We start from the raw sequence: 144,179 nt of genomic DNA, 5'->3' as shown, positions 1-144,179 counted from the left end.
CCCATTTAGTAATTCTTAGTGACTGAGCCCATTGGTGTTCTGTCCAGGAAGTTGTTTCCTGTACTGACAAGTTCAATACTCTTTCCTACTTTCTGTTCTATTAGATTTTGTGTATTTGGTTTTATGCCTAGGTCTTTGATCCATGTGGTCATGAGTTTTATGCAGGGAGATATCTATATGCATTTTCTTATATGCTGATATCCAGTTAGACACTGGTTTTTTTTGAAGAGGCTCTCCCTTGTCCATTGTATGTTTTTGACTTCTTGTTCAAAATTAAGTGTGCATGCATGTGCAGGTTTATTTCTGGGTTTTAAGTTCGATTCCATTAATTCTCCTGTTTGTTTCTATACCAATACCATGCAAGACTTTTAAAATTGCTGTTGCTCTGTAGCACAGCGTGATGCCAGGGATAATGATACCTCCAGAAGCTTTCTTATTATTCAGGATTCTTTAAGCTATCCTGAGATTTTTTTCTTTTGGTTTTTCCACATGAAGGTGAGAATTGTTCTTTCAAGATTTTTAAAGAATTGTGTTGGAATTTTGATGGGAGTTGCATTGATTCTGGAGATTGATTTTTGTAAGACTGCAGTTAATTCTACTGAACCATGACCTTGGAAGAACTTTCCATCTTCTGATATCTTTCTCAGTTTCTTTCTTAGTGGACTCAAAGTTCTTGCCATACAGGTCTTTTATTTGCTTGGTTAGAGTTGCATCAGGATATTTAATATTATTTGTGGCTATGGTGAAAGGTATTATCTCCATAACTTCTTTCTAAGCCCACTTATCACTTGAATAAAGGAGTTCTCTGTTTGAATTTTTGGGGCCATTCATGCATACCACTGTATCATGTGTAAAAAGCAATGCAGAGTTGACCTGCCCTATAGACAAATTATGACAGACTGATACACATCTTATAAAACAACAAAACAACAAATGGTTTCAAAGGAGCAGGAAACTTTCTATCAATAGACTGCTGAGTGGAGTCCCAAGTGGAGGATCAGCATTACTAAACCACAGTCAAAATTTATGGCCCAGAATTGTTCCTGTCTAAAAGAACTACAGAAAAAATATGGAGAAGAGACTGAAGGAAAGGCTGTCCAATGACCAGTACAACTTGGAATCTATATCATGGAAGGCTACAAAGACCTCACACTATTACTGATTCTATGGTGTGCTTAAAGAGAGGAGCCTATCACGAATGTCCTCTGAGAGACCCTACGAGCTACTGACTGATACAGATGCAGAAATTTACACCCAACCATTGGACTGAAGTTGGGTACCCCTATGAAGGAAATAGGGGAAATTTTCCCTATGAAGGAAATAGGGGAAAATTTGAAGGAGCAGGTAACTCTATAGGAAGACCAGGAGTATCAATTAACCTGGAACCCTGGGAGCTCCCAGAGACTAAGCCACCACCAAGGCAGCATGCTCAGGCTGGTCCCTGGCACAGCATAGGATTTCCTAGTCTGGTCCCAGTGGGAGAAAGAAGATGCACCTAATCTTGCAAAGACTTGAGGATGTCTAGGTGGGACAAGCAACTTCTTAGAGGCGAGAGGGAGTAGGAATCAAATGGGGAACTGTAGGAGGGAGTCATGGAACTGGACAATGCCTGGATTGTAAATAAATAAGATAATTTTTAAAAAAGAAGAGGGAGAGAGAGAGAGAGAGAGAGAGAGAGAGAGAGAGAGAGAGAGAGAGAGCGCCTGGTATACACCATTATAGGCCCTGTGCAGTCTCTGTGAGCTCTTATGTCCCTTAATTAGTTTATTTAGAGGGACTTGTTCTCCTGGGGTTATCCATCTCCCCCTGACTCTTAATATTAAAGAGTCAACAAGTCAGTTAAATGAGTTCAAGAATGTAAGTTATATGAAACAACTAACGTGGTCAAGTTAGTGGAAAAACAAATGAAAAATTCAGAAAGCTTCAAAGACACTTTAAACAGTTAGACATTGAGTTTTGAGTTGTTTTAGGAAGAATAACCCCTATACCACCCTCCTCCCTACCCGCACACCCACACACACAGAAAAGCTTTTGAAGAAAGTAAGTGGAAAATATATTTTTATTTTTGGAAAGTTTGGGACATCCAGGTCCAAGAACATCATAGTATTGCTTATTAATTTGGCCCAAACGACACTATCTGATGAATATTTTCATCAACTTGTCAAAGCCCTGTACAAAAAAAAGTAAAAAGCCAACAAGAAAACATTTGCAAACCTTATGAAATTGTTATTCTACAAATAACCTGCTTCTTAGTAGATAACGTATGAATAAGAAGACAATGAGATAATACATTCTGAGTCAACAGTGAAGAAGCAAGACAATATGTGCAAGAAAACCACTTCTCAGAAATTAAGGGAATGTGAAATCTGTGAAAACAAGAAAACTGTTGGAATTACTCATAGGACAACTATATAAGACATGTCCAAAAGAGTCCTATAATAGAAGCAAACGAATACAACACTAAAAGTAGTAATAGAGATGATATAGAAAACAGTAAAATATAATCATAAATATGTTATATATTGAGATCACTAAAACAAGTGGTTAATACTACCAGGAAGGGTTCCTTCCACTGGGGTTCCAACAACTGTGACTGATGTCTCTGGATGTAGACCCATACACCAGTCTAGAAATGATGAGGGGTCTCTGGCATTCCTGGAGCATATAAGGCAGATAAATTGGACCAAATCTCATGTTGTATTGACTGAAAGGCTTGGAGCCTCAAGAAGAGGATCCTAACAGTGAGTAGGGATACTTCTAGGGAGGGTTCAGTGGGCACCAAGGGAGTTGGGGTACCAAACAGGATCTCAAAAGGGGTCAGGTTTAACTGCTAAGGGGTGTCCTGGGATTGGAACAGGGCCAGGAGAAGGAGCATAATCCAGTCAGCACCATACTCCAAGGTCAATTTAATTAAGGTCTATTTTAGGTTTCTGTTCATTCTCTCTACCTGTCCTGAGCTCTGGAGACAGTACACACAATGGAGCTTCCAATTAGTCCCCAATATCTTTGCCAGTCCCTGATTTACCTCAGAAGCAAAAGCAGGACCATTGTCTGATCCAATTACCTTGGGAACCCCAAACCTTGGGAAGATTTCTTCTAATACCTTTTTGTCTACCACGTTAGCTGTTTCCTGCTTGGTGGGGAAAGCCTTAACTGACCTAGAGGAAGAGAGGAAATATCTACAAACACCAGAAGGTATTTGTAACCATATTTTCCTGGCTTAACTTCTGTTAACTTCTCAACACACTCCCTAGGTCTCTTGCCCTGTTTGCTCCTGGCTACAGAAGCATTTACTTGCTGACGTAACTTACACTGTTCTACGGTCTCTCTAGCTAAAACTCTAAGGACTATTATACTTTAACTGCTTGGATAAGCTTCTTACCCTCTAAATGAGTCCATTTGTCCATTTGGCAAAGTGACTCTTGGTTGTTCTCTGTGGAGTATAGCTTTCCCTTCGAGTGTATCCTTCTTCTAAGCAATTTTGGCCTTTTCTTCTGCTGTACATTCTAAGTGAGGCCATCCCATAGTCTAATCCAATTCCCAGCAGCTGTCTCTTGCAGGCCCATAACCAGAATAGGCTCCTGCATAGTCACTTCTTTTGCCACCTGATCTACCTGGTTATTGCCCTGTGTCACTGAGTTTTTTCCTTTCTGATGTCCTGGGCAATAAATAATACTCACAGTTTCAGCCTTCATCATGGCATCCAAGAGATTCAAGATTTTCTGTGGTTTTCTTCATGGTATATATCTCCATGGATGTGAGCTCTGGGCAAGGCATCTGTACTGATGTGCTGGGGTCGGGTGGGAGTAGAGATTCAGCCATACCAGATGGCATTTGTGTTGTTCACCACAGTAGCACCCACTCATCTCTGACCTTCATGAAGAAAACTGCTCCTGTCTATAGACAAGGTAGCCTCAGATTCCAGCAGGGGTTGATTGGTCAGCTGGAGAGGTCTTCCCTCCACCCATGGGCTTCTGCCCTTATTTGACACTCTGATGTGGTGGCTATAGGTCTGGATCAGGCAGCAAGGTGGCCAGATTGAGCCAACAAGTGGAGAATCTAGTCCATGTCAGTTGACCAGTGGTCCCATCCTCTGGGTCTTTCCATTCAAAGTCGAAATATTTTTTACTTTGGGATGTCAAACTAAGGCAGAAGAAAGCACTTTTCAAGTCTAAAATTGTGTACCAAATTCTGGAAGGTGGCTAAGAACTCAGAGTATAGGGGTTAGGCACAGTAGGGTGGAAGTCAGCCACTCAATCATGACCATGAAAGAGTGGGATACCCAGTCCTCGCTCAGGTCTACAATTCTTCAGGTAGTCCACAAATATTGTTTAGTCTTAGTGGCCTCTTGAACCCACAGGTTTTTTTCCTGGAGACTGGACTGTTATCTTGGAGGACTGAGTGTTGGGCCCCAGTATTCACCAATGATTTGGCGGGTTTCCCTTCCACTTTAAAGGTTATCCTGGACTCAGGGAGGGGTCTGAGTCCTGTCCTCCTCGTCACTGTTTTCCCCCAGGACTAACACCTTTGCCATTGGGAGCACTTTTCCCAAGACCTGGTATTTCCTGCCCCTGGATTCTGTTTGTTAGGTCCTTTCTTAATGGGTTCAGTCCCTCTTCTCTGCTTTCCCTAACTATTAACTAATGTAGCCAAGATTTTATAGTAAATTAGTTTCCTGTCACCTTTCTTTTTGTATCTCCCTCTCATCTTCTTCTCTTTGTATCTTCCTTTATCTTTGTGTGCTCTTTCTCCTCCTTTGTCTTCCTGTTATGGTAGACTTTTTAAGCAACCTGCACTAAATCCCTCAATGACTTATCCTGTAGTCCCTGTATTCCCTCTAGCCTCTGAAGCTTTTTTCTGATATCTCTACTAGTCTGGTCTATAAAAGCCAAAGTCACAGTAGATTTGTGACCCTTGCTGCTGGGGTCATAGTGTGAATATTGGCAGAATGTCTCCATGAGCCACTCTAGAAAGGTTGATGGTGACTTTTCTGGTCCCTGCTTAACCTCACATACCTTGGTCAAATTGGTGGGTCATCCTGCAACCCCTTTGAGACCTGCCAACAGAGTCTTGGGGTAGACCTTAAGGTGACCCTTACCTCCTGCTGTATTAGTAGTTCCAGTCAGGTCTAGTCAGGGAAAATCTGTCAATGACAGCCTGGTTAATCCACGGTGCTCCCATGTCTGAGGGTACATTCTTTCTGGCTTCCTGCATTATCCTCTCTCACTCTCTGATCATGAAAAGCATGCTCATGAGTTGTTGGATATCATCCTAGGTGGGCTGATGAGTAAATAAAATAGTCTTAAATTAATCAGCCCGTCGGAGTTATCTTCCCATTATATAAGTCAGCTGAAGGAAAGGGCCAATATTGCATGGCCTGATTGCCATCCTCATCTATGGGCTCATAGACTTGGAGGGGCAGGACCACTGCTGTATCAAGTGAAGTAGCCCTTTTGCTCCAGGTCCCCATGGCTGGTCCTGGTTCTGAGGATCCCTCCCCATTACCCATCTTGCTGGGGCCTAAGAAAGTTTAGGGTAAAGAGACGTTGGATGAGAACTCAAAGGAGATCTCTGAGGAGGGGCCATGGTAACTGAGACCAAGGTAGGGAGTAAGGGGGTGGAAGATCCAACAGCAGCAGATCTGCTGAGGAAGGGTCCTAGTTCTTTACAGACACATTGGTCTCTACAGGGTTCTTCTCCTTCATGGCCAGGACCTGTGAAGAGTTTGGGGACAAAGCTCTTATCCAAGAGTGGGAGTTCTCCACTAGATCCTTCTAGGTAATTATATAGGGCACTTGGTTTGAGTACTTGAGGGATCCTGGCCTAAAGACTCTTTCCTCTACCTATTTGATCACCTGCAAGTTGAAGATCCCTATGGGTGGCCACTCTACTCTGAGGGTGGGCCATTTGGAGGAGCAGAGAGTAACTAACCTGGACTTGTTTACTACTACTGATAAGTTTTCTCCTCTTTTCCTAACTTAACTCCCGTGGTTAACTAGGATGTTTAACAGGGTAGATTCAGTATGTTCCATGTCCAAAAATAGCGTTAGTCACAGTCCAAGTTCAAGAACAAAGAGAAAGACAATCCATCTTCTGAGGTCTTCTTCAATTTCTTTCTTCAAAGACTTGAAGTTCTTATCATACAGATCTTTCACTAGCTAGCTAAAGTCACTCCGAGGTATTTTATATTATTTGGGACTATAATGAAGGGTGTCATTTCCTAATTTCTTTCTCGGCTTGTTTTTCTTTTGTGTAGAGGAAGGCTACTGATTTTATTTGAGTTAATTTTGTACTCAGCCACTTTGCTGAAGGTGTTTATCAGGTTTAGTAGTTCTCTGGTGGAACTTTTGGGATCACTTAAATATACTATCATATAATCTGCAAATAGTGATATTTTGAATTCTTCTTTTCCAATCTGTATCCCCTTGATCTCCTTTTGTTGTCTGATTGCTCTGGCTAGAACTTCAAGAACTACATTAAATAAGTAGGGAGAGAGTGGGCAGCCTTGTCTAGTCCCTGATTTTAGTGGGATTGTTTCAAATTTCTCTCCATTTAGTTTAATATTGGCTACTGGTTTGCTGCATATGGCTTTTACTAAGTTTAAGTATGGGCCTTGAACTCCTCTTCTTTCCAGGACTTTTATCATGAAGGAGTGTTGAATTTTGTCAAATGCATTCTCAGCATCTAATTAAATGATCATGTGGTTTTGTTCTTTCAGTTTGCTTATATAAAGGAATATGTTGATGGTTTTCCATATATAAAGCCATCCCTGAATGCCTGGGATGAAGTCTACTTGATCATGGTGGATGATTATTTTGATGTGCTCTTGGATTTGGTTTGCCAGAATTTTATTGAGTACTTTTGCGTCAATATTCATAAGGGCAATTGGTCTGAAGTTTTCTATATTTTTTTTTTTGTGTGTGTGTGTGTGGTTTAGGTATAAGAATAATTGTGGCTTTATAAAAGGAATTCGGCAGCACTATCTGCTTCAATTTTGTGGAATAATTTGGATAGTATTGGTATGAGATCTTCTATGAAGGTCTGATAGAATTCTGCACTGAACCCATCTGGACCTGGGCTTTTGTGGTTGGGAGACCTTTAACGACTGCTTCTATTTCATTAGAAGTTATGGGGTTGTTTAAATGGTTTATCTGTTCCTGATTTAACTTTGGTACCTGGTATCTGTCTAGGAAATTGTCCATTTCCAGCAGATTTTCAAGTTTTGTTGAATATAGGCTTTTGTAGTAGGATCTGATGATGTTTTGAATTTCCTCTGATTCTGTAGTTATGTCTCCCTTTTCATTTCTGATTTTGTTAATTTGGACACACTCTCTGTGTCCTCTCATTAGTCTGGCTAAGGATTTATCTATCTTGTTGATTATCTCAAAGAAAAAACTTTTGGTTCTGTTCATACTTTGTTTGGTCCTTTTGGTTTCTACTTGGTTGACTTCAGCTCTGAGTTTGATTATTTCCTGCCTTCTACTCCTCCTGGGTGTATTTGCTTCTTCTTATTCTACAGCTTTTATGTGTGCTGTCAAGCTGCTGATATCTGCTCTCTCCTGTTTCTTTCTGCATGCACTCAGAGCTATGAATTTTCCTCTTAGCACAACTTTCATTGTGTCCCATAAGTTTGGGTATGTTGTAACTTCATTTTCATTAAATTCTAAGAAGTCTTTTATTTCTTTCTTTATTTCTTCCTTGACCAGGTTATCAGTGAGTAGAGCATTGTTAATCCTCCATGTATATGTGCGCATTCTTCGCTTATTGTTATTGAAGACCAGCTTTAGCTCATGGTGGTCTGATAGGACACATGGGATTATTTCTATCTTTCTGTATCTGTTGAGGACTGTTTTATGACCAATTATATGGTCAATTTTGGAGAAAGAACCATGAGGTGGTGAGAAGAAGGTATATCCTTTTTTTTTTAGGATAGAATGTCTATAAATATCTGTTAAGTCCATTTGGTTCATGACTTCTCTTAGTCTGTTTATGTTTCCGTTTAATATCTGTTTCCATGACCTGTCCATTGATGAGAGTGGAGTGTTGAAATCTCCTACTATTATTGTGTGAGGTGCAATGTGTGCTTTGAACTTTAGTAAGGTTTCTTTTATGCATGTAGGTGCCCTTTTATTTGGAGCATAGATATTTAGGATTGACAGTACATCTTGGTGGATTTTTCCTTCGATGAATATGAAGTGCTCTTCCTTATCTTTTTTAATGACTTTTTTGAAAATCTATTTTATTCGATATTAGAATTGCTACTCCAGCTTGCTTCTTCTGACCATTTGCTTGGAAAGTTGTTTTCCAGCCTTTCATTCTGAAGTAGTGTCTGTCTTTGACTCTGAGGTGTGTTTCCTGTAGGCAGTCGAATGCTGGGTCCTCATTGCATATCCAGTTTGTTAATCTATGTCTTTTTCTTGGGGATTTGAGTCCATTGATGTTGAGAGATATTAAGGAATAGTGATTGTTGCTTCCTGTTATATTTGTATTTGGATGTGAGATTATGTTTTTGTGCTTCTCTTCTCTTTGTTTTGTTGCCAAGACGATTAGTTTCTTGCTTTTTCTAGGGTGTAGCTTGCCTCCTTATGTTGGGCTTTACCATCTATTATCCTTTGTAGGGCTGGATTTTTATAAAGATATTGTGTAAATTTGGTTTTGTCATGAAGTATCTTGGTTTCTCCGTCTATGTTAATTGAGAGTTTTGCTGGATACAGTAACCTGGGCTAGCATTTGTGTTCTCTTAGGGTCTGTATGACATCTGTCTAGGATCTTCTGGCTTTCATAGTCTCTGGTGAGAAGTCTGGTGTAATTCTTTATATCTTACTTGACCTTCTTCCCTTACTGCCTTTAATATTCTTTCTTTGTTTTGTTCGTTTGTTCATTTGTTCATTTGGTGTTTTGACTATTATGTGACAGGAGGAGTTTCTTTTCCCAATCTATTTCGAGTTGTGTAGGCTTTTTATATGTTTATGGGTATCTCTTTATTTAGGTTAGGGAAGTTTTCTTCCATGATTTTGTTGAAGATAGTGGTCCTTTGAGCTGGGAGTCTTCACTCCCTTCTATACCTATAATCCTTAACTTTGATCTTCTCATTGTGTCCTGGATTTTCTGTATGTTTGGGACCAGTAGCTTTTTCATTTTTACATTATCTTTGACAGTTGTGTCGATGATTTCTATGGAATCTTCTGCTGCTGAGATTCTCTCTTCTATCTCTTGTATTCTGTTGGTGATGCTTGTATCTATGGCCCCTTGTCTCTTCCTTTGGTTTTCTATATCCAGGGTTGTCTCCCTTTGTGTTTTTTTTATTGCTTCTATTTCCATTTTTAATTCCTTCACCTGTTTGATTGTGTTTTCCTGGAATTCTTTCAGGCATTTTTGTGTTTCCTCTCTGTAGGCTTCTCCTTTTTTATTTGTGTTTTCCTGCATTTCTGTAAGGGAGTTCTTTATGTCTTTCTTGAAGTCCTCCATCATCATGATCAAAACTTATTTTAAATCTAGATCTTGGTTTTCTGGTGTGTTTGGATATTCAGTGTTTGTTTTGTTGGGAGTATTGGGCTCTGATGATGCCATGTATTCTTGATTTCTGTAACTTGGTTCCCTGTGCTTGCCTTTCTCCATCAGGTTGTCTCTGGTGATACCTTGTTCCTCTATTTCTTACAGTGGGTAGACCGTCCTATATGCCTGTGTGTCAGGAGTGCTGTAGACCTGTTTTCCTGTTTTCTTTCAGCCAGTTATGGGGATAGAGTATTCTGCTTTCAGGCAGGTAGTCTTTCCTGTCTACTGGTCTTCAGCTCTTCCTGTGGGCATGTGTCCTGAGTCCATCAGGCAGGTCGCTTGGAGCAGAAAATTTGGTCTTACCTCTGGTCTCGGGCATGAATTTGCTCCTTGTGGCTGGGTTTCAGCTTTCTGTGTGGGCGGCAACCAGAAGTGCCTGCCCCACTTCTCTTGGGTCCCTGTTCACAGGGGGCCCACATGGCACTAGGCATTTTCCTCTAAAGTCAGAAATGTGTGCAGAGAGTAGTCTCCTCTGGCTCCCCAGGCTTGTCTGCCCCTCTGAAGTTCTTTCTCTTCCTCCCACAGGATTTGGGTGCAGGGAGCTGTTCTACTGGGTCCCTTCAGATCGGGCACAGTCTGGACCATAGCTTGAGTGCCCCTATCTATCTTCCTGTTCCCAGAGGCCCTATACAGTTTCCTCTTGAGCCAAGGATGTGGGCAGTACTGGTGGTCTCTTCTGCCCTGCAGTCTCAGGAGTACCCTCTTTTCTGGGCGATGAGCTCTCTCTCCCATGGGGTTTGGGAGTAGGAAGCTGTGGGCTGGGATTAGTGAGGTTGGGCTCTAGCTAGCCTGTTAATTGACTGTTAACTCTTTGTTCTCATGGGCCAGTTCCAAGGGCCCAAGAGAGAGGGGGGACTAAATGGGCCTGCATGTGCCCTTAAATTTTTTCCTTACCATTTCCATTATTCTTTTCTTCATTTTTCTGCTTAGTGCTTTAAATTTAATGTGCTATTGGATATTGTTATTGAATTGTGTGATCCTTTCTAGTCATTCATCTCAAGACCTCTACCTAGACAAGATTTTCTTCCTCTATAATATCAAGTTTTTTATATGAGTTGATGGTCAATATTTTGGTGCCACTGGTATTCAACTCATTTCATTTTTCTGTTTCAATATTCATGTATTTTTAAAATATATTTTCATCTTTCACTGAAGAGTCTAGTTGTTTTTACTCTTTCTTGAGTTCTTCACGTTCTTTCCACCACTTTATCTAGTCTTTTGTAGAGGCTTTCTATTACATTTTAAATTTACTAATTGAGGTTTATATTACCAATTAATTTCAGTTTGGGTTTTCCTCAGTATTTGTACCTTTTGATTGAATGCCATATATTTTCCTTTTTCTTTTCTTTTCTTTCTTTCTTTCTTTCTTTTTTTTTTTTTTTTTTTTTTTGGAGCTGGGGACCGAACCCAGGGTCTTGTACTTGCTAGGCAAGCGCTCTACCACTGAGCTAAATCCTCAACCCCTTGAATACTGTTTTATGTCCCCAGTTTCCTTATTTTTTCACTTATTAGTTAGTGTTTTCTTGAACTTCAATCAGTTTATTTCTGTATTGTTCTAGTCGAAGTGTTGAATTTGTTTTAAATTCAGTGTGCACTTTGATTATTTTTATGACTCTCCTTTTGAATTTTATGTGTGGAAGATGATCTAGGTTTTTCTACCTTTAATCCATTTCTGCAAGATTAATAATTTTCTGTAAGTTCTAAGAAGTTATGATAACCCATGGAAGATATCAGAATGTTAGGTTGCTTTCTGTTGCAGTTGTGTTGTGGGTAGCATCTCTGTGTCTTGGGTCCTGCTAGTTATATGGAGAACAGGAAGGAAATTTCTAAGGCACTGATTTGTGTTTAGAGGATATGACTGCAGTGTTTCATGTGTCTTTCCATGTAGTACCCTGGATTGGGGCAGTGGATAAGATTCAAAAGACTTCTAGGGAGCCAGTAGGTGGTCAAAACATTTTTCCTTTCATGTCCTTTTGTATAGGTGGTCATCAGAGAGTGTAGTCCAGATTTACGGTGAATCTTCTCATGCCAAATGATTCAATCAAGAAAAATGTTCATCACATGTATCATCAGTTGCTTTGGTTTTAGCTAATTCCAGATATCTACTTGACAACTGAGAGCAAACCTCACACAGACCTAAACTTGTTAATTATTATTAAAATTGGTTATCAACATAATTATCTCACACTGATTGATCTCATTGGTTGATCTCAGATTCTATTATCCCAAAAATTGATTCTGGGTTCATTTTTTAAGAAATAGAAAAGTTATCCTTTCTTAAACCAATACAAACACAAAGCCAACAGGAAACATTTAAAAGAGGAGAGAAATAATGTATACAGAAAAATAACCCAATAGACTCTATCATAAAGATGAGCACTGAGATTAGTAATTAGAGACTTGTTCCATCAATTCATGACATTTTTATAAAAACTCAATCGAAGTAAGTAAGTGTCAGCCAAGATAGATACACTATTTTTTATTTCTTATTTTGGATTTCCATATATAGAGAGTCATGATGTTTGATGGAACCCATAGGCATAAAATTATTGAATCTTGTGTCAAATACTGAAGTAACTATCAACAAAACATTACATAATAGAGGATGGAAAGATTTTAAGAGCCAGAAGGTCAAGTTGTCTGCTGTAAAGTTGCATCTATTACAAACATTATGAAAGTTATACTCCTGAAGTCTCATAATGGGTTCCTAAACAAGATCTCAATAAAGATGATACCAATATTCATGCTAATATGGAAAGGGGTCAATTTTACCCTTTCCCCAACTCAACATAAAACTGTAATAAGCACCTAAGTAATGTTAAGAGTGGGAAAGAGATAGTCTTTTGCAGGGAAGAACCTCCAAATTGCATTTTTTAAATCAAAGAATAATGATGTTGGATATATTTACTGTTCCTGTCTAGTATGTTTCCACTAATTAAATTTATTCTAAAATATTAGGTTACACATTTAAGCATCATATTATACACTTACTTTTATATTAATATCTATGTATTTCAATGCTAAAAGCTACAACTGTCATAATAGTTACATAGCTCTTTTATAACATTCCTCACAGCATATGGCAGCATTAGTGGAATTACAACCAGAGTTGTAATAGCCAATCTCAAAGCTAAGTTTACTTTAGTTAGGACTTTTATTTGTTTCCTGTTCATATGCTTCATTTCCAATGAACATTATGCCTCATGATCATAGTTAAATTACATTGAAGAGGTACAAGTGCTGTGTTAGAACTTGGAGTATTAGAATGGTATGCTAAAAAATAAGAATTAAGAAACAGGTTTAGTTCCTGTTATGGATTCAATGTAAAATGTTTCAGATAGGCTGATGAATTTTAGCACATTTTCCAAAATTTGTAGTGCTGTTTGAGGTTATGGAATCTTTCTTTTTTTTTCCCCCGGAGCTGAGGACTGAACACAGAGCCTTGTGTTTGGTAGGCAAATGCTCTACCACTGAGCTAAACTCCCAACTCCAGGGGTACAGGAATATTATTTAAAGGGGTTAAATCTTTTTGGAGGAAATATATCACTGGAGCAAGCTTTGAAAGTTCACACCATAGTCACACTTTTTGCTCACTCTTTGTGCTTTCTATGTGTGGTTAAGATGTAATGAGAGAGTTTTGTCATCTGGCTGACTGCTGCCCTGCCTTCCTATCTATCCTGCGTTCTCAGGATCTGTAAGCACAACTCAAAATAAACTGCTCTGCTTTTCCCTGGAGATGCTTTTTTTTTTTTTTTTTTTTTTTTTTTTTTTGGAGCTGGGGACCGAACCCAGGGCCTTGCGCTTCCTAGGCAAGTGCTCCACCACTGAGCTAAATCCCCAACCCCCTGGAGATGCTTTTGGTCAGCACATTTTGTTACAGGAACAAAATAGCCAACAGATTCCTACCCTTTGAAATGAATATCCAAACCAAACCACACTTTATCCCCGACTACAAATAATTAAGACTATTACAGAAAAAACTATTTATATGTCCATATTTATAGTATACAAGTTAGCTACTTTTTTTGTATGAAAGCTACAGATTCAGTCTCAGAGAAAGAGGTCAATGGACAATATTCAAATATTGTAAGGTTAATACTGTGATTTTTAAGACTATCAAGTAAACTTTATTTTCCTCAATTTTTCTACAATGCAACTTTTTTACATTAAGTGATTTTAAAATTTAAAAATGATGCAATTTTTGATAACATATCAGTATTCACAGAGCTATATGTCTTCTTACAATGATGATCTGCCTCCACAAAAAAAATCAGGAAGTGTTAAGAAAGTGATTCATAAATTAGAATGAGGCTTAAATTTCATTCCTGTAGTGCATTGTCAACGAGCTCTACTCATTCTTCATTTTCTTTTGCTTCTTTGCAAAGAATCGGTAAATGAACAAGAAGCATTTTACAGCAAGGGCTGCAATGACTGCCAAACAGGCTAGCAGGAATCCAATCACATCCAGAGAGTGGTACTGGTACCAGGGAAGGTTATGTCCAAGTGGTCTCAGGTGCTTGGCTCTTTTGTGGCGCATGACATACTCAATCCAGAAGATAGCCTTGTCCAGGGGTTTCATAGGTTGGTCATGGTGAATGGTTGACAGCCACATAGCATTTTTTTTATAGCTATAAGAGAGAAAATGTTCCCCGTTGAAGGAATCAGAGAAAGAACTGGAAGAGCTTGAAGGGGCTCGAGACCCCAAAAGTACAACAATGTCAAGCAACCAGAGCTTCCAGGGACTAAGCCACTACCTAAACACTATACATGGACTGACCCTGGACTCTGACCCCATAGGTAGCAATGAATATCCTAGTAAGAGCACCAGTGGAAGGGGAAGCCCTGGGTCCTGCTAAGTCTGAACCCCCAGTGAACTAGACTATGGGGGGAGGGCGGCAATGGGGGGAGGGTTGGGAGGGGAACACCCATAAGGAAGGGGAGGGGGAGGGGGATGTTTGCCCGGAAACCGGGAAAGGGAATAACACTTGAAATGTATATAAGAAATACTCAAGTTAATAAAAAAAAAAGCAAAAAAAAAAAAAGAGAGAGAGAAAATGTTCATCAGTTAATGGAATGAATACTACCAATAATCTTGCTCTTACCCATTTAGCCTAATTTTTGATATTATCGCTGATTTTCATTTTTTTGTTAACATTCTGATATTAGAAAAGTCCAAATTTCACAGAAAAGCATGATGCAAAGTGCATTTGACTTTATTGTTGAAAAGATGACTGATGGTTACATTAAGTAGAAGGGTGACATAGAGGCTTGAGTTACCACTCCTAAATATAAGTTTGATTTAGCACAACAGGTAGGAATTACAATGGTTGTAATTTCAAAGCACAAGAGCAAAATTGTGTCTTTCTTCTTATAAAAACATATTCATTCATTAGTATTCACAGTATAGTTATTTACTATTTAGGACTCAACTTATCTGATAGAAGAATAAGAAGAGTAGAAGCTCCTCAGAGATAGGTAGGGTGTTTAAATAGAGAAGAAGGTGTGAATACAGTGAAGGGAGAGATCAGAATTCAAGGAATCAAACTAGGGAAATGGGAAGAGGAAGAGGGAGATGGAAACAATAACAACTAGAATGTATGAAAAAATTATACTATTAGCTATTTATGCCTTACATTCTATTCCAGGCCTATATACATATGTAGTCTTTATGAACTTTTCTTATCTGACTTGATGGTTCTCCTTCAAATACCCAACAAATTTCTACTAAAATCCCCACACAAGACAAGAAAGCCTTCTTTTGGGGTATTGGCCAGGGGTGTCAAAAGTGCTTCTTTGCCAAGCAGTATGGAGGGTAAAGCAGAAGGGTTGCACACGTAGGATTACCCTGATTTACATAGCAAAGAAACAAAGAATAACAAGGAATTTAAAAACAATGAGTAAAGGAGAGAATAATGTATGTACTGAATTAAGCACTTATTTCTGTCTGTTCCTATCATTATCATTACCTTCAGTATAATTCTCATTTGTTTGGCTTCGGTGAGAAGTCAGTGAATGTATGTATGAATAACCAAACTTTCAAATTAATGAATAGATAATAAATAAATAAATAAATATATGTATATAAATAAATAAAACATTATAAAAGTTTATACTCACAAAGGATTGTTTATTACTTCCTTAAGTGCATTGAACAAATCTGACTTTGACATTGTCCTGATATTCAGTGTAACAGCTGCTCCTTTGGCCACCATGTGGGCAATGTTATCATGTTGTTCTCCAAACATAGGAATGCCAATCATAGGGATTCCATGATAGATGGCCTCATAGACACCATTGGCTCCACCATGAGTTACAAAGGCTTTGGTTTTTGGATGACCTAGAAGAAGATGAATTCACATTAACATTAATTAGCAGTTTTACTCATGAAAAGAGATATGTATAGTAAGAGGAAATGAAAGGAGATGCTTTTACATAAAGATTCTTAAAATCATAAGCTCTCTAGAATATTTTTCTGTCTCAGAGCAAGAAAATATTCTGAAGAACTATTTTTGCCAATTTGCATGTGACTTGAGGCTTGAAGTATGAAAAACCCTCTTTAAGTTGAACATATGAAGTCCATAGTAGAATAAAAAAAAGTGAGTGAGAAAATGGAATCCCACAGATTGCTAAAAGATCTTTACCAAACCTACATCCAGTAGAGGGCTAACATGCAAAATATACAAAGAACTAAAAAAGTTAGACTCCAGAGAACCAAATAACTCTACTTAAAAGTGGGGTACAGAGCTAGGCAGAATTATTAACTGAGGAATCATGAATGGGTGAGTAGCACTTAAAGAAATGTTTAACATCTTTAGTCTTCAGGAAAATGCAAATCAAAATGACCCTAAGATTTCACCTCACACAAGTAAGAATGACTAAGATCAAATACTCAGGTGGCAGCAGATGATGGTGAGGATGTGGAAAATGAGGAACACTCCTCCATTGCTGGTGGTATTGCAAAGTGGTACAACCACTCTAGAAGACAGACTGTTGGTTCCTCAGAAAATATGACATAGTGCTACCTGAGGATCCAACTATGCCACTCCTAGGAATATACCCAAAAGATGCCCAACATATAACAAGAAAACATTCTGTACTATGTTCGTAGCAGCTCTATTTAAAAGAGCCAGAAGCTGGAAATGACCCAGATGCCCTTCAACAGAGGAATGGATATAGAAAATGTGGCACATTTGCACAATGGAATACTACTCAGCTATAAAAAACAATGACCTCATGAAATTCAAAGGAAAGTGGATGGAACTAGAAAATCTCATCCTGAGTCAGGTAACCCAGTCACAAAAGAACACACATGGTATATACTCATTGATTGGTGGTTATTAGACATAGAAAGCTCTGAATAACCATGATATATCTCAAAGACCATATGAAGCTCAAGAAGGAAGAAGACCAGAGTGTGAAAGCTTCAGTCATACTCAAATGGGGGAAGAAAATTATCACAAGAAGTAGAGGGTGCGAGGTGTCTGGGAAAGAGAGAGGAGAGGAAGGGAAAGGGTTGAGGGCATTACAAATATGGGGGGATATGGGGGAGAAGTACAGAGGGTCAGGAATTTGAAAGGAGTTGTGTAACAGTAGTGGCAGTTCAACTAGGAGTAGACACTAGAAATCCCCAGGTTCCAGGGTCTCAAGAAGTTTCTAGGACCCAACTGGGAGGACATTAGCTAAAATAACCAACAGAAGGGAGAGAGACTCTGTAGAGACCATATCTAGTGTATAATCATGGGCCATGTTTGAGGGATGGGGCTGACCACCCACCTCAAAAAATATTAATCTAGAATTCCTCCTGTCAAAAGGAAAAGAAGGGACAAAAGTTGAGCAGAAACTAAAGGAAAGGCCATCCAGTGACTGTTCCACCAAGGGATCCATTCTGTCAGCAGATACCACACCCAGACACTATTGCTGATGCCAAGAAGCATTTGCTGACAAGAACCTGATATAGCTGTACCCTGAAAGTCTTTGCCAGAGCCTGACCAATACAGGTATGCATACTTGCAGTCAACTATCAGACTGAGCATGGCGATCGCTATGGAGAATTTGGGGCAAAGAGTGAAGGAGCTGAAGGGGTTTGCATCCAGAGAGTAAGGACAGCAATATCACCCAACCAGACCCCCTAGATCTCCCAGGAAGAAAACCATCAACCAAAGAATGTACACGGGGGGATGCATGCCTCAGCTGAATATGTAGCAGAGGAGGGATTTATGAGGCAACAATTCGAGGGGAGCCCCTTGGTTCTATGGAGGCTTGATGACTCAGGATGGGGGAAAACTAGGCCGCTTAGCCAGGAGTGGGTATGGGAGCACCCACATAGAGGCATGAAAGGAAGGAGGGAGTAGAGGCTTTGTGGAAGGGAAACTGGGATAAGGAAAATACTTTGAAATGTAAATAAATAAAATAACCAAATAAAAATATTTTAAAGGTGACCTTTCTTACTCTTAGGGAACTTGGATAAAGGACCATTCTGTTGTATAATTGAGCTAGTTATTTAGCTTTAACCATCAGTCTGTTGAGAGTTAGACACTGGTAGACACAGTTTTATGCAAATGGTTAAAATGTAAAGTGAGAAGAAGAAATAGAAAGACATGGATGGAGTCATGAGTGAGTCATTTAACAAAGTAAGGTATGGGGTTATAACCACTTAGAAAGTTCTGTGCATGCATACATGTTTCATTTTAAATTTGTTGTACAGAATTCACAGCTGTGACATTTGTTTCAAGTTAACAAAAATGAATTAGAATAAAATCCCCCTGACTTAAAGAAAGAGAAAGATAGAAAGAAGGAAAGAAAGAAATATATGTGTGGTAAAAAGATCGAATTAATGTTAGAACTTTTTATCTTAAATAAATAATTCCTGAAGCAAGTGCAATATAAAGAGTTTGAAAAGCTATAGGTACAAAAATCCTGGACTCAGTCATGATGTTGCATTTTTTTCCAGAGTCTTACCAAGGAGGTCATTCTGGGGAAGCCACTTGTAGACTCTGGTATTGGGTCCTAAAGTTGCTGGGATTTTGCCATCAAATTTCCAAAGAACCTGTTAAGAGTTAGACAATTTCATTGGTTTTGCCAAATTTAACATTACAAAGACTGAGCTGGATATATTTAGAAGTAGAAATGTGGAGACACACATATATATATGTAACAATTAATGGAAAAAAGAAGTTGTGAGTTTGAAAATGACCAAGGGGGCATGTTTATAGGAGTGTTTGAAGGGAGTAATAGAAAGGCAGAAATGATGTAATTATAATTTCTAAAAGAGAAGTAATTTTAAAATGTAGGTTTTTTTTTAAGTAAAGGGAAAACAGCTCTGAACACCTCTGACTGGAGAGATGAGAAAGTCCCAAGCAGTGAGTACTGAGAACTCAGAAGACTCACACAAGAGTGCCAATACTTTTTGTGTTACACTCACACAGGTAACCATAATCACCACTTTTGAGGAAGAAATATTTAGACAAATGAGACAGTTAATGATTCAGGAAAATATTAATCTATTGCCACGGTGACATAATTCAACTCCAAAGAATATTGGCAAATTACTAATAATTTATTTGATCTAAATGAATTTGAGAAGTCTAATATTGTAGTCTTAACATTGTAATAAAATGCATTTTAATTACTTTAGAGTTTATGTTTGTTCACTTGTTCTATGCTATTTTAGTTCATTTTAATTTTTTTGTCATTGATTGTGTATTCTTAATTGTTTCCCATTCAGAATTCTCTTTGCCCACAAGTATTTGGAAATAATGGTCAACGTGTTGGCTCATGGGATGTGGAATCATCTGACTCATCTGAAAGAACCCTTTCGTATTGTAGTGTTGGAATTGTCCAGGAATGGAGTTGCATGAGTAGAATTCTTAGTGCATTGAGAATACTCCAAGAAAACAGGAAAAGAATCTTGTTTCCACATTTCTTCAAAACACAAGATTTCTCTTGTTATGTGTCTGTGCCATCTTCCTATGTGTACCAGATAGGAGTTGGGTCTGTATATTAGTAACCTGACTGGTCCTTCTGATTGTACACATCTTGAAGTCCTGTGATCTTTACCCATATGACATTTCTTAAGCCTCAGAGTATGTATTGTTTGATGCTGTTGATAATGTTGGCTATTTCATGAGAAGTTACTCTGCCTCACATATCAGTTCCCTTCTACCATGTCTCATTGTCTCTGGGCTGTGACAAGTGGTACTGAATGGGGACCTAATGTTGGCTTCATAGCAGGGGATTGGGCACACTCACATTAACAGGTGAATGAGATTAACAGGGCAGAATACAGAGAAACCTAGTTTGATTTTGGTCATATGGGCATTTATTTAGACTGTTATCAAAATACTTTACAAAGATAAGATTAATAACCCTCAGGAAGTGACATTCAAATTCTTGCATGAATATAAATAGGATGATTAAAATTGATTTTTCAAAAAAAGCTAATGTAGCAGAGGATGGCCATGTTGGGGACCAATGGGAGGAGAAGACGTTCGTCCTGCCATGGCTGGACCCCCCAGTATAGGGAATGTCAGGGTGGGGAGGCAGGAAGGGGTGGGGTTGGGTTGGGAAACAACCTCATAGAAGAAGGTGAAGGGAGGATGTAGTAGGGGGTTTATGGCCTGGAAACTAGGAAAGAGGATAACATTTGAAATTTAAATAAAAAATATCCAAAAATAAAAGGTCATTAGACAATTTCCCAGTCAAGGCAAAATGCAAAGGAAAAGTAGCACCACTGGCAACTATGCAGGTGATTCTAATCTTTAAATCTTTCCCTATTGGATGAAGATTTAGGAAAGCCTATGGAAAAAGCTAATACTACATCCTAGGCAAATAGGGCAATTCAAGGGAAAGAAATTCATCCATCTATTCCTCCCTGGCCTGATTAGTTGTTCCCAGTGTTTTCTGTAAAGTTTAATAATATCAAAATATTTTATCAGGAATTACACATGGATATTGTGAAGGAATTTAAGAAAGCCTGTGTTTCCTATGGATCTATTGCTCCATATCACTATGCCTATTTTTGGTTGGAGTAATAAGGCACAATGTCTGCTCTATGGTTTTCATGTAATTGCTAAAATGGTTCTTAGGCCTTTTCAATTTCCTCAGCAGCAGATGTGGCTTAAAAATAAAGCCCATTAAAATGTTCAGCAGCTAGAACTGAGGGATAACCCTAGAAATATCAAAAAGAAAGGCTGATAAGTATTTGTTTCAACATATTACCAGTTGCATGATATACCTCCATTAGTCCCCTTACATTAGCTATGCTGCTAAGGCTACCTGCACAAAAACTGATATGGAATCAGACTTAGTGTGTTATAATGTAGAAAAATGCAAAATATCTCTGCACATTTTGCCAATTTCAGAGGGAGACTCAGAGATGCTATTGAAAAACAAGTAAAGGGAGACCAAATTCAAGACTGCAAAGCTTCTGTAAGGCAAAGGACACTGTGGTTAGGACAAAACTGCAACCAACAGATTGGGAAAAGATCTTTACCAATCCTACAACAGATAGAGGCCTTATATCCAAAATATACAAAGAACTCAAGAAGTTAGACCGCAGGGAGACAAATAACCCTATTAAAAAATGGGGTTCAGAGCTAAACAAAGAATTTACAGCTGAGGAATGCTGAATGGCTGAGAAACACCTAAAGAAATGTTCAATATCTTTAGTCATAAGGGAAATGCTAATCAAAAAACCCTGATATTTCATCTCACACCAGTGAGAATGGCTAAGATCAAAAACTCAGGTGACAGCAGATGCTGGCGAGGATGTGGAGAAAGAGGAACACTCCTCTATTGTTGGTGGGATTGCAGACTGGTACAACCACCCAGGAAATCAGTCTGGAGGTTCCTCAGAAAATTGGACATTAGCAACCTGAGGACACAGCTATACCTCTCTTGGGCATATACCCAAACAGTGCTTCAACATATAACAAAAAGTGCTCCACTATGTTCATAGCAGCCTTATTTATAATAGTCAGAAGCTGGAAAGAGTCCAGATGCCCTTCATAGAGGAATGGATACAGAAAATGTGGTACATCTACACAATGGAATATTACTCAGCTACCAAAAACAATGACTTTATGAAATTCATAGGCAAATGGATGGAACTGGAAAATATCATCCTGAGTGAGGTAACCCAATCACAGAAAAGCACACGTGGTATGAACTCATTGATAAGTGCTTATTAGCCCAAATGCTCGAACTAACCTATATGTACAGAACAGGTGAAACTCAAGAAAGATGACCAAAATGTGAATGCTTCACTCCTTCTTTAAAAGGAGAACAAGAATTCCCTTGGGAGGTAATATGGAGGCAAAGTTTAGAACAGAGTTAGAAGGAACACCCATTCAGAGTCTGCCCCACAGGTGACCCATACATACACAGCCACCAAACTAGATAAGATGGATGAAGCAAAGAAGTGCCGGCCGACAGGAACTGGATGTAGATCTCTCCTGAGAGACACAGCCAGAATATGGCAAATGCATAGGCGAATGCCAGCAGCAAACTGCTGAACTGAGAAGGGACCCCCATTGAAGTAATCAGAGAAAGGACTGAAGGGGCTTGAAGGGGCTCGAGACCCCATATGAACAACAATGCCAACCAACCAGAGGTTCCAGGGACTAAGCCACTACCCAAAGATTATACATGGACTGACCCTGGGCTCCAACTGCATAGTTAGCAATGAATAGCCTAGTAAGGGCACTAGTAGAAGGGGAAGCCTTTGGTCCTGCCAAGACGGAACCCCCAGAGAATGTGATTGTTGGGGGAGGGTGGTAATGGGAGGAGGATGGGGAAGGGAACACCCATATAGAAAGGGAATGTGAGGGGTTAGGCGGATGTTTGCCTGGAAACCTGGAAAGGTAATAACAATTGCAATATAAATAAGAAATACCCAATTTAATAAAGATGGAGAAAAAATAAAAATAAAAGGAACTTTTACAGCATTCATTGAGTCTGGAACTGATGTTTCTTTTATGAGCATTGAAGCGTCACCCTAATGGCATATTGTAGAAACAAACTCAAACTTGATAGAGTTGTGAACTATGAACTCAATTAAGATTAGAAAAAATTACAATGTATAAATCCAGAAGGCAGAATGGAAGTCCTTTAGTCTTTTGTTACATGTAATATTATTAATCTTTTTGAAGACACTTTCTATAATAATCCAATGCAGAGACCTACATGCTAATGCTACCTACTGTTCACAATCTCAATTGCTAAGGTAAAAGTGGGGATATCAAAAGAGTTAAGGGTGAAAAAGTTTATGGAACCTCTATTGGCACATTAACAACATCATAAGCATGAATTGGGTTTTGTGTAATGGCTAAACACTACATAAAATTTAGTTACTAAGTCTGAACATCTCAAAGGCCAATTTCTAAGTGTAAAGTTATACGCTCCTCACTAGTAGTCAGACAACAGTTGGAGAATGGCAACAGAGATCTGTCATTTTCTCACTGGAATTTTCATGTTTTTGTAATTGAAAAATATGGTAAATGTAATGCTTAGTTGACTTGCAAAATCTTAATGCCACCATTTGGTCAATTTGAGCTTGACAGCCATTACCTACACTGACACCTATTAGTAAAGATTGGTCTTCTATTGATATGAATTTGAAAAACTGCTTTTACACCATAACTATTCATCTTAATAATAAGGTCTACTTAGCCTTTTCTGTTTCTTCACTTAACCCTAAAGAACCCCAGCTTTAATATCAATGTGCTGCATTACCTCAACACATGGCTAAATCTACTATGATGCCCCAATTCCATGTTGTAATGGTTTTAGAGCCCGTGATGCAGGCCTTTCCTTAGGGTTATAGTATTCATTATATGGATGATATTCTGATAGTCCCTTCCAAACCAAAAGAGCTACAATGTGTATATGGCATGATTCAGGATGTGTTAAATAAATACAGACTGACTATTACACCTGGAAATGTAAAATTACAAAGGTAAGACACTGTAATATCTGGGGCAACTAGTAACTATTTAATAGCCTGGAAAGGATAATTTTAAAAACAGCCAACAACTTTCAAAATTATTAGGGAATATTGATCACTTACATATTATTTTTGAGAATAACCAATTTTGGAGTAATTGATCTATTTAAACTCTGAGAGATGGCATTTGATTTTCTGTGATTTCATCTTGAGAGTCAGAAGTATTACAACTATTTGAATCTAAATTAAGAAAAAAGGCATTTATTTTTGATCCTCCGCTGCCTTTACACTTATTTTTTCCACTAAATTTTCTCCTATACATATTAAACAACAGAAGAATACGCCTTAGGAATGGATCCATTTACACTATAAAGGCTATAAAATATTACTTGCCTTTCTCTTCTTGCTCAATTAGTATATCAGTGTAGGATCTAATGTCAACAATTGTATGGATATATTACTTGCTCTATTTATCCTACATCTGGCTAAAAATTAGTTTTAAAGTGAGTTACAGAACTCTATGTAGTTTTCAAACACAGATTGTTACAGTAGGATTGAAAAGTTTTTATTTCATTTTCACATCCTACCATGCTCCCATTACTACAGGATCTAAAACAACTGGTTCTAACCTGCAATCATGCTTCGTTTATTACTCATACTTGTACACTCTCTATTACAGAATGAAATAAGCAAGTTAATGCATTAAGCAACCCTATTTCTATTTTCATACAACATGAACATCTACCACTACACATTAACGATATTGAGAATTCATGTCCAATACTATATCCCACTTAGACAAGTTAGACAAATTGTACAAGAATACCCTATTTGTTATCCCTTAGAATGTCATATTTATTCTTAAAGCTATAGTTAACATAAGAGGTAAATAAATAAATAAAATATTTGTGAATTGGAGAAAATAGATGCAATTCACTAAAATCTTCTTTCTTGGGTGCTGTACCTCCATATGTGCATTGGTATACATTCTAAATTTCTTTTGGTTCTAGATCTATACTCAGAGAATGCATTTGTAATATTTTTTTCTTAACCAAACTTTCGAAGATAAGTGAGTGACTGTTTTAATAAAAACTGATAGTGGGCTAGGCTGTAGTAGAAAAAAATTAAAAGTTCTGTAAATGATGGAATATTAATCATATTGTAAGACTTCTTTATATTCATCATAGACAGGGCATAATTAAAATAATGCATAGAATGTTAAAATATCAATTATTAAAAAAATCATGGAAGAAGCTAATGGATATCCTTGCACTTTTCTTATATACCTTATTTTTCAATGTACCTGATGGTAATGTATGTTCAGGTACTCAATACTATTTCTCTACAGAACATTCTGAACTGCCTTTAGACAGGCCTATGTGATTTCAACAATTTAATCCTTGGAAGTATGGTTTTCTCAAAAAATTTGACAAAGTATATGCATCTGGCATTGCAGATGTTTCCACTGAAATGTTTTGGATTCCTCTCAGTCTCCTCTAGCCCTGAGTTATGAAGGACAAAGGTAGCAAGTGAGAAGATTGTGGCAGTCATGATGAAGATAGAAATCCTCCAGCTAAAAGGTAAAACGATTCATTGACTCTACCACCAGAAGTGAATGCTGTCTACTTTGGGCCAATTAAAGGCCCTATGCTCCAAGGAAGAAATTAAATGACGCCATTTTTTGTCACCTGAAAATCTCTGGTGATTCTGACCGTTTATTCCCGTAAATCTGTGGATATTCACACACCCAAAGATAATGAAATTTGGGTGCATATTAAACAAAATCACACTGGATATTCTGGGCTTAGAAAGTTAAAAAGGAAGAGATGAGAGAAATGAGTCTGAGCATAGAGGCAATTTTTGAGTGCTTGTGAAAACACTCCAAGAAAATGGGACAAGAGTCTTTGACCACAGTTTTTTTCAACCCAGAAGTCACTCTTGGATTGTGATTTGCCTCCACTTCTTAGCTCTAGCAGATAGGAGAGGGTCTGCTTCAGGTTAACCACTTTGACTTCCTACTGTCCACTAGGCAATGTTTAAGCTGTCCTTCATGTTCCTTTTGACAAAACCATGGTTTTGTCTTACACAGCTCATTTTATGATTGATCGTAGCTGGAACTCATGTGCTATGGATTCATATTACCTTTTGTAACCCTCAGAGTGTTGTTCTATGAATAAAGTTGGCTACTGCCTATGACGTCCACCTTCCTCTGGAGTGGTAACAGGGTAGGATTCAAACACAGGTTTTAAACCTGCTATACCAATTTCATCCAAGTAGACATACAACCCTTTGAAGAGCAGTTGCTGTGGACCAATAACTCATAACATGTTGGCATCATTTGCACACTGGACATACACCTGATCTCGAAATAATGACTAGGACGACAAACTTAGATTGGTATCTCTTTTTTCATTTCTCTAAGAGTTTCATATAATGTTCTTTTTCATATTCATCCCCCTTACCCCAATCTTCCCTAAATCACCCCCTTCCATACACACCCTACTACTTAGGTCCTTAAAAATAATCTATTTTCCTACCTCAGGAGACTGTGTAATGGAGATTTCTGGCTGTTGAAGCCACTAACCTGAGCTGCAGTGTGAAATTGTGTCAAATCACAGTCTCTGGGAAGCAGCTCCATAAGTGTTTGCATTAAATACAAAAATTAAATTATATTATTAAATTAATTAAATTAAATACATAAATTGCCATGGTGTTTTGAAAGTCCAATCTCTTACTTTGACCTGTCCAGTATTAACTGTGTGTGCTTTAATCATCAAAATCAAAATTAAAAACAAGCAACAAAATGTAAGGATCCATTTGTCTTCTCCAAATATTCTCATATGTGTGGTCTTCCACTAGAAAATGGTTGACTTAAATTTGGTCTCTTTTTTTTTTTGTAGATGTTGGTTTTGATTCACATGCACATGAATTAAAAATCGATGCAACTATATTCATTTCATGAGAAATAAAGAAGAATTTTCTATGTCTACATACACCTTTGACAAGTATGACCCTTGTCATCCTAATGCCAGCATTTCAAAATGTGCCCACAAAAATCACAACATTGATATTCAAGGCACTCATAGTCAAAAATACCTTTTGTACTGTAACATCTCTTGTATGTAACATCAATTCTGTTTGTAATTTGTCTAGGTAAATTAGAGCATACCTAAACCTTTAGGTTTCACACAATCACTGCTACAATCAGACTTGCTGAGGACTTTCACACTCTCAGTTTACAGTTGCCTCCCATGGGCACTTTACCTCACCTTTTGTGGAATCTGGGCAAGGGCCCATGCAACTGCGTTGGCCTTTTCTTCTGTCATGCTGCTGACCATTGACCCCAGAGAAAACACCACCACACCATGCTCTCCAGAGCTCTGGACAAAGTCTTCTATATCCTGTGAATAAAGCACTTGTTCTATCACACAATAGTGATTGTAGAACAATCACTTATGGAAACTTTACAAAAAACATCTAGGAAAATAAAAATGGAAGTGTTCTTAGGAATTTATAGAATCATGGTGTTAAAACATACAAAAGACAGAAGTGGCATGGTAAAACACAGGCAGCGGTATAAAGTGTACTCATGCATGTCCAACAAATGTTCTCAATACTTTTCTCTGGTGAATTGAAAGCTAAGGAATGCAAATACAGTTTGTGAAGTATTGGTAAATATGTAACTGCATTACATTTTTCATCCAACAGAATTTACAAATTTCACATTGTTGTTGAATTTTCTCCTATGATGGTTGATTTAATATTATTAGTGAGAGTTTAATTAAATGATAACTATGTTGTGATACGTACATATGTGACAGTTAATGCATACTTTCTCCTATGATAAATAAAATGTTTTGGCTCTCTATAAAATAATCATAACTGTCTGGTAATCATATATATGTGAAAAATTTTGATTTTTTGTTAATGAGAATATTTTCTTAATTTCTCCAAATTCCCTGCCTTTGTTTTAGCTAATGAAGACCATGATAAAATCAGATGTTCTACTCTATTAACTTTGACATATTATTTAACAGGTTAGTATCCTTAGTTTTAACCTGATTCTGCAACTCGGTACTAAAGTTGTACATGCTGTGCCAGAATTCTCAACTGGGCACTGGGATCCAAACTCATGTTCTTATGGTTTCTTGGTAAAGAATTTACCCAATGGCTAAGCACTCTAATATCCTACATGCCTTAACTCACTGATACAATTTTTTCATGTCTGTCATGCTCTTTCCTGGGTTTATTGAGCTCTTATTTAGTAGAACTTTTAATTCCACTTCCCTCATATCTCTTTTATGGGGAGGAAAAAAATGTAATGAAAGATGTAGAACATTTCATCAGAAAGGATATTAAATGGAAAAGAAAAATGTATTTACCTTGGGCAAGGGTTTAGCAGGTTTGCATTGGAGTCCTCCAATGTAGTCAACATTTGGTAATGTTGGGTGGGGAAACTCCAAATCCCAGTAGGATCTAATGAGCCACATTTCTGCTTTGCCCATTGTCTCAGCTAAGGTGGTGGGCCTTCCTAGGTAGAGAAAATGAGCAAATGAGACAGAGAAAATATGACAGGACTGTCTGCTGAGTATAAAATATACTTCCTTAAAATGTTGGAAGAGTTCATGTTTCATGTAGAACATGTGCATGTAAAATGTAATATTTTAATATATAATATGACTTACATCAATAATTGTTTTGTCGTTCATATAAATACATGTTAATTTGTGTTTGTTCTTAAAGCAATCTGTAAGACTTATTTCATGTTTCCTCAATAATTTGAAACCATAAATATTTACAGAAATAACCTCTAGGATATTATATGAGCAAGCACATATTTTTTCTCTCAAATTTTCAAAAAACCTATGTAAATATCAGCACATAGTCCATGTCCAAAACCCTCATTATGCTGTGTAACCTAGCTGGAGTTTTTAGTATCCTAATAGTTTGTAGCTAGTCTTTATTTCTTACAGGGAACTGTAAAGTTTATAAATGGCTAAATTTTTGGCTACTACTTCTAGTCTTGTTTCATATTAATAAATTTAATAGTATTTATACTATAAGACAACCACAATATATTAAGAATTACAAGAATAGGAATTTTAGGCTAGTTAGGTGTGCTATATTTTTAAGACAAAAAAGGACCTGACATTAAAAAAATCCAGCACATGTTTTCAGGCTTCCGGTGAATTTAGACATTTACAATTGAATTTAGGTAAGAGCCCAATAAACACATGTGGAGCTGGTAGAAATATCAGTTCCACTTCTAAGCTTGGGAAATATCATAATGGCTACCAAAATTAGGGAGATTTTAAAAAGTGAACTCAGAAGAAAATATTTTATGAATTATCTTTTCAATTATTTGTATGCGTTATCTGCATAAGCATAACTTATTTTATGCCTGTGCCTGTGGATACCATGAAAGGGCAGTGCTTCTCTTGAAGCTGAAGTTACTGGCACTTTTGCCACTGGACATGAGTGATACCATGAAGAGAACTCCAGTAATAAACTGTACATAAACAATCTCAGCACTTTGGCCATGTTTTCAGACCCTACATTTTCATTTTAAATAAAGACACTGGCCTAGGCAAGAGAAAATAATTTCACACACACACACACACACACACACACACACACACATGCACACACACATATTGATACTATGAAATATGTCATTCTTGAATCTTCATGAATCAAGATTTGTTAACTGCTTAGAAACTTATTAAAATACAGGAAAAAATTCAGTAGAGGAGTAAAGAATCAAGTAGAGACCATTTAGTTTCATCTCTATGCAACGGTATAGCTAACCAAACTGTCTTGTGTCAGGACTGCTACTTTCTTCTATTAGGTCAATTATATGAGATTTTACAAGAGTTTGTGAATTTGATAGCTAATATCATTATATATTTGATCACCTATAAAAGACTATTTCACTTTGTATTTCATAGACATAAGTCTTTACACACATGAGAAACATAAATTTTCAAGTTACTGAGAAGAAATGTAACTTACCCAAAATCTCAGTATAAAATGGATCCCAATTCTTGGCATTAAACATATGGAACCAAAAGTCAAAATAAAGCATACATATCATATTTTTAACCCTGTCTATGAATGTCATTTGGCCACCCAATCCTGACAAAATTACAGGCACATAAGAGGGAGGTAGTATAAATCTTCCACTGGACTTTTCAATTTTATGGCCTGGAGAGGCACGAAGACTGTACAGAAAAGGAATGTGGAGCACTTCGGCTATCAGCTCCCCACAGGCAGCCACAGGATCTGATAAAAGAACATCAAACTTGGATTCCTGTAGTTTTGCCATGAGCTGCTTGTTTGAAACGGCGTCTTTACAAACACTTAGATAATAATCAGAAAATTCATCCATCATATTTTGTAGTAAAGGAGAAAAAGACAAACATGTATCTCTTTGCAACTCATAAGTCCACGCATCCACAAGTTTTATGAAATATTTTTCCAGTTCATCTTTACTGACAGATGTAGGAAAAGTTTCAAACTTAAGGTCTGGCGATTTTTTTGGATCAAGAACATAGTAAGCTGAAGGTTTCAGAACAGTGACTTCATGGCCCCTCTGTACAAGTTCATCCAGTATTGTTTTTATATTCATCCAGTGACTGAATTCCATCGGCCACACCAACACCTTCCCACATTTCGCAGATCTGAGGCAGAAACTTATCTGCAGCAAGAGAAGAGCAAAAATCCATTTTCCTGGCATTTTGAAAATCAAAATCCTTCTGTTCACACTGTGTTCCTTTCTGTCACTGCTTGACCTTTTTTCCAATAAGCTTTACACCAGAGGTTAAAATATAACTTGCATTGCTCAAAGCTGATAAGTGACAGTTACCATGGTGATAGGAAAACAGTGAATGACGATTTTAATTATTCTGTTTACATGAGAGTGTTTAATGTCTCTTTTATGATGGAGTGATTTTAATAGGCCAAGAGGTAATTACTTCATGTTCAATTATTAGTGCCACATAGATATTAGAATATCTCACAAAACTAGTGAGATCATAATGTGACTCATATCTAAATTCTCCTCTATACAGAATTGAAAGCATATTAATTTACATAGTTGATCATTATTTCTTCCATTTAATGAATGAAACAATTTTGTATCTGTGTTGATCAATATAGTTATGTAATCCAATTCAACAATATAAGTGTATGACCAATGTTTTGTGGCATCCTTCAGTCAATCATAAAAAGTCTGATGATAAATTTGCAAGAATTTCATGAGACATAGTTACCTCACTTAGTCCTCACTTCAGCAAAATTAGAAAACCTGGAAAAGTAAAATGGATATTCCACCGGCCTCTTCCATAAAGGGAGAAAGTATAAAGGGACGTGTTGAGATTCCACAACATCAATGTGATGGCTAGAATTTTCTGAACACTGAAAACTGTTGACATACAAACCCCATTAGCATGCCCAAAACCTGCCCAAGATTACAGTCTGTAATTCCAAAATGGATAAAGGACACATGAATTCCCATCCCTACCTGAGGAGTTAGTAGAAGGTGAGGACAGCTATGGATGAAGTCAGGAGCTTCAGAATGAGAAGGCTAGCCATGCTTCAGACATGGCTTTATCCTGTTGTGGTAAATAATTATTGGGGAATGTCTCCTTATCCTTGACAATTCAGTTCCCAAATAAAAGATACAAAATATTTATAATTAAAGTTAACCTTAACAGATATCAATGTTCTATGCTGTTTTATCTACATCTCTGTCAGTAACCCTGAGTTATAACTTGGCAATTTCCATTTTGGCTGCTTTTATTTCAACTAGGCAGCATTTATGCTCATGTACTTATGGATCACTACCCCTATGCATCCTTTCCTCTTCTCCTCCTCCTCATGGTTTCTGCTTCTGACATAAGTCTGTGAGCCAAACCTATGCCTACCCCTCTTTTGCCCAACTGTATGCATTTTATTGATGAATTGGTGATAACATGGGGGCAAAGATATATAGCATCACATGGTGTATGTAAGGAACTCCTTGTACCCGAGGGCAACCAGATGTTGACGTGTAATATTTAGCATTGTAAACAAAGCAACATACTAAAACTTAACATTATAACTAGACACATGCTGGCAAGACAAATTGGACTCAATTTGTTTAAAAATACATATCAAATTGGGACTGAAAAGTGGTGGGGTATAGTGGAAAAAATGGAGGGTAAGACAGAGCTAGTGATTCGATCAAAATATGTCATATGCATATCTGTAATTCTCAACCTAAAATAATTGTCTTTTAAAAGGAAACAGATCACAAGACAGCTACTGTCATGCCTCTGCTGACAGATAAGAATAAAACAAATCTTAACCTGGCATGTCAGAGTATGCAGGGAGTTCAAGCAGCTTTTTGTCATATCCTTGATGGGAGAAAATGTTGTCTTTCAGAGTCTGTGAGGTTGGTTTAGTGAGATTCACAGCTAGCACACTACTGCATTTGAACATGATTTAAATACCCAATACATATATTTTTCCTCTATCACCTTATCTTCCTGCATAGATCAGGATATACCTTATAAATTGATTGATAAACTTGTTAATAGCTCCTGTATCTTAGATCACTCTACCCTAAAATCCATTTACCTAACCATATGTACATTCAAAATATTAAGCAGCTCATAGGAAACTATTCTATGTGTCTCACTCAATAGAATCCCTTGTAAGGTAACTTAATGAATATACCCTCTCCTGCTACCATTATATCATCCATTGGATACTTTTTAAAAGTTCATAATGTTAAGAGTCTTACCTGTTATTTCTCATCTTCTGGCAAAATGACAAATTATCTTTGGAAATTCCTGCATAGACAGAGCCTAATATTTTCTCTATATTTCTCTAGGTATTCCTTAATCAATTAAAGTGAATAATTAAAATTATTACTCTTTTACATATAAAACCAATACAGTTGACATGTCCTATGGACAAATCATGACAAAGTGATGCAAAGTTTATGAAACAACAAAACAGCATTTCTAGCTAAAGAAACTGTCTGCCAACAAACTGCTAAAATTAAAATTGATGTATTTCCTTGAAAGATTTCAAAATTGGGAAATGTTAGGCAATTTTGTTTTACTAGAAAATACTGTTAAGCAATTTGACAAAATTAGAAATGAGGTACACAAAAGGAATAGCATATCTCCAGATATGGATCTTAGTGTAAAGAGTCAAATATACACATGGTAATAATTACTCAGTCAACAATATGAATTTTGAGTAGCAGGTGTTCTGGAGATGTTCATTTGTGAAATTAAAAATAGATTATTTTCATAAAATGTATCCTAATAATAGTTTCCTCTCCATTTACTCTTCCCGTTTTCTCTCCTTCTCTCCCCTCTTCATCTGCTCCCTCACCTTTTCTCATTAGGAAAACAGCAAGGTTTAAGAGATAACAACTAAACATGACAAAGGAAAGTGTAAGTAAATTATCAAATTGACTTGGACACAGCAACCCCACAAGAGGAAAAGCATCCCAAGAGCTGGCACAGGAGATATAGACCAACTTGTTCTCCCAGTCAGGACTTCCACAAAACTAAGTTAATATCTATGCTATATATGGAAGAGGACCTGTTGTGGATCTATACAGTACCTGTGGTTGCTTCTTCAGTCTCTGTGAGCTCCTATTCCTCTTGCTAATTGATTCAGTGGGTCTTATTTTTCTGGTATCATCCAACCACTCTGACTCTTCCTACTAGGAGCAAGTCAGTTAGAAGAGTATCTGACCTTGAATATAAGTTCTATGAAACCACTAAGGCAGTCATGCCAACAGAAAAACCAAGGCCAGTGACTTCAAAAAGCTTGAAAGGCACTTTAAATAATTAGACATTGAGTTTTGAGGTGTTTTAAGAAGATAAAAGATCCCCTCCCCCCCCCTCTCTCTCTCACACACACACACACACACACACACTCACACAGAGCCACAAATTTTTTTTAAGAAAATCATTAGAAAATCTATTTCTATTTGAGGGGAGTTTGGGACATCCAATACCAAGATGATCAAGGAATTCCTAATGAATTTGCCCAAATGGCACTATATGGTGAATATTTTCATCAACTTGTCAAAGTCCTGTACAAGGAAAAAAGTAAAATATCAGCAGGAAAGTAACATTTGCAATCATTACATAATTACTATTAGAGAAGCATCCAACTTCACAATTGATGCCCTATGGGTCAGAAGACAATGACATAGTAAATTCTGAAGCAAAAGAAAAGAGGCTGAGACAATATGTGCAAAAAATTATCTCTCAGAAGTTAAGGAAATGGCAAGTCTGTGAGAAAGAAAAAAACACATGAATTTATTACTATTAGGCCAATTGTCTAAGACATGGCCAAGAGAGTCTTGTATTGGTAGGAAAAAATCATGATATCATAATCATATAAATATTAGAAAGAAAAAAGCCAGGTGGAGCTGATACAGAAAGGAGAGTTGAAAACAATTTTAACTTACATTTTATATGCTGAAATTACTAAAATGAATGATAACTATGAGAAACATAAATTAGCATTTACAGACAATAAAGATGATATGCATGCATGCTTAGTCATTATGCAACACCTGCCTTTGGATGGCTTTTCTCTAATATGGCTTCCTTGTCTAGCCTCAATAGGAAAGATGTGACTAGTCCTACTTCAGGTCAAAGTAGGTCAAAGGGGCTTGTATCAAAGGGAGACCTCCCCTTCCTGAGGTGAAACAGACAGAGGATGGAGGAAAGGTATAGTGAGAGGAAGGGACTGAGAGCAGAGGAGCAAGTGGAAGCTGTTCTCAGGATGTAAAAAAATTAGCTAATTAATTAATAAAAAAGAAATTCACTTCAAGAGTAAAACATATGACCTGGAAACAAAATTTAAACAGTAAATATTTTGCAAATGGAAGCAAAATGAATTCTGCAGTCACATCAAATTAGAATTCAGTAGAAAATATTTCAAAAGTGATTTATAGTAATATATTTTTAATAAAATTTTTATGTATTCATTTTATATCCCTTTGCTGCCTACATCTGATCCAAACATTTTCAAATACTTTTTTAATCTTTATTAACATATTAACATTGGTATTTCTTTTTTTTTCTTTTTTTCATCTTTATTCACTTGAGTATTTCTTATTTACATTTCGATTGTCATTCCCTTTCCGGGTTTCCAGGCCAACATCCCCCTAACCCCTCCCCTTCCACTTCTCTATGGGTGTTCCTCCCATCCTTCCCCCATTACTGCCCTCCTCCAAGCAATCACCTTTGCTGGGGGTTCAGTCTTGGCAGGACCAAGGTCCTCTCCTTCCACCGGTGCTCTTACTAGGCTATTCATTGCTACCTATGAAGTTGGAGCACAGGGTCAGTCCATGTATAGTCTTTGGGTAGTGGCTTAGTCCCTGGCAGCTCTGGTTGGTTGGCATTGTTGTTCATATGGGATCTTAGGCCCCTTCAAGCTCTTTCAGTCCTTTCTAAGATTCCTTCAACGGGAATCCCGTTCTCAGCTCAGTGGTTTAATGATGGCATTCACCTATGTATTTGCTATATTCTGGCTGTGTCTCTCAGGAGAGATCTACATCCGGTTCCTGTCGGCTTGCACTTCTTTTGCTTCATCCATCTTATCTAGTCTGCTGGCTGTATATGTATGGGCTACATGTGGGGCAAGCTCTGAATGGGTGTTGCTTCAGTCTCTGGTCTAAACTTTGCTTCCCTTTTCCCTCCCAAGGGTATTCTTGTTCCCCTTTAAAGAAGGAGTGAAGCATTTGCATTTTGGTCATCTTTCTTGAGTTTCATGTGTTCTGCGCATCTAGGGTAATTCGAGCATTTGGGCTAATATCCAATTATCAATGTGTGCATACCATGTGTGTTTTTCTGTGATTGGGTTACCTCATTCAGGATGATATTTTCCAGTTCCATCCATTTGCCTATGAATTTCATAGTCATTGTTTTTGATAGCTGAGTAAAATTCCATTGTGTAGATGTATCACATTTTCTGTATCCATTCCTCTGTTGAAGGGAATCTGGGTTCTTTTCAGCTTCTGGCTATTATAAATTCGGCTGCTGTGAACACAGTGGAGCATGTGTCTTTGTAATATGTTGTGGCATCTTTTGGGTATATGCCCAAGAGTAGTATAGCTGGATCCTCAGGCAGTTCAATGTCCAATTTTCTGAGGAACCTCCAGACTGATTTCCAGAATGTTTGTACCAGTCTGCAATCCCACAAACAATGGAGGAGTGTTCCTCTTTCTCTACATCCTCCCTAGCATTTGCTGTCACCTGAGGTTTTGATCTTCGGCATTCTCACTGGTGTGAGGTGGAATCTCAGTGTTGTTTTGATTTGCATTTCCCTCATGACTAAAGATGTTGAACATTTCTTTAGGTGTTTCCCAGACATTCGGCATTCCTCGTTTGTGAATTCATTGTTAAGCTCTGAACTCCATTTTTTAATAGTGCTATTTGTCTCCCTGCAGTCTTAGTACATGAGTTCTTTGTATATTTTAGATATAAGCCCCCTAACTGTTGTAGGATTGGTAAAGATTTTTTCCCAATCTGTTGGTTGCCATTTTGTCCTATCCTCAGTGTCCTTTGCCTTACAGAAGCTTTGTAGTTTTATGAGATCCCATTTGTCGATTCTTGATCTTAGAGCCTAAGCCAATTGTGTTTTGTTCAGGAAATTTTCTCCAGTGAACATGCGTTCATGATGCTTCCCCACATTTTCTTCTATTAGTTTGAGTGTATCTGCTTTGATGTGGAGGTCCTTGATCCATATGGACATAAGCTTTGTACAGAGTGATAAGCATGGATCGATCTGCATTCTTCTACATGGTGACCTCCAGTTAAACCAGCACCATTTGCTGAAAATGCTATCTTTTTTCCATTGGATGATTTTGACTCCTTTGTCTAAAATCAAGTGACCATAGGTGTGTGAGTTCATTTCTGGGTCTTCAATTCTGTTCCATTGGTCTATTTGTCTGTCTCTGTACCAATACCATGCAGTTTTTATCCCTATTGTTCTGTAATACTGTTTGAGTTCAGGGATAGTGATTCCCCGGAAGTTCTTTTATTGTTCAGGATCGTGTTACTCATCCTGGGTTTTTTGTTATTCCAGAAAATTTACAAATTGTACTGTCTAACTCTTTGAAGAATTGGATTGTTATTTTGTTGGGGATTGCATTGAATCTGTAGATAGCTTGGTAAAATGGCCATTTTTACTATATTAATCTGTTAATCCATGAGCATGGGAGATCTTTCCATCTTCTGAGGTCTTCTTCAATTTCTTTCTTCAGTGTCTTGAAGTTCTTATTGTACAGATCTTTTACTTGCTTGGTTAAAGTCACACTGAGGTACTTTATATTATTTGGGTCTATTATGAAGGGTGTCGTTTCCCTAATTTCTTTCTCGGCTTGTTTCTCTTTTGTGTAGAGCAAGGCTACTGGTTTATTTGAGTTAATTTTATACCCAGCCACTTTGCTGAAGTTGTTTATCAGCTTTAGTAGTTCTCTGGTGGAACTTTTGGGATCACTTAAATTTACTATCATATCATCTGCAAATAGTGATATTTTGACTTCTTCTTTTCCAATCTGTATCCTCTTGATCTCCTTTTGTTTTCTGATTGCTCTGGCTAGAACTTCAAGAACTATATTGAATAAGTAGGGAGAGAGTGGGCAGCCTTCTCTAGTCCCTGATTTTAGTGGGATTGCTTCAAGTTTCTCTCCATTTAGTTTAATGTTAGCAACTGGTTTGCTGTATATGGCTTTTACTATGTTTAGGTATGGGCCTTGAATTCCTATTCTTTCCAGGACTTTTATCATGAAGGGGTGTTGAATTTTGTCAAATGCTTTCTCAGCATCTAATGAAATGATCATGTGGTTTTGTTCTTTCAGTTTGTTTATATAATGGATCACATTGAGGGTTTTCCGTATATTAAACCATCCCTGCATGCTTGGGATGAAGCCTACTTGAGCATGGTGTATGATTATTTTGATGTGATCTTAGATTCGATTTGCCAGAATTTTATTGAGTATTTTGTGTCGATATTCATAAGGGAAATTAGTCTGAAGTTCTCTTTCTTTGTTGTGTCTTTGTGTGGTTTAGGTATAAGAGTAATTGTGGCTTCGTAGAAGGAATTCGGTAGGGCTCCATCTGTTTCAATTTTGTGGAATAGTTTGGATAATATTGGTATGAGGCCTTCTATGAAAGTTTGATACAATTCTGTACTAAACCCATCTGAACCTGGGCTCTTTTTGGTTGGGAGACCTTTAATGACTGCTTCTATTTCCTTCGGAGTTATGGGGTTGTTTAACTGGTTTATCTGTTCCTGATTTAACTTTGGTACCTGGTATCAGTCTAGGAAATTGTCCATTTCCTGCAGATTTTCAAGTTTTGTTGAATATAGGCTTTTATAGTAAGATATGATAATTTTCTGAATTTCCTCTGATTCCATAGTTATGGCTCCCTTTTCATTTCTGATTTTGTTAATTTGTACACACACTCTGTGTCCTCTCTTTAGTCTGGCTAAGGGTTTATTTATCTTGTCAATTTTCTCAAAGAACCAACTTTTGGTTCTGTTGATTCTTTCTATGGTCCTCTTTGTTTCTACTTGGTTGATTTCGGCTCTGAGTTTGATTATTTCCTGCCTTCTCCTCCTCGAGGGTGTATTTGCTTCTTTTTGTTCTAGAGCTTTTAGGTGTGCTGTCAAGCTGGTGACATATGCTCTTTCCTGTTTCTCTTTGCAGGCACTCAGAGCTATGAGTTTTCCTCTTAGCACAGCTTTCATTGTGTCCCATAATTTTGGGTATGTTGTACCTTCATTTTCATTAAATTCTAAGAAGTCTTTAATTTCATTCTTTATTTCTTCCTTGACCAGGTTATCGTTGAGTAGAGCATTGTTCAACTTCCACATATATGTGGGCATTCTTCCCTTATTGTTATTGAAGACCAGCTTTAGGCTGTGGTGGTCTGATAGCACACATGGGATTATTTCTATCTTTCTGTACCTGTTGAGGCCCGTTTTATTGACCAATTATATGGTCAATTTTGGAGAAAGTACCATGAGGAGCTGAAAAGAATTTATACCCTTTTGTTTTAGGATAGAATATTCTATAAATATCTGTTAAGTACATTTGGTTCATGACTTCTCTTAGTCTGTCTACGTCTCTGTTTAATTTCTGTTTCCATGATCTGTCCATTGATGAGAGTGGGGTGTTGAAATCTCCCACTATTATTGTGTGAGGTGCAATGTGTGTTTTGAGCTTTAGTAAGGTTTCTTTTATGTATGTAGGTGCCCTTGTATTTGGGGCATAGATATTTTGGATTGAGAGTTCGTCTTGGTGGATTTTTTCTTTGACGAATATGAAGTGTCCTTCCTTATCTTTTTTTGATGACTTTTAGTTGAAAATCGATTTTATTTGATATTAGAATTGCTACTCCAGCTTGCTTCTTCAGACAATTTGCTTGGAAAGTTGTTTTCTAGCCTTTCACTCTGAGGTAGTGTCTGTCTTTGTCTCTGAGGTGTGTTTCCTATAGGCAGCAGAATGCAGGATCCTCATTGCGTATCCAGTTTGTTAACCTCTGTCTTTTTATTGGGGAGTTGAGGCCATTGATGTTGAGAGGTATTAAGGAATAGTGATTATTGCTTCCTGTTATATTCATATTTGGATATGATGTTATGTTTGTGTGCTTTTCTTCTCTTTGTTTTGTAGCCAAGACGATTAGTTTCCTGCTTCTTCTAGGGAGTAGCTTGCCTCCTTATGTTGGGTTTTACCATTTATTACCCTTTGTAGTGCTGGATTTGTATAAAGATATTGTGTAAATTTGATTTTGTCATGGAATATCTTGGTTCCTCCATCTATGTTAATTGAGAGTTTTGCAGGATACAGTAACCTGGGCTGGCATTTGTGTTCTCTTAGGTTCTGTATGACATCTGTCCAGGATCTTCTGGCTTTCATAGCCTCTGGCTAAAAGTCTGGTGTGATTCTGATAGGTCTGCCTTTATATGTTACTTGACCTTTTTCCTTTGAAAGTAGATCTTGCTTTTCTGGTGTGTTTGGATATTCCATATCCTGTGAGCGATCACATTGGCCATTATATCCAAGTACTCGTGGGCAAAGAGAATTCTGCATGAAAAACAAGAATCCATAATCAAAGACAAAAATTGAAATTCACTTAAGTAGCATAGAACAAGTGAACAACCATAAACTCTAAAGTAATTAAAATGTATTTTATTACACTGTTAAGACTACAATATTAGAATTGTCAAAATAATTTAGATCAAATAAATTATTAGTAATTTGCCAATATTATTTGTAGTTGAATTATTTCACCATGGCAATGTACTAATATATTCCTGCATCATTAACTGTCTCATTTGTCTATATAACTCTTCCTGGGAAGTGGTGATTATAGTTACCTGTCTGAGTATAACACAAAAATTGCTGGCACTCTTGTGTGAGTCTTCTGAGTTCTCAGTACTCACTGCTTGGGACTTTCTCATCTATCCAGTCAGAGGTGTTCAGAGCTGTTTTCCCTTTACTTCAAAAAAACCTACATTTTAAAATTACTTCTCTTTTAGAAATTAAAATTACACCATTTTTGCCTTTCCATTACTCCCTTCAAACACTCCCATAAACATGCCCCCTTGGTCATTTTCAAACTCACAACTTCTTTTTTCCATTAATTGTTACATACATATATGTGTGTCTCCACATTTCTATTTCTAAATATATACAGCTCAGTCTTTGTAATGTCAAATTTGGCAACACCAATGAAATTGTCTAACTTTTAACAGGTTCTTTGGAAATTTGATGGCAAAACCCCAGCAACCTTAGGACCCAATACCAGAGTCTACAAGTGGCTTCCCCAGAATGACCTCCTTGGTAAGACTCTAGAAAAAAATGCAACATCATGACTGAGTCCTGGATTTTTGTACCTATCACTTTTCAAACTCTTTATATTAAACTTACTTCAGGAATTATTTATTTAAGATAAAAAGTTCTAACATTAATTCGATCTTTTTACCACACATATATTTCTTTCTCTCCTTCTTTCTATCTTTCTCTTTCTTTAAGTCAGGGGGATTTTATTCTAATTCATTTTTGTTAACTAGAAACAAATGTCACAGCTGTGAATTCTGTACAACAAATTTAAAATGAAACATGTATGCATGCACAGAACTTTCTAAGTGGTTATAACCCCATACCTTACTTTGTTAAATGACTCACTCATGACCCAATCCATGTCTCTCTATTTCTTCTTCTCACTTTACATTTTGACCATTTGCATAAAACTGTGTCTACCAGTGTCTAACTCTCAACAGACTGATGGTTAAAGCTAAATAACTAGCTCAATTATACAACAGAATGGTCCTTTATCCAAGTTCCCTAAGAGTAAGAAAGGTCACCTTTAAAATATTTTTATTTGGTTATTTTATTTATTTACATTTCAAAGTATTTTCCTTATCCCAGTTTCCCTTCCACAAAGCCTCTACTCCCTCCTTCCTTTCATGCCTCTATGTGGGTGCTCCCATACCCACTCCTGGCTAAGCGGCCTAGTTTTCCCTCATCCTGAGTCATCAAGCCTCCACAGAACCAAGGGGCTCCCCTCGAATTGTTGCCTCATAAGTCTCTCCTCTGCTACATATTCAGCTGAGGCATGCATCCCTCCGTGTATATTCTTTGTTGATGGTTTTCTTCCTGGGAGATCTAGGGGGTCTAGTTGGGTGATATTGCTGTCCTTACTCTCTGGATGCAAACCCCTTCAGCTCCTTCACTCTTTGCCCCAACTTCTCCATAGCGATCGCCATGCTCAGTCTGATAGTTGACTGCAAGTATCCATATCTGTATTGGTAAGGCTCTGGCAAAGACTTTCAGGATACAGCTATATCAGGTTCTTGTCAGCAAATGCTTCTTGGCATCAGCAATAGTATCTGGGTGTGGTAATTACTGACAGAATGGATCCCTTGGTGGAGCAGTCACTGGATGGCCTTTCCTTTAGTTTCTGCTCAACTTTTGTCCCTTCTTTTCCTTTTGACAGGAAGAATTCTAGATTAATATTTTTTGAGGTGAGTGGTCAGCCCCATCCCTCAAACATGGCCCACGATTATACACTAGATATGGTCTCTACAGAGTCTCTCTCCCTTCTGTTGGTTATTTCACTCGCACCCTCTACTTCTTGTGATTATTTTCTTCCCCCATTTGAGTATGACTGAAGCTTCCACACTCTGGTCTTCTTCCTTCTTGAGCTTCATATGGTCTGTGAGATGTATCATGGGTATTCAGAGCTTTCTATGTCTAATAACAACTAATCACTGAGTACATACCATGTGCATTATTTTGTGACTTGGTTACCTCACTCAGGATGAGATTTTCTACTTCTACTCACTTTCCTTCAAATTTCAAGCAGTCATTGTTTTTAATAGCTGAGTAGTATTCCACTGTGCAAATGTGCAACTTTTTCTGTATCCATTCCCCTGTTGAGGCACATATGAGTCATTTCCAGCTTCTGGCTATCTTAAATAAAGCTGCTACAAACACAGTACAGCATGTTTTCTTGTTATAGGTTGGGGCATCTTTTGGGTATATGCCCAGGAGTGGTATAACTGGATCCTCGGGTAGCACAATGTCATATCTTCTGAGGAACCAACAGACTGACTTCTAGAGTGGTTGTACCAGTATGCAATCCCAGCACCAATGGAGGAATGCTCCTCATTCTCCACATCCTCACCTGTATTTGATCTTAGTCATTCTGACTGGTGTGAGGTGAAATCTCAGGGTCATTTTGATTTGCATTTTCCTTGATGACTGAGTATGTTGAACTTTACTTTAGGTGCTTGTTATCCATTCAAGATTTCTCAGTTAATAATTATGCTTAGCTCTGTACCACACTTTCAAGTAGGGTTATTTGGTTCTCTAGAGTCCAACTTTTTAGTTCTTTGTATATTTTATGTGTTAGCCCTCTATTGGATGCAGGTTGGTAAAGTTCGTTTGCCAATCTGTGGGATTCCATTTTCTCACTCATTTTTTTTTACCTGCTATGTACTTCATATGTTCAACTTAAAGAGGGTTTTTAATACTTAAAGTCTCAAGTCACATGTAAATTGGCAAAAATAGTTCTCCAGAATTTTTTCTTGCCCTGAGACAGAAAAATATTTTAGAGAGCTTATGATTTTAAGAATCTTGATATAGAAACTTCTCCATTCAGTTCCTTTTAGTATACATATCTCTTTTCACGACTAAAACTGCTAATTAATGTTAATCTGAATTCATCTTCTTCTAGGTCATCCAAAAACCAAAGCCTTTGTAACTCATGGTGGAGCCAATGGTGTCTATGAGGCCATCTATCATGGAATCCCTATGGTTGGCATTCCTATGTTTGGAGAACAACATGATAACATTGCCCACATGGTGGCCAAAGGAGCAGCTGTTACACTGAATATCAGGACAATGTCAAAGTCAAATTTGTTCAATGCACTAAAGGAAATAATAAACAATCCATTGTGAGTAAAACCTTTAATAATGTTTCATTTATTCATGTATTTATTTAGTATTTATTCATTCCTTCATTTGGTCACTTGGTTATTTAGACATACATTCATTGTCTTCTTACCAAAAGCCAAACAAATGAGAATTATACTGAAGGTAATGATAATGATAGGAACAGAAAAAATAAGGGCTTACCCAATTAGACAAGATGGATGAAGCAAAGAAGTGTAGACCGACAGGAGCCGGATGTAGATCGCTCCTGAGAGACACAGCCAGAATACAGCAAATACAGAGGCGAATGCCAGCAGCAAACCACTGAACTGAGAATAGGTCCCCCGTTGAAGGAATCAGAGAAAGAACTGGAAGAGCTTGAAGGTGCTCGAGACCCCAAAAGTACAACAATGTCAAGCAACCAGAGCTTCCAGGGACTAAGCCACTACCTAAAGACTATACATGGACTGACCCTGGACTCTGTCCCCATAGGTAGCAATGAATATCCTAGTACGAGCACCAGTGGAAGGGGAAGCCCTGGGTCCTGCTAAGACTGAACCCCCAGTGAACTAGACTATGCGGGGAGGGTGGCAATGGGGGGAGGTTTGGGAGGGGAACACCCACAAGGAAGGGGAGGGGGGAGGGTGATGTCTGTCCGGAAACCGGGAAAGGGACTAACACTTGAAATGTATATAAGAAATACTCAAGAAAATTAAAAAAAAAATAAGGGCTTGATTCAGTACCCACATTATTCTCTCCTTTACTCATGGTTTTTAAATTCCTTGTTTTATTTTATGTTTCATTGCTATGTAAATCAGGGTAATCCTAAGTGTGCAACCCTTCTGATTTACCCTCCACACTGCTTGGGCAAGAAGTATTTTTGACACCCCTGTATAATACCTCAAAAGAATGCTTTCTTGTCTTGTGTAGGGTATTTTAGTAGGCATTTGTTGGGTATTTGAAGGAGAACCATGAAGTCAGATGAGAAAAGTTCATTAGACTATATATGTATATGGGCCTGGAATAGAATGTAAGGCATAAATAGCTATTAGTATAATTTTTTCATACATTCTAGTTGTTATTGTTTCCATCTCCCTCCTCCTCTTCCCATTTCCCTAGTTTGATTCCTTGAATTCTGATCTCTCCCTTCACTGTATTCACATCTTCTTCTCTATTTAAACACCCTACCCATCTCTGAGGAGCTTCTACTCTTCTTATTCTTCTACCAGAAAAGCTGAGTCCTAAACAGTAAATAACTATACTGTGAATACTAATGAATGAATATGTTTTTATGAGAAGAAAGAAACAATTTTGTTCTTGTGCTTTGAAATTACAACCGTTGTAATTCCTACCTGTTGTGCTAAATCAAACTGATATTTAGGAGTGGTAACTCAGGCCTCTAAGTCACCCTTCTACGTAATGTAGCCATCAGTCATCTTTTCAACAGTAGAGTCAAATGCACTTGCATAATGCTTTTCTGTGAAATTTGGACTTTTCTAAAATCAGAATGTTAACCAAAAAAATGAAGATCAGCAATGATATCAAAATTATTCTAAATGGGTAAGAGCAGGATTTCATTCCATTAACTGATGACCATTTTCTCTCTTATAGCTATAAAAAAAATGCTGTGTGGTTGTCAACCATTCACCATGACCAACCTATGAAGCCCCTGGACAAGGCTGTCTTCTGGATTGAGTTTGTCATGCGCCACAAAGGGGCCAAGCACCTGAGACCACTTGGACATAACCTTCCCTGGTACCAGTACCACTCTCTGGATGTGATTGGATTCCTGCTCACCTGTTCGGCAGTCATTGCAGTCCTTACTGTAAAATCCTTCTTGTTTATTTACCGACTCTTTGTGAAGAAGGAAAAGAAAATGAAGAATGAGTAGAGCTCATTGACAATGCACTACAGGAATGAAATTTCAGCCTCATTCTAATTTATGAATCACCTTCTTAACACTTCCTGATTATTTTTTTGTCAAGGCAGATCATCTTTGTAAGAAAACATATAACTCCATAAATACTGATATGTTATCAAAAATTCCATCATTCATAAATTTTAATAGCACTTAATATAAAAATATAAAAAAAACTGTACTTGATAGAGTCATTTTTTTCATCTTTATTAACTTGGGTATTTCTTATTTACATTTCGATTGTTATTCCCTTTCCCGGTTTCCTGGTCTACATCCCCCTAATCACTCCTACTCTCCTCCTCTATTGGTGTTCCCCTCCCCTTCTTTCCCCCGTTACCACCCTCCCCGCAACTATCTTGTTCACTGGCAGTTCAGTCTTGGCAGGACCAAGGGCTTTCCCTTCCACTGGTGCTCTTACTAGGCTATTCATTGCTACCAATGAGGTTCGAGCACAGGGTCAGTCCATATATAGCCTTTGGGTCGTGGCTTAGTCCCAGGAAGCTCTGCTTGTTGACATTGTTCTTCATATGGGGTCTCAAGCCCCTTCAAGTTCTTTCTGTCCTTTCTAACATTCCTTCAACGGGGGTCCAGTTCTCAGTTCAGTGGTTTCCTGCCTGCATTCGCCTATGTATTTGCTGTATTCTGGCTGTGTCTCTCAGGAGAAATCTACATCCGGTTCCTGTTGGCCTGCATTTCTTTGCTTCATCCATCTTATCTAGTTTGCTGGCTGTATATGTATGGGCCACATGTGGGACAGGCTCTGAATGGGTGTTCCTTCTGACTCTGTTCTAAACTTTGCCTCCCTATCACCTCCCAAGCGTATTCTTTTTCCCCTTTTAAGGAAGGAGTGAAGCATTCGCATTTTGGTAATCCTACTTGATTTTCATGTGTTCTGTGCATGAAGGGTCATTGGAGCATTTGGGCTAATGTCCACTTATCAGTGAGTGCATACCATGTGTATTTTTCTGAGATTGGGCTACTTCATTCAGGATGATATTTTCCAGTTCCATTCATTTGCCTATGAATTTCATAAAGTCATTGTTTTTGATAGCTGAGTAATATTCCGTTGTGTAGATGTACCACATTTTCTGTATCCATTCCTCTGTTGAAGGGCATCTGGGTTCTTTCCAGCTTCTGGCTATTATAAATTAGGCTGCTATGAACATAGTGGAGCACGTGTCTCTGTTGTATTTTGGGGCATCTTTTGAGTATATGCCCAAGTAGGTATAGCTGGGTCCTCACGTAGTTCAATGTCCAAATTTCTAAGGACTTTCCAGACTGATTTCCAGAATGGTTGTACGAGTCTGAAATCCCACCAACAATGGAGGAGTGTTGCCAGCATTTACTGTCACCTGAGTTTTTGATCTTAGCCATTCTCACTGATGTGAGGTGAAATCTCAGGGTTGTTTTGATTTGTATTTCCCTGATTACTAAAGATGTTGAACATTTCTTTAGGTGTTTCTCAGCCATTTGGTATTCCTCAGCGATTAATTCTTTGTTTAGCTCTGAAACCCATTTTTAATAGGGTTATTTGTCTCTTTGCAGTCTCACTTCTTGAGTTCTTTGTATATTTTGGATATAGGCCCTCTGTCAGCTGAAGGATAGGTAAAGATCTTTTTCCCAATCTGTTAGTTGCCATTTTGTCCTAACAACAGTGTCCTCTGCCTTACAGAAGCTTTGCTGTTTTATGAGATCTCATTTGTCAATTCCTGATCTTAGAGTATAAGCCATTGGTGTTTTGTTCAGGAAATTTTCTCCAGTGTCCATGTGTTCGAGATGGCTTCCCCACTTTTTCTTCTCTTAGTTTGAGTGTATATGATTTGATGTAGAGGTCATTGATCCATTTTGACTTAAGCTTTGTAAGGGTGATAAGAATTGATTGATCTGCATTCTTCTACATGCTGACCTCCAGTTGAAACAGCACTATTTGCTGAAAATGCTACCTTTTTTCCACTGGATTGCTTTGGCTCCTTTTTCAAAAATCAAGTGACCATAGGTGTTTGGGTTCATTTCTGGGTCTTCAATTCTATTCCACTTGTCTATCTGTCTGTCTCTGTACCAATACCACGCAGTCTTTATCACTATTGCTCTGTAATTCTGAAGTCCTTTTATTGTTGAGGATAGTTTTAGCTATCCTGGGTTTTTTGTTATTCCAGATGAATTTGCAAATTGTTCTGTCTAACTCTTTGAAGAATTGGATTGTTATTTTGATGGGGATTGCATTGAATCTGTAGATTGCTTTTGGAAAAAGGGCCATTTTTACTATATTGATCTTGCCAATCCATGAGCATGGGAGATCTTTCCATATTCTGAAAACTTCTTCAATTTCTTTCTTTGGAGTCTTGAAGTTCTTAACATACAGATCTTTCATTTGCTTGGTTAAAGTCACACCGAGGTATTTTATATTATTTGGGACTATTATGAAGGTTGTCTTTTCCCTAATTCCTTTCTCAGCTTGTTTCTCTTTTGTGTAGAGGAAGGCTACTGATTTATTTGACTTAATTTTATACCCAGCCACTTTGCTGAAGGTGTTTATCAGGTTTAGTAGTTCTCTGGTGGAACTTTTGGGATCACTTAAATATATTATCATATCATCTTCAAATAGTGATATTTTGACTTCTTCTTTTCTGAACTCTATCCCTTTGATCTCCTTTTGATGTCTGATTGCTTTGTCTAGAACTTCAAGAACTATATTGAATAAGTAGGGAGAGAGTGGGCAACATTGTCTAGTCTCTAATTTTAGTGGGATTGCTTCAAGGATCTCTACATTTAGTTTAATGTTAGCTACTGGTTTGTTGTATATGGCTTTTACTATGTGTAGGTATGGGCCTTGAATTCCTATTCTTTCCAGGACTTTTATCATGAAGGGGTGTTAAATTTTGTTAAATGCTTTTCAGCATCTAATGAAATGATGAGGTGGTTTTTATCTTCCAGTTTTTTTTATATACTGGATTACGTTGGTAGTTTTCCTTATATTAAACCATCCCTACATGCCTGGGATGAAGCCTACTTGATCACAGTGGATGATTGTTTTGATGTGCTCTTGGATTCGGTGTGCCAGAATTTTATTGAATATTTTTGCGTCGATTTTCATACGGGAAATTGGTCCGAAGTTCTCTTTCTTTGTTGGGTCTTTGTGTGGTTTGGGTATAAGAGAAATTGTGGCTTCATAGAAGGTATTCGATAGCACTCAATCTGTTTCAATTTTGTGGAATAGTTTGGATAGTATTGGTATGAGGTCTTCTATGAAGGTCTGATTGAATTCTGCATTGAACCCATCTGGACGTGGGCTCTTTTTCGTTGGGAGACCTTTAATGACTGCTTCTATTTCTTTAGGAGTTATGGGGTTGTTTAACTGATTTATCTGTTCCTGATTTAACTTCGGTACCTGGTATCTGTCTACGATATTGTCCATTTCCTGCAGACTTTCAAGTTTTGTTGAATATAGGCTTTTGTACTAAATCTGATGATTTTTTTTTTAATTTCCCCTGATTCTGTAGTTATGTCTCCCATTTCTTTTCTGATTTTGCTAATTTGGACACACTCTCTGTGTCCTCTGCTTAGTCTGGCTAAGGGTCTATCTATCTTGTTGATTTTCTCAAAGAACCAACTTTTGGTTCTTGTTGTTTCTTTGTATAGTCCTTTTTGTTTCTACGTGGTTGATTTCAGCTCTGAGTTTGATTATTCCCTACCTTCTACTCCTCCTGGGTGTATTTGCTCCTTTTTATTCTAGAGCTTTTAGGTATGCTGTCAAGTTGCTGATACATGTCTCTCCTGTTTCTTTCTGCAGGCACTCAGAGCTATGAGTTTTCCTCTTAGCACAGCTTTCATTATGTCCCACAATTTTGGGTATGTTATATCTTAATTTCATTAAATTCTAAGAAATCTTTAATTTCTTTCTTTATTTCTTCCTTGACCAGGTTATCATTGAGTAGAGCATTGTTCAACTTCCATGTATATGTGGGCATTCTTCCCTTATTGTTCTTAAAGACCAGCTGTAGACCGTGGTGGTTTTATAGGACGCATGGGATTATTTCTATCATTCTGTATGTATTGAGACCTGTTTTATGGCCAATTACATGGTCAATTTTGGAGAAAGTACCATGAGGTGGTGAGAAGAAGGTATATCATTTTGTTTTAGGATGGAATACTCTATAAATATCAGTTAAGTCCACTGGGTTCATGACTTCTCTTAGTCTACCTATGTCGGTCTTTAATTTTTGTTTCCATGATCTGTCCATTGATGAGAGTGGAGTGTTGAAATCTCCTACTATTATTGTGTTAGGTGCAATGTGTGCTTTGAGCATTGGTAAGTTTTCATTTATGTATGTAGGTGCACTTTTACTTGGAGCACAGATATTTAGGTTTGAGGGTTCATCTTGGTGGATTTTCCCTTTGATGAATATGAAGTATCCTTCCTTATCTTTTTTGATGACTTTTAGTTGAAAATCGATTTTATTCGATATTGGAATGACTACTCTAGATTGCTTCTCAGAACATTTTCTTAGAAAGTTGTTTTCCAACCATTTACTCTGAGGTAGTGTCTGTCTTTGTCTCTGAGGTGTGTTTCCTATAGGCAGCAGAATGCAGGGTCCTCATTGTGTATCCAGTTTGTTAATCTATGTCTTTTTATTGGGGAGCTGAGACCATTGATGTTGAGAGATATTAAGGAATAGTGATTATTGCTTCCTGTTATATTCATATTTGGATGTGAGGTTATGTTTGTGTGCTTTTCTTCTCTTTGTTTTGTTGCCATCGTGATAAGTTTATAGCTTTTTCTAGGGTATAGCTCGCCTCCTTATGTTGGGCTTTACCATTTAATATCCTTTGTAGGGCTGGATTTGTATAAAGATATTGTGTAAATTTGGTTTTGTTATGGAATATCTTGGTTTCTCCATCTATGTTAATTGAGAGTTTTGCTGGATACAGTAACCTGGGCTGGCATCTGTGTTCTCTTAGGGTCTGTATGACATCTGTCCAGGATCTTCTGGCTTTCACAGTCTCTGGTAAAAAGTCTGGTGTGATTTTCATAGGTCTGCCTTTATATGTTACTTGACCTTTTCCCCTTACTGCTTTTAATATTCTTTCTTTGTTTTGTGCATTTGGTGTTTTGACTATTATGTGACAGGAGGAGTTTCTTTTCTGGTCCAATCTATTTGGAGTTCTGTAGGCTTCTTGTATGTTTATGGGCATCTCTTTCTTTAGGTTAGGGAAGTTTTCTTCTATGATTTTGTTGAAGATATTTACTGGTCCTTTGAGCTGGGAGTCTTCACTCTCTTCTATACCTATTATCCTTAGGTTTGATCTTCTCATTGAGTCCTGGATTTCCTGTATGTTTTGGATCAGTAGCTTTTTCTGCTTTACATTATCTTTGACAGTTGAGTCGATGATTTCTATGGCATCTTCTGCCCCCGAGATTCTCTTTCTATCTCTGTATTCTGTTGGTGAAGCTTGTATCTACGGCTCTTTTTCTCTTCTTTCGGTTTTCTATATCCAGGGTTGTTTCCATGTGTTCTTTCTTGATTGCTTCTCTTTCCATTTTTAATTCCTTCAACTGTTTGATTGTGTTTTCCTGGAATTCTTCCAGGGATTTTTGTGATTCCTCTCTGTAGGCTTCTTCTTGTTCATTTATGGTTTCCTGTGTTTCTCTAAGGGAGTTCTTCACGTCTTTCTTGAAGTCCTCCAGCATCATGATCAAAAATGATTTTGAAACTAGATCTTGCTTTTCTGGTGTGTTTGGATATTCCGTGTTTGCTTTGGTGAGAGAATTGGGCTCTGATGATGCCATGTAGTCTTGGTTTCTGTTGCTTGGATTCCTGCGTTTGCCTCTCCCCATCAGATTATCTCTAGGGTTACTTTGTTCTGCTATTTCTGACAGTGGCTAGACTGTCCTATAAGCCTGTGTGTCAGGAGTGCTGTAGACCTGTTTTCCTGTTTTCTTTCAGCCAGTTATGGGAACAGAGAGTTCTGCTTTCGGGCGTGTAGTTTTTCCCTTCTACAGGTCTTCAGCTGTTCCTGTGGGCCTGTGTCTTGAGTTCACCAGGCAGGTCACTTGGAGCAGGAAGCTTTGTCTTGCCTGTGGTCCCGAGGCTCAAGTTTGATCATGGGGTGTTGCTTATGAGCTCTCCACAGGGGCAGCAACCAGGAAGATCTGCGCCACCCTTTCCGGGAGCTTCCGTGCACCAGGGTTCCAGATGGTGTTTGGTGTTTTCCTCTGGAATCAGTAATGTGGGCAGAGTGCAGTCTCTTCTGGTCCCCAGGCGTGTCTGCCTCTCGGAAGGTTTAGCTCTCCCTCCCACGGGATTTGGTTGCAGAGTACTGTTTATCTGGTCGGTCCCTTCAGTTTCCGGCGGTGTCTCAGTCTCAGGGGACCTGCTGCTGCTGTGCCCTTATCCAAGGGAACCCAGAGGCCGTATATAGTTTCCTCTTGGGCCAGGGATGTGGGCAGGGGTGGGCAGTGTTGGTGGTCTCTTCTGCTCTGCAGTCTCAGGAGTGCCCACATGTCAGGGTGGTGATGTCTCTCTCCCACGGGTTTTGGGAGCAGTGAACTGCTGCGGGCAGGGACCCACGGACAGCATTATTCTTTTTGATCAGGATTATATTGACTATTTGGAATCTTTTGTTCTTCCATTTGAATTTTATGAAATTTTCTATTCTGGGAAAGGTATCATTTTCATGTTGATGAGAATTGCCCTGAATCTGTAGGGTAGTTTTGTTAGCAGAATGATCTTTACAATATTAACTGTCATGAATATGGAGGACCTTTCCATTTTATACTGACCCCTGTCCCGCGCTTCGTCTCGCCAGCAGGAACGACGCGGCACACACAGGATCCTACTACAGAAAAGCTTTAATGCGTCTTGAGAGGGAGAGCATAAGCTTACAATGCGGAGACGGAGAGTGAGGAATAACCGTCCCTTATATAGGAAACTATCCTCGCCTAGGACGTGTCACTCTCTGACTGGTCGCTGCCAATTATGCCAGATGACGTACCAAAACGTACGTGTCCCTTTGAGTAGGGAAGTTACCAGGTGCCTGCGTATTGCCCTTTTTACTAGGTGCGTTCTGCCGGATGCCGGTGCCATCTTGTAATGGAGTTTGTGAGGACAGCTCCTCGGACAGCTCCTCACATCTGTGAGGACAGCTCCTCGGACAGCTCCTCACAGACCCCTTCATTTTTTCCACTTCAGTGCTTGAAAATTGCCACTGTAGACACCTTTCCCCTTATCCTTTTGCTGTAAACATATAAATATTCCTAAGTTATACTTTGCTGATGGTGATAGTGTTTTGTTTTAAAGCTGTCTTGAAAAGAATTTTTCCTAATTTCTCAGAATATCCATTATTAACATAAAGAACCCACCTGATTTTGGCATTTTGTGTGTGGTAGGCATAGGTCTAGTCATATGTGTCTAGTTCATTATGTGTGTCCAGTGCACGTGTGTGTGGTTGTGTGGAGGTCTGAGGTTGGTCATGGGAGTCTTCTTCAATCACTTTTCATGTCTTTTCCTAAGGTAGAATCTCTCATTTGATCCCAGAACTCAACAACAAGGACTAGTCTACCTAGCTGATTTGTAGTGTGTTCCCTGTCTCCACTTCTGAGCAATGAAACAAACCAGGACTACCACATATGCCTGAGTTAACTCTGGTTCTCAAGCTTGAGTCAAGGTTCCAGAGAGAGAGAGAGAGAGAGAGAGAGAGAGAGAGACAGACAGACAGACAGACAGACAGACAGACAGACAGACTCTGGGTTCGTCTCAAACATTTGAAATCCCAAAACCAAACCCCCAGTGACAAGCTTTCTCCAACAAGACCACAGCTACCTAATAGTGCCATTCCTTGGTGATGAAGCATTCAAATGAATGAGCCTATGGGGTCCTTTACTATTGTAATCACCAGACTATGTCTACCATATGTCATCAGCATCTTCACAACACATACCAATCACAGAAATGCACAACCTAGCACAATGCATATATCAAAAAGTCCAAAAGTTCTGCCCCAGTAGATACATCTACATAAGTTCCTATACCTACAATTCATAGAATATGATGAGCTGGATCAACAGGTTTGTGAGAGTCAGAATAAGAGGAAGCAGACTCCTCATATCACTGGCATATCTAATCCAGAAACAAAGTAATAGCCATAAACATATTAATGTAGTCAAAGGGAGGAAACTTTGGTTGTACCCAAGCAGTTCTATGAAAGAAGAAACATATCTACTTTGTCTACCCTATTTTTCCCTACTTTCCCTCTAATTAGAGACTAATGAGGAAAAGAGAATTACATGTTGTATGTCTCTTTGTGTGTGTGTGTGTGTGTGTGTGTGTGTGTGTGTCTTTCAACACCATACTTATAAAAGGAAGTTCTTTACAAATCAGGACCTGAGCATCTGTTTCACTTACATCCACCACAACAGTCACACAAACTGCTCATCCTAGAATAACCTTTGATTTTATCTGTATTTTTCACACTTTGAAATACAATTACATAAGATGATTCTTTTATGGATTCATGAGAACTAATGTCTAATATTTACTACAATCATAAAAGGCATTTTCAAAAACCAATGACAATAACAACAACAACAAAAACCAACAAAATCAACAAAAAAACTAAAATTCAAAACTGGTGACTCCAATCAGGTGTGATATGCTGAGTCAAGGAATTTATTGGGTTTTTTACGAAAGCATGGGGGAAGAGTTATTTTCAAAAGCACTGAAGACTCCAGCAACTACATCTCTAGATGTCCAATGCCATCATGGAGAAATCCAAGCAAAGGTAAATCACTGGAGTCTCCTGGGTTACTGCATGTTGTGAATTTTATACTTAAATCAACACAAGTTAATGTCATCTGAAAGGATGGAACATTAGCACATAAAACAGATTATGGATCATTTTCTTGTTTGACAAATGATGTGGAAAGGTCCATCTCACTGTGGAGCATCCCTAGGAAAGTGATCCTGGGTGAAAGAAAGAGAACTGAGAGAACCATCAGCATAACCCAGTATTGTTCCTCCAGGGCCTCTACTTCAGGTCCTACCTTGAGGTTCCTGCTTTGAATTCCTGCCTTAACTTTCCTTCGTTATGGACTATAACTTTGACCTGAAAGAACCCCCATGCTCCCCAAGTTCCTTCTAATGATGATATATCTCATGATAAAAGAAACCTAAAAATGACATACTTGAAGTCATGTCCACCAAAGAATATCCAGGATGCACATAATCATGTGTTCTGTAGTAGAAGAGAAGTATTGTAAGATGTCTTTTTTTCTGGAACATTTTAAGATCACCTCCTTTTTCCAATAGGAAATGTGGCAACTTGATGGGCCTAGCAACGTAACAATGAACTATGCATATCAAAATTTTTAAAACACACCAAAGTTTAAAAGAGTTGATTCACACATATGCTTGTTTGATCTTTACTGTTGTGTAAGAACATTTAAGAAATAAGAGCTTTTTTATCTGTGATTTTTACATGGCTCTAACACATTATAATCAACAGATGATGTTTGCACATGAGAAGTGATTCAATTTTGGCTGAATAGAATCAGGGACAAAAAAGACAAATAAACTCTGTTAACCTTGAGCTCATGTTCCATGCTTGTATTTACACATGGCGTAACATCATTGCACTCATCTAATTGGTGATGGTTTAAAAGTTATATATTAATTTCTTGGCTGACTGAACTTTCATAAAAACATGAATATCCACAAAGAATGACAGATATCAAAAGCATTCCATTTCTGCAAGATGTCTATGAAACAGACTTCAGTGTTTCTGCTGATACAGCTCATATGCTACTTTAGACCTGGAGCCTGTAGAAAAGTGCTAGTGTGGCCCACAGAATACAGCCACTGGATTAATATAAAGATAATTCTGAATGAACTTGCCCAGAGAGGTCATGAAGTCACGGTTCTTGTATCTTCAGCTTCCATTCTCATTGAGCCTACCAAGGAATCTTCTATTATTTTTGAGATTTACTCTGTACCTTTGAGTAAAAGTGATCTTGAATATAGTTTTGCAAAATGGATAGATGAATGGACATGTGATTTTGAAACACTCTTGGTTTGGACATATTATTCAAAAATGCAAAAAGTCTTCAATGAATATTCTGATGTCGTTGAAAATTTATGCAAAGCACTCATTTGGAACAAGAGTCTTATGAAAAAACTCCAAGGAATATCTTGGTTTCTCCATCTAAGTTAATTGAGAGTTTTGCAGGATACAAAGTAACCTGGGCTGGCATTTTTGTTCTCTTAGGGTCTGTATGACATCTGTCCAGGATCTTCTGGCTTTCATAGTCTCTGGCGAAAAGTCTGGTGTGATTTTCATAGGTCTGCCTTTATATGTTACTTGACCTTTTTCCCTTACTGCTTTTAATATTCTTTCTTTATTTTGTGCATTTGGTGTTTGACTATTATGTGACAGGAGGAGTTTCTTTTCTGGTCCAATCTATTTGGAGTTCTGTAGGCTTCTTGTATGCTTATGGGTATCTCTTTCTTTAGGTTAGGGAGTTATCTTCTATGATTTTGTTGAAGATATTTACTGGTCCTTTGAGCTGGGAGTCTACACTCTCTTCTATACTTATTATCCTTAGGCTTGTACCTCTCATTGATTCCTGGATTTCCTGTATGTTTCAGGCCAGTATCTTTTTTCGTTTTACATTATCTTTGACAGTGTGTCGATGATTTCTTTGTAACCTTCTGCTCCTGAGATTCTCTCTTCTATATCTTGTATTCTGTTGGTGATGCTTGTATCTACAGCTCCTTGTCTCTTCCTTTGGTTTTATATATCCAGGGTTGTCTCCCTTTGTGCTTTCTGTATTCCTTCTATTTCTATTTTTAATTCCTTCACCTGTTTGATTGTGTTTTCCTGGAAATCTTTCAGGGATTTTTGTGATTCCTCTCTATAGGCTTCTTCTTGTTCATATATATTTTCTTTATGTTTTTCTTGAAGTCCTCCCTCATCATGAGGGAGGATGTGATTTTAAATATAGATCTTGCTTTTCTGGTGTGTTTGGATATTCAGTGTTTGCTATGAAGAACTGGGCTCCGATGATGCCATGTAGTCTTGATTTCTGTTGCTTGGGTTCCTGCACTTGCCTCTTACCATCAGGTTGTCTCAGGTATTACCTTGTTCTGCTATTTCTCAGAGTGGCTAGACTGTCCTATAGGCCTGTGTGTCAGGAATGCTGTAGACCTGTTTTCCTGTTTTCTTTCAGCCAGTTATGGGAACAGAGTGTTGTTTTTTCAGGCGTGTACCCTTTCCTGTCTAGTTGTCTTCAGCTGTTCCTTTGGGCATGTGTCCTGAATCTACCAGGCAGGTCACTTGGAGCAGAAAATTTGGTCTTACCTGTGGTCCCATGACTGAAGTTGATCCTGGGGGGCTGCTTTTGAGCTCTCCATGAGGACGGCAACCAGGAGAGCCTGTGCTGCCTTTGTTTGGGGATCACATGCACCAGGGTCCTCGATGGCGTTCCGTGTTTTCCTCTGGAGTCAGAAATGCGTGCAGAGTGTAGTCTCTTCTGGCTTCCCAGGCATGTCTGCCCCTCTGAAGGTTTAGCTCTTCCTCCCACAGTATTTGGGTGCAGGGAGCTTTTGACCGGGTCCCTTCAGGTCTGGGCAGTGTCTGGACTGCAGGGGACCTGCCACTTGAGTGCCCCTCTATTTCAGTTCCCAGAGGCCCTATACAGTTTCCTCTTGGGCCAGGGAAGTGGGTGGGATGGGCAGTATTGTTGGTCTTTCCCACTCTGCAGTCTCAGGAGTGCATGCCTGTCCAGGAGGTGAGCTCTCTCTCCCACAGGGTTTGGGAGCCAGGAGCTGTGGACCGGGATCAGTGACGTTGGGGCTCCAGCTAAAATTGGGAAGTGTCCAGTCCAAGAGGAATTTTCCTCTCTGTGTCCTGAGTCCACCAGGCAGGTCGCTTGGAACAGAAAAGTTGGTCTTACCTGTGGTCCCACGGCTGCAGTTACTCCTGGGGGGTGATTATGAGCTCTCCATGAGGGCGGCAACCAGGAGGACCTGCACCTCCTGTTCCTGTGACCCCCATGCACCGGAGTCCCAGAGGGAGTTAAGTGTTTTCCTCTGGAGTCAGAAATGTGGGCACTGTGTAGTCTCTTCTGGCTTCGCAGGCGTGTGTGCCCCTCTGAAGGTTTAGCTCTCCCTCCCACAGGATATTGGTGCAGGGAGCTTTTGACTGGGTCCCTTCAGGTCTGGGCGTTGTCTGGACCACTTGATAGAGTATTAATAATCAAAGTATTAACCTAACAATGTTTGAAAAGTGTCCATTTGCCTATCTCTCTCTCTGAGACTGAATCTGTACATTTCATACAATAAAATGTAGCTAATTTGTACATTATAAATGCTGACATACAAATATGTTTTTTCTGTAATAGTCTTAATTATTTGTTTTCTGGTATAAAATGTGGTTTGTTTTGGATAACAGTTTTAAAGGAATCTTTGGGCTACTTTGTTCTTATAATAAAATGTGCTAACCAAAAGCAGAACAGGATATTTGGAGTTGTGGCTACAGTTCCTTATGATGCAGAGTAGCTTGGAACACAGTGCAGCAGTCAGCCAGAGGAGGAAGTTCACTCATCACATCTAAACCAAATATAGAAAACAGAGGGTGAGCAAAAAGTGGGGCTAAGATATGAACATTCAAAACTTACTCCACCCGCGGATCCCTGCCCGCAGCAGTTCACTGCTCCCAAAACCCGTGGGAGAGAGACATCACCACCCTGACATGTGGGCACTCCTGAGACTGCAGAGCAGAAGAGACCACCAACACTGCCCACCCCTGCCCACATCCCTGGCCCAAGAGGAAACTATATACGGCCTCTGGGTTCCCTTGGATAAGGGCACAGCAGCAGCAGGTCCCCTGAGACTGAGACACCGCCGGAAACTGAAGGGACCGACCAGATAAACAGTACTCTGCAACCAAATCCCGTGGGAGGGAGAGCTAAACCTTCCGAGAGGCAGACACGCCTGGGGACCAGAAGAGACTGCACTCTGCCCACATTACTGATTCCAGAGGAAAACACCAAACACCATCTGGAACCCTGGTGCACGGAAGCTCCCGGAAAGGGTGGCGCAGATCTTCCTGGTTGCTGCCCCTGTGGAGAGCTCATAAGCAACACCCCATGATCAAACTTGAGCCTCGGGACCACAGGCAAGACAAAGCTTCCTGCTCCAAGTGACCTGCCTGGTGAACTCAAGACACAGGCCCACAGGAACAGCTGAAGACCTGTAGAAGGGAAAAACTACACGCCCGAAAGCAGAACTCTCTGTTCCCATAACTGGCTGAAAGAAAACAGGAAAACAGGTCTACAGCACTCCTGACACACAGGCTTATAGGACAGTCTAGCCACTGTCAGAAATAGCAGAACAAAGTAACCCTAGAGATAATCTGATGGGGAGAGGCAAACGCAGGAATCCAAGCAACAGAAACCAAGACTACATGGCATCATCAGAGCCCAATTCTCTCACCAAAGCAAACACGGAATATCCAAACACACCAGAAAAGCAAGATCTAGTTTCAAAATCATTTTTGATCATGATGCTGGAGGACTTCAAGAAAGACGTGAAGAACTCCCTTAGAGAAACACAGGAAACCATAAATGAACAAGAAGAAGCCTACAGAGAGGAATCACAAAAATCCCTGGAAGAATTCCAGGAAAACACAATCAAACAGTTGAAGGAATTAAAAATGGAAAGAGAAGCAATCAAGAAAGAACACATGGAAACAACCCTGGATATAGAAAACCGAAAGAAGAGAAAAAGAGCCGTAGATACAAGCTTCACCAACAGAATACAGAGATAGAAAGAGAATCTCGGGGGCAGAAGATGCCATAGAAATCATCGACTCAACTGTCAAAGATAATGTAAAGCAGAAAAAGCTACTGATCCAAAACATACAGGAAATCCAGGACTCAATGAGAAGATCAAACCTAAGGATAATAGGTATAGAAGAGAGTGAAGACTCCCAGCTCAAAGGACCAGTAAATATCTTCAACAAAATCATAGAAGAAAACTTCCCTAACCTAAAGAAAGAGATGCCCATAAACATACAAGAAGCCTACAGAACTCCAAATAGATTGGACCAGAAAAGAAACTCCTCCTGTCACATAATAGTCAAAACACCAAATGCACAAAACAAAGAAAGAATATTAAAAGCAGTAAGGGGAAAAGGTCAAGTAACATATAAAGGCAGACCTATGAAAATCACACCAGACTTTTCACCAGAGACTGTGAAAGCCAGAAGATCCTGGACAGATGTCATACAGACCCTAAGAGAACACAGATGCCAGCCCAGGTTACTGTATCCAGCAAAACTCTCAATTAACATAGATGGAGAAACCAAGATATTCCATAACAAAACCAAATTTACACAATATCTTTATACAAATCCAGCCCTACAAAGGATATTAAATGGTAAAGCCCAACATAAGGAGGCGAGCTATACCCTAGAAAAAGCTATAAACTTATCACGATGGCAACAAAACAAAGAGAAGAAAAGCACACAAACATAACCTCACATCCAAATATGAATATAACAGGAAGCAATAATCACTATTCCTTAATATCTCTCAACATCAATGGTCTCAGCTCCCCAATAAAAAGACATAGATTAACAAACTGGATACACAATGAGGACCCTGCATTCTGCTGCCTATAGGAAACACACCTCAGAGACAAAGACAGACACTACCTCAGAGTAAATGGTTGGAAAACAACTTTCTAAGAAAATGTTCTGAGAAGCAATCTAAAGTAGTCATTCCAATATCGAATAAAATCGATTTTCAACTAAAAGTCATCAAAAAAGATAAGGAAGGATACTTCATATTCATCAAAGGGAAAATCCACCAAGATGAACCCTCAAACCTAAATATCTGTGCTCCAAGTAAAAGTGCACCTACATACATAAATGAAAACTTACCAATGCTCAAAGCACACATTGCACCTAACACAATAATAGTAGGAGATTTCAACACTCCACTCTCATCAATGGACAGATCATGGAAACAAAAATTAAAGACCGACATAGGTAGACTAAGAGAAGTCATGAACCCAGTGGACTTAACTGATATTTATAGAGTATTCCATCCTAAAACAAAATGATATACCTTCTTCTCACCACCTCATGGTACTTTCTCCAAAATTGACCATGTAATTGGCCATAAAACAGGTCTCAATACATACAGAATGATAGAAATAATCCCATGCGTCCTATAAAACCACCACGGTCTACAGCTGGTCTTTAAGAACAATAAGGGAAGAATGCCCACATATACATGGAAGTTGAACAATGCTCTACTCAATGATAACCTAGTCAAGGAAGAAATAAAGAAAGAAATTAAAGATTTCTTAGAATTTAATGAAATTAAGATATAACATACCCAAAATTGTGGGACATAAAGAAAGCTGTGCTAAGAGGAAAACTCATAGCTCTGAGTGCCTGCAGAAAGAAACAGGAGAGAGCATGTATCAGCAGCTTGACAGCATACCTAAAAGCTCTAGAACAAAAAGGAGCAAATACACCCAGGAGGAGTAGAAGGTAGGGAATAATCAAACTCAGAGCTGAAATCAACCACGTAGAAACAAAAAGGACTATACAAAGAAACAACAAGAACCAAAAGTTGGTTCTTTGAGAAAATCAACAAGATAGATAGACCCTTAGCCAGACTAAGCAGAGGACACAGAGAGTGTGTCCAAATTAGCAAAATCAGAAAAGAAATGGGAGACATAACTACAGAATCAGGGGAAATTAAAAAAAATCATCAGATTTAGTACAAAAGCCTATATTCAACAAAACTTGAAAGTCTGCAGGAAATGGACAATATCGTAGACAGATACCAGGTACCGAAGTTAAATCAGGAACAGATAAACCAGTTAAACAACCCCATAACTCCTAAAGAAATAGAAGCAGTCATTAAAGGTCTCCCAACGAAAAAGAGCCCACGTCCAGATGGGTTCAATACAGAATTCAATCAGACCTTCATAGAAGACCTCATACCAATACTATCCAAACTATTCCACAAAATTGAAACAGATTGAGTGCTATCGAATACCTTCTATGAAGCCACAATTTCTCTTATACCCAAACCACACAAAGACCCAACAAAGAAAGAGAACTTCGGACCAATTTCCCGTATGAAAATCGACGCAAAAATATTCAATAAAATTCTGGCACACCGAATCCAAGAGCACATCAAAACAATCATCCACTGTGATCAAGTAGGCTTCATCCCAGGCATGTAGGGATGGTTTAATATAAGGAAAACTACCAACGTAATCCAGTATATAAAAAAAACTGGAAGATAAAAACCACCTCATCATTTCATTAGATGCTGAAAAGCATTTAACAAAATTTAACACCCCTTCATGATTAAAGTCCTGGAAAGAATAGGAATTCAAGGCCCATACCTACACATAGTAAAAGCCATATACAACAAACCAGTAGCTAACATTAAACTAAATGTAGAGATCCTTGAAGCAATCCCACTAAAATTAGAGACTAGACAATGTTGCCCACTCTCTCCCTACTTATTCAATATAGTTCTTGAAGTTCTAGACAAAGCAATCAGACATCAAAAGGAGATCAAAGGGATAGAGTTCAGAAAAGAAGAAGTCAAAATATCACTATTTGAAGATGATATGATAATATATTTAAGTGATCCCAAAAGTTCCACCAGAGAACTACTAAACCTGATAAACACCTTCAGCAAAGTGGCTGGGTATAAAATTAAGTCAAATAAATCAGTAGCCTTCCTCTACACAAAAGAGAAACAAGCTGAGAAAGGAATTAGGGAAAAGACAACCTTCATAATAGTCCCAAATAATATAAAATACCTCGGTGTGACTTTAACCAAGCAAATGAAAGATCTGTATGTTAAGAACTTCAAGACTCCAAAGAAAGAAATTGAAGAAGTTTTCAGAATATGGAAAGATCTCCCATGCTCATGGATTGGCAAGATCAATATAGTAAAAATGGCCCTTTTTCCAAAAGCAATCTACAGATTCAATGCAATCCCCATCAAAATAACAATCCAATTCTTCAAAGAGTTAGACAGAACAATTTGCAAATTCATCTGGAATAACAAAAAACCCAGGATAGCTAAAACTATCCTCAACAATAAAAGGACTTCAGAATTACAGAGCAATAGTGATAAAGACTGCGTGGTATTGGTACAGAGACAGACAGATAGACAAGTGGAATAGAATTGAAGACCCAGAAATGAACCCAAACACCTATGGTCACTTGATTTTTGAAAAAGGAGCCAAAGCAATCCAGTGGAAAAAAGGTAGCATTTTCAGCAAATAGTGCTGTTTCAACTGGAGGTCAGCATGTAGAAGAATGCAGATCAATCAATTCTTATCACCCTTACAAAGCTTAAGTCAAAATGGATCAATGACCTCTACATCAAATCATATACACTCAAACTAAGAGAAGAAAAAGTGGGGAAGCCATCTCGAACACATGGACACTGGAGAAAATTTCCTGAACAAAACACCAATGGCTTATACTCTAAGATCAGGAATTGACAAATGAGATCTCATAAAACAGCAAAGCTTCTGTAAGGCAGAGGACACTGTTGTTAGGACAAAATGGCAACTAACAGATTGGGAAAAAGATCTTTACCTATCCTTCAGCTGACAGAGGGCCTATATCCAAAATATACAAAGAACTCAAGAAGTGAGACTGCAAAGAGACAAATAACCCTATTAAAAATGGGTTTCAGAGCTAAACAAAGAATTAATCGCTGAGGAATACCAAATGGCTGAGAAACACCTAAAGAAATGTTCAACATCTTTAGTAATCAGGGAAATACAAATCAAAACAACCCTGAGATTTCACCTCACATCAGTGAGAATGGCTAAGATCAAAAACTCAGGTGACAGTAAATGCTGGCAACACTCCTCCATTGTTGGTGGGATTTCAGACTCGTACAACCATTCTGGAAATCAGTCTGGAAAGTCCTTAGAAATTTGGACATTGAACTACGTGAGGACCCAGCTATACCTACTTGGGCATATACTCAAAAGATGCCCCAAAATACAACAGAGACACGTGCTCCACTATGTTCATAGCAGCCTAATTTATAATAGCCAGAAGCTGGAAAGAACCCAGATGCCCTTCAACAGAGGAATGGATACAGAAAATGTGGTACATCTACACAACGGAATATTACTCAGCTATCAAAAACAATGACTTTATGAAATTCATAGGCAAATGAATGGAACTGGAAAATATCATCCTGAATGAAGTAGCCCAATCTCAGAAAAATACACATGGTATGCACTCACTGATAAGTGGACATTAGCCCAAATGCTCCAATGACCCTTCATGCACAGAACACATGAAAATCAAGTAGGATTACCAAAATGCGAATGCTTCACTCCTTCCTTAAAAGGGGAAAAAGAATACGCTTGGGAGGTGATAGGGAGGCAAAGTTTAGAACAGAGTCAGAAGGAACACCCATTCAGAGCCTGTCCCACATGTGGCCCATACATATACAGCCAGCAAACTAGATAAGATGGATGAAGCAAAGAAATGCAGGCCAACAGGAACCGGATGTAGATTTCTCCTGAGAGACACAGCCAGAATACAGCAAATACATAGGCGAATGCAGGCAGGAAACCACTGAACTGAGAACTGGACCCCCGTTGAAGGAATGTTAGAAAGGACAGAAAGAACTTGAAGGGGCTTGAGACCCCATATGAAGAACAATGTCAACAAGCAGAGCTTCCTGGGACTAAGCCACGACCCAAAGGCTATATATGGACTGACCCTGTGCTCGAACCTCATTGGTAGCAATGAATAGCCTAGTAAGAGCACCAGTGGAAGGGAAAGCCCTTGGTCCTGCCAAGACTGAACTGCCAGTGAACAAGATAGTTGCGGGGAGGGTGGTAACGGGGGAAAGAAGGGGAGGGGAACACCAATAGAGGAGGAGAGTAGGAGTGATTAGGGGGATGTAGACCAGGAAACCGGGAAAGGGAATAACAATCGAAATGTAAATAAGAAATACCCAAGTTAATAAAGATGAAAAAAATGACTCTATCAAGTACAGTTTTTTTTATATTTTTATATTAAGTGCTATTAAAATTTATGAATGATGGAATTTTTGATAACATATCAGTATTTATGGAGTTATATGTCTTCTTACAAAGATGATCTGCCTTGACAAAAAAATAATCAGGAAGTGTTAAGAAGGTGATTCATAAATTAGAATGAGGCTGAAATTTCATTCCTGTAGTGCATTGTCAATGAGCTCTACTCATTCTTCATTTTCTTTTCCTTCTTCACAAAGAGTCGGTAAATAAACAAGAAGGATTTTACAGTAAGGACTGCAATGACTGCCGAACAGGTGAGCAGGAATCCAATCACATCCAGAGAGTGGTACTGGTACCAGGGAAGGTTATGTCCAAGTGGTCTCAGGTGCTTGGCCCCTTTGTGGCGCATGACAAACTCAATCCAGAAGACAGCCTTGTCCAGGGGCTTCATAGGTTGGTCATGGTGAATGGTTGACAACCACACAGCATTTTTTTTATAGCTATAAGAGAGAAAATGGTCATCAGTTAATGGAATGAAATCCTGCTCTTACCCATTTAGAATAATTTTGATATCATTGCTGATCTTCATTTTTTTGGTTAACATTCTGATTTTAGAAAAGTCCAAATTTCACAGAAAAGCATTATGCAAGTGCATTTGACTCTACTGTTGAAAAGACGACTGATGGCTACATTACGTAGAAGGGTGACTTAGAGGCCTGAGTTACCACTCCTAAATATCAGTTTGATTTAGCACAACAGGTAGGAATTACAACGGTTGTAATTTCAAAGCACAAGAACAAAATTGTTTCTTTCTTCTCATAAAAATATATTCATTCATTAGTATTCACAGTATAGTTTTTACTATTTAGGACTCAGCTTTTCTGGTAGAAGAATAAGAAGAGTAGAAGCTCCTCAGAGATGGGTAGGGTGTTTAAATAGAGAAGAAGATGTGAATACAGTGAAGGGAGAGATCATAATTCAAGGAATCAAACTAGGGAAATGGGAAAAGGAAGAGGCAAATGGAGACAATAACAACTAGAATGTATGAAAAATTATACTAATAGCTATTTATGCCTTACATTCTATTCCAGGCCTATATACATATATAGTCTTAATGAACTTTTCTCATCTGACTTGATGGTTCTCCTTCAAATACCCAACAAATGCCTACTAAAATACCCCACACAAGACAAGAAAGCATTCTTTTGAGGTATTATACAGGGGTGTCAAAAATACTTCTTGCCCAAGCAGTGTGGAGGGTAAAGCAGAAGGTTTGCACACTTAGGATTACCCTGATTTACATAGCAATGAAACATAAAGTAAAACAAGGAATTTAAAAACCATGAGTAAAGGAGAGAATAATGTGGGTACTGAATCAAGCCCTTATTTTTTCTGTTCCTATCATTATCATTACCTTCAGTATAATTCTCATTTGTTTGGCTTTTGGTAAGAAGACAATGAATGTATGTCTAAATAACCATGTGACCAAATGAATGGATGAATAAATAATAAATAAATACATGAATAAATGGAACATTATTAAAGATTTTACTCACAATGGATTGTTTATTATTTCCTTTAGTGCATTGAACAAATCTGACTTTGACATTGTCCTGATATTCAGTGTAACAGCTGCTCCTTTGGCCACCATGTGGGCAATGTTATCATGTTGTTCTCCAAACATAGGAATGCCAACCATAGGGATTCCATGATAGATGGCCTCATAGACACCATTGGCTCCACCATGAGTTACAAAGGCTTTGGTTTTTGGATGACCTAGAAGAAGATGAATTCAGATTAACATTAATTAGCAGTTTTAGTCGTGAAAAGAGATATGTATACTAAGAGGAACTGAATGGAGAAGTTTCTATATCAAGATTCTTAAAATCATAAGCTCTCTAAAATATTTTTCTGTCTCAGGGCAAGAAAAAATTCTGGAGAACTATTTTTGCCAATTTACATGTGACTTGAGACTTTAAGTATTAAAAACCCTCTTTAAGTTGAACATATGAAGTACATAGCAGGTAAAAAAAAATGAGTGAGAAAATGGAATCCCACAGATTGGCAAACGAACTTTACCAACCTGCATCCAATAGAGAGCTAACACGCAAAATATACAAAGAACTAAAAAGTTGGACTCTAGAGAACCAAATAACCCTACTTGAAAGTGTGGTACAGAGCTAAGCATAATTATTAACTGAGAAATCTTGAATGGATAACAAGCACCTAAAGTAAAGTTCAACATACTCAGTCATCAAGGAAAATGCAAATCAAAATGACCCTGAGATTTCACCTCACACCAGTCAGAATGACTAAGATCAAATACAGGTGAGGATGTGGAGAATGAGGAGCATTCCTCCATTGGTGCTGGGATTGCATACTGGTACAACCACTCTAGAAGTCAGTCTGTTGGTTCCTCAGAAGATATGACATTGTGCTACCCGAGGATCCAGTTATACCACTCCTGGGCATATACCCAAAAGATGCCCCAACCTATAACAAGAAAACATGCTGTACTGTGTTTGTAGCAGCTTTATTTAAGATAGCCAGAAGCTGGAAATGACTCATATGTGCCTCAACAGGGGAATGGATACAGAAAAAGTTGCACATTTGCACAGTGGAATACTACTCAGCTATTAAAAACAATGACTGCTTGAAATTTGAAGGAAAGTGAGTAGAAGTAGAAAATCTCATCCTGAGTGAGGTAACCAAGTCACAAAATAATGCACATGGTATGTACTCAGTGATTAGTTGTTATTAGACATAGAAAGCTCTGAATACCCATGATACATCTCACAGACCATATGAAGCTCAAGAAGGAAGAAGACCAGAGTGTGGAAGCTTCAGTCATACTCAAATGGGGGAAGAAAATAATCACAAGAAGTAGAGGGTGCGAGTGAAATAACCAACAGAAGGGAGAGAGACTCTGTAGAGACCATATCTAGTGTATAATCGTGGGCCATGTTTGAGGGATGGGGCTGACCACTCACCTCAAAAAATATTAATCTAGAATTCTTCCTGTCAAAAGGAAAAGAAGGGACAAAAGTTGAGCAGAAACTAAAGGAAAGGCCATCCAGTGACTGCTCCACCAAGGGATCCATTCTGTCAGTAATTACCACACCCAGATACTATTGCTGATGCCAAGAAGCATTTGCTGACAAGAACCTGATATAGCTGTATCCTGAAAGTCTTTGCCAGAGCCTTACCAATACAGATATGGATACTTGCAGTCAACTATCAGACTGAGCATGGCGATCGCTATGGAGAAGTTGGGGCAAAGAGTGAAGGAGCTGAAGGGGTTTGCATCCAGAGAGTAAGGACAGCAATATCACCCAACTAGACCCCCTAGATCTCCCAGGAAGAAAACCATCAACAAAGAATATACACGGAGGGATGCATGCCTCAGCTGAATATGTAGCAGAGGAGAGACTTATGAGGCAACAATTCGAGGGGAGCCCCTTGGTTCTGTGGAGGCTTGATGACTCAGGATGAGGGAAAACTAGGCCGCTTAGCCAGGAGTGGGTATGGGAGCACCCACATAGAGGCATGAAAGGAAGGAGGGAGTAGAGGCTTTGTGGAAGGGAAACTGGGATAAGGAAAATACTTTGAAATGTAAATAAATAAAATAACCAAATAAAAATATTTTAAAGGTGACCTTTCTTACTCTTAGGGAACTTGGATAAAGGACCATTCTGTTGTATAATTGAGCTAGTTATTTAGCTTTAACCATCAGTCTGTTGAGAGTTAGACACTGGTAGACACAGTTTTATGCAAATGGTCAAAATGTAAAGTGAGAAGAAGAAATAGAGAGACATGGATTGGGTCATGAGTGAGTCATTTAACAAAGTAAGGTATGGGGTTATAACCACTTAGAAAGTTCTGTGCATGCATACATGTTTCATTTTAAATTTGTTGTACAGAATTCACAGCTGTGACATTTGTTTCTAGTTAACAAAAATGAATTAGAATAAAATCCCCCTGACTTAAAGAAAGAGAAAGATAGAAAGAAGGAGAGAAAGAAATATATGTGTGGTAAAAAGATCGAATTAATGTTAGAACTTTTTATCTTAAATAAATAATTCCTGAAGTAAGTTTAATATAAAGAGTTTGAAAAGTGATAGGTACAAAAATCCAGGACTCAGTCATGATGTTGCATTTTTTTCTAGAGTCTTACCAAGGAGGTCATTCTGGGGAAGCCACTTGTAGACTCTGGTATTGGGTCCTAAGGTTGCTGGGGTTTTGCCATCAAATTTCCAAAGAACCTGTTAAAAGTTAGACAATTTCATTGGTGTTGCCAAATTTGACATTACAAAGACTGAGCTGTATATATTTAGAAATAGAAATGTGGAGACACACGTATATGTATGTAACAATTAATGGAAAAAAGGAGTTGTGAGTTTGAAAATGACAAGGGGCATGTTTATGGGAGTGTTTGAAGGGAGTAATGGAAAGGCAGAAATGGTGTAATTTTAATTTCTAAAAGAGAAGTAATTTTAAATGTAGGTTTTTTTGAAGTAAAGGGAAAACAGCTCTGAACACCTCTGACTGGATAGATGAGAAAGTCCCAAGCAGTGAGTACTGAGAACTCAGAAGACTCACACAAGAGTGCCAGCAATTTTTGTGTTACACTCACACAGGTAACTATAATCACCACTTCCCAGGAAGAGATGTGTAGACAAATGAGACAGTTAATGATGCAGGAAAATATTAGTACATTGCCATATTGAAATAATTCAACTACAAATAATATTGGCAAATTACTAATAATTTATTTGATCTAAATTATTTTGACAATTCTAATATTGTAGTCTTAACAGTGTAATAAAATACATTTTAATTACTTTAGAATTTATGGTTGTTCACTTGTTCTATGCTACTTAAGTGAATTTCAATTTTTTGTCTTTGATTATGGATTCTTGTTTTTCATGCAGAATTCTCTTTGCCCACGAGTACTTGGATATAATGGCCAACGTGGTCGCTCACAGGATATGGAATCATCTGACTCATCTGGAAGAACCCTTGCATATTGTAGTGTTGGAATTGTTCAGGAATGGAGTTGTGTATGTAGAATTCTTACTGCATTGAGAACACTCCAAGAAAACAGGACAAGGGTCTTGCTACCATGTTTCTTCGAAACACAAGGTTTCTCTTGTTATGTGTCTGTGCTATCTTCCTATATGTACCAGATAGGAGTTGAGTCTATATATTAGTACCCTGACTGTCCTTGTGATTTTATACAGCTTGAAATCCTGTGATCTTTACTCATGTGACATTTCTTAAGCCTTGGAGTATGCATTGTTTGAAGCTATTAATAACGTTGGCTATTTCATGAGAAGTTACTCTGCCTCATATATCAGCTCCATTCTACCATGTCTTACTCTCTCTGGGCTGTGACAAGTGGTACTGAATGGGGACCTAAAGTTGGCTTCATAACAGGAGATTGGGCACACTCACAGTAAGAGGTGAATGAGAATAACAGGGCAGAAGACAGACAAACCTATGTTTGATTTTGGTCATAGGGGCATTGATTTAGACTGTTATCAAAATACTTTACAATGATAAGATTAATAATCAACAGGAAGTGACATCCAGTTTCTTGCATGAATATAAACAGGATGACGATGTTTTAAAATTGGTTTTTCAAAAAAAGATAATGTAGCAGAGGATGGCCTTGTTGGGGACCAATGGAAGGGGAAGCCCTTGGTCCTGCCGAGGCTGGACCCAGCAGTATAGGGATATCAGGGTGGGGAGGCAGGAAGGGGTGGGGTTGGGTTGGGGAAAACCCTCATAGAAGAAGGGGGAGGGAGGATGTAGTAGGGGGTTTATGGCCTGGAAACTAGGAAAGGGAATAACATTTGAAATTTAAATAAAAATATCCAAAGAAAAGGTCAATAGACAATTTCCCAGTGAAGGCAAAATGCCAGGGAAAAGTAGCACCACTGGCAACTATGCAGGTGATCTAATCTTTAAATCTTTCCCTGTTTGTTGAGGATTTAGGAAAGTCTATGGGAAAAGCTAATAAATACATCCTAGGCAATTAGGGCAATTCAAAGGAAAGAAATTCGTCTATCTATTTCTCCCTGGCCTGATTATTTGTTCCCAGTGTTTCCTGTAAAGTTTCAATAATATCAAAATATTTTTCAGGAACTAGATATGGATATTGTGAAGGATTTTTAAGAAAGCCTGTGCTTCTTATGGACCTATTGCTCCATATCACTATGCCTATTTTTTGTTGGAATAGTAAGGCATAATGTCTGCTCTATGGTTTTTATGTAATTGCTACAATGGTTGTTAGTCCTTTTCAATTTCCTCAGTGGCAGATGTGGCTTAAAAATAAAGCCCATCAAAACATTCATCAGCTAGGACTGAGGGATAATCCTAGAAATATCAAAAAGAAAGTCTGATAAGGATTTGTATCAACATTTTACCAGTTGCATGATGTCCCTCCATCAGTCCCCTCACATTAGCTATGCTGCTGTGGCTACCTGCATAAAAACTGACATGGAATCAGACTTAGTGCCTTTTAATATAGAAATATGCAAAATACCTCTGCACCTTATGTCAATTTTAGAGGGAGACTCAGAGATGCTATTGAAAAACAAGTATAGTGGAAACAAATTCAAGGGTTCTTATAAAACAGTTACTTTAGATAACTGTAATGAAGATTGAGAAAGATTAATCAAGCCTCAAAGAGAGATAAAAAATGTTATGGACTTTCTGATGTTATGTAGCAATGTAGCAACCTACAACCTAGAGGGAAATTACCTGTTTTAGGAACAGTTGTTCTACAATAAATGATGTTTGTAAAGTTACCACTTAAACAATCAAAGTAAGTTGCCCTTATAACAGTTCGGTGCTCAGAATCAAGAAGAGCCTGGTTTATGATCTGTATGCAAAAAGGACAAACATTTGGATAAGGAACGATGAAATAAATATGATGAGTATGGCAATATATTGCATGCCAACAAAAAGAATGCCAGCCAACAATCGAGAAACCTTATGAGGGAACCCTAAAGACTCCACAATACAAGGATTTAAATCTAAAAGACAGGATTTCTGCCACCTTCAGAGTAAAGCCAATCTATTATTTAATACAAGCTACTACTCAAACAAGTGTTGCACTGGATAGTCCTTGTATTGCCATTTCCCCTCTTCAATGTCCTATTAAGTGACACACAGGGTATTGGGGAAATAATCTGCCTGAAATAGTTGTATTACTGTTTGTGTCACAGTAGTTTATCAATTAATGGAACCATGATTCTTACAGTAGTGACTGATGCAAGTTATATGAAAGATATGATGCTCCTGATCACTGAACATACTGATTGGCATTTTAAAGCCAGAAGTAAATTTACACGGTTATTATGATTGCAGATATAGTCACTTCATGAAGAAAATGGGATTAATGTGGGAGGATTCAGCAGGATAAATAAGACTGTAGCTTTAAGCACACAAATAAAGGTAAATGATAATTAGTGCATTTACAAATAAAAGGAACTTTTCTAGCATTGTTTGAGTCTGGAACTAATGTTTCTTTTATAAGCATTGAAGAGTCACCCTAATGGCATATTGTAGAAACAAACTCAGACTTGATAGAGTTGTGAACTATGAGCTCAATTAAGATTAGAGAAAATTACAATGTATAAATCCAGAAGGCAGAATGGAAGTCCTTAAGTCTTTTGTTACACATAATATTATTAATCTTTTGTGAAGACACTTTCGATAACAATCCAATGCAGAGACCCATATTTTTACTGCTAATGCTACCTACTGTTCACAATCTCAAATGCTAAGGTAAAAGTTGGGATATCAAAATGGTTAAGAGTGAAAAAGTTTATGGAACCTCTATTGGCACGTTAACAATATCAAAAGCATGAATTGGGTTTTGCATAATGGATAAACACTATATAAAATTTAGTTAATAAGTCTGAACATCTCAATGGCCAATTTCTAAGTGAAAAGTTATAGGCTCCTCACCAGTAGTCAGACAACAGTTGGAGAATGGCAACAGAGATCTGTAATTTTCTCCCTGCAATTTTCATGTTTTTGTAATTGAAAAATATGGTAAATGTAATGCTTAGTTGACTTGTGAAACCTTAATGCCACCATTTGGTCAATTTGAGCTTGACAGCCATTACCTGCACTGACACCTATTAGTAAAGATTTGTCTTAAACTATTATGAATTTGAAAAACTGCTTTTACACTATACCTATTCATCTTAATAATAAGGTATATTTAGCCTTTTCTGTTTCTTCACGCAACCCTAAAGAACCGCAGCTTTTATATCAATGTGCTGTATTACCTCAATGCATGGCTAAATCCACTATGATGCCCCAATTCCATGTTGTAATGGTTTTAGAGCCCGTGATGCAGGCCTTTCCTTAGGGTTATAGTATTCATTATATGGATGATGTTCTGATAGTCCCTTCCAAACCAAAAGAGATACAATGTGTATATGGCATGATTCAGGATGTGCTAAATAAATACAGACTGATTATTATACCTGAAAATGTACAAAGGTCAGACATTATAATATCTGGGGAAACTAGAAACTAGCTTGTTATTAACCATGGCAAGGATAATTTAAAACCAGCGAACAACTTTCAAAATTATTAGGGAATATTAATTGCCTACATACTATTTTTGAGAATAACTAATTTTGGAGTAATTGATCTATTTAAAACTCTGAGAGATGGCATTTGATTTTCTGTGTTTTCATCTTGATAGTCAAAAGTACTACAACTATTTGAATCCAAGTTTTAAAAAAGGCATTTTTTATATTGTGCCTTTAAAGTTATTTTCCCCTAAATTGTCTCCTATATGCATTAAACAACAAGAGAATATGCCTTGGAATGGATCCATTTACATTCTAAGGGCCATAAAATATTACTTGCTTTCTCTTCTGGCTCAATTAGTATATCAGGGTAGGATCTAATGTCTACAATTGTATGGATATATTACTTGCTCTATTTACCTTGCACCTAACTAAAAATAAGTTTTAAAGTGAGTTACAGAACTCTATGTAGTTTTCAAACACGGATTGTTATAGTAGTATTAGAAACTTCTTATTTCATTTTCACATCCTACCTTGCTCCCATTGCTACAGGATCTAAAACAAATGGTTCTAACCTGCACTCATGCTTCGTTTATTACTCATACTTGTACACTCTCTAACCTTTCTGGTACTATTACAGAATGAAATAAACAAGCTGATGCATTAAACAGCCCTATTTCTTCTTTCATACTATATGAACATACACCACTGCACATTAATGCTGTTGGGAATTCTTGTACAATACCATATCCCACTTAGACAAGTTAGACAAATTGTACAAGAATATGCTACTTTTTAGCCCTTATAATATCATATTCTGAAAGCTAGAATTGATGTAAGAGATAAAAAATATTAGTGATTTAAGGAAAGTATATTCGATTCACTATGCTCTTCTGTCTTTGATACTGTACGTGCATGTATGCATTGATATATATTCTAAATTTCTTTTGGTTCTACTTTTATACTCAAAGAATGCTTTTGCAATGTACTTTTTCTTATCCAAACTTTCCAAGATAAGGGAGTCCCTGCTTTTAATAAAAACTGACGGTGGATTAGGCATAGTAGAAAAAATTAAAACTACTGTAAATGATGGATTATTAATCGTATTGTAAGAATTCTTTACAATCATTATGCTCAGGGCATAATTAAAAGAACACATAGAATGTAAAAATAAAAATTATTAAAAAAATCATGGGAGATGCTTAGGGATATCATTGCATTTTCCTTATGTTCTTTATTTTTCAATTTACCTGAAGGTGATGCATGTTCAGGTACTCAATACTATTTCTCTACAGAACATGCTGAACTGCCTTTAGACAGGCTTATGTGATTTCAACAATTTAATCCTTGGAAGTAGAGTTGTCTCAAGAACTTTAACAAAGTATGTGCATCTGGCACTGCAGATACTTCCAATGAAGCATTTTGGACTCCTCTCGACTCCTCTAGCCTTGATTCATGCAGGACTAAGGTAGCAGGTGAGAATATTGTGACAATCAATATGAATATAGAAATCCTCCAGCTAAAAGGTAAAAAGATTCATTGACTCTATCACCAGAAGTGAAGTTTGTCTACTTTGGTAGACCCTATGCACCAAGGAAGAAGTTAACTGACAGCATTTGTCATCACCTAAAAATCTCTGGTGATTCTGTCTATTCCCATAAATCTGTGGATATTCACACATGCAAAGATAATGAAATTTCAATGCATATTAAACAAAATCACACTGATTATTCTGTGCTTAAAAAGTTAAAAAGGAAGAGATGTGAGAAATGAGTCTGAGCATAGAGGCAATTTTTGAGTTGTTGTCAAAACACTCCAAGAAAAATAGAAAGGACCTTTGACCACAGTTCCTTCAAAGCCAGAAATTACTTTTGGAATTTGATTTGCCCCCCTTCTCAGTTCTAGCAGATAGGAGTGGGTCTGCTTTGGGTTAACCACTTCGACTTCTTACTGTCCGCCAGGTAATGTTTAAGCTGTCCTTCATGTTCCTTTTGACAAAACAATGGTTTTGTCACACATAGCTCATTTTATGTTTGAAAGCAGCTGGAACTCATGCACTATGGACTCATGACCTTTCGTGACCCTCAGAGTGTTGTTCTCTGAATAAAGTTGGCTAATGCCTCTGACTTCCACCTTCCTCTGGAGTAGTGACAAGGTAGGATTCAAAAATAGGTATTAAACCTGCTGTACCAACTTCATCCAAGTAGACATACAATCCTTTGTAGAGCAGCTGCTGCGGACAAATAGTTCAGAACATGTTGGCCTCATGAGCACACTGGACTTACACCTGATCTCCAAATAATGACTAGGACCACAACAGTTAGATTGATATCTCTTTTTTCATTTCCGTAAGAGTTTCATTGAATAATCTTTTTTCTTATTCATCCCTCCTTACCACAATCTTCACTAAAGCACTCCTTTCCATACCCCCCTACTTCAGTCCTTAAAAATAATCTATCTTCCTACCTCAGGAGTCTGAGGAATGGGGATTTCCTGCTGTTGAAGCCACTAATCTGAGTGGCAGTGTGAAATTGTGTCAAGTCACAGGCTCTGGGAAGCAGCTCCACAAGAGTTTGTGCTAAATTGTCATGGCACTGGGAAAGCCCAGTGTATTAATTTGATCTGTGCGGTATTAACTGTGTGTACTTTTATTGCCAAAATCAAAATTAAAAGCAAACAATAAAATGTAAGGAGCCATTTGTCCTCTCCAAATATTCTCCCATGTGTGGTTTTCCACTAGGGAAGGGTTGACTTAGATTTCGTCTGTGTTTTTGGTTGCACAGGTTTTATACATGTTGGTCTTGATTCACATGAACTAAAAATGAATGCAACTATTATCATTTCATGAGAAAGCAAGAAGAATTTTCTATGTCTACCAACAGCCATCACAGGCATGACCCTTGTCATCATAATGCCAGTATTTCAGAATGTACCCACAGAAATCAGAACATTGATATTCAGTGCACTTGTCAAAAATATCTTCTGAATTGTACCATCTCTTGTGTATTTCTGCTTTTAATTTATCTAGGTAAATTAAAGCTTACCTAAACCTTTAGGTTTCACACAATCTCTGTTAGAATCAGACCTTCTGAGGACTTTCACAGTCTCAGTTTACAGTCGCCTCTCATGGGCAATTTACCTCACCTTTTGTGGAATCTGGGCAAGGGCCCATGCAATTGCATTGGCCTTTTCTTCTGTCATGCTGCTGACCATTGACCCCAGAGAAAACACCACCACGCCATGCTCTCCAGAGCTCTGGACAAAATCTTCCATATCCTGTGAATAAAGCACTTGTTCTATCACACAATAGCGATTATAGAACAATCACGTACGAAAGCTTAAAAAAAAACCTAGGAGAATAAAAATTGAAATGTTTTTTGGAATTTATAAAATCATGGTGTTAAAACATACAGAAGACAGAACTGGCATGGTCAAACACAGGCAATGGTATGATGTGTACTCATATGTGTTCAATAAAGGTTCTCTATGTTTTACTCTGGTGAATTGAAAGCTAAGGAATGCAAATATAGTATGTGAAACGTTGAAGGAATCAGAGAAAGGACTGAAAGAACTTGAAGGGGCTTGAGACCCCATATGAACAACAATGCTAACCAACCAGAGCTTTCAGGGACTAAGCCACTACCCGAAGACTATACATGGATTTACCCTGGGTTCCAACTGCATAGGTAGCAATGAATAGCCTAGTAAGGGCACCAGTGGAAGGGGAAGCCCTTGGTCCTGCCAAGACTGAACCCCCAGTGAATGGGATTGTTGGAGGGAGGATGGGGATGGGAACACCCATGTAGAATGGGAGGTAGAGGGGTTAGGGGGATGTTGGCCTGGAAACCGGGAAAGTTAATAACATTGGAATGTAAATAAGAAATACCCAATTTAATCCAGATGGAGAAAAAAAGAAATATTGGTAAATTTGAAGCTGCATTACATTTTTCATCTGAAAGAATTTGCAAATTTTGCATTGCTGTTCAATTTTCTCTTATGATGACTGATTTAATTCTAGTAGCTAGTGTGTAATGCAACAGTATCTATGCTGTGTTATGTACGTATGTGACAGTTAATGCATACTTCCTCCTACGATAAATAAAGTGTTTTGACTCTCTATAAAATAATCACAACTGTGGGGTAATCATATAGTATGCAATAATTTCTTGATATTGTGTATTAATGAGTATTTTCTTCATTTCTCCAAATTCCCCACCTTTTATCTAATGAAGGCCACGATAAAATCAGATGTTCTACTCTATTAACTTTAACATATTATTTTGAGACTGTCTCATATTGAACATGAGTCTCAGTATTTTAACAGGTTAGTATCCTCAGTTTTAACCTGCTTCTGCAACTCAGTCCTAAAGTCATACATGCTGTGCCAGAATACTCAATTCTGTATGTGGGCACTGGGATTCAAACTCATGTTCTTATGGTTGCTTTGTAAGAACTTTACTTAATGGCCAATCACTCCAATACCCTACATGCCTTCACTCACTGATATATTTTTTTCATGTGTGTCATGCTATTTCCTGGGCTTATCGAGCTCTAACTTAGCAGGACTTTTAATTCCACTTCCCACATATCTCTATTATTGGTAGAAAAATGTAATGAAAGATGTAAAACATTTCATGAGAAATGATATGAAATGAAAAAAACAGAAAGAATGTATTTACCTTGGGCAAGGGTTTAGGAGGTCTGCATTGGAGTCCTCCAATATAGTCAACATTTGGTAATGTTGGGTGGGGAAATTCCAAATCCCAGTAGGATCTAATGAGCCACATTTCTGCTTTGCCCATTGTCTCAGCTAAGGTGGTGGGCCTTCCTAGAAAGGGAAAATGAGCAAGTGAGACAGAGTAAACTTGAGAGGACTGTCTGCTGAGTATAAAATCTATTTCCTTAAAATGTTGGAAGAATTCATGTGTTATGTAGCACATGTGCATGTAAAATGTAATACTTTAATACATACTATAACTTATATCAATACTTGTTTTCTCGTTCATATAAATCCATGTTAATTTGTGTTTGTTTTTAAAGCAAACTGTAAGAATTATTTCATGTTTCCTCATTAATTTAAAACCATAATTATTTACAGAAATAACCTCTAGGCCATTATATGAGCAAGCACATATTTTTCTCTCCAAATAAAAAAAAAACTATGGTAAATATCAACACATATTTCATGCCCAAATCTCTCATTATGCTGTGCAGCCAGAGTTTTCAGTATGATAGTTTGTAGCTAGTCTTTATTCCTTACAGGAAATTGTAAAGTTTATAAATGGCTAAATATTTGGCTAATGCTTCTAGTCTTGTTTCATATTAATATATTTAATAGTATTTATACTATAAACTATCACAATATGTTCAGAATTATGAGAATAGGAATTTTGGGCTAGACTTAGCTGTGGTACATTTTTAAGAGAAAGAAAGGAAATGATTTTATAAAATCCAGCACATGTGTTCATGTTTCTGTTGAATTTTGCCATTTACAACAGAATTTAGGTAAGGGTCCAATAAAAAAATGTGGAGCTGGTAGAAATATCAGTTCTATTTCTAAACTTGGGAAATATCATAACAGCTTTCAAGATTAGGGAGATTTTTAAAAAATGAAATCAATAGAAAATATTTTATGATCTATCTTTTCATTAATTTATACACATATCTGCATGAGCATATGTTATTTTATACCAGTGCCTGTGGATACCATGAAAGGGTAGCGCTTCTCTTGTAGCTGAAGTTACTGGCAGTTTTGAGCCACTTGACATGACTGATAGTGTGAAGAGAACTCCGGTAATAAACCATACATAAACAATTTCAGCCCTTTGGCCATGTTTTCACACCCTACATTTTCATTTTAAATAAAGACACTGGCCTAGACAAGAGAAAATAATTTCTTCAATGATATCTATCTATCTATATCTATATCTATATCTATACATATTGAAACTACAAAATATGACATTCTTGAATCTTCATGAACCCAGATTCGCTAACTGCTTAGAAACTTATTAAAATACAGGAAAAAATTCAGTAGAGGAATAAAGAATCACCCAGACACCATTTAATTTCATCTCTATACAATTGTATAGCTAACCAAAGTATCTTGTGTCAGGACTGCTACCTTCTTCTATTTGGTCAATTAAATGAGCTTTTACAAGATTTTGTGAATTTGATAGCTAATATCATTATACATTTGATCACCTATAAAAAACTACTTCACTTTGTATTCCATGGTCATAAGGCTTTACACACCTGGGAAACTTAGGTTTTCAAGCTACTGAGATGAAATGTAACTTACCCAAAATCTCACTGTAAAATGGATCCCATTTCTTGGCATTAAACATATGGAACCAAAAGTCAAAATAAAGCGTACATATCATATTTTTTACCCTGTCTATGAATGTCATTGGGCCACCCATTCCTGACAAAATTACTGGTACATAAGATGGAGGTAATATAAATCTTCCACTGGACTTTTCAATTTTGTAGCCTGGAGAGAAGCGAAGACTGTACAGAAAAGGAATGTGGAGCACTTCGGCTATCAGCTCCCCACAGGCAGCCACAGGATCTGACAAAAGAACATCAAACTTGGATTCCTGTAGTTTTGCCATGAGCTGCTTGTTTGAAACGGTGTCTTTACAAAGACTTAGATAGTAATCAGAAAATCCATCTATCATATTTTGTAGTAAAGGAGAATAAGACAAACATGTATCTCTTTGCAACTCATAAGTCCACACATCCACAAGCTTTATGAAATAATTTTCCAGTTCATCTTTACTGACAGATGTAGGGAAAGTTTCAAACTTAAGATCTGGCGATTTTTTCGGATCAAGAACATAGTAAGCCGAAGGTTTCAGAACAGTGACTTCATGGCCCCTCTGTACAAGTTCATCCAGTATTGTTTTTATATTCATCCAGTGGCTGAATTCCATCGGCCACACCAACACCTTCCCACAGTTCCCAGATTGGAAACAGCAACTTATCTGTAGCAGGAGAAGAGCAGAAATCCACTTCCCAGGCATCTTAAAAATCAAAATCCTTCTGTTCACAGTGTTTTCCTTTCTGTCACTGCTTGACCTTTTATCTAGTAAGCTTTACACCAGAGGTTAAAATATAACTTGCATTGCTCAAAGCTGATAAATGATAGTTACCATGGTGATAGGAGAAAAAGTGAATAACGATTTTAATTATTCTGTTTACATGAGAGCATTTAATGTCTCTTTTATGATGGAGTGTTTTTAATAAGACAAGTGGTAATTACTTCATGTTCAATTATTAGTGGTACATAGATATTAGAATATCTCACAAAACTAGTGACATGATAATGTGACTGGACTCTGAATTCTCCTCTGTATAGAATTGAAAGCACATTAATATACATAGTTGATCATTATTCATCATTATTCCTTCCACAAAATGAATGAAGAAATTTTGTATCTATGTTGATCACTATATTCATGTAATCCAATTCAACAATATAAGTGTATGACCAACGTTTTATGGCATAATCGCAGTTAATTATGAACAGTTCAATGATAAATTTGCAAGAATTTCATGCAACATACTTACTCGCTTAGTCCTCACTTCAGCAAAATCAAAAACCTGGAAAAATAAAACGGATATTCCACTGGCCTCTTCCATAAAGGGAGAAAGTATAAAGAGATGTGTTGAGATTCCACAACATCAATGTGATAACTAGAATTTTCTGAACACTGAAAAACTGTTGCACATACAAACCCCATTAGTATACACAAAACCTGCCTGGGATTACAGATCATAATCCTAGAATGGATAAGGGACACATGAATTCCCATCCCTACCTGAGGATTTACTGGCAGAAGAGGGAAGCTGTGGATGAACTCAGGAGCTTCAGAATAAGGCTAGCCATACTTCAGGAGATGGCTTTATCCTGTTGTGGTAAATAATTTATGGGGAATTTCTCCTTATCCTTGACCATTCAGTTTCCAAATAAAAGATACAAAACCTTTATAATTAAGTTAATCTTAACAGTACTGGAAGTGGGCTGATAGCAATGTTCTATGCTATTTTATCTACAGCTCTGTCAATAACACATCAGTTATAACTTGGCAATTTCAATTTGGGTAGCTTTAATTTCAAGTGGTCAGCATTCATGCTCATGTCTTTATGGTTCAACAACCCCATAACATTCTATCCTCTCCTCCTCCTCCTCCTCCTCCTCCTCCTCCTCCTCCTCCTCCTCCTCCTCCTCCTCCTTCTCATGTTCTCTGCTTCAGACCTAAGCCTATGAGATAAACCTATGCCTACCTCTCTTCTGCCCAGCTGTAGGCATATCTGAACCTGATATGTCAGAGTATGCAGTGACACCAAGAAGCTTTTGTCATGCCCTGGATTGAAGATGATGTCGTCTTTCATATTCTGTGTGGTTGGTGTGGTGAGATTCGCAGCTAGCACACTATAGAAATTTGAACAGAGTAAAAATACCCAATACATATTTTTTTCCTCTATCACCTGATCTTCCTGCATAGATCAGTATATGCCTTATAAATTGGTTGACCAACTTGCCCATGGTTCCTGAATCTTAGATCACTCTATGCTAAAATCCAGTTATCTAACCATATGTACATTCACAACAGGGAGCAGCACATGGGAAACTATGTGTTTCATTCTGTAGAATCACTTTTAAGATAATTTAATGAATATGACCTCCCCTGCCACCGTTACATCATCCATTGACTACTTTTTAAAATTTATTCATGTTAAGAGACTTACCTGTTATTTCTCATCTTCTGGCAAAATGACAAATTATATTTAGATATTCCAGCATAGAGAGAGCCCAAACATTATCTCTATAATTCCATAGGTATTTCTTAATCAATTAGAGTGAATAATAAAAATTAATACCCTTTTACATGTAAAATCAATACAGTTTACCTGTCCTATGAACAAATCATGACACAGTAATGGAAAATTTATGAAATAACAAGACAGCATTTGTTTCTAAAGGACAAGAAACTGTCTGCCAACAAACTGCTAAGAGTAAAATTGATGTATTTCCTTGTAAAGATTTCAAAATTAGGAAATGTTAGGCAATTTTACTTTACTAGAATATACTGTTGAACAATTCGATAAAATTAGAAATTAAGTACACGTAATGAATGGCATATCTCCAGAGATGTTCTTAGTATAAAGAATTAAATGTAATATAATAAAATAATTATTCAGTCAAAAATATGAACTTTGAGTAGCAAGTCTTTTGGAGGTTTTCATTTGTTAAATTAAAAATAGTTTATTTTCATTTAATGTAACCTAGTAGTAGTTTCCCCTCCCTTTACTTCTCCCTTTTTTTCTCCTTCTCTCCCCTCTTGATCTGCCCCCTCTCTGTCATTAGAAAAACAGCAAGCTTCTAAGAGATAACAACCAAATATGACAAAAGTAAGTATAAGTTGAAGCAAAAATAGCAGAGGACACAGCAACCCCACAAGAGGAATAACATCTGAGGAGCTGACACAGTAGATATAGACTAACTTGTTCTCCCAGTCAGGACTCCCACAAAACTAAGTGAGTAATCTATGCTATATATGGAAGAGGACCTGTTGTGGATCTATCTAGTACCTGTGGTTGCTTCTTCAGTCTCTGTGAGCTCCTATTCCCCTTGCTTGTTTATTCAGTGGGACTTATTTTTCTGGTATCATCCAAATACTCTTACTCTTCCTACTAAGAGCAAATCAGTTAGAAGAGTATCTGACCTTGAATGTAAGTTCTATGAAACAACTAAGGCAGTAATGCCAATAGAAAAACCAAGGCAAATGACTTCAAATAGCCTCAAAGACACTTTAAACAATTAGACATTGAGTTCTGAAGTATTTTAAGGAGATAAGAGATCCCCTCCTGACACACACACACACACACACACACACACACACACACACACATACACACACAGAGAGAGAGAGAGAGAGAGAGAGAGAGAGAGAGAGAGAGAGAGAGAGCCACAAAAATTTTGAGAAAATCATTGGAAAATGTATTTCTATTTTAGGAAAGTTTGGGACATCCAATTCCAAGATCATCAAGGAATTCCTAATGAATTTGCCCAAATGACATTATCTGGTGAATATTTTCATCAACTTGTCAAAGTCCTGTTGAAAGAAAAACATAAAATAGCAGCAGGAAAATAACATTTGCAATCATTACATAATTACTATTAGAGTAACATCCAGCTTCGCAGTAGATGCCCTATGGGCCAGAAGACAAGGTAGTACATTCAGAAGCAATAGAGAAGAGGCTGAAACAATATATGCCACAAAATTACCTCTCAGATGTTAAGGAAAGAGCTAGTCTTTGAGAAAGTAGAAAACATATGAATTTAATCCTATTAGGCAACTTTATAAGACATGGCCAAGACGGTCCTATGTTAGACAGAAAACAAAAACATGACATCATAATCATATAAATATGTGAAAGACAAAAAGCCAGAGCACAGCTAATACAGAAAGGAGAGTAGAAAACAATCATAACATATTTTATGCTAATATTACTAAAATATATATAAGAGAAAAATAAACTAGCATTTACAGACAATAAAGATGATATGTATGTATGCTTAGTTATGCAAAACCTGCTTTTGGATGGCTTTTCCCTAATAGGGCTGCTTTGTCTAGTCTCAATAGGAGAAGGTGTGACTAGTCCTACTTCAATTTAACATGCCAAAGGGGCTTGTATCCAAGGGAGACCTCCCCTTCCTTAGGAAAAATAGAGAGAGTATGGAGGGAGGTATGGTGAGAGGAAGGGAGTGAGAGCAGAGGAGGGAGTGAGTGGAAGCTGTGTTCAGAATGTAAAGGAAATTAACTAATTAATTAATAATAAAAAGAAATTCACTTTAAGAATAACAATATATTTCCTGGAAACAAAATTTAAACAATAAATATTTTCCAAATGGAAGCAAAATGAGTTCTGCAGTTACATCAGATTAGAATTCAGTAGGAAACATTTCAAAAGGTTTTAAAAGTTTTGTAAATTTTAAAATTAATTAATTAATTATTTATTTATTTATTTTACTTCCCATTTACTGTCTACCTCTGGTCCAAGCCTCTTCACAATCCTTCTCTCCTTCCCCCTTTCTCTTCTTAGCAGTCAGGAATCCCATTGGGTATTCTGTCTACCCTGGTCCATCAAGTCTCTGTGGATGTGCATTCTCACCCACTGGGGCCAGACCTTTCAGACAACTAGAACATATCCAATGGACAGGTAACATCTTTTAGGACAACCCTAGCTCCAATTGTTAGGGACCCACATGAAGAGCAAGCATCAGATCTACTACAAATGTGCAGGGAGTCCTAAAATCCAGTCTCTGTATGCTCTTTGGTTTGCGGCTCAGTCTCTGAAGGCCCCCAATGTTTCAGGTGATTTGACTCTATTAGTCTTCTGTGGAGATCATATGCCTTTCCAGTTTGCAATCCTTCTCCCTATTCTTCCATAACATTCCCCATGCTCCATCTAGTGTTTGACTGTTGGTATCTAGATCTGTCTGAGTCAGATGCTGGGTAGTCTCTCAGAGAACAACCATGCTAGTAGAGAGAGTTTGGGTAGTCTTGTCTTGTCCTGAATTTAGTGTAATTTAAGTTTTTCTTCATTTAGTTTGATGTTGGCTATTGTCTTGCTGTGTGTTAGGTTATGTAATGTGATTTGTATCCCTGATGTCTCTGATACTTTTAACATGAAGCGGGTATTGGATTTTGTTAAAAGCATTTTCAGCATCTATTGAGATAATCGTGAAATTTTTTTCTTTGAGTTTGTTTTGCAGAGTTTAGTCTTTTGAATTAAGAGCTAATGATTCTCTGAATGTCTTCATTGTCTGTTGTTGGGTGTCTCTGTTAGTTCGGTTAAGGATTTATCTATTTTCTTAAATCCTAAAGAACCAATTCGATTTTGCCAATTCTTTTTTTGGTTGTTTGTTTTCTTTGTTTCTAACTGATTGATTTCAGCCCTGAATTCCCTGAATTTCATTATTTCCTGCATCTACTCCTCATTGATGTGGTTTCTTCTTCTTCTCCTTCTCCTTCTCCTTGTTCTCAGTCTCCTTCTTCTTCTCCTCCCTCCCCCCCTCTCTCCCTCTTTTCCTTCTTCCCTCCCCCTCCTTCTTCTTCTTTTATCTTCTTCTTCTTTAGAGATTTCTGGTATACTTTGAAATTGTTGGTATGAGAAGTTTCAAATTTCTTTATGGTGGCAATTAATATTATAAACTTTCCTCCTAGCACTGCTTTCATTATATCCTATGAATTTATGTTTGTTGTGCCTTCAATTTCATAGAATTCTAGAAAATCCTTGATTTCTTTATTTCTTCTTGACCCTAAGACCACTGAGAAGAGAGTTGTTCAATTTCCAAAAGCAGGTAGGCTTTTGTTGCTTTTGCTGATTTTGAAGCCCAGCTTTATTCTATGGTGGCCTGATAAGAATCAAGATGTTTCAAATTTCATGTATCTGTTGAGGCTTGCTTTGTGACTGACTAGATGTAAAATTTTGGAGCATGATCGATAAGGTGCTGAGATGAAAATATATTCTTCTGTGTTTGGGTGAAATATTCTATAAATGTCTGTTAGGTCCATTTCCTTCATAATGCCTGCTAGGGTTTTTTCTCTATTTCGTTTTTATCAGGATGTCCTGTTAATTAATGAGAGAGGGCTATTAAAATCCCCACTATTAATGTGTGTGGCTCAATGTGCAATTTAAACTTCAGCAACATATATCTTACATATGTGAGTATTCTTCTGTTTGAGATGTAGATATTCAAAATTGAAATATCATCTTGGCAGATTTTTTGCTTTGATGAATATGAACTGTCCTTCTCTGTCTTTTTGGATTAATTTTGGTTATAAGTCCATTTTATTCGATATTAGAATGTCTATTACAGCTTGCTTCTTTGGGATTTTTGTTTTTAAAACTATTCTTCTGAGCCCATTACTCTGATGATATGTCTGTGTTTATTGTTGAAGTGTTTTTCTTTAATGCAACATCCATTCTGCTAGGTTGTGTCTTTTTATTGGGGAACTGTGCTCATTCATGTTACAAGCCCCTTCAGCTGTTTCAATTCTTTCTCTAATTCCTCCAACGAGAATCCTTTCACAGGTCATTGGTTTGCTGCTAACTTTCAAATCTGTATTTAACATTTTCTGGCTATGACTCTCAGGACACAGCTATATCTGGCTCCTGTCAGTGTGTACTTCTTAGCTTCATCAATCTTATCTAGTTTTGGTGGCTATATATATATGGGCCACATGTAACTCAGGCTCTGTATGACCATTCCTTCATCTCTGCTCTAAACTTTGCCTCCATATTCCCTCGTATGGATATTTTTGTTCCCCCTTTTAAGAAGGAGTGAGGCATCACATTTTGGTCATCACTCTGCCTAAACTTCAGGTAGTCTGTAGATTGTATGTTGGGTTATTCGAGCTTTTGGGCTAATAGCCATTTATCAGTGACTGTATACTATGTGTTTTTTTGTGATTGGGTTACCTCTCTCAGGATGATATTTTCTAGTTCAATCAATTTGCCTATGAATTTCATGGAGTCATTCTTTTTAATAGCCGAGTAGTACTCCATTGTGTAGATGGACCACATTTTCTCTATCCATTCCTCTCTTGAAGGGCATCTGAATTCTTTTCAGCTTCAGGCTATTATAAATAATGGGACTATCAACATAGTGGAGCTTCTGGTCTGGTTATATATTGGGGCACCATTGGGTTTATGCCCAGAAGTGGGATAACCTATTCTTCAGGTACTTAACCATTAAGCCTAATTTTTGATATTATTACTAATCTTCATTTTTGTTAACATTCCGATTTTAGAAAAGTTCCCCAAATTTCACAAAGAAGCATGTTGCAAGTGCATTTGATTCTACTGTTGAAAGATTATTGATGGGTATGTAAGTAGAAGGGTGACATAGAGGCCTGAGTTATCACTCCTAAATATCAGTTTGATTTAGCACAACATGTAGGAATTACAATGGTTGTAATTTCAAAGCACAAGAGCAAAATTGTGTCTTTCTTCTCATTGAAACATCCTGATTCATTGATACTTATATTACGTTCATTTACAATTTAGGATTCAACTTCATTCCTTAGAAGAATAAGAAGAGTAGAAGCTCCTCAGAGACTGGGAGGGGGTGTAAATAGAGAAGAAGGTGTGAATAGGGTAAAAGGAGGTAGCAGAATTCAAGGGATCTAATTAGGGAAATGGGAAGAGTAGAAGAGGTGGAAAATGGAGGAAATAACAACAAGAATGTATGACAAAAACAAAAAGAATGAAACTATTAATTACTTATTCCTTACATCCTATTCAAGTTCTATATACATATATAGTTTTAATGAACTTTTCTCATCTAACCTAATGTTTTCCTTCCAATACCCAAAGAATTCCTACTAAAAAACCCACACAGGACATGAAAGACTTCTTTCAGGGTATTGTCCAGGGGTGTCAAAAATACTTCTTGGCCAAGTAGTGTGGAAGGTAAAGCAGAAGGGGTGCACACTTAAGGCTACCCTGATTTATATAGCAAAGGACCATAAAGTCTACCTAGCAATTTAAAAACAAAAAGTAAAGGAGAGTATAATGTTTGTACTCAACCATGCCTAATATATGTTGGTTCATATGAGTATAATTCACATTTCTTTGACTTCCAGTAAGAAAACAATGAGCGCATATATGAATAAGCAAGTTATTGAATGAATGAATGAATGAATAAAACATATTTTAGAAAGTTATATTCACAAAGGATTGTCTATGACTTCCTCCAGTGCACTGAGAAAATCTGACTTTGACATTGCCCTGATATTCAATGATACAGCTGCTCCTTTGGCCACCATGTAGGCAATGTTATCATGTTGTTCTTCAAACATAGGAATGCCAATCATAGGGATTTCATGATAGATTGCCTCACAGAGGCCATTGGCTCCACTGTGAGTTACAAAGGCTTTGATTTTTGGATGACCTAGAAGAAGATGAATTCAGATTAACATTAATTAGCAGTTTTGGATATGAAAAGAGATATGTATACTAAGAGGAACTGAAAGGAGATGTTTCTACATAAAGATTCTTAAAATCATAAGCTCTCTAAAATATTTTTCTGACTCAGAGCAAGAAGTAACTAAATTTCTCGAGAAGTATTTTTGCAAATTTGCATGTGACTTGAGATTTGAGGTAAGAAAAACCCTTTTTCAGTTGAACATATGAAGTCCCTAGTAGATAAAAATAATGGGTGAAAAAATGGTATCCCACAGATTGGCAAAAGATTTTACCAAACCTATCTAAGAGAGAGCTAACGTGCAAAATATACGAGGAACTAAAAAGCTTGGCTCCACAGAACAAAATAACCCTATTTAAAAGTATAGTACAGAGCTAAGGAGAATTATTAACTGAGAAAGCTTGAATGGGTGAGAAGCACTTAAATAAATGTTCAAAATCCTCAGTCGTCAGGAAAATGCAAATCAAAATAACCCTGAGATTCCACCTCACACAGGTCAGAATGACTAAGATCAAAAACTCAGGTGACAGTAGTTGCTGGTGCGGACATGGAGAATGAAGGATACTCCTCCAATGCTGGTGGAACTGCCAACTGGAACAGCCACTCTGGAAGACAGTTTGGTGGTTCCTCAGAAAATATGACATAGTGCTACCTGAGGATCCAGCTGTAACACTCCTGAGCATATGCGCAAAAGATGTCTGAACATGTAAAAAGAAAACATGTTCCACTCTGTTCATAGCAGTCTTATTTAAAATAGGCAGAAGCTGAAAACAACCCAGATGTCCCTGAACAGATGAGTGCATACAGAAAATGTGGCACATTTACACAATGGCATACTACTCAGCTATTAAAAACAACGACTTCCTGAAATTTGAAGTAAAGTGGATGGAACTAGAAAATCTCATCCTGAGTGAGGTAACCCAATCACAAAGGAACACACATTGTATGTACTCACTGATTAGTGACTAGAGATAGAAAGCTCAGAAGACCCATGATACATCTCATAGATCATATGAAGTTCAAGAAGCAAAAAGACCAGGGAGTGTGGATGCTTCAGTCATATTCAAATCAGGGAAGAAAATAATCGCAGAGTGTAGAGAGTGAGAGGTATCTGGGAGAGAGAGAGGAGAGGAAGGGAAAGGTTGGATGGCATTTCAGATATGGGAGGATATGGGGGATAAGTACCAAGGGTCAGGAATTTGAAAGGGGGTGTGTAACAGTGTTGTAGGTGTAACTAGGGAAAGACACTAGAAAACCCCATGTTCCAGAGACTCGAGGTTTCTAGGACCCAAGAGGCAGTAGTTAGCTGAAGTAACCAACAAAGGGGAGAGAAAGTCTGTAGAGACCATATCCTGTAGATAATCATGGATCACATTTGAGGGATGGGGGCGACCACCCACCTCAAAAATATTAATACAGAATTCCTCCTGTGAGATAGAAAGACAGGGACAAAGAGTGGAGCAGAAACTGAGGAAAGGCCATCCAGAGACTGCTCCACCATGGGGTCCATCCCGTAAGAAGACACCAAACTCAGATACTATTGATATGCCAAGAAGCATTTGCTGACTAGAACGTGATATAGCTGTCCCCTGAAAGGCTTTTCCAGAGCCTGACCAACACAGATATGAATACTTGCAGTCAATTATCAGAGTGAGCATGTGAGCCCTATGGAGTAGTTAGGGCAATGAGTGAAGGAGCTGACGTGGTTTATATTCCCATAAGAAGAACAACAATATCAACCATCCAGACCCGCTAAAGCTCCCAGGGAATAAACCACCAACCAAAGAATACAAATGGAGAGATCCATGGCTCCAGCTGAATTTGTAGCAGAGGGAAGCATTGTGTGGCATCAATTGGAAGGAAGCCTCTTGGTTCTGTGTAGGCTTGATGACTCAGGATAGGGGAAAACTAGGCCGCTGAGTCAGGAGTGAGTGTGCAGGTGTGGGAAGCACCCACATAGAGGCATGAAAAAATGGAGGGAATAGAGGTTTTGTGGAAGGGAATCTGGGAAGGCAAATAACATTTGAAATGTAAATAAATAAAATAATCAATTTAAAAATGTGTTAAGGTTAACCTTGGTTGCTCTGAGTGAATAAAGAACCATTCTGTTGTGTAACTGAGCAAGTTATTTAACCTTAACAATCCGCATGTTGAAAGTTAGGCACTGGTAAGTTCAGTTTTATGCAAAATGATTAAAATGTAAAGTAAGAAGGAGAAACAGAAAGGAAGTGGAGTTATGATTGAATTATTTAACAAAAAATAAGGTCTGGGGCTATAACCACTTAGAAAGTTATGTGTATTCATACATATTTTATTTTAAATTTGTTGTGCAGAATTCAGAGTTGTGATATTTGTTTCCTGTTAACAAAAATGAATTAGTAAAATCCCCCTCACTTAAAAAATGAGAAAGATAGGAAGAAGAAAAGGAAGAAAGAAGTGAGTGATAAAAAGTCAAAATTCGTGTCAGACCTTGTTATCTTAAATAAATAATCCATAGAGCACATGTGATATAAAGAGTTTGAAGTCAAAAGAAATATGTACAGAAATCAGGGACCCTGTCATGATGTCACATTTGTTTTCCAGAATATTACCAAGGAGGTCATTCTGGGGGAGCCACTTGTTGATTCTGGTATTGTATCCTAATGTTGCTGGGGTTTTGCCATCAAATTTCCAAAGAACCTGTTAAATGTTAGAGAATTTTTTTGGTGCTGTCAAATTTAACATTGCAAAGACAGAGCAGGATATATTTAGGAATATAAGTGTAAAGACATAAATATGTGTATGTAACAAGTAATGGAAAACAAAGCTCCATGTGTTTGAAAAGACCAAGGGGCCATGTTTATGGGAGTGTTTGAAGGGAGGAATGGAAAGAGGAAAATGATGTAATTATAATTTCTAAAAGAGAAATAATTTTTAAATGTAGCATTTTTTTAAGTAAAGAGCAAACAGGTCTGAATACCTCCCATATGATAGATGAGAAAGTCAGAAGTAGTGAATAATGAGAATTCAGAAGACTCACACAAGAGTGTGTCAGCATATCTGTGTTACATTCATACAGGTATCCATAATCACTACTTTCCAGGAAGAGATATGTAGACAAATGAGATAGTTAATGATACAGGAAAATATTAGTACATTTCCATGGTGATATAATTCAACTGCAAAAAAATATTGGCAAATTACTAATAATTTATTTGATCTAAATGATTTGACAACTCTAATATTCCAGTCTTAATATTGTAATGAAAACACATTTTAAATACTTTAGACTTTATATTTGTTCACTTATTCTGTGTTATCTTATTGAATTTCAATTTTTTTCATTGACTGTGTATTTTTTGTTTCCCATTCAGAAATCTCTTTGCCCACAAGTACTTGGAAATAATAGCCAACATATTGGCTCATGGGAATATGGAATCATCTGACTCATCTGGAAGAACCCTTGCATATTGTATTATTGGAATGGTCCAGGAATGGAGTTGTGTGAGTAGAATTCTTATTGCTTTGAGAATACTCTGAGAAAACAGGACAAGAGTCTTGTTACCATGTTTCTTTGAAACACAAGATTTCTCTTGCTATGTGTCTGTGTCATCTTCCTATGTGTACCAGATAAGAGTTGAGTCTACATATTAGTACCCTGACTGGTCCTTGTGATTGTATACAGCTTGAAGTTCTGTGATCTTTACTCATATGACATTTCTTAAGCCTCAGAGTATGCATTGTTTGAGCTGTGAATAAAGTTGGCTATTTCATGAGATGTTACTCTGCCTCAAATGTCAGTTTTATTCTACCAAGTCTCACTGTTTCTGGAGCTGTAACAAGTGGTACTGGATGAGGACCTAAAGTTGGCTTCATAACAGGAGATTGGGCACACTCAGAGTAAGAGGTGAATTAGAATATTAGGGCAGAATACTGACAAACCTATGCTTGAAGTTGGTCATAGGGGCATTGATTCAGACTATTATCCAAATACTTTCTTTACAAAGATAAGGTTAATAATCACCAGGAAGTGATGCCCAAGTTCTTGCATGAATATAAACATGACAATGTCTTAAAATTGTTTTTTTTTTCAAAGTTCATGGCCTTGTTGGGCACCAATGGGAAAAGATACCATTGTTCCTGCCATGGCTGGTTGCACAAGTATAGTGGAATGTCAGGATGGGGAGGCAGGAAGGCGTGGGGTTGGGTTGTGGAACACTCTCATAGAAGAAGGGGGGACGATGTTATAGGGTTTTATGGACTGGAAACTGGAAAGGGGATAACATTTTAAATTTAAATAAAAAATATCCCAAACAAAGGTCAGTAGAAGATTTCCCAGTGCAGACAAAATGCAAAGGAAAAATCGCAACACTGGCAACTATGCAGGTGATCTAATCTTGAAATCTTTCCATGCTTAATGAAGATTTAGTAAAATGTATGGAAAAAATACTACATCTTAGGAAAACTAGGGCAGTTCAAGGGAAAGAAATTCATCCATCCATTCCTCTCTGACCTGATTAGCTGTCCCCAGTATTGCTTGTAAAGTTTCAATAATGTCAAAATATTTATCAGGAATTAGATACGGATAGTGTGAAAGATTTTAAAAAGGCCTGTTCTTCCTATGGTCTTATTGCTCCATATAACTATGATTATCTTTGCTTGGAGCAATGAGCCAAAATGTCTGCCCTATGCTTTTCCTGTAATTGCTAAAATGCTTCTTAGCACTTTTCAATTTCCTCACTGGTAGGTATGGCTTGAAGGCAAAACCCATTAAAACGTTCAGCACTTAGGACTGCAGGATAATCCTAGAAATATCCCAAAGAAAGTCTGACAAGGATTTGTATAAACATGTTACCAGTTGCATGATATACCTCCATCAGTGCCCTCACATTAGATATGCTGCTATGGCTACCAGCGTGAAAACTGATATGGAATCAGACTTAGTGTCTTGTAATATAGAAACATGTAAGATACCTCTACACCTTATGCCAATTTCAGAGGGAGAATCAGAGATGCTATTGAAAAATAAGTAAAGGGGGAACAAATTTAAGAGTTCTTAAAACAGTTAGTTTAGATAATTACAATAAAGATTTACAAGGATTAAGTCAACCTTCAAAGAGAGATAAAAATATTCTGGACTTTCTGAAGTTGTGTAGCAATGTAGGGACTTACAAACCTAGAGGGAATTTACCTGTTTAAGGAACGTTTATTTAACAAAAAAATGATGCTGGTAAAGTGACCACTTTAAGAATCAAAATAAGTTGCCATTATAAGAGTTCAGTGCTCAGAATCAAAGAGACCTGGCTTATGCTCTGTATGCAAAAAGGGCAAACTTTGGGATAAGGAATGGTGAAATAAATATGGGGAGTATGGCAATATATTGCTTGGCAACAAAAAAATAACACTGGCCAAGAATCAAGAAACCTTATGAGGGAACCCTAAACTATACAACATAAGGATTTAAATCTAAAGGACATAGGATTTCTGCCAGCTTCAGAGTATAGCCAATCTATTATTTTATTACAAACTACTTCTCAAACAAGTGCTACTCTTAATAATCTTTTGTTACACGGGGTATTATTAATCTTTTGTGAAGACACTTTCTATACCAATCTAATGCAGAGTCCTGTATTTTTACTGCTAATGCTACCTACTGTTCACAATCTCAATTGCTAAGTAAAAAGTTGGGATACCAAAAGGGTTAAGGGCAATAAAGGTTATGGAACCACTGTTCCCATAATAACCATCATAAGCATGGATTGGCTTTTGCATAATGGCTAAACACTACATAAAATTCAGTTAATAAGTCTGTAATCTCAAATTTCTAAATGAAAAGTTATAGGCTCCTCACAGTAGTCAGACAACAGTTGGAGAATGGCAACAGAAATCTGTCCTTTTCTCATTGATATTTTCATGTTTTACAATTTACATATATGTTAAATGGATGCTTAGTTGACTTGTGAAATCTTAATGCCACCACGTGGTCAACTTGATCTATGCAGCCTGGATTATCTACAGTGACATCTATTACTAAAGTTTTGTCTTCAACTGTTATGAATTTGAAAAACTGCTTTTACACTATACCTTTTCATGTTAATAATGAGGTATATTTAGTATTTTCTGTTTCTTCACTCAACCCTAAAGAACACCAGCTTTAATATCAATGTGCTGTATTACCTACAGCATGGCAAAATGTACTATGATGACCCAATTCCATGCTGTAATGGTTTTAGAGCCTGTGAGGCAGGCCTTTCCTTAGGGTTATAATATTCATTATATGGATGATATTCTAATAGTCACCTCCAAACCAAAAGAGCTACAATGTGTATATGGCATGATTCAGAATGTGCTACATAAATATGGACTGATTATTACTCTTGGAAAGGTACAAAGGTCAGAAATTGTAATATCTGGGGCAACTAGTAATGAGAATGATTGTTAGTAACCATGAAAAGAACAATTTAAAAAACTCAACAACTTTCAAAATTATTAGGGAATATTTATCGCCTACATACTATATTTGAGAATACTTAATTTTGGACTAAACTTTCTATTTAACTCTAAGTGATAGCATTAGAAAATCCATGATTTCATTTTAAGAGTGAAAAGTATAGCAGGTATTTGAATCAAAACTAAAAAAGGCATTTATTTACATCATAGATTCTTCACTGCCTTTACACCTATTTTTTTCCACTAAATTGTCTCCTATATGTATTAAACAACAAGGTGAATAAGCCTTTGGTATGGATCCATTTACATTTTAAGGGCCATAAAATATTATTTGCCTTTCTTCTCTTTCTGAAGTAGTATATCAGGGGAGGAATACCATATCCCACTTAGAAAAGTTAGACAAATTGTACAAGAATATCCGACTTGTTACCCCTTATGACTCTGAGTCTTAAAGCTAGAGTTGACACAAAAGATAAAAACTATTAGTGAATTAGAGAAAGTAGATGCAATTCACTATGCTTTTCTTTCTTGGATGCTGTACCTGCATGTGTGCATTGATATACATTGTAAATTCCTTTTGGTTCTACCTCTATACTCAGAGAATGCTTTTGCAATGTATTTTTTTCTTATCCAAACTTTTGAAGACAAGGGAGTGGCTGCTTTAATAAAAACTGACAGTTGACTAGGCTGTAGTAGAAAAAAAATTAAAACTTCTGTAAATGATGGAATATCAATCATATTTTCAGACTTCTTTATCATCGTCATGGCCATGGCATAAATGACATAACATAGATTGTTAAAATAACAATTATTGAAAAAAAATCATCATGGGAGACACCAAGGGATATCCTTGAACTTTCCTTATATACTCTCATTTTAAATTTACCTGAAGGTGATTAATGTTCAGGAACTCAAAACTATTTCTCTATAGAATATTCTGAACTTCCTTTAGACAAGCCTAGGTGATTTCAACTATTTGAACCTTGGAAGACCGGTTGTCTCAAGATTTGGAAAAGGATATGTATCTGCCATTGCAGATGTTTCCAATGAAACAATTTGGATTCTTCTCAGGCTGCTCAAGCCCTGAGACATGAAGGACAAAGGTAGCAGGTGAGAATATTGTGGCAGTTATGATGAAGATAGAAATCCTCCAGCTAAAAGGTAAAAAGATTCATTGACTCTATCACCAGAAGTGAAGTCTGTCTACTTTGGGCCAAGTAAAGACCCTATACACAAAGGAAGACATTAACTGTTGCCATTTTTCATCACCTGAGAATTTCTGTGATGCCATTTGTTTATTCCCATGAATCTGTGGATACTTATGCATCCAAAGACAATTAAATTTGAATGCATATTAAATCAAAATCACTCTGGATATTCTGTGCTTAAAAAAGTTAAAAAGGAAGAGAGGTGAGAAAAGGGTTTGAGCAAAGAGGAGATTTTTGAGTGCTTGTGAAAACACTCAATGAAAATGGGACAAGGGTCTTTGACCACAGTTTCTGCAAACCCAGAAGTTACTTAGGAGTGTGTCTGCTTCAGGTTAGCCACTTTGACTTCCCACTGTCCTCCAGGCAGTGTTTAAGCTGTCCTTCATATTCATTTTGACAAAACAATAGTTTTGTCACACATAGCTTATTTTATGATTGAGCGCAGCTGGAACTCATGTTCTATGGACTCATGACCTTTTGTGACCTTCAGAGTGTTGGTCTCTGAATAAAGTTGGCTACTGCCTACACTTCCACCTTCCAATGGAATGGTTACAGGGTAGGATTCAAACACATATATTAAACCTGCTGTATCAACTTCAACCAAGGAGACACACATCCCTTTGTTGAGCAGTTGCTGTGGACCAATAGTTTAGAAATTGTTGGCATCATCTGCACACTGGACTTACACCTGATGTCCAAATAATGACTAGGACCACACAGTTAGATTGATATTGCTCTTTTCATTTCTTTAGGAGTTTCATATAACGCTCTTTTTTTCTTATTCATCCCTCCTTACCCCAGTCTTCCCTAAAGCACTCCTTTCAGTTCTTAAAAACAATTTATCTTCCTACCTTAGGAGTCTGAGGAATGGGGATTTCCTGCTGTTGAAGCTACTAACCTGAGCTGCAGTGTGAAATTGTGTCAAGTCACAGTCTCTGGGAAGCAGCTCCACAAGGGTTTGTATTAAATACTCCAATAAATTGCCATGGCATTGTGACAGCCCAATGTATTAATTTGACCTGTGCAGTATTAACTGTGTGTGCTTTTATCATCAAAATCAAAATTAAAGCCAAACAACAAAACGTATGGATCCATTTGTCCTCTCCAAATATTCTTGCATGTATGGTCTTCCACTATGGAAGGGTTGACTTAGATGTGGCTTGTGTTTTTGGTTGCACGGATTTTGTTCATGTTGGATTTGATTCACATGCACAGAAATTAAAAATGGATGCAACTATTGTCATTTCATGAGAAATCAAGAATTTTCAATGTCTACCTACACCCTTCACAGGCATCATAATGCCAGCATTTCAGAATGTACCCACAGAAATCACAAGTGATTTGAATTCAAGTGTCTTGAATAAGGCACTTGTAGTCAAAAATATCTTCTGTATTGTAATATCTCTTGTCTGTTTTTGTTTGTAATTTGGCTAGGTAAATTATTAGCTAGAGTTTAATTAAATGATATCTATACTGTGGTATGTACATACGCGACAGTTAATGCATAATTCCTCCTATGACAAATAAAATGTTTTTGCTCTTTATTAAATAATCATAACTGTGTTAATCATATATTATGCAATAATTTTTTGATATTGAGTATTAATGATATTATTTTCTTAATTTCTCCCAATTCCCTGCCTTTGTTTTAGCTAACAAAGGCCATGATAATATCAGATGTTCTACTCTATTAACTTTAACATATTATTTTTGAGACCATTGACCATTCACAATGACCATGAATCTCACTATTTTAACAGGTTAGTATACTCAGTTTTAACCTGTTTCTGCAGCTCAGTACTAAAGTCATACATGCTGAGCCAAAATACTTAACTCTATGCAAGCACTGGGATTCAATCTCATGTTCTTATGGTTGCTTGGTAAAGAATGTACCCAATGGCTATATACTCCAATATCCTACATGCCTTAATTCACTGGTATGTTTTTTCAAGTCTGTCATACATGTTCCTGGGTTTATTGAGCTCTTAATTAGCAGGATTTTTAATTCCACTTCCCTCATATCTCTATTATTGGGAGAAGAATGTAATGAAAAATGTAGAACATTTCATCAGAAATGATATGAAATGAAGAAAAACAAAAACAATGTATTTACCTTAGGCAAGGGTTTAGCAGGTTTGCAGTGGAGTCCTCCAACATAGTCAACATTTGGTAATATTGGGTGGGAAACTCCAAATCCCAGTAGGGTCCTAATGAGCCACATTTCTGCTTTACCCATTGTTTCAGCTAATGTGGTGGGCCTTCCTAGATAGGGAAAATGAGCAAGTGAGACAGAGAAAACTTGACAGGGCTACCTGCTGAGTATGCAATATAGTTCCTCAAAATGTCAAAAGGATTTGTGTTTTGTGTAGAATATGTGCATGTAAAATGTAATATTTTAATATATAACATAACTTACATCAATAATGTTTTATGAATCATATAAATACATTGTTATTTGTGTTTATTTGTAAAGAAATCTGTATGACTTATTTTATAATTCTCATTATTTTAAAACCATCAATACTTAAAGAAATATTCCTCTAGGCCACTATATGGGTAAGCACTCAGGTTTTTCTCTCCAAACCTTCAAAAAAAAACCTATGTAAATATCAACACTCCATGTCCAAAACTCTCATCTTGCAGTACACTCTAGCCAGTGTTTTCACTATCCTCATAATTTGTAGTTAGTCTTCATTTCTTATAGGGAATTGTAAAGTTTGAAAATGGCTAAATTTGTGGCTAAAGCTTCTAGTCTTGTTTAATATTAAGATATTTAATAGTATTTATACTATAAAAGAATCAATATGTTCAGAATTATGAGAATAGAAATTTTGGACTAGTTTAGCTGTGGTATATTTTTTAAGAAAAATAAAGAGCATGACTTCAAAAAGTTCAGCACGGGTGTCCATGCTTATGTTGAATTTAGGCATTTGCTATCGATATTAGGAAAGGACCAAATAAAGAAATGTGGGGCTGGTAGAAACAATCGCTTCCAAGATTAGGGGGATTTTTAAAAATGAAAAAAAAGAAAATATTTTATGATATATCTTTTCATTTATTTGTACGGATATCTGCATGAGCATATGTTAAGTTTATGCCAGTACCCATGGATACCATAAAAAGGACAGCACTGGTCTTGAAGATGAAATTACATGCAGTTTTGAGCCACTGGGCATGAGTGTTACTGGGAAGAGAGCTCAGGTACTAAACTGTACAGAAACAATTTCAATTCTTTGGCCATGTTTTCAGACCCTACAATTTCATTTTTTTCTTTTGAAAATGACATGAGGAATTTTTTTCTTCCGTCTTTATTAAATTTGGTATTTCTTGTTTACATGTCAATTGTTATTCCCTTTCCCGGTTTCTGGGCCAACATCTCCCTAACCTGTCCTTCTCCCCTTCTATATGGGTGTTCCCCTGCCCATCCTCCCACCAATACCACCCTTCCCGCAACAATCACGTTCACTGGGAGTTGAGTCTTGGCAGGAACGAGGGCTTCACCTTCCACTGGTGCTCTTACTATGCTATTCATTGCTACCTATGCAGTTGGAGCACAGGGTCAGTCCATGGGTAGTGGCTTAGTCCCTGGAAGCTCTAGTTGGTTGGCATTGTTGTTAATATGGGATTTCAAGCCCCTTAAATATCTTTCAGTCCTTTCTCAGATTCCTTCACTGGGGGTCCCATTTCAGTTCAGTGGTTTGCTGCTGGCATTCGCCTCTGTATTTGCCTTATTCTGGATTCAGGAGAAAGCTACATCCGGTTCCTCTCAGCCAGCACTTCTTTGCTTCATCCATCTTATCTAGTTTGGTGGCTGGATATGTATAGGCCACATATGCAGCAGGATCTGAATGGATGTTCCTTCAGTCTCTGTTCTAAACTTTGCCTCCCTTTTCCCTGCCAAGGGTATTCTTGTTCCCCTTTTAAAGAAGGAATGAAGCATTCACATTTTGGTCCTCCTTCTTGAGTTTCATGTGTTCTGTGCATCTAGGATAATTCGAGCATTTGGGCTAATAGCCACTTATCAATGAGTGCATACATACCATGTGTGTTTTTCTGTGATTGGGTTAGCTCACTGAAGATGATAATTTCCAGGTCCATCCATTTGTCTATGAATTTCATAAAGTCATTGTTTTTGATAGCTGAGTAGTATTTCATTGTGTAGATGTACCACATTTTCTGTATCCATTCCTCTGTTGAAGGACATTTCGGTTCTTTCCAGTTTCTGGCTGTTATAAATAAGGATGCTATGAACATAGTGGAGCACGTGTCCTTTTTATATGTTGGGGCATCTTTTTGGGTATATGCCCAGGAGAGGTATAGCTGGGTCCTCAGGTAGTTCAGTGTCCCATTTTCTGAGGAACCTCCAGACTGATTTCCAGAATGGTTGTATCAGTCTGCAATCCCACCAACAGTGGAGGAGTGTTCCTCTTTCTCCACCTCCTCACCAGCATCTGCTGTAACCTGAGTTTTTTATTTTAGCCATTCTGACTGATGTGATGTCGAATCTCAGGGTTGTTTTGCTTTGCATTTCTCTTATGAGTAAAGATGTTGAACATTTCTTTAGGTGTTTCTCAGCCATTGGAAATTCCTCAGCTGTGAATTCTTTGTTTAGCTCTGAACCCCATTTTTAAAGGGGTTATTTGTCTCCCTGCAGTCTAACTTTATGAGTTCTTTGTGTATTTTGGATATGAGCCATCTATGAGTTGTAGGATTGGTAAAGAACTTTTCCCAATCTGTTGGTTGCTGTTTATCCTAACCAGAGTGTCCTTTGCCTTATAGAAGCTTTGCAGTTTTATGAGATCCCATTTGTCGATTCTTAATTTTAAAGCATAAGCCATTGGTGTTTTGTTCAGGAAATTTTCTCCAGTGCCCATGTGTTCCAGATTCTTCCCCACTTTATCTTCTATTAGTTTGAGTGTATCTGGTTTGATGTGGAGGTCGTTGATTCACTTGGACTTAAGCTTTGTGCAGGGAGATGAGAATGGTTCGATCTGCATTCTTCTACATGCTGACCTCCAGTTGAACCAGCACCATTTGCTGAAAATGCTATCTTTTTTTTCCATTGGATTGTTTTGGCTCCTTTGTCAAAAATCAAGTGAGCATAGGTGTGTGGGTTCATTTCTGGGTCTTCAATTCTATTCCATTGGTCTATCTGTCTGTCTCTGTACCAATACCATACAATTTTTATCACTATTGCTCTGTAATACTGCTTGAGTTCAGGGATAGTGATTCCCCTGGAAATATTTTTATTGTTGAGGATAGTTTTAGGTCTCCTGGGTTTTTTGTTATTCCAGAATAATTTGCAAATTGTTCTGTCTAACTCTATGAAGAATTGGTTTGGAATTTTGATGGGGATTGCATTGAATGTGTAGATCACTTTTGGTAACATGGCCATTTTTACTATATTAATCCTGCCAATCCATGAGCATGGGAGATCTTTCCATCTCCTGACATGTTCTTCGATTTATTTCTTGAGAGGCTTGAAGTTCTTATCATACAGATCTTTCACTTGCTTTGTTAAAGTCATACTGAGATATTTCATATTATTTGGGACTATTATGAAGGGTGTCGTTCCCTGATTTCTTTCTTGGCTTGTTTCTCTTTTGTGTAGAGGAAGGCTACTGATTTATTTGTGTTAATTTTATACCCAGCCACTTTGCTGAAGTTGTTTATCAGGTTTAGCAGTTCTCTGGTGGAACTTTTGGGATCACTTATGTATACAATCATATTGTCTGCAAATAGTGACATTTTGACTTCTTCCTTTCCAATCTGTTTCCCTTTGATCTCCTTTTGTTATTTTCTTGCTCTGGCTAGGACTTCTAGAACTATATTCAATAAGTAGGGAGAGAGTTCGTAGCCTTGTCTAGTCCCTGATTTTAGTGGAATTGCTTCAAGTTTCTCTCCATTTAGTTTAATATTAGCTAATGGTTTGCTGTACAAGTCTTTTACTATCTTTAGGTATGGGCCTTGAATTTCTGTTCTTTCCAGGACTTTTATCATGAAGGGGTGTTGAATTTTGTCTAATGCTTTCTTAGCATCTAATGAAATGATCATGTGGTTTTTATCTTTCGGTTTGTTTATATAGTGGATTACGTTGATGGTTTTTTTGTATATTAAACCATCATTGCATCCCTGGAATGAAGCCTACTTGATCATGATGGATGATTGTTTTGATGTGCTCTTGGATTCAGTTTGCAAGCATTTTATTGAGTATTTTTGCAGGAATATTCATAAGGGAAATTTGTCTGAATTTCTCTTTTTTTGTTAGGTCTTTGTGTGGTTTAGGTATAAGAGTAATTGTGGCTTCATAGAAAGAAATTGGTAGCACTCTGTTTCAATTTTGTGGAACAGTTTGTATAGTATTGGTATGAGGTGTTCTATGAAGGTCTGATAGAATTCTGCATTGAATAAAAGGAATCAGAATAACAAACTGGATACAGAATGAGGACCCAAGATTTTGCTGCCTACATGAAACACACCTCAGAGACAAAGAAAGACACTACCTCAGAATAAAAGGCTGGAAAACAACTTTCCAAGCAAATGATCTGAAGAAGGAATCTGGAGTATCCATTCTAATATCTAATAAATTTCATTTTCAACCAGAAGTCATCAAAAAAGATAAGGAAGAACACTTCATATTCATCAAAGGAAAAATCCACCAAGATGAACTCTCAATCCTAAATATCTGTGCTCCAAATACAAGGGCACCTACATACATAAAAGGAACCTTACTAAAGCTCAACGCACACATTGCACCTCACACAATAATAGTAGGAGATTTCAACACCCCACTCTCATCAATGGACTGATCGTGAAATCAGAATTTAGATAGTGACAGAGATAGACTAAGAAAAGTCATGAACCAAATGGACTTAACAGATATGTATAGAACATTCTATCCTAAAACAAAAGGATATACCTTCTTCTCACCACCTCAATTTCATTTTAAATGAAGACACTGACCTAGGCAAGAGAAAATAATTGCTTCAATGTTATGTATACATATCGATACTATAAAATATGTCATTCTTGAATCTTCGTCAACCAAGATTTAGTAAAAACTTAGAAACTTATTAAAATAGAGGAAAAGTTTCAGTGGATGAGTAAAGAATCACCATGAGACCGCTATTTTCATCTCTATGCAATTATATAGCTAACCAAAATGTCTTGAATCAGAACTACTACCTTCTTCTGTTTGATGAATTATATGAGATTTTACAAGACATTGTGAATTTGATAGCTGATACCATTATTCATTTGGTAACTTATAAAAGACTACTTATTTTTAATTCATGGACATAAGGCTTTACACACATGTGAAACTTAGGTTTTCGAGCAACAGAGAAGAAATGTAACTCACCCAAAATCTCACTGTAAAACAGATTCCAATTCTTCTCATTACATGTCTGGAACCAAAAGTCAAAATAGCGCATACATATCATATTTTTTACCCTGTCTATTAATGTCAGTTGGCCAGCCAGTCCTGACAAAATAATAGGTGCATAAAATGGAGGGAGTATAAATTTTCCACAGTACTTTTCAATTTTGTAGCCTGGAGAGAAGCTTAAAGGAATGTGGAACACTTCGGCTATCAGCTCCCCACAGGCAGCCACAGGATCTGACAAAAGAACATCAAACTTGGATTCCTGTAGTTTTGCATGAGCTGCTTGTTTGAAACGACGTCTTTACAAAGACATAGATAATAATAGGAAAATTCATCAACCATATTTTGAAGCATAGGAGAATATGACAAACATGTATCTCTTGGCAACTCATAAGTCCACACATCCACAAGCTTTATGAAATAATTTTGCAGCTCATCTTTACTGACAGATATAGGAAAAGTTTCAAACTTAAGGTCCGGCGATTTTTTCAGATCAAGAACATAGTAAGCCGAAGGTTTCAGAACAGTGACTTCATGGCCCCTCTGTACAAGTTCATCCAGTATTGTTTTTATATTCATCCGTGGCTGAATTCCATCGGCTACCCCAACACCTTCCCACAGTTCCCAGATTGGAAACAGCAACTTATCTGTAGCAGGAGCAGAGCAGAAATCCACAACCCAGGCATCTTGAACATCAAATTCCTTCTGTTCACAATGTGTTCCCTTCTGTCACTGCTTGACCTTTTATCCAAAAAGCTTTACACCAGAGGTTAAAATATAACTTGCATTGCTCAAAGTTGATAAACCACTGGAGTCTTCCATAACGGGCCAAAGTATGAAGGTATATGTTGAGATTCCACAATTGATATGACGGCTAGAATTTTCTAGCCACTGAAAAACTGTTGCACAAACAAATCCCATTAGTGTGCATAAAACCTGCCCAAGATTACAGATTGTAATTCTAGAATGAATAAGGGACACATGAATTCCCATCCCTACCTGAGGAGTTAGTAGAAGGCGAGGGCAGCTATGGATGAAGTCAGGAGCTTCAGAATGAGAAGGCTAGCCATGCTTCAGGACATGGCTTTATCCTGTTGTGGTAAATAGTTATTGGGGGATGTCTCCTTATCCTTGACAATTCAGTTCCCAAATAAATGATACAAAACCTTTATAATTAAAGTTAACCTTAACAGCACTAGAGCTGGGCAGATATCAATGTTCTATGCTCTTTTTCTACATCTCTGTCAATAACCCTGAATTATAACTTGGAGTTTCCATTTGGGCTGCTTTTATTCCAACTGGACAGCATTCATGATCATTTCCTTATGGATCAACTACCCCTAAGCATCCTCTCCTCATGGTCTCTGCTTCTGACATAAGCCCTTGAACCAAACCTATGCCTAACCCTCTTTTGCCCAACTGTATGCATTTTATTGATGAATCGGTGATAACATGGGGGCAAAGATATATAGCATCACATGGTGTATGTGAGGAACTCCTTGTGCCTGAGGGCAACCAGATGTTGGTGTGTAATATTTAGCATTGTAAACAAAGGAACATACTAAAGCTTAACATTATAACTAGACACATGCTGGCAAGACAAATTGGACTCAATTTGTTTAAAAATACATATCAAATTGGGACTGAAAAGTGGTGGTGTATAGTGGAAAAAATGGAGGGTAAGGCAGAGCTAGAGCTAGTGATTCAATCAAAATATGTCATATGAATATTCTCAACCTAAAATAATTCTCAACCTAAAATAATTGTCTTTTAAAAGGAAACAGATCATAAGGCAGCTACTGTCATGCCTCTGCTGACAGATAAGAATAAAACAAATCTTAACCTGCCATTTCAAAGTATGCAAGGACTTCAAGCAGCTTTTTGTCATATCCTGGATGGGAGAAGATGTCTTCCAGAGTCTGTGAGGTTGGTTTAGTGAGATTCACAGCTAGCACACTACTGCATTTGAACAGAGTAAAAATACCCAATACATACCTTTTTCCTCTATTACATGATCTTCCTGCATAGATCAGGATATGACTTGTAAATTGATTGATAAACTTGCCCATGGCTCCTGTATGTTAGATCACTTTACCCTAAAATACATTTATCTAACCATATGTACATTCCAAAAATTAAGCAGCACATAGGAAACTACTCTATGTGTTTTACTTAATAGAATCACTTGTACGGTAACTTAATGAATATACCCTCTCCTGCTACCATTATATCATCCATTGGATACTTTTTAAATGTTCATAATTTTAAGAGTCTTACCTGTTATTTCTCATCTTCTGGCAAAATGACAAATTATCTTTGGAAATTCCTGCATAGACAGAGCCTAATTATTATCTCTATATTTCTCTAGGTATTTCTTAATCAATTAAAGTGAATAATTAAAATTATTACCCTTTTTACATATAAAACCAATACAGTTGACCTGTCCTATGGACAAATCATGACACAGTGATACAAACTTTATAAAATAAGTGGACAGCATTTGGGTCTAAAAAACTGTCTTCCAACCAACTTCTACAAGTAAAATTGATGTATTTCCTTGAATGATTTTAAAATTTGGAAATGTTAGGCCATTTTGTTTTACTAGAAAATACTGTTAAGCAATTTGACAAAATTAGAAATGAGGTACACAAAATGAATGGCATATCTCCAGATATGGATCTTAGTATAAAGAGTCAAATATACACATGGTAACAATTACTCAGTCAACAATATGAACTTTGAGTAGCAAGTGTTCTGGAGATGTTCATTTGTGAAATTAAAAATAGATTTTTTTCATAAAATGTATCCTAATAATAGTTTCCCCTCCATTTACTCCTCCCACATTTCTCTCCTTCTCTCCCCTCTTTATCTGCTCCCTCACTGTTTCTCATTTGTAAAACAGCAAGCTTTTAAGAGATAACAATTAAACATGACAAAGTAAAGTATAAGTTGAAGTAAATTATCATATTGACTTGGACACAGCAACCCCACAAGAGGAAAAGCAACCCAAGAGCTGGCAGAGGAAATATAGACTAACTTGTTTTCCCAGTCAGGACTCCCACAAAACTAAGTGAGTAATCTATGCTATATATGCAAGAGGACCTGTTGTGGATCTATCTAGTACCTGTGGTTGCTTCTTCAGTCTCTGTGAGCTCCTATTCCCCTTGCTTATTGATTCAGTGGGACTTATTTTTCTGGTATCATCCAAACACTCTGACTCTTCCTACTAGGAGAAAATCAGTTAGAAGAGTATCTGACCTTGAATGTAAGTTCTATGAAACAACTAAGGCAGTCATGCCAATAGAAAAACCAAGGCAAATGACTTCAAATAGCCTCAAAGACACTTTAAACAATTAGACATTGAGGTTTGAGGTATTTTAAGGAGTTAAGAGATCCCCTCCTGACACACACACACACACACACACACACAGAGAGAGAGAGAGAGAGAGAGAGAGAGAGAGAGAGAGAGAGAGAGAGAGAGAGAGAGAGAGAAATTGTTTAAGAAAATCATTGGAAAATGTATTTCCATTTTAGGAAAGTTTGGGACATCCAATTGCAAGATCATCAAAGAATTCCTACTGAATTTGCCCAAATGGCACTATCTGGTGAATATTTTCATCAAATTGTCAAAGTCTTATACAAACAAAAATGTAAAATATCAGCAGGAAAATATCATTTGCAATCATTATATAATTAGTATTAGAGAAGCATCCAGCTTCCCAGTTGATGCCCTATGAGTCAGAAGACAATTAGGTAGTACATTCAGAAGCAACAGAGAAGAGGCTGAAACAATATATGCCACAAAATTATCTCTCAGGCGTTAAGGAAATGGCAAGTCTGTGAGAAAGAAGAGAACATGAATTTATTAGTATTAGGCCAATTGTCTAAGACATGGCCAAGAGAGTCTTGTATTAGTAGGAAAAAATCATGATATCATAATCATATAAATATGTGAGAGAAAAAAGTCAGGTGGAACTAATAGAGAACCAAGAGTGGAAAACAATTATAACTTACATTTTATATGCTGAAATTACTAAAATGAATGATAAGTACAAAAAACATAAACTAGCATATACAGACAATAAAGATGATATGTATGTATGCTTAGTTATGCAAAACCTGCTTTTGGATGGCTTTTCCCTAATAGGGCTGCCTTGTCTAGCCTAGGAGTTGTGACTAGTCTAATTCAATTTAGTAGGCCAAAGGGGCTTGTATCCAAGGGAGACCTCCCCTTCCTGAGGTGAAACAGAGAGGATATAGGAAAGGTATGATGAGGAAGGGACTGAGAGCACAGGAGGGAGTGGAAGCTGTGCTCAGGATGTAAAGAAAATTATCTAATTAATTAATAAAAAAGAAATTCACTTCAAAAGTAACAACATATGACCTGGAAACAAAATTTAAACAATAAGTATTATGCAAATGGAAGCAAACTGAATTCTGCATTTACATCAAAATAGAATTCAGTTGAAAACATTTCAAAATTGATATAAAGTTATATATTTTTAATAATTTTTTTCATTTATTCATTTTATATCCTGTTTCCTGCCTATTTCTGGTCCAAGCATTTTCAAATTCTTTGTAATCCTTTCTTCCTTTCCTTCCCCACTTCTCTTCTTAGCAGCCAGGAATTTGATTATTTCCAGCCTTCTACTTCTCTTTGCCATGGTTTTTTCTTCTTCTCTTTCTTCTCCTTCTCCTCCTTCTCATTCTCCTTTTCCTCCCTCTCCCTCTCTTTCTCCCTCTTTTCCTTTCCCCTCTCCCCTCCTCCTTCTTCTATCTTCTTCTCTAGAGCTTTCTCACATTCATTTAAATTGCTGGTATGAGAAATTACAATTTCTTTATGGTGGGATTAATATTATGAACTTTCCACTCAGCACTGCTTCCATCATGTCCCATGAATTTATGTTTAGTGTGCCATCAAATTCATAGAATTCTAGATAATCCGTGTTTTCTTTATTTCTTCCTGACCCAAAGACCACTGAGAAGACAGTTGTTCAATTTTCAAGAGCATGTAGACTTTTGTTGTTTCTGTTGTTGTTGAAGCCCTGCTTTACCATGACCTGATAAGATACAAGGTGTTGTTTCGATTTTTATGTATCTGTTGAGGCTTCCTTTGTGACTGACTAGATGTTAAGTTTTGGAGCAGGATTGATGAGGTGCTGAGATGAAAATACATTCTTGTGTGTTTGGATGAAATATTCTATAAATGTCTGTTAGGTCCATTTGCTTCATAATGTCTGTTAGTGTTTTTCTCTCTTTTTGTTTTTATCAGAATGTCCTGTTAATTAATGATAATGGGATATTAAAATCCCACCTACTAATGTGTGTGGCTCAAGGTGTGATTTAAGCTTGAGCAACATGTATTTTCAAATGTGGGTATTCCTGTGTTTTGGTTGTAGATGTTCAAAATTGAATTATCATCTTGGTAGATTTTTTCTTTGATGAATATGAAGTGTCCTCTGTCTCTTTGGATTAATTTTGATTTTAAGTCTATTTTAGTAGATATTAGAATGATAATTAAAGTTTGCTTCTTGGCCTCTTTGTTTTTAAACCTTTTCTTTCCAGCCCATTTTTTGAAGATATGTCTGTGTTTATTGTTAAGGTGTTTTTCTTTAATGCAACATCCATTCTGCTAGGCTCTGTCTTTTTTGGGGGGAACTAAGTTCAATCATGTTACAAGCCCCTTCAGCTGTTTCATTTCTTTCTCTAATTCCTCCAACGGGGAATCCTTTCACAGCTCAATGTTTTGCTTCAAGCATTCACCTCTGTATTTGACATTCTCTGGCTGCGCCTCTCAGGACACAGCTATATGCGGCTCCTGTCAGCTTGCACTTCTTAGCTTCATCAATCTTATCTAGTTTTTGTGGCTGTATATCTGTGGGCCACATGTGACTCAGGTTCTGAATGGCCATTCCTTCAGTCTCTACTCTAAACTTTGCCTCCATATCCCCTCCTATGGATATATTTGCTCCCCCTTTTGAGAAGGAGTGAAGCATCCACATTTTGGTCATCCATCTTCTTAAGCTTCAGGTGGTTTGTAGATTGTATGTTGGGAAATTCGAGCTTTTGGGCTAATATCCACTTATCAGTGAGTACATACCATGTTTTTTTCTGAGATTAGGTTACCTCACTCAGGATGATATTTTCTAGGTCAATCAATTTACCTATGAATTTCATGGAGTCATTGATTTTAATAGCTCAGTAGTACTCCATTGTGTAGATGTTCCACATTTTCTCTATCCTTTCCTCTCTTGAAGGGCATCTGAGTTCTTTCGAGCATCAGGGTATTATAAATAATGGTGCTATGAACATAGTGGAGTTTGTGCTCTGGTTATATGTTGGGGCATCATTTGGGTGTATGCCCAGAAGAGGTATAACTGGGTCCTCAGATACTACTATGTTCAATTTTCTGAGGAACACCCTCTGATTTCCACAGAGGTCGTACCAGCTTTCAAACTCACCAATAGTGGAGGAGTATTCCTCTTTCTCGACATCCTCAGCAACATTTACTGTCACATGAGTTTTTAATCTTAGCCATTCTGACTCTTGTGAAGTGGAATCTCAGGATCATTTTGAATTGCATTTCCCTAATGACTAAGATGGATGCTGAACATTTCTTTAGATGGTTCCCAGCCATTCTGTGTAAGAATTCATTGTTTTGTTTTGTTCCCCATTTTTAATATGGTTATTTGGTTTTCTGGAGTCTAAATTCTTGTGTTCTTTGTATATGATATATATGTATACCAACCAGCATCATAAAGAACCAATCTCAAAACTAAATTTACTTTATTTAGGGTTTCCATTTGTTCCCTGTTCATAAGTTTCATTTCCAATGAACATTATTCCTCATGATCATAACTAAATTATACTGAAGAAGTACAGGTGTTCTATGGTGGTGTGTTACACTTGGTGGACTAGAATGGTAACAACATAATGTATGCTAAAAATGTTAAAGACAGAGTTATTTCCTGTTATTGGTTTGAATGTAAAATGTTTCAACTATGATGATGAATTTGAGCACATTTCCCAAAATTTGTAGTGCTGATTGAGGTTATGAAATCTTAATTGAATTGGTTAAATTTTTTGGATGAAGTACATCACTGGAGTAAGCCTTGAAAGTTCATAGCTTAGCCCCACTTCTTTCTCACTCTGCTTTCCATATGTGGTTGAGCTATGACAAGTGAGCTTCCTCCTCTGGCTGATTGCTACACTGCCTTCCCTGCTACTCTACATTCTAAGGAACTGTATCCACAATTCCAAATAAACTGTTCTGCTTTTCCCTTGAGATGATTTATATTAGCACATTATTTTAGAGGAACAGAATAGCCAACAGATTCCTTTAAAACTGATATCCAAACTAACAACACTTTATTCCAGACAACAAATAATTAAGACTATTACAGAAAAAGGAACATTTTTATATGTCAGTATTTATCGTGTACAAGTTAGCTACATTTTATTGTATGAAAGCTATAGATTCAGTCTCAGACAAAGAGGTAAATGGACACTATTCAAATATTTTAAGATTAATAATTTGATTATTAGGACTCTATCAAGAATACTTTTATTCTGCACATTTTTCTACAATGTAACTTTTTACATTAAGTGGTTTTAAAATTTAAAAATGATGGATTTTTGATTACATATCAGAATTCACGGAGTTATATGTCTTCTTACAAATGTGATCTGCCTTGATTAAAAAATCAGTAAGTTTATAATGTGGTTCATAAATTAGAATGAGACTGAATGAGGCTCTACTCATTCTTCATTGTCTTTTCCTTCTTCACAAAGATTTGGTAAACAAGCAAGAAGCATTTTACAATAAGGGCTGCAATGACTGCCAAACAGGCAAGCAGGAACCCAATCACATCCAGAGAGTGGTACTGGTACCAGGAAAGGTCATGTCCAAGTGGTCTCAGGTGCTTGGCCCCTTTGTGGCACATGATAAACTCAATCCAGAAGACAACTCTGTCCAGGGGCTTCATAGGCTGGTCATGGTGAATGGTTGACAACAACATAGCATTTTTTTTATAGCTATAAGTGATAAAATGGTCATCAGTGAATGGAATGAATACTATGAAAAACCCTGCTCTTACCCATTGAGCCTAATTTTTGATATTATTGCTGACATTCATTTTTTGTTAACATTCTGATTCTAGAAAAGTTGCTGGAGTTTCACAAAGAAGCATGATGCAAGTGCATTTGACTCTACTGTTGAAAAAATTATTGATGGGTACACAAGTAGAAGGGTGACATAGAGGCCTGAGTTACCACTCCTAAATATCAGTTTGATGTAGTACAACAGGTAAGAATTACAATGGTTTTAATTTCAAAGCACAAGAGCAAAACTGTGTCTTTCTTCTCATTAAAACATTCTCATTCATTAGTATTCATATTACAGTCATTTACAGTTTAGGATTCAACTTATCTCTTAGAAGAATAAGAAAAGTAGATGCTCCTCAGAGACTGGGAAGGGGTGTAAATAGAGAAGACTATGTGAATAGGGTCAAGGGAGATAGCAGATTTCAAGGGATCTAATTAGGGAAATGGGAAGAGGAGAAGAGGAGAGAAATAGAGACAATAACAACAAGAATATATGACAAAACAAGAATTAAACTATTAACTACTTATACCTTACATTCTATTCCAGGTCTTTGTACATATATAATTTTAATGAACTTTGCTCATCTAACCTGATGGTTCTCCTTCCAATAACCAAGGAATTCTTAATAAAAAAAAACCCACACAAGAAATGAAAGATTTCTTTTGGGGTATTGTCCATGGGTGTCAAAAATACTTCTTGGCCAAGCAGTGTGGAAGGTAAAGCAGAAGGATTGCACACTTAAGACTACCCAGATTTAAATAGCAAGGGAACATAAAGCCTTACAAGGAATTTAAAAACAATGAGTAAAGGAGAGTATAATGTGTGTCCTGAACCATGCACTAATACATGTCAGTTCATCTCAGTATAATTCTCGTTTGTTTGTCTTTCGGTAAGAAAACAATGAATGTATATATGAATAAGCAAGTGATTGAATGAATGAATGAATGAATGAATGAAACGCATTATAGAAATTTATATTCACAACGGATTGTCTATGACTTCCTCCAGTGCACTGAGCAAATCTGATTTTGACATTGTCCTGATATTCAATGAAACAGCTGCTCCTTTGGCCACCATGTGGGCAATGTTATCATATTGTTCTCCAAATATAGGAATGCCAATCATTGGGATTCCATGATAGATCGCCTCATAGAGGCCATTGGCTCCACCATGTGTTACAAAGGCTTTGGTTTTCGGGTGACCTAGAAAAATATGAATTCAGATTAATATTAATTAGCAGTTTTGGACATAAAAAGAGATATGTATACTAAGAGGAACTGAAAGGACATGTTTCTACATAAAGTTTCTTAAAATCATAAGCTCTCTGAAATATTTTTGTCTCAGAGCAAGAAGAAACTAGATTTCTGGAGAAGCAAATTAGCATGCGGCTTGAGATTTGAGGTATGAAAAACCCATTTTCAGTTGAACATATGAAGTCCCTAGTAGATAAAATTAATTAGTGAATAAATGGAATCCCACAGATTGGCAAAAGATCTTTACCAAACCTATCCAAGAGAGGGGTAACATGCAAAATATAAAAAGAACTTAAAAACCTGGTTCCACAGAACCAAATAACCCTATTTAAAAATGGGGTACAGAGCTAAGCAAAATTATTACCTGAGGAAGATTGAATGGGTGGTAGAACTTAAAGAAATGTTCAAAATCCTCAGTCATCAGGAAAATGCAAGTCAAAATGATCCTGAGATTCCACCTCACACCAGTCAGAATGAGTAAGATCAAAAACTCAGGTGACAGCAATTGCTGGTGAAGATATGGAAAAGGAGGAACAGTCCTATAATGCTGGTGGTACTGCAAACTAGTACAACCATTCTGGAAGTGAGTTCCATGGTTCCTCAGAAAATATGACATACTGCTACCGGAGGATCCAGCTATACCACTCCTGGGAATATACCCCAAATCTGTCTCAACATATAACAAAATATATGCTCCACTATGTTCATAGCAGCTTTGTTTAAAACAGCCAGAAGCTGAAAACAACCCAGATGTCCCTGAACAGATGAGTGCATACAGAGAATGTGGCACATTCACACAATGGAATACTACTCAGCTATTAAAAACAATGACTTCTTGAAATTTGAAGGAAAGTGGATGGAACTAGAAAATCTCATGCTGAGTGAGGTGACCCAGTCACAAAAGAACATGCAGTGTATTTACTCACTGATTAGTGGTTATTAGACAGAGAAAGCACAGAATACCCATGACACATCTCACAGACCATATGAAGCTCAAGAAGCAAGAAGAGAAGTGTGGAAGTTTCAGTCATACTCAAATGTGATAGAAAAAATATCAAAATAGGTAGAGGGTAGGAGGGATCTTGGAGGAGGAGAGGAGAGGAAGGAAAAGACTTTATGGCATTTCAGATATAAGAGGATATAAGGGAGATGTACAGAGGGTCAGGAATTTGAATTGAGTTGTATAACAGTAGTGTAGATGCAAATAGGGAAAGACACTAGAAAGCACCAGGTTCCAGGGACTCAAGAGGTTTCTCAGAACAAACAGGGAGGACATTAGCTGAAATAATGAACAAAGGGGACAGAAAGTCTGCAGAAACCATATTCAATGGATAGCCAAGGCCTCTGTGTGAGGGATGGGGCCAACCACCCACCTCAAAAATATTAAACCAGAATTCCTCCTGTCAAAAGGAAAAGCAGGGACAATGAGTGGAACAGAAACTGAAGGAAATGCCATCCAGAGACTGCTCCATCAAGGGGTACATCCCCTCAGCAGACAACAAACCCAGATACTGTTGATATGCCAAGAAGCATTTACTGGCAAGAACATGATATAGCTGTCCCCTGGAAGGCTTCTCCAGAGCCTGACCAATACAGATATGGATACTTGCAGTCAACCATTAGAGTGAGTTTCGCAACTCCTACAGAGAAGTTAGGGCAAAGAGTGAAGGACCTGAATGGGTTTACATCCCCATAGGAAGAACAACAATGTCAACCAACCAGACCCTCTAAAATTACCAGGGACTAAACCACCAGCCAAAGAATACAAATGGAGGGATCCATGGCTTCAGCTGAATATTTGGCAAAGGATGGCCTTATCTGGAATCAATTGGAGGGAATCCCATTGGGTCTGTGGAGGCTTGATGACTCAGGATAGGGGAAAACTAGGCCGCCGAGGAAGGAGTGGTTGTGCAGATGTGGGAGCACCCACATAGAGGCATGAAAAAAAAATCAGGGAATAGTGGTTTTGTGGAAAGGAAACTGTGAATGGGAATAACATTTGAAATGTAAATAAATAAAATAACCAATTTAACACTGTTTTAATGTTGATCTAGGTTGCTCTGAGCGGATAAAGAATCATTCTGTTGTATAACTGAGGGAGTTATTTAACCTTAACAATCTGCATGTTGAGAGTAGGCACTGGTAAACACATTTTTATGCAAAATGATTAAAATGTAAAGTCAGAAGGAGAAAGAGAGAGGAGGTAGAGTCATGACTGAGTCATTTAACAAAAAATAAGGTATGGGACTATAACCATGTAGAAACTTATGTGTATGCATACATATTTCCTTATAAAGTTGTGCAGAATTCAGAGTTTTGATATTTCTTTCCAGTTAACAATAATGAATTAGAATAAAATCCCCCTGACTTAAAAAAAGAGAAAGATAGGAATAAGAAAAGGATGAAAGAAATGAGGGATAAAAAGACCAAATCCATGACAGAATTTGTTGTCTTAAATAAATAATCCATGAAGTAAGTGTGATGTGAAGAATTTGAAGTTAAAATAAATAGCTACAGTAATCAGTCACTCAGTCATGATGTTGCATTTGATTTCCAGAGACTTACCCAGGAGGTCATTCTGGGGGAGCCACGTGTAGACTCTGGTATTGGGTCCTAACGTTGCTGGGGTTTTGCCATCAAATTTCCAAAGAACCTGTTAAATGTTAGACAATTTTGTTGGTGATGTCATATTTAACATTATAAAGACAGAGCAGGATATATTTAGGAATTTTAAGTGTAGAGACATAAATATGTGTATGTAACAAGTAATGGAAAACAGAGCTCGGTGCATTTGAAAAAGACCAAGGAGGCATGTTTATGGGAGTGTTTGAAGGGAGGAATGGAAAGGCAGAAATTATGTAATTATAATTTCTAAAAGAAAAATATTTTTTCTTTTTTCTTTTTTTCTTTATTGACTTGAATATTTCTTTTTTTTATTAACTTGAGTATTTCTTATTTACATTTTGAATGTTATTCCCTTTTCTGGTTTCCAGGCCAACATCCCCCTAACGCCTCCCCCACCCCTTCTTTATGGGTGTTCCCCTCCCCATCCTCCCCCCATTACCGCCCTCCCCCCAACAATCACGTTCACTGGGGGTTCAGTCTTAGCAGGACCAAGGGCTTCCTCTTCCTCTGGTGATCTTACTAGGCTAATCATTGCTACCTATGAGGTTAGAGTCCAGGGTCAGTCCATGTATAGTCTTTGGGTAGTGGCTTAGTCTCTAGAAGCTCTAGTTGGTTGGCATTGTTGTTCATATGGGGTCTCAAGTCCCTTCAAGCTCTTCCAGTCCTTTCTCTGATTCCTTCAACGAGGGTCCCATTCTCACTTCAGTGGTTTCCTGCTGGCATTCGCCTATGTTTTTGCTGTATTCTGGCTGTGTCCCTCAGGAGAGATCTACATCTGGTTCCTGTCGGCCTGCACTTCTTTCTTTGCTTCATCTGTCTTGTCTAATCGGGTGGATGTATATGTATGGGCCACATGTGGGGCAGGCTCTGAAAGGTGTTCCTTCTGCCTCTATTTTAATCTTTGTCTCCCTATACCCTGCCAAGGGTATTCTTGTCCCTTTTTAAAGAAGGAGTGAAACATTCACATTTTGATCATCTGTCTTGAGTTTCATGTATTATGTGCATCTAGGGTAATTCAAGCATTTGGGCTAATAGCCACTTATCAATGAGTGCATACCATGTGTGTTTTTCTGTGATTGGGTTAGCTCACTCAGGATGATATTTTCCAGTTCCAACCATTTGCCTACGAATTTCATAAAGCCGTTGTTTTTGATAGCTGAGTAATATTCCAATGTGTAGATGTACCACATTTTCTGTATCCATTCCTCTGTTGAAGTACATCTGGGTTCTTTCCAACTTCTGGCTATTATAAATAAGGCTGCTATGAACATAATGGAGCATGTGTCTTTTTTATATGTTGGGGCATCTTTTGGGTATATGCCCAAGAGAAGTATAGCTGGGTCCTAAGGTAGTTTAATGTCCAAATTTCTGAGGAACCTCCAGACTGATTTCCAGAATGGTTGTACCAGTCTGCAATCCCACCAAAAATGGAGGAGTGTTTCTCTTTCTCAACGTCCTCGCCAGCATCTGCTCTCACCTGAGTTTTTGATCTTAGTCATTCTCACTGGTGTGAGGTGAAATCTCAGGGTTGTTTTGATTTCCATTTCCCTTATGACTAAAGATGTTGAACATTTCTCTAGGTGTTTCTCAGCCATTCGGCATTCCTCAGCTGTGAATTCTTTTTTTTTTTAGTTCTGAACCCCATTTTTAATAGGGTTATTTGTCTCCCTGCGGTCTAACTTCTTGAGTTCTTTGTATATTTTGGATATAAGCCCTCTATGTGTTGTTGGATTGGTTAAGATCTTTTCCCAATTTGTTTTTTTTTTTTGCCATTTTGTCCTAACAACAGTGTCCTTTGCTTTACAGAAGTTTTCCAGTTTGTAAGATCCCATTTGTCGATTCTTGATCTTAGAACATAAGCCGTTGGTGTTTTGTTCAGGACATTTCTCCAGTGCCCATTTGCTCGAGTTGCTTCTCCAATTTTTCTTCTATTAGTTTGAGTGCATCTGATTTGATATGCAGGTCCTTGATCCACTTGGACTTAAGCTTTGTGCAGGGTTATAAGAATGGATCACTCTGCATTCTTCTACATGTTGACCTCCAATTGAACTAGCACCGTTTGCTGAAAATGCTATCTTTTTTTCCATTGGATTGTTTTGGCTCCTTTGTCAAATATCAAGTGACCATAGGTGTGTGAGTTAATTTCTGGGTCTTCAATTCTATTCCATAGGTCTATCTGTCTGTCTCTGTACCAATACCATGCAGTTTTTATCACTATTGCTCTGTAATACTGCTTGAGTTCATGGATAGTGATTCCCCCTGAAATCCTTTTATTTTTGAGGATAGTTTTAGCTATCCTGGGTTTTTGTTATTCCAGATAAATTTGCAAATTGTTCTGTCTAACTCTTTGAAGAATTGAATTGGTATTTTGATGGCGATTGCATTTAATCTGTAGATCGCTTTTGGTTAAATGGCCATATTTACTATATTAATCCTGCCAATCCATGAGCATGGGAGATCTTTTCATCTTCTGAGGTCTTCTTCAGTTTATTTCTTCAGAGCCTTGAAATTCTTATTGTACAGATCTTTTACTTGCTTGGCAAAAGTCACACCGAGGTACTTTATATTATTTGGGATTATTATGAAGGGTGTCGTTTCCCTAATCTTTCTCGGCTTGTTTCTCTTTTGTATAGAGGAAGGCTACTGATTTCTTTGAGTTAATTTTATACCCCGCCAATTTGATGAAGTTGTTTTTCAGCTTTAGTAGTTCTCTGGTGGAACTTTTGGGATCACTTATATATACTATCATATCACCTGCAAATAGTGATATTTTGACTTCTACTTTTCCAATCTATATCCCCTTGATCTCCTTTTGTTGTCTGATTGCTCTGTCTAGAACTTCAAGAACTATATTGAATAAGTAGGGAGAGAGTGGACAGCCTTGTCTCGTCCCTGATTTTAGTGGGATTGCTTCAAGTTTTTCTCCATTTAGTTTAATGTTAGCAACTGATTTGCTGTATATGACTTTTACAATGTTTAGGTATGGGCCTTTAATTCCTATTCTTTCCAGGACTATTATCGTGAGAAGGTGTTGAATTTTGTTAAATGCTTTCTCAGCATCTAATGAAATGATCATGTTTTTTAGTTCTTTCAGTTTGTTTATATAATTGTACATGTTGATGATTTTCTGTATATTAAACCATCCCTGCATGCCTGGGATGAAGCCTACTTGATCATGGTGGATGATTGTTTTGATGTGCTCTTGGATTCGGTTTGCCAGAATTTTATTGTGTATTTTGGTGTCGATGTTCATAAGGGAAATTGGTTTGACGTTCTCTTTCTTTCTTGGGTCTTTGTGTGGTTTAGGAATAAAAGTAACTGTGGCTTCATAGAAGGAATTCAGAAGTGCTCCATCTGTTTCAATTTTGTGGAAAATTTGGATAGTATTGGTATGAGATCTTCTATGAAGGTCTGATAGCATTCTGCACTAAACCCGTCTGGATCTGGGCTCTTTTTGGTTGGGAGACCTTTAATGACTGCTTCTATTTTGCTAGGAGTTATGGGGTTGTTTAAATGGTTTATCTGTTCCTGATTTCACTTCGGTACCTAGTATCTGTCTAGGAAATTGTCCATTTCCTGCAGACTTTCAAATTTAGTTGAATATAGGCTTTTGTAGTAGGATCTGATGATTTTTTGAATTTCCTCTGATTCTGTAGTTATGTCTCCCTTTTCATTTCTGATTTTGTTAATTTGTACACACTCTCTGTGTCCTCTCGTTAGTCTGGCTAAGGGTTTATCTATCTTGTTGATTTTCTCAAAGAACCAACTTTTGGTTCTGTTGATTCTTTCTATGGTCCTTTTTGTTTTTTACTTGGTTGATTTCAGCTCTGAGTTTGATTATTTCATGCTTTCTACTCATCCTGGGTGTATTTGCTTCTTTTTGTTTGAGAGCTTTTAGGTGTGTTGTCAAGCTGGTGATATATGCTCTCTCCTGTTTCTTTGTGCAGGCACTCAGAGCTATGAGTTTTCCTCTTAGCACAGCTTGTATTGTGTCTCATAAGTTTGGGTATGCTGTACCTTCATTTTCATTAAATTCTAAGAAGTCTTTAATTTCTTTATTTCTTCCTTGACCAGGTCATCGTTGAGTACAGTAATGTTCAAATTCCATGTATATGTGGGCATTCTTCCCTTATTGTTATTGAGGTCCAGCTGTAGCCCTTGGTCGTCTGATAGGACTCATGGGATTATTTCTATCTTTCTGTATCTGTTGAGGTCTGTTTTTTGACCAGTTACTTGGTCAATTTTGGTGAAAGTACCTTGAGGTGCTGAGAATAATGTATATCCTTTTGATTTAGGATAGAACATTCTATAAATATCTGTTAAGTCCATTTGATTCATGACTTCTCTTAGTCTGTCTATGTCTCTGTTTAATTTCTGTTTCCATGACCTGTCCATTGATCAGAGTGGGGTGTTGAAATCTCCTACTATTCTTGTGTGAGGTGCAATGTGTGTTTTGAGCTTTAGTAAGGTTTCTTTTATGTATGTAGGTGCCCTTGTATTTGGAGCATAGATATTTCGGATTGAGAGTTCATCTTGGTGGATTTTTCCTTTGATGAATATGAAGTGTCCTTCCTCATCTTTTTTGATGATTTTTAGTTGAAAATTGATTTTATTCAATATTGGAATGGCTACTCCAGCTTGCTTCTTTCAACCATTTACTTGGAAAGTTGTTTTCCTGCCTTTCACTCTGAGGTATTGTCTGTCCTTGTCTCTGAGGTGTGTTTCCTGTAGGTAGCAGAATGCAGGGTCCTCATTGCATATCCAGTTTGTTAATCTATGTCTTTTTATTGGGGAGTTGAGTCCATTGATGTTGAGAAATATTAAGGAATAGTGACTATTGCTTCCTGTTATATTCATATTTGTATGTGCGGTTATGTTTGTGTGCTTTTCTTCTCTTTGTTTTGTTGCCAAGACGATTAGTTTCTTGCTTATGTTGGGCTTTACCATTTGTTATCCTTTGTAGCGCTGGATTTTTAGAAACATATTGTATAAATTTGGTTTTGTCATGGAATATCTTGCTTTCTCCATCTATGTTAATTTTTTTTTTTTTTTAATAGCCTTAAATATAACTTTTTTTTTTTTTTTTTTTTTTATTAACTTGAGTATTTCTTATATACATTTCGAGTGTTATTCCCTTTCCCGGTTTCCGGGCAAACATCCCCCTCCCCCCTCCCCTTCCTTATGGGTGTTCCCCTCCCAACCCTCCCACCATTGCCGCCCTCCCCCCAAAGACTAGTTCACTGGGGGTTCAGTCTTAGCAGGACCCAGGGCTTCCCCTTCCACTGGTGCTCTTACTAGGATATTCATTGCTACCTATGGGGTCAGAGTCCAGGGTCAGTCCATGTATAGTCTTTAGGTAGTGGCTTAGTCCCTGGAAGCTCTGGTTGCTTGGCATTGTTGTACTTTTGGGGTCTCGAGCCCCTTCAAGCTCTTCCAGTTCTTTCTCTGATTCCTTCAATAGGGGACCTATTCTCATCTATGTTAATTGAGAGTTTTGCAGGATACAGTAACTTGGGCTGGCATTTGTGTTCTCTTAGGGTCTATAGAAATAATGTTATACTGTAGCATTTTTTTTAAGTATAGAGAAAACTGCTCAGAATACCTCCCATAGGATATATGAGAAAATCAGAAGCAGTGAGTACTGAGAACTCAGAAGACTCACACAAGAGTACCAACATTTTTTTGTGTTACACTCACACAGGTAACCATAATCACTACTTTTGAGGAAGAAATAATTAGACAAATGAGACAGTTAATGATACAAGAAAACGTTAGTACATTGCCATGGTGACATAATTCAACTGCAAAGACTATTGGCAAATTATTAATAATTTATTTGATCTAAATGATTTTGACAACTCTAATATTCCAGCTTAATGTTGTAATAAAAATAAATTTTAAACACAGTAGAGTTTTTATATTTGTTCACTTATTCTATGTAATCTTATTGAATTTCAATTTTTTGTCATTGATTGTGTGTCACTGATTTTTGTTTCCCATTCAGAAATCTCTTTGCCCATGAGTACTTGGAATTAATAGCCAACGTGTTGGATCATAGGAATGTGGAGTCATCTGACTCATCTGGAAGAACCCTTCCATATTGTAGTGTTGGAATTGTCCAGGAATGAAGATGTGTGAGTAGAATTCTTAGAGCATTGAGAATACTCTGAGAAAACAGGACAAGGGTCTTGTTACCATCTTTCCTCTAAACAAGATTTCTCTTGCTATGTGTCTGTGCCATCTTCCTATGTGTACCAGATAGGAGTTGAGTCTATATATTAGTACCCTGACTGGTCCTTGTGATTGTATACAGCTTGAAGTTCTGTGATCTTTACTCATATGACATTTCTTAAGCCTCAGAGTATGCACTATTTGATGCTGTTAATAACATTGTCTATTTCATGAGAAGTTACTCTGCCTCACATATCAGCTCCATTCTACCATGTCTCTGTCTCTGGAGTTGTAACAAGTGGTACTGAATGGGGACCTAAAGTTGGCTTCATACCAGGAGATTGGGCACACTCACAGTAAGAGGTGAATCAGAATATCAGGGCAGAATACATAGAGATCTATGCTTGATGTTGGTCATAGGGGCACTGATTTAGACTGTTGTCAAAATACTTTCTTTACAAAGATAAGGTTAATAATCACCAGGAAGTGATGACCAAGTTCTTGCATGAATATAAACAGGATGACAATGTGTTAAAATTGTTTTTTTAAGTTCATGTAGCAGAGGATGGCCTTGTTGATCACCAATGGGAGGAGAAGCCCTTGGTCCTGCCAAAGATAGACTCACTAGTGTAGTGAAATGTCAGGACAGGGAGGAAGGAAGGGGTGGGTTGGATCGGGGAACACCCTCATAGAACAAGGGAAAAGGGATGTGATAGTGGGTTTATAGACTGGAAACTGGAGAGGGGATAACATTTGAAATTTAAATGAATTTATATAAAAATATACAAAAAGGTCAGTAGCATATTTCCCAGTTCAGGTAAAATGCAAAGGAAAATGCCACTACTGGGAACTGCACAGGTGATCAAATCTTGAAATCTTTCCCTGTTTGAAGAGGATTTAGGAAAGCCTATGGACAAAGCTATTACTACATCCTAGGCAAGCTAGGGCAATTCAAGGGAAAGAAATTCATCGATCCATTCCTTCCAGATATGATTAGTGGTTCCCAGTAAAGTTTCAATAAAATCAAAATATTTATCAGGAATTAGACATGGATATTGTGAAAGATTTTAAAAAGGCCTGTGCTTCCTATGGACCTATTACTCCATATAACAATGACTATCTTTGGTTGGAGCAATGAGGCATAATGTCTGCCCTATGGGCTTCATGTAATTCCTAAACTGCTTCTTAGCAGTTTTCAATTTCCTCACTGGTAGGTGTGGCTTGAAGATAAAGCCCATAAAATCATTCAGCAGTTAGGACTGAGGGATAATCCCAGAAATATCATAGATAAAGGCTGACAAGGATTTTTATCAACAAATTACAAGTTGTAAGATATACCTCCTTCAGTCCCCTCACATTAGATATGCTGCTATGGCTACCTGCATGAAAACTGATATGGAATCAGATTTAGTGTCTTGAAATATAGAAATATGTAAGATACCTCTGCACCTTATGCCAATTTCAGAGGGAGATTCAGAGATGCTATTGAAAAATAAGTAAAGGGACAACAAATTCTAGAGTTCTTAAACAGTTACTTTAGATAATTACGATGAACATTGACAAAGATTAAGTTTCAAAGAGAGATAAAAATGTTATGGACTTTCTGAAGTTATGTAGCAATGTAGGGTCTTACAAACCCAGAGGAAAATTACCTGTTTGAGTAACGTTTGTTCTACAAAAATTGACATTGTTAAAGTGACCACTTTAAGAATCAAAGTAAGTTGCCCTTATAACAGTTCAGTTCTCAGAATCAAGGAGACCTGGCTTATGCTCTGCATGTATAAAGGGCAAACACTGGGATAAGAAATGATGAAATAAATATGGTGAGTATGGCAATACATTGCTTGGCAACAAAAAACAATGCTGGCCAAGAAATGAGAAACCTTATGAGGGAATACTAAGACTAGACAATGTGAGGATTTAAATCAAAAGAATACAGAACTTCTGCCAGCTTCAGAGTATAGCCAATCTATTATTTTATTACAAGCTACTACTCAAACAAGTGCTGTACTGGATAGTCCTTGTACTAAAGTATTGCCACTTCCCCTCTCCAATGCCCTATTAAGTGACACACAGGTTATTGGGAAACGAGTCTGCCTAGAATAGTTGTATTACTTTTGGAGTCACAGTAGTTTATCATGGTTTGTAATTTACAAATATAATAAACAGAATGCTTAATTGACTTGTGAAATCTTAATGCCACCTTGTGGTCAATTGGAGATTTACAGTCATTATCTACACTGACACCTGTTTGTAAAGATTGGTCTTCAATTTTTATGAATTTAAAAAACTGCTTTTGTACTATTCATCTTAATATTAAGGTATATTTAGCCTTTTCTCTTTCTTCTCTCAACCCTAAAGAACCCCAGATTTAATATCAATGCCCTGTATTATGTCACTGCATGGCAAAATCCACTCTGATGCCCCAATTCCATGTTGTAATGGTTTTAGAGCCCGTGATGCAGGCCTTTCCTTAGGGTTACAGTATTCATTATATGGATGATGTTCTGATAGTTACCACCAAACCAGAAGAGCTACAATGTGTATATGGAAGATTCAGGATGTTCTACATAAATACACACTAATTATTACTCCTATTATGGCACAAAGGTCAGACATTGTAATATCTAAGGCAACTAGTAATGAGAATGGTTGTTGGTAACCATGAGAAGAACAATTTAAAAAACTCAAAATCTTTCAAAATTATTAGGGAATATTTATCACCTACATACTATATTTGAGAATACTTAATTTTGGAATAACGATTCAATTTAACTCAGAGTTATGGCATTAGAAAATCCATGATTTCATTTTGAGAGTCAAAAGTATTACAGCTATTTGAATCAAAACTAAAAAAGGCATTTATTTATATTGTGGATTCTTCACTGCGTTTACACTTTTTTTCCATTAAATTGTATCCTATATGTATTAAACAATTTGAATAAGCCTTTGGAATGGATCCATTATAAGGGCCACAAAATTTTACTTGCCTTTCTCTTCTTGCTGTATTAGTGAATCAGGGGAGGAACTATTGTCAATACCATATCCCACATAGGAATGTTGTTCAAATTTTACAATATACTACTTATTATCCCTTATAATATCGCATTTTTAAAGCAAGAGTTGACACAAAAGATAAAAAATATTAGTGAATTAGAGAAAGTAGATGCAATTCACTATGCTCTTCTGTCTTGGACGCTGTACCTTCATGTGGGCATTGATATATATTCTAAATTTCTTTTGGTTCTACCTCTATACTCAGTGAAGACTTTTGCAATGTACTTTTTCTTATCCAAACTTTTGAAGACAAGGAGTGCCTACTTTAATAAAAACTGACAGTAGACTAGGCTGTAGTAGAAAAAAATTAAAACTTCTGTAAATGATGGAATATTAATCATATTTTAAAACTTCTTTATAATCATCATGTCCAGGGCATAATTGAAAGATCAAATAGAATTTTAAAATTACAATTATTAAAAATAAATCATCATGGGGAATACCAAGGGATATCCTTGAACTTTCCTTATTTATTCTTATTTTTAAATTTAACTGAAGGTGAAGAATGTTCAGGAACCCGAATTATTTCTCTACAGAAAATTCTAGACTTCCTTTAGACAGGTCTAGGTGATTTCAACTATTTTAACCTCAGAAGGCCAGTTTCTCAAGATTTGGCAAAGGATATGTATCTGCCATTGCAGATGTTCCAATGAAAAAACTTAGATTTCTCTCAGGCTCCTCGAGACTGAGTCATGAAGGACAAAGGTGGCAGGTGAGAAGAGAGTGGCAGACATGATGAAGATAGAAATCCTCCAGCTAAAAGGTAAAAAGATTCGTTGACTCTTCTACCAGAAGTGAATTCTATCTACATTGGGCCAATTAAAGACTGTATATACCAAGGAAGAAGTTAACTGTTGTCATTTGTCCTCACCTGTGGATTTCTGGTGATTCCATCTGTTTATTCCCATGAATCTGGGGATATTCATGCATCCAAAGATAACTAAATCTGAATGCATATTAAAATCACTCTGGATATTCTGTGCTTAACAAAGTTAAAAAGGAAGAGATGAGAGAAAAGACTCTGAGGATAGAGGAAATTTTTTAGTGCTTGTGAAAAGTCTAAGAAAACTGGACAAGGATATTTGACTACAGTTTCTCCAAACCCAGAAGTTACTCTTGGATTGTGATTTGGCCCTCTTCTCAGCTCTAGCAGATAAGGGTGCGTCTGCTTCAGGTTAACCACTTCGACTTCCTACTGTCTGCCAAGCAATGTTTAAGCTGTCCTTCATGTTCCTTTTGACAAAACCTTGGTTTTATCATACACATCTCATTTGATGATTAAACACAGCTGTAAATCATGTGCTATGGACTCATATGACCTTTTGTGACCCTCAGAGTGTTATTCTCTGAATAAAGTTGGTTAATGCCTCTGGCTTCCACCTTTCTATGGAACGGTGACAGGGTAGGATTCAAACACAGGTATTAAACCTTCTGTACCAACTTCAACCGAGTAGACATACAACCCTTTGAAGAGCAGTTGCTGTGGACCAATAGTTCCGAGCATGTTGGCATCATCTGCACACTGGACTTACACCTGAACTCCAAATAATGACTAGGACCATGCACTTACATTGATATCTCTTTTTTCATTTCCCTAAGAGTTTCATATATTGTCTTTTTTTATTCATCCCCTCTTACTCCAATCTTCACTAAATCACCTTCTTCCATACCCACCCTACTACTTAAGTTCTTAAAAATCATCTATCTTCCTACCTCAGGAGTCTGAGGAATGGGGATTTCCAGCTGTTGAAGCCACTAATCTGAGTCGCAGTGTGAAATTGTGTCAAGTCAACAGTCTCTGGGAAGCAGCTCCACAAGGGTTTGTGTTAAATACTCCAATAAATTGCCATGGCATTGTGAAAGCCCAATGTATTAATTTGACCTGTGCAGTATTAACTGTGTGTGCTTTTATCATCAAAATCAAAATTAAAACCAACAACAAAATGTAAGGAGCCATTTGTCCTCTCCAAATATTCTCCCACGTGTGGTCTTCCACTAGGGAAGGGTTGTCTTAGATTTGTTCTGTGTTTTCGGTTGCACAAGTTCTGTACATGTTGGTTTTGGTTCACGTGAACTAAAAATGGATGCAACTATTATCATTTCATGAGAAATCAAGAAGAATTTTCAATGTCTACCTAAAACCTTCACAGGCCTGACCCTTGTCATCATAATGCCAGGTTGCATACAATAACTGCTAGAATCAGACTTTCTGAGACTTTCACAGTCTCAGTTTACAGTCGCCTTCCATGGGCACTTTACCTCACCTTTTGTGGAATCTGGGCAAGGGCCCATGCAATTGCGTTGGCCTTTTCTTCTGTCATGTTGCTGACCATTGACCCCAGAGAAAACACCACCACACCGTGCTCTCCAGAGCTCTGGACAAATTCTTCCATATCCTGTGAGTAAAGCACTTGGTCTATCACACAATAGTGATTGTAGAACAATTAATTATGAAAGCTTTACAAAAAACATCTAGGAGAATAAAAATTGAACTATTCTTAGAAATTTATAGAATCATGATGTTAAAACATACATAAGACAAAACTGGCATTGTCAAACACAGGCATCAATATAAAGTGTACTCCTACGTGTTCAATAAACATTCTCAGTGTTTCCTTCTGGTGAATTGAAAGCTAAGGAATGCAATTATAGTATATGAAATATTGGTAAATTTGAAGCAGCATTGCATTTTTCATTCAACAGAATTTACAAATGTCGCATTTCTGTTCAATTTTCTCCTATGATGTCTGATTTATTACTATTAGCTAAGGTTTGATTAAATGATATCTATGTTGTGGTATATACATATGTGACAGTAAATGCATATTTCCTCCTATGATAAATAAAATGTTTTGACTCTTTAAAAATAATCATAACTGTGTAATAATCAACCACATTGCATGTAATAATTTTTTGATATTGTGTATTAATGAGCATATTTTCTTAATTTCTCAAATTCCCTGCCTTTGTTTTAAATAATGAGGGCCATGATAAAATCAGATGTTCTACTCTACTAACTTTAACATGTTATTTTTGAGACTGTCTCTCATTGAACAAGAATCTCACTATTTTAACAGGTTAGTATCCTCTATTTTAACCTGATTCTGCAACTCAGTACTAAAGTCATACATGCTGTGACAGAATACTCAACTCTGTATGTGGGCACTGGGATTCAAACTCATGTACTTATGGTTGCTTGGTAAAGAATTACCACTGAACTGAGAATAGGACCCCCCCCCCATTGAAGGAATCAGAGAAAGAACTGGAAGAGCTTGAAGGGGTTCGAGACCCCATATGTACAACAATGCCAAGCAACCAGAGCTTCCAGGGACTAAGCCACTACCTAAAGACTATACATGGACTGACCCTGGACTCTGACCTCATAGGTAGCAATGAATAGCCTACTAAGAGCACCAGTGAAAGGGGAAGCCCTGGGTCCTGCTAAGACTGAACCCCCAGTGAACTAGATTGTTGGGGGGAGGGCGGCAATAGGGGGAGGATGGGAAGGGGAGCACCCATAAAGAAGGGGAGGGGGAGGGATTAGGGGGATGTTTGCCTGGAAACCGGGAAAGGGAATAACATTCGAAATGTAAATAAGAAATTCTCAAGTTAATAAAAATATTAATAAATAAATAAATAAATAAATAAGAATTTAACCCAATGGCTAATCACTCCAATAGCCTACATGCCTTAACTCATGATATATATATATATATATATATATATATATATATATATATATATATATATAGTCTGTCATGAACTTTTCTGGGTTTATTGAGCTCTTAATTAGTAGGACTTTTATTTCCACTTGCCACATATCTCTATAGTTGGGAGAAAAATGAAATGAAATATATAATAAAAGATGTAGAACATTTCATCAGAAATGATATGAAATGAAAAAGACAAAAAGAATGTATTTACCTTGGGCAAGGATTTAGCTGGTTTACAGTGGAATCCTCCAACATAGTCAACATTTGGTAATGTTGGGTGGGGAAATTCCAAATCCCAGTAGGATCTAATGAGCCACATTTCTGCTTTGCCCATTGTCTCCTCTACAGTGGTGGGCCTTCCTAGATAGGGAAAATGTGCAAATGAGACAAAGAAGACTTGACAGGACTGTCTGCTGAGTATGAAATATATTTCCTCAAAATGTTGTTATGTTTTATGTATAACATGTGCAAGTAAAATGTAATATTTTAATATATGATATAACTTATATCAATAACTGATTTATGCATCATAGAAATACATGGTAACTTGTGTTTATTTTTAAAGTAATCTGTAAGACTTATTTTATGTATCCTCCATAATTTAATACCTTAAATAGTTATAGAAATAACACTTTAGGCCACTATATGAGTAAACAATCAGTTTTTTTCTTTCCAATCCTTCAAAAAAAAAAACCTATGTAAATATAAACACACACTCCATGTCCAAAACTTTCATCTTGATGTGCACCCTAGCCAGTGTTTTCAGGATCCTGATAGTTTGTAGCTATTCTTCATTCCTTACGGGGAATTGCAATGTTTAAAATGGCTAATTTGTGGCTAATGCTTCTAGTCTTGTTTAAACTTGATATACTTAAAAGTATTTATACTATAAAAGAATCAATATGTTCAGAATTATAAGAATAGGAATTTTGGGCTAGATTACCTGTGGTATATTTTTAAGAGGGAAAAAAGGGCATGACTTCAAAAAATTCAGCATGTGTGTCCATGCTTCTGTTGAATTCAACCATCTGCAATCGAATTTTGGAAGGAACGCAAAAAAGAAATGTGGGACTGCTAGAAACATCAGTGCCACTGCTAAGCTTGGGAAATATCATAATAGCTTCCAAGTTAGGGAAATTTTTAAAAAAGAAATAAAAAGAAAACATTTTATGATCTACCTTTTAATTATTTTTACGCATATCTGCATGAACATAGGTTAAGTTTATGCCAGTGCCTGTGAATACCATCAAAGGGCAGCACTTCTCTTGAAACTGAAGTTATAGGCAGTTTTCTGTCGTTTGACATGAATGTTAGTGGGAAGAGAGCTCAGGTACTAAACTGCATAGAAGCAATCTCAACCCTTTGTCCATGTTTTTGGACCCTACATTTTCATTTTAAATCAAGACACTGGCCTAGGTAGGAGAAAATAATTTCTTCAATGTTATGTATACATATTGATACTATGAAATATGTCATTCTTGAATCTTCATGAAACAAGATTTTCTAACTGCTTAGAAACTTATTAAAATACAGGAAAAATTTCAGTGGATGAGGAAAGAATCACCCAGAGACCATCAAGATTCATCTCTATGCAACAGTATAGCTAACCAAACTGTCTTGTATGAGAACAGTTAACTTCTTCCATTTGATGAATTACATGAGCTTTTACAAGAGTTTGTGACTTGGATAACTGATATCATTATACATTTGGTCACCTATAAAAGATTACTTCACTTTGTATTTCATGGACATAAGTCTTTAAACACATGTGAAACTTAGGTTTTCAGTCTACTGAGCAAAAATGTAACTTACCCAAAATCTCACTGTAAAACATGTCCCATTCCTTGTGTCTAAGTCTCTCGAACCAAAAGTCGAAATAAAGCATACATATCATATTTTTTACCCTGTCTATGAATGTCATTTTGCCAGCCAGTCCTGACAAAATTACAGGCACATAAGAAGGAGGGAGTATACATTTTCCAATGGACTTTTCAAGTTTGTGGCCTGGAGAGAAGCGAAGACTGTACAGAAAAGGAATGTGGAGCAGTTCGGCTATCAGATCCCCACAGGCAGCCACAGGGTCTGACAAAAGAAGGTCAAACTTGGATCCTGTAGTTTTGCCATGAGCTGCTTGTTTGAAACAGCGTCTTTACAAAGTCTTAGATAAAAAGAAGAAAATTCATAAACCATATTTTGAAGGATAGGAGAATATGACAAATATGTATCTCTTGGCAACTCATAAGTCCACACATCCAAAAGTTTTATGAAATGATTTTGCAGCTCATCTTTACTGACAGATGTAGGAAAAAGTTCAAACTTAAGGTCAGACGATTTTTTCGGATCAAGAAAAAAGAAAGCTGAAGATTTCAGGACAGTGACTTCATGGCCCCTCTGTACAAGTTCATCGAGTATTATTTTTATATTCATCCAATGACTAAAGTCCATCGGCCACATCAACACCTTCCCACAGTTTCCAGATTTGAAACAGCAACTTATCTGTAGCAGGAGCAGGGCAGAAATCCACTTCCAGGGCATTTTGAACATCAAAGTCCTTGTCACAGTGTGTCCCTTCTGTCACTGCTTGATCTTTTATCCGAAAAGCTTTATACAAGAGGTTAAAATATAACTTGCATTGCTCAAAGCTGGTAAGTAACAGATACCATGGTGATAGGAAAAAAGAAATAATGACTTTTTTCTCCATCTTTATTAATTTGGGTATTTCTTATTTACAATTGTTATTCCCTTTCCCGGTTTCCAGGCCAACATCCCCCTAACTCCTCCCTCTCCCCTTCTATATGGGTGTTCCCCTCGCCACCCCTCCCCCATTACTTCCCTCCCCCAACAATTCTGTTCACTGGGGGTTCAGTCTTAGCGGGAAAAAGGGCTTCCCCTACCACTGGTGCCCTTACTAGGCTATTCATTGCTACCTATGCAGTTGGAGCTCAGGGTCAGTCCATGTATAGTCTTTGGGTAGTGGCTTAGTCCCTGGAAGCGCTGGTTGCTTGGCATTGTTATTCCTATGGGGTCTCAAGCCCCTTCAAGCTCTTTCAGTCCTTTCTCTGATTCCTTCAATGGGGGTCCCATTCTTAGTTCCGTGGTTTGCTGGTGGCATTTGCCTATGTATTTGCCATATTTGGCTCTGTCTCTCAGGAGAGATTTACATCCGGATCCTGTCAGCTTGCACTTCTTTCTTCATCCATCTTATCTAGTTTGGTGGCTGTATATGAATGGGCCACATGTGGGGCAGGCTCTGAATGGGCGTTCCTTCAGTCTCTGTTCTAAACATTGACTCCCTATCCCCTTCAAAGGGTATTCTTGTTCCTCTTTTAAAGGAGTGAAGCATCTGCATTTTGTCATTTTTCTTGAGTTTCATGTGTTCTGTACATTCAAGGTAATTTGAGAATTTGGGCTAATATCCGCTTATCAATGAGTGCATACCATGTGAGTTTTTCTGTGATTGGGTTACCTCACTCAGGATGATATTTTCTAGTTCCATCCATTTTCCTATGAGTTTCATAAAGTAATTATATTTGATAGATGCGTAATATTCCATTGTGTAGATGTACCATATTTACTGTATCCATTCCTCTTTTGAAGGGCATCTGGGTTCTTTCCAGCTTCTGGCTATTATAAATAAGGCTGCTATGAACATAGTGGAGCATGGGTCTTTGTTATATGTTGGGGCATCTTTTGGAAATATGCCCAAGAGAGGTATAGCTGGGTCCTCAGGTAGTTCAATGTCCAATTTTCTGAGGATCATCCAGACTGATTTTCAGAATGGTTGTACCAGTCTGCAATCCCACCAACAACTGAGGAGTGTTCCTCTATCTCCACATTCTCTCCAGTGTCTGCTGTCGCTGGAGTTTTTGATCTTAGCCATTCTCACTGGTGCGAGGTGGAATTCCAGGGTTGCTTTTGATTTGCATTTCCCTTATGACTAAAGATGTTGAACATTTCTTTAGGTGCTTCTCAGCCATTTGACATCCCTCAGCTGTGAATTTTTTGTTTAGATTTGTCCCCCATTTTTTAATAGGGTCATTTTTCTCCCTGCAGTCTAACTTAATGAGTTCTTTTTATGTTTTGGATATGAACCCTCTATCAGTTGTAGCATTGGTAAAGATCTTTTCCTAATCTGTTGTTGCCTAACAACAGTGTCCTTTGCCTTACAGAAGCTTTGTAGTTTTATGAGATCCATTTTGTCGATTCTTGATCGTACAGCATAAGCTGTTATTTTGTTCATGAAATTTTTTCCAGTGCCCATGTGTTCAAGATGCTTCTCCACTTTTTCTTCTAATAGTTTGAGTGTATCTGGTTTGATGCAGAGGTCCTGATCCACTTGGACTTAAGCTTTGTACAAGGTGTTAAGAATGGATTGATCTGCATTCTTATACATGCTGACATCCAGTTGAACCAATACCATTTGTTAAAAATGGTCTTTGTCACATTGGATTGTTTTAGCTCCTTTGTCAAAAATCAAGTGACCATAGGTGTGTGGGTTCATTTCTGGGTCTTCAATTCTATTCCACTGGTCTATCTGCCTGTCTCTGTACCAATACCATACCGTTTTTATCACTATTGCTCTGTAATACTGCTTGAGTTCAGGGATACTTATTCCCCCAGAAGTCCTTTTATTGTTGAGGATAGTTCTAGCTGTCCTAGGTTTCTTGTTATTCCAGATGAATTTGCACATTGTTCTGTCTAACTCTATGAAGAATTGGATTGGAAATGTTAATGGTGTTGCATTGAATCTATAGATTGCTTTTGGTAAAATGGTCATTTTTACGATATTAATCCTGCTAATCCATGAGCATGGGAGATCTTTCCATAATCTGAGATGTTCTTCGATTTCTTTCTTCAGAGGCTTGAAGTTCTTATTGTACAGATCTTTTACGTGCTAGGTTAAAGTCAAACCGAGGTATTTTATATTATTTGGGACTATTACGAAGGGTGTCGTTTCCCTAATTTCTTTCTTGGCTTGTTTCTCTTTTGTGTAGAGGAAGGCTACTGATTTATTTGAGTTAATTTTATACCCAGCCACTTTGCTGAAGGTGTTTATCAGGTTTAGTAGTTCTCTGGTGGAACTTTTGGGGTCACTTAAATGTACAATCATATCATCTGGAAATAGTGATATTTTGACTTGTTCCTTTCCAATGTATATCCCTTTGATCTCCTTTTGTTGTCTGATTGGTCTGGCTAGGTCTAGTCCCTGATTTTAGTGGGATTGCTTCAAGTTTCTCTCCATTAGGTTTAATATTAGCTATTAGTTTGCTGTACATGGATGTTTACTATGTTTAGGTATGGGCCCTGAATTCCTGTTCTTTCCAGGACTTTTATCATGAATGGGTGTTGTATATTGTCAAATGCTTTCTCAGCATCTAATGAAATGATTATGTGGTTTTTATCTTTCAGTTTGTTTATATAGTGTATTACATTGATGGTTTTCCATATATTAAACCATCTCTGCATGCCTGGGATGAAGCCTACTTGATCATGATGAATGATTGTTTTGAGGTGCTCTTGGATTTGGTTTGCCAGAATTTTATTGAGTATTTTTGCATCGATATTCATAAGGGAAATTGGTCTGAAGTTCTCTTTCTTTGTTGGGTCTTTGTATGGTTTAGGTATAAGAGTAATTCTGGCTTCATAGGAGGAATTCGGTAGAGCTCCATCTATTTCAATTTTGTGGAATAGTTTAAGTAGTACACGTATGAGGTCTTCTATGAAGGTCTGATAGAATTCTACACTGAACCCATCTGGACCTGGGCTCTTTTTGGTTGGGAGACCTTTAATGATTGCTTCTATTTCTTTAGGAGTTATGGGGTTGTTTAAATGATTTATCTGTTCCTGATTTAACTTCAGTACCTGGTATCTGTCTAGGAAATTTTCCATTTCCTCAAGATTTTTAAGTTTTGTTGAATATAGATTTTTCTAGTAGGATCTGATGATTTTTTGAATTTCCTCTGATTTTGTTGTTATATCTCCCTTTTCATATCTGATTTTGATAATTGGGATACCTTCTCTGTGTCTTCTGGTTCGTCAGGGTAAGGGTTTATCTACCTTGTTGATTTTCTGAAAGAATCAGCTTTGGGTTCTGTTGATTTTTTTTATAGTCTTTTTTTTTCTATTTCATTGATTTCAGCTCTGAGTTTATTTCGTGCCTTCTACTCCTCCTGAGTGTATTTATTTGTTTTTGTTCTAGAGCTTTTAGATGTGCTGTCAAGTTGCTGATATATTCTCTCTCTCCTGTTTCTTTCTTCAGGCACTCAGAGCTGTGACTTTTCATCTTAGCACAGCTTTCATTGTGTCCCATATGTTTGGGTATGTTGTACCTTCATTTTTATTAAATTCTAAGAAGCCTTTAATTTCTTTCATTATTTCTTCCTTGACCAGGTTATCATTGAGTAGAGCATTGTTCAACTTCCACGTATATGTGAGCTTTATTTCCTTATTGTTATTGAAGACCAGCTTTAGCCCGTGGTGTTCTGATAGGATGCATGGGATTATTTCTCCCTTTCTGTATCTGTTGAGGCCTGTTTTATGACCGATTATATGGTCAATTTTGGAGAAAATACTGTGAGGTGTTGAGAAAAAGGTATTCCTTCACCTGTTTGTGTTTCCTGTAATTCTTTCAAGTATTTTTGCATTTCCTCTCTATATGCTTCTGCTTATTTGTGTTTTCCTGCATTTCTCTAAGGGAGTTCTCTACGTCCTTGTTGAAGTCCTCCATCTTCATGATCTAATGTGATTTTAAATCTAGATCTTGCTTTTCTGGCATGTTTGGATATTCGGTTTTTGCTTTGGTGGGAGAATTGGACTACGATGATGCCATGTAGTCTTGGTTTCTGTTACTTGGATTCCTGTGCTTGCCTCTCGCCATCAGGTTGTCTCTGGTGTTACCTTGTTCTGCTATTTTTGACAGTGGCTAGACCATCCGATGTGTGTCAGGAGTGCTGTAGACCTGTTTTCCTGTTTTCTTTCAGCCAGTTATGGGGACAGAACTATGCTTTCAAACGTGTAGTTGTTGCTGTCTAGCTGTCTCCAGTTGTTCTTGTGGGCATGTGTCCTGAGTCCCACAGGCAAGTCACTTGGAGCAGAATAGTTGGTCTTACCTCTGGTCTCAGGCTTGAAGTGGCTACTCTGGGGGCTGCGTTTTAGCTCTCCATGCTGGCAGCAACCAGAAGGGCCTGTGCCGCCTTCTCCAGTGTCCCTGTGAAAAGGGGGCCCAGATGGTGCTAGGCATTTTCCTCTAGAGTCAGAAATGTGGGCAGGGAGTAGTCTCCTCTTGCTTCCCAGATGTGTCTGCCCCTCTGAAGGTCTCTCTCTCCCTCCCACAGGATTTGGGTGCAGGGAGCTGTTTGGCCTAGTCCCTTCAGATCAGGGCAAGGTCCGGACTGCCTGAATAACAATTTTAATTATTCTGTTTTCATGAGAGCATTTACTATCTCTTTTATGATGGAGTGATCTCAATAAGACAAGATTTAATTACTTCATGTTCAATTATTTGTGGCACATAGATTTTAGAATATCTCACAAAACTAGTGACATCATAATGTGACTTGTCTCTGAATTCTTCTCTATAAAGAATTGAAAGCATGTTAGTTTACATAGTTACATGTTACTTTACACCATTATTTCTTCCACATAATGAATGAAAAATTTTTCTATCTATGTTGATCAATGTATTCATATCATCCAATTCAACAGTGTAAGTGTATGACCAATGTTTTATGGCATAATTGCAGTCAATCATAAGCAGTCTGATGATAAATGTGGAAGAATTTCATGAGACATAGTTACTCACTTAGTCCTCCCTTCATCAAGTCACAAAACCTGGAAAAATAAAACAATATTACATTGGTCTCTTCCATAAGGGCCAAGTTATGAAAGGATATGTTGAGATTCCACAATATCGATGTGACGGCTAGAATTTTCTGAAGACTGAAAAATTGTTGCACATACAAATCCCATTAGTATGCACAAAACCTGCCCAAGATTACAGACCATAATCCTAGAATAGATAAGGGACACATTGACTCCCATGCCTGCCTGAGGAGTTACTGGCAGGTGAGGGCAACTATGGATGGAGTCAGGATCTTCAGAATGTGATGGCTAACCATGCTTCAGGAGATGGCTTTATCCTGTTTTGGTAAATAGTTAATGGGGAATTTCTACCTATTCCTGACCATTCAGATCCAAAATAAAAGATATGAAACCTTTATAATTAAAGTTAACCTTAACAGCACTATAGCTGGCAGATATCAATGTTCTATGCTATTTCATCTACATCTCTGTCAATAACCCTGAGTTACAACTTGGCAGTTTCCATTTGGGCTTCTTTTATTCCAACTAAGCAGCAATCATGCTCATGTCCTTATGGTTTAACAACCCCAAAGCATCTTCTCCACCTCCTCCTTCTCCTCCTCCTCTTGGTCTCTGCCTCAGACCTAAGCCTGTGAACCAATTATATGCCCACCTCTCTCTGCCCAGCTGTAGGAATCATTATTGATGAATGGGTGATAACATGGGGCCAAATTACGTAGGCATCACATGGTATATGTGAGGAACTCTGCGTGCTTGGTGGCAATCAGACTTTAGTGTGCAATATTTAACATTACAATACAAAGGAACATTCCAAAACTTAACATTATACCTAGCCACATGCTGATAAGACAAATTGGACTCAATTTGTTTGAAAAAATACATATGAAATTGGGAATAAAAAGTGGTGGAGTACAGTGGGAAAAATGGTGGGTATGGCAGAGCTGGTAATTTGATCAGAACATATACTATTCATAGCTGTAATCTCAAACTAAAATAATTGTCTTTTAAAAGGAAACAGATCACAAGGCAGCTACTATCTTGACTCTGATAATAGATAAGAATAAAACGAATCTTAACCTGGCATATCAGAGTATGCAGGGACTTTTAGCAGCTTTTTGTTGTGTCCTGGATGGGAGAAGATGTTGTCTTTCAGAGTCTATGTGGTTGGTTTAGTGAGATTCACAGCTAGCACACTACTGCAATTGAACAGAGTAAAATTGCCCAATACATATTTTTTCCTCTATCACCTGATCTTCCCGCATAGATCAGGAGATGTCTTGTAAATTGTTTTTGACCAACTTACCCATGGCTCCTGAATCTTAGATCATTCTATGCTAAAATCCAATTATCTAACCAGATGTACATTCACAACAGTGTGCAGCACATGGGAAACTACTCTATGTGTTTCATTCTGTAGAATCACTTGTAAGATAATTTAATGAATATGACCTCCCCTGCTACCACTACATCATCCATTGAATACTTTTTAAAATTTCTTCATGTTAAGAGTCTTACCTGTTATTTCTCATCTTCTGGCAAAATGACAAATTATATTTAGATATTCTAGCACAGAGAGAGCCCAAACATTATCTCTATAAAGCCATAGGTATTTCTTAATCAATTTAAGTGATTAATTAAAATTATTACCCTTTTACAAATAAAATCAATAGAGTTGACCTTTTCTATGGACAAATCCTGACACAGTGATGTAAAATTTATGAAATAACAAGACAACATTTGTGTCTGAAGGGCAAGAAACTGTCTGCCAACAAACTACTAAGAGTAAAATTGATGTATTTACTTATAAAGATTTCAAAATTGTGAAATGTTAGGCAATTTTGCTTTACTACAAAATACTATCGAGCAATTTGACAAAATTAGAAATGAAGTACACATAATGAATGGCATATCTCCAGAGATGTATCTTAGTAAAAAGAATCAAATGTACACACAGTAATAATTATTCAGTCAACAATATGAATTTTGAGTAGCAAGTATTCTGGAAGTGTTCAATTGTTAAATTAAAAAATAGATTATTTTCATACAATTTATCCTAACAATAGTTTCCCCTCTCTTTACTTCTCCCATTTCTCTCTCATCCTCTCCCTTCTTGATCTGCTCCCTCTCTGTTTCTCATTAGAAAAAACGGCAAGCTTCTAAGAGATAACAACCAATCATGACAAAGGAAAGTGTAAGTTGAAGCAAAACTATCATATTGACGTGGACACAGCAACCCCACTGAGGAAAAGCATCCCAAGAGTTGGCACAGGAGATATATTCTAACTTGCTCTCCCAGTCAGGACTCCCACAAAACTAAGTGAATAATCTATGCTATATATGCAAGAGGACCTGTTGTGGATCTATATAGTACCTGTGGTTGCTTCTCCAGTCTCTGTGAGCTCCTATTCCCCTTGCTTATTGATTCAGTGGGACTTATTTTTCTGGTATCATCCAACCACTCTGACTCTTGATACAAATTCACTTCAAGAGTAACAACATATGACCTGGAAACAAACAAACAAACAAACAAACAAACAAACTAAAAACCCAATAAATATGCAAATGGAAACAAAATTAGTTCTGCAGTTACATCTAATTAGAATTCAGTAAGAAACATTTCAAAGGGGATTAACAGTTTTGTATTTTTTAATTAATTATTATTTATTCATTCACTTTACTTCCTGTTTACTGCCTACCTCTGGTCCAAGCCTTTTCACAATTCTTTCCTCCTCCCCTTCCCTTCTAAGCAGTTAAGAATCCCATTGGGTATTCTGCCCACCCTGGTACATCAAGTCTCTGTAGATGTGCATTCTCTCCCACTGAGGCCAGACAAGGCAGCCAGCTAGAACATAGCTAATGGACAGGCAACAGCTTTTGGCATAACCCCAGCTCCAATTGTTAGGAACCCACATGAAGACCAAGCTCCAGTTCTGCTACAAGTGTGCAGGGAGACCTAAAATTCAGCCTCTGTTTGCTCTTTCGTTTGTGGTTCACTCTCTGAGGGCCCCCAATATTTCAGGCGATTTGACTCTGTTGGTCTTTCTGTGGAGATCCTATCCCTTTCCAGTTTGCAATCCTCCCCTTGCTCCATCTAGTGTTTGACTGTGGGTATCTGAGTCAGATGCTGGGTAGAGCCTCTCAGAGAACAACCATGCTAGTAGGGAGATATATGATAGCTTTATCTGATTTTGGTTGAATTTAGTTGAATTGATTTAAGTTTTTCTCCATTTAATTTGATGATGGCTATTGTGCTGTGTGTTAGGTTAGGCAATGTGCTTTGTATCCCTTATCTCTCTGATACTTTTAACATGAAGTGGGTATTGGATTTTGTCAAAGGCATTTTCAGCATCTAATGAGATAAGCAATCATGAGGTTTTTTTTTTTCTTTGAATTTGTTTTGCAGAGTTTAGTCTTTTGAATTAAGACATTCTCTGAATGTCTTAAGTGTCTCTGTCTTTTGTTTAGTTTGGTTAAGTGTTTGTCTATGTTCTTAAATACTAAAGAACCAACTCTTGGTTTTGTTGATTCTTTTTATTGTTTTCTTTGTTTCTAACTGATTTATTTCATCTCTGAATGTATTTCCTGCCTTCTACTCCTCTTTGGTGTGGTTTCTTTTTCTCATTCCCCTCCTCCTTCTCCTTCTCCTCCACCCTTTCCCTCTCCTCCTCCTCTTTCTTCTTCTCCTCCCTCTCCCTCTCCCTCTTTTCCATCTCTTCCTCCCCTCCCCTGCCTCCTCCTTTTTCTTCTATCTTCTTTCTTCTTCTTCTGTTTTCTTCTCTAGAGCTTTCTGGTGTACTTTTAAATTGGAGGCATGAGAACTTCCTACTTTCTTTGCGGAAGCAATTAATATTATGAACTTTCCTCTTAGCACTGCTCTCATCATGTCCCACGAATTTATGTGTTTTGTGCCTTCAATTTTATAGCATTCTACAAAATCCTTGGTTTCTTTCTTTATTTCTTCCCCGACTCAAAGACCATTGAACAGGGAGTTGTTCAATTTCCAAGAGCATGTAGGTTTTTGTTGTTTCTGTTGTTGTTGAAGCCCAGCCTTAATCTATGGTGACCTGATAAAATACAAGCTATTGTTTCAATTTTCTTGTATCTGTTGAGGCTTGCTTTGTGACTGACTAGATGGTCAGTTTTGGAGCAGGATGGATGAGGTGATGAGATGAACACATATTCTTTTGAGTTTGGGTGAAATATTCTATAAAGGTCTATTAGGTCCATTTGCTCCATAATGACTGCTAGTTTTATTCCTTTTTTGATTTGGTTTTTATATGTATGTCCTGCTTATTTCTGAGAATGAGGTATCCTCCACTATTAATGTGTATGGCTCAATGTGTGATTTAATCTTTAGTAACGTGTATTTTATAAATGCGGGTGTTCTTGTGTTTGGGAAATAGATGTTCAGAATTTAGATATCATCTTGGTAGATTTTTTTTCCTTTGATGATATGAAGTGTCCTTCTCTGTCTCTTTGGATTAATTTTGGTTGTAAGTCTATTTTAGTAGATATTAGAATAACTACTACAGCTTGCTTCTTGGGCCTGTTTGTTTTTAAAACTTTTTTTCTAGCCCTTTACCTGAGAAAATATCTGTTTTTATCGTTGAAATGTGTTTCTTTAATGCAACATCCATTTTGTTAGTCTTGTCTTTTTAACTGAGTCCATTCATATTGAGAGATATTAACAACCAGTGATGGTTAATCCCTGTTATTTTAATAATTCCTGCTATTTCGATGTTGGTGTGTGTTTGTGTGTGTGTGTGTGTGTGTGTGTGTGTGTGTGTGTGTGATGCTTCCTTTGTTTGTGCTGGTTTGGAATCGCTTATTTCCTGTGTTTTTTGGGTTGGTATTTTTCTTCTAATATTTTCTGTAGCACTTGATTTTTTGGATAGGTGTTGTTTGAATTTGAATTTGCCTTGAGAATCTCCATCTACGGTGATGGAGAATTTTGCTGGGTATACTAATCTAGCTTGGCATCTGTGGTTACAAGATATTGCCTTGGAGCTGAGACTCTTCATCTTCTTTTCCTAATACCCATAGGTTAGGTCTTCTCATTGTATCCCAGATTTCCTAGATGTTTTGTGTCAGAAAAGTTTTAGATTTCACATTTTATTTGACTGATGTATCGATTTCTTCTACTATGTCTTCTATGGTTGAGGTGCTTTCTTCTGTCTCCTATATTCTATTGGTGATGCTTAACTCTGTAGTTGCTGTTCTCTAGGTTTTCCATCTCCAATATTCTCCCGGTTTGTCTTTTCTTTATTGTTTCTATTTCTGCTTTCCGTTCTTGGACAGTTTTATTTCCATCATCTATTTCATTGTATTTTCCTGCATATCTTTAAAGGATTTATTAGTTTCTTTTTTAAGATCTCTATCTCTTTGATTGTATTTTCTGGCTTTTCTTTAAGGGATTTATTCATTTCCCTTTAAAGGCCTTTATCATCTTTTTAAGATTAGATTTAAGGTCATTTTCTTATGCTTATTTTGTGTTAGGCTACCCAAGGCTTATTGTCATAGGGTAGCTGTGTTCTGAAGGTGTTATAGTGTTCTGGCTTTTGTTCCTGTTTTTTCAGTTTGTTTGTTTTGAGGGCCTTTAGCCATGTTGATGGCTTTGGCCCTCAATGTTCCTGCTGTAGTTAAGTATTGGAATGAGGATTAACCTGAATATTATGGTGCGGCAGGCCTCTGGTGGGTATCTTTGGGTTGTTTGGTTCAAGATCGGAAGGTCAGTATGGTTCAGGCTCTGCATGTCTGATGAAGATGGGCAGAAGGTTCAAAAGAGAATGGAGGTCCAGAAGGGATAGCAATCTGCTAAGGGTAGCTTGACATGCCACAGAGGACTCAGTGAGCAGGGAAGATGGGTGCGGGAATGGAAGATAGCCTGTATGGTTCAGGGTCTACAGGTCTGATGAAGGTGAGTGGAGAGGAAGCATGAGAATGGATTGACAATTTTAAATAGAAAGTTTGAGAAGAAATCACAAGTATAAACACATGCCAACGAGGCAAGAACATGTAGTTCTATTCAAAATGTGTTGCTAGATGTGATGTGAAGGTTATTAACCATTGTTGTTATGGCAAGACAACATAAAAAAAATTCTTCCAGTCTCTCAGGCCTAGTAGCATTAAGGGAACTCTAATCAAATTCGCTGTTATGATTGCACATTTCTAGACTGTGAGGTGATGAATATAGGAACTCACTAAATTTGCTTGAAAAACAGCACAGTGCATGCCATTTATATTCTACTATATAATTATAGAAATGTTCAAAATAACTCGAACCTTGGACATTTTAAAAGGAACTTAATTTTGGCACCTGACACTACCATGCCTCATTCATCACTGTCAGTGCCTTCTGGACACATTCATCCACTTACCTCACAAATACTAGTATGAGATATAGTAGTAAGATCCACCTGCTTCTGGCCACCATGAGCAGAGCTATCTCCCCTGCCACATCTTCCCCTGGATGAGGCGATGAAGCTCTGAAACTCTGAAACCATTGCAGATCCAATCTTTTGTTGAAAATGGTAAAATTGAAGTCTTAGTACTGATTTGATGGTTTTGACATCACAGAGGTTGTGTGACTGTGGTGAGACTTGTAATCAAATTTCAAGAGAGTGGGGATGCACAGTCTGTGACTAAGTCTCCACTGAGTGAACTGGCTTAAGAATGAGCAAGGGGATTTGAGTAGAGTGCAAGAAACCTCCATGTGTAACCACAGGGGACTGATCTGGAGAACACCTTTATATGGCATACAATAGTCAGGACTTCATATGGTATAAGATAGTCAAATTTCATAAGACATATAAAAATAGAACTTCATATAGCATAAAATAGGACTATAGGTTGGAATATATATATATATATATGTCATACCAGCATACCAGTCACCATAGGCATGATAGTTATAAAAAGCCAGGATTTCTCTGTGAATAAGGGGAAATATAAAATATCTGACAACAATAAGAATACATTTCCTTCATCTAATGAACACACTCTGGTACTGGGGAGACAAGCCTGAAGAAAAGAGAAAGAAGAAACAGTAGACAGAGGTAGGGCATATCAACTTCTTACAGAATATGTTAATGATAAAAATCTCTGTAAGACTTAAAAACCAAAACTCCATAAGGATGAGAAGACTGAACATTAAAAGAGTTATTGAGAGAGTCACAACAGGTCATTATAAGTAATCAAAAGCAAAGGACTAAAATAACATTGGCAAGCATACATCAGATTAATAGGCATTGGAAGAACAGGAACTCAAAGTTCCTCAAACAGAAACCTAACAGAGCAAGACAGGCGACAGTATCTAGAGAGTTAAAGAGAGGAAATATTATCAATATCAGGAGAGAGGATATCCAAACAAAGTGCCTTGTCTTAAAAACACAAGTGAAAATGATATCTTTTACAAGATTAATGAGCATTAAAAGATTTTAATGAGTGTCTTTATCATTGAAAACTGCAATTACAGAGTTGATGTGAAGATTTAGTCTCTGAACTTGATTGGTTTTCTGCCTTTGAATGTTTACAGTGAGTATTGCCCCATGTCAAGTCCATTTTGGTACTGTGCCCAGATTCTTGCTAAACTGCAAACTTTGTTTTAACTCTCACTTTTGTGAAACCACAATGTGGGAGAGTAAACAGGAGCAGGGGAGGTGTAAGTGTCCAAGCAGAGAAAATGCTTGGAGTTTGCAGAAGGAAAATATTCAGTAGCTAAGTGTATATCTTCAGGCATACTTTTTATTTTTTTAAAGTAGGGGTGGCATTTGTTAGATCTTTAATTCTGCTGTAGCCATTGTGTCTTTTACTTAAAATTTCATACTATGAAAATGTACATTACATTTCTATACCTAAACCCACACATATCACTGATCCTTAGTTTCCTAGAACCTTTTCTGAAATCACTTTAAAAGGCAAGATATTCCGGCTATGTAATGTAAACAAATAGTTCATACAAAATTCAATAGTATATATTCTATTCACATAGCAAATTCTAAACATTGGCTTTCATACACTATTCTTAGATAATTCCCTCAACCTACAGTTATGACAAAAGGATCGAGTGTTGTACAGATCAACACAATAAATCTAGTAGCAAATATATCTAGTAGCATTGGCCACAGTGTTTGTTCTCTTACATATCATACAGTACATACATATTGCTAATTCAGTATTCTATGTCATGTCTTCAAGTAATGAATTTTCCTAAATACTGAGATTGTCGTAGTGGCAGGAAACCTTAGATACTCAGAAAAGTTTTCAAATATAAATTACTTGGTTATTTCTTGTAAAAAAATTTTTCTTGAAGAAAGCTGCCTGGTGAGCTTGGGACACACGGAAGCAGAATTCCTCTAGGACCGGGCACGTTCTGTGTTTACTGGAAGTCCCACACCCGTGGATCCCGGTCCGTAGCAGCTCTCTGCTCCCAGACCCCGTGAGAGAGAGACCCAACCGCCTGGTCAGGTGGGCACTCCTGAGGCTGCAAAGCAGAAGAGACCACCAACACTGCTCACCCCTGCCCACATCCCTGGCCCAAGAAGAAACTGTATAAGGCCTCTGGGCTCCCGTGGGGGAGGGCCCAGGAGCAGCAGGACCCCTGCCTGAGACACCGCTGGAACCTGAAGGAAACAGACCAGATAAACAGTTCTCTGCACCCAAATCCCGTGGGAGGGAGAGCTAAACCTTCAGAGAGGCAGACAAGCCTGGGAAACCAGAAGAGACTGCTCTCTGCACACACATCTTGGACGCCAGAGGAAAAAGCCAAAGACCATCTGGAACCCTGGTGCACTGAAGCTCCCGGAAACGGCGGCACAGGTCTTCCTGGTTGCTGCCGCTGCAGAGAGCCCGTGGGCAGCACCCCACGAGCGAACTTGAGCCTCGGGACCACAGGGAAGACCAAATTTTCTGCTGCAAGAAAGCT

The 144,179-nt window shown here is 37.5% G+C and overlaps 3 protein-coding genes and 2 pseudogenes across 4 annotated transcripts; 1 reads left to right on the top strand and 4 right to left on the bottom strand.

Annotated features, from left to right (window-relative positions):
• Positions 1 to 13,642: 13,642 nt before the first annotated feature.
• On the bottom strand, positions 13,643 to 30,275 carry Ugt2b37 (UDP-glucuronosyltransferase 2 family, member 37). Its single transcript, NM_001007264.4, has 6 exons — positions 29,510 to 30,275; positions 27,880 to 28,028; positions 26,767 to 26,898; positions 18,514 to 18,601; positions 15,673 to 15,892; positions 13,643 to 14,183 (listed from the first exon to the last, which is right to left on the bottom strand). Exons 1-6 carry the CDS (start codon positions 30,231 to 30,233, stop codon positions 13,904 to 13,906), a joined length of 1,593 nt encoding a protein of 530 aa, NP_001007265.4. The 5' UTR covers positions 30,234 to 30,275; the 3' UTR covers positions 13,643 to 13,903.
• Positions 30,276 to 40,214: 9,939 nt separating this feature from the next.
• LOC120096526 (UDP-glucuronosyltransferase 2B17-like) lies at positions 40,215 to 45,058 on the top strand. Its single transcript, XM_039092581.2, has 3 exons — positions 40,215 to 40,370; positions 42,769 to 42,988; positions 44,577 to 45,058. Exons 2-3 carry the CDS (start codon positions 42,846 to 42,848, stop codon positions 44,854 to 44,856), a joined length of 423 nt encoding a protein of 140 aa, XP_038948509.1. The 5' UTR covers positions 40,215 to 40,370; positions 42,769 to 42,845; the 3' UTR covers positions 44,857 to 45,058.
• Positions 45,059 to 63,960: 18,902 nt separating this feature from the next.
• Positions 63,961 to 79,545, bottom strand: Ugt2b15 (UDP glucuronosyltransferase family 2 member B15). The gene is made up of 6 exons (NM_153314.3): positions 78,792 to 79,545; positions 77,170 to 77,318; positions 75,635 to 75,766; positions 68,110 to 68,197; positions 65,492 to 65,711; positions 63,961 to 64,435 (listed from the first exon to the last, which is right to left on the bottom strand). The coding sequence occupies exons 1-6, from the start codon at positions 79,513 to 79,515 to the stop codon at positions 64,156 to 64,158; spliced, it is 1,593 nt and encodes a 530-aa protein (NP_695226.3). The 5' UTR covers positions 79,516 to 79,545; the 3' UTR covers positions 63,961 to 64,155.
• A 5,063-nt stretch (positions 79,546 to 84,608) lies between these two features.
• Positions 84,609 to 106,954, bottom strand: Ugt2b17-ps1 (UDP glucuronosyltransferase family 2 member B17, pseudogene 1; annotated as a pseudogene).
• Positions 106,955 to 107,051: 97 nt separating this feature from the next.
• Positions 107,052 to 130,020, bottom strand: Ugt2b-ps1 (UDP glycosyltransferase 2 family, polypeptide B, pseudogene 1; annotated as a pseudogene). Its single transcript, XR_005493201.2, has 6 exons — positions 129,248 to 130,020; positions 127,647 to 127,795; positions 125,987 to 126,118; positions 114,435 to 114,522; positions 111,599 to 111,818; positions 107,052 to 110,546 (listed from the first exon to the last, which is right to left on the bottom strand). The product of XR_005493201.2 is annotated as a UDP glycosyltransferase 2 family, polypeptide B, pseudogene 1 (transcript).
• Between the last annotated feature and the right edge of the window lie 14,159 nt (positions 130,021 to 144,179).

This window comes from Rattus norvegicus, chromosome 14, assembly GCF_036323735.1.
Source record: "Rattus norvegicus strain BN/NHsdMcwi chromosome 14, GRCr8, whole genome shotgun sequence".
NCBI lineage: Eukaryota > Metazoa > Chordata > Mammalia > Rodentia > Muridae > Rattus > Rattus norvegicus.
This window is presented reverse-complemented; position numbering and strand designations above follow the sequence as displayed.

What these genes read in the sequence shown, in the direction of transcription:
- Ugt2b37 (NM_001007264.4), bottom strand. Translation starts at nt 30,233, where the DNA reads ATGCCAGGAAAATGGATTTTTGCTCTTCTCTTGCTGCAGATAAGTTTC. An exon ending in CTGCTAAACCCTTGCCCAAG is followed by an intron (nt 26,899 to 27,879) that starts GTAAATACATTT and finishes CTTTATTCACAG; the next exon opens with GATATAGAAGACTTTGTCCA. An exon ending in TTGCCCAGATTCCACAAAAG is followed by an intron (nt 18,602 to 26,766) that starts GTGAGGTAAAGT and finishes AACTCTTAACAG; the next exon opens with GTTCTTTGGAAATTTGATGG.
- LOC120096526 (XM_039092581.2), top strand. Translation starts at nt 42,846, where the DNA reads ATGGTTGGCATTCCTATGTTTGGAGAACAACATGATAACATTGCCCAC. An exon ending in GAAATAATAAACAATCCATT is followed by an intron (nt 42,989 to 44,576) that starts GTGAGTAAAACC and finishes TCTCTCTTATAG; the next exon opens with CTATAAAAAAAATGCTGTGT.
- Ugt2b15 (NM_153314.3), bottom strand. Translation starts at nt 79,515, where the DNA reads ATGCCTGGGAAGTGGATTTCTGCTCTTCTCCTGCTACAGATAAGTTGC. An exon ending in CTCCTAAACCCTTGCCCAAG is followed by an intron (nt 75,767 to 77,169) that starts GTAAATACATTC and finishes CTTTATTCACAG; the next exon opens with GATATGGAAGATTTTGTCCA. An exon ending in GAAATAATAAACAATCCATT is followed by an intron (nt 64,436 to 65,491) that starts GTGAGTAAAATC and finishes TCTCTCTTATAG; the next exon opens with CTATAAAAAAAATGCTGTGT.